The sequence below is a fragment of the Diadema antillarum genome, unplaced genomic scaffold (assembly GCF_040938485.1).
Source record: "Diadema antillarum isolate AM-2024a unplaced genomic scaffold, OU_Dant_1.0 seq00000266_RagTag, whole genome shotgun sequence".
NCBI classification, from domain to species: Eukaryota; Metazoa; Echinodermata; class Echinoidea; order Diadematoida; family Diadematidae; genus Diadema; species Diadema antillarum.
Genome location: NW_027271303.1, coordinates 278,887 through 381,423, shown reverse-complemented (window position 1 = coordinate 381,423; position 102,537 = coordinate 278,887). Strand labels below are relative to the sequence as shown.

Sequence of the window (102,537 nt, the reverse complement as noted above, 5' to 3'; positions counted from 1 at the left end):
GTTAAAAGTTAGTCTGAAAAGAAAAGAGTATGATTTTCCAAGCCTGCCAGCAACAATTTGATCAAAATCAGATTAAAGTTAGGGAAATTACGACATTGTGAAATATCGCTAATCTTTGCCCAACAGGGGGGTGTTTCATCAATTTAGTCAGTGCTGACAAGTTGTCAGTCTCTGACAATTTCAGCAAAATCCTTGGTTTTGATTGGCTGAGATGCTCTGGTCACTGACTGTTACCATGGTGATTGTCAGAGACTGACAACTTGTGAGCACTGACAACTTTCATGAAACGGTACCCTGGTCTCAAACAGTTGATATGAAAATGCAAGTGAGTGAGCTGATAATGACATCACCTTTGCTCTTTCTGTTCTGACTTTCTTTTAACTGATCCAGAATTGCCCTTTTAGGAGCCTGGATTTGAAGAAGTATGTACAGAGGGTTTGAAAAAAAGAGCCTTACTTTGAACTTTACTCAGCTTTCATGATTGTGCCATTGGTGTATGGACTCTTAAATTGTAATTACTGTCAGTTATCTATTAATCTTGATTACATTACTGTCAATGGTTTAATCTTTATAACATTACAAAGCTCTCGCAGATTGGCGGTGATGTCGTCCAAAAATAAAATGGGAAAAAAAATGAGTATTTGATATCAGTGGGCCTTAAAAATTTTTGTAGTGGTCAAAGTGGGTTCAAGTAGAAAAAGTTTGAGAACCATGGGCCTAGCGCATCATTTTAATAGTAGAAAACCATAAAAAGGCTTATGATATGAAACACAACACGGGAGTACGTATGTATTTACCTTGTCGATATCAAGCTTGGTATAGAAACAAAATGATATAATTCTTTTTCAATCAGTGATTAGAGATATTTCAATATTTACGCCGTCAATGGCCTAATCTCATTTTTTATGACGGTCAGTGGTCTAAGGTTTCTACCCACATAGTGGTATGTTAGTAGTGACTGGTCCTTAAAGAAGTTGGCCATGTTATACCTTCGTGTATAGGTATGTCGTAGCAGGAATGCAAGTAGTACCTAGTCTGTTGGAACTTAATATCAGGTATTTCATGATTCACATAACATGATATGTTGAAAGTGCCTGATTGAGTACGAGCATGATTTTTTTTTTCTACTCCCATGTGAGGTACATGAACAGTGATGTACAGAGAAATTTCTTACCCACTTTGAGGTAGCCTAGCACATCATGTTATTAGAAAATGAGAGGAAGACCTTATCATATGAAGCACAACATAGCTCAGTATTTACCGTGTAGATATCAAGTTTGGTATAGAAACAAAATGTTGTAATTCTTGTTTAATCAATGATTCGACATATTCTAATATTTACGCTGTGCAATCATACTGTCTGTGATCTCATGAAAATAACGTGTTTGAACCATTATCTGATCTGTTTGTCAGTAAATGAGGTATTTGCCAGTACCATAGTGTAGATATTCAGTGCAACGCAATGCATACGTACATTTGCTCATGTCCTTGAAAGGTCGCACATGGTGCCTCAGTTTGTGCGGGTGTGACTGCATTCAGAAATATTGTAATATTATGCACTCTTGGCAAGCCCCCTGAAAGCTAACTAGCCTACTCCTTTTCCAACTCAGAATTAAAATTTGATATTGCTTTGACTGTTTTGTGAAGCAGCAGGTCTTTAAGATTAAGGAAATTGGAAGAAATCATGTTATCTTATCTAGCAACCAGTAAGTTTTTGTAAAGTCATATGACAAAGAAAAAGAAGGAAATATATGTCCAAAAATGTCACTGAAGCATTACGGTACAAAAAAGAAATGATGTTGTACATGCAATGACAAAAACTTTGTTAAGTTTGTGTTTGATTGTTTGATTTACATATTACGCTCTTTCTCCAATCATGTTAAGTAAAGATTATGACTGTAGGTTTGCGTCGTTGGATGAGTTACATGTAGATAATCACATGTACATTTGTGAATGCAAACAGGCTTTTGACATGCTGCAGATTTTGTTGTTGTTGTTGTTGAAAGAGAATTATCATGATTAGATGTGAACTGATAGTGATGTTGAGACACTGTTGTCATGGTAACTGCTTCCGGGCAGATGATGCATCACTTAACCTAGCCAAGGCTGCTGGGGGGGGGGGGGGGGGGGGGGGGGGGCTTGGATGTTCTCTGTTCCCTGTTGCTGTTAATAAGTGCAAAATAAACATTCTGGCAAATGTGTAGATGTAAATGTATAGAGTATATGTCAAATGTTCTTTGCATATGGGGTAGTGTAGCATATTCAGTTTGTGATTTGTAGATAGACAGGAGCAGGTCGACAGGAGCAGGGTGATTTAAAAAAAAAATAATAATTTCTACAGTTATTACTATTATTTTTGTGTATTGCATGTGAATATTGCCTGAAGGAACATAAGTATGGGAAAAAGATATAGTAGGGGGAAGAAAAAGTTATTACAAACCTTTTTTTTGGGGGGGGGGTGTTTTTTTATTTTGTTTTTTGCAAACCAGTTTTGTAAATGGACAGTTGCTCCCTAAGAAAGGTGCAAATGATATCAGAAATCCAAAACAGAGAAAGGGACATTGAATAAGTGAATTATGAGATGATGCTTGTGGGATGCTGCAATTCAATTCAATTGAAATTCAAAATACTTTGGTACATGTTTGTATTTACCAAAGAGGGGGGGGGGGGGGGGAAAGAAATGGAGTTCTGTATTCTAATCTCATTTAGATGTGCATGAAACCAAGCCATTGTAGTCTTTGTATGAAATGCACGCTAAGTTATCCATATAGAGAGTGTTGTGGTGTCCTTGGATGTCTTGCTCACTGTTCCAGAGTCATTGGTTTTGTTGATCTGTTTCTTTCTCACACACACACACACACTGTATAGATAATGTTCGCTTTTTACACTCACAAATTTTGACTAAAGTGCGATGAACTTCACCGATGACCCCATCAGCCTTGTCTGGTGGGGGGTGAGGTCGTCAGTCATGCTCATTGCATTCCATTGTGACAGGAAAAGTTCTCAAAAATTTATCATACAGGAATACAAGATCACCACACTGGTCTTACATGTACATGCTTTTAATAGCAGGTACAGTTGTACATTTTATGTGCTATTTTATTTTATTGGAGTATGTACTAGTCATATTTTGTATGTTTCTGAGTCAAACCACATTTTATGTGTACAGACATCTACCAAATGACTTCCAGTGTTGTTACCCAGTTTATACTGAATGCCTGAGTTCAGAACAAGAAGGACTTAGCTTTCATGTACTCTATATTGGATGATTTTGCACTTGCTGCCAAGTCTGATGAAAGAAGGTGTGTAGCAGGATTGTGCGTGATATGAACACCCTGAAATTCAGGGAAGGAAAGTGGCGAACAAAGTTCTATTGGATTGGCTTTTTTGTGGTGATGTGTTAACATGTTTAACATTCCTATGTTGCGAAGTGCTGAATTCTGTCTACTGTTTCTAAGTCTGCAGTGATCCCTGTGACCTGCTACTACCCAGTAATTGCGCCAAGTGCTGCAGTGTGTTTTTATTTTGTAAAGTCATTCCAGGCGTCAAATCTAATCCATGTGACATCTCAATTCAAGACGTCCCTGTCAAAAGCGTATCAGTCATTTCTCTCACTGATAAGATCGATATAGGGCAGTGTGCATCCAGAAGACCTAAGTTATTGCAGTGATGTTCAGAAACGTATTGTGTCAAATCTGTCAAACAGCTGCCCTTGTCTACGGTGACCACTTTAACGAATATTTCAAGAGGACACTGCAAACTCTCAAAGTTCTGGATGCAACTGATTGACAAATTGCCCTTCTTTGACACAAATAAGCACCGTTTTTTTCAGTGTTTTAGGAATAGCCATGCAAATTCTAATGTTTAACTCGATGCAGCAAAACATCAATTTGAATAAAGTTCTGGATGACGGTCAAAGCTCTTGTGCACAAAGTTCTGGAGGATAAAACAACCTAGCGCCTGCTATTACTTGCATTACAAAGAATCTTTAATGCAGAACAATGCAGTACTGTAAAACCGGAAACACATTCGCCCCATGAACTTTAATTTGCGAATTGAAGCCAACGTCCTTTCGTGCAGCATAAAAGTTTTACAAATTGTCACTGGCATTCAGTACATTGTGTAGACAAAACCTTTCACTGCGTCTTACTTTCACGAATCAGGGCTCCTCGCGAAATTCGTGAAAGTTTCATGCACACGAACATTTTTGGTTTTATAGTACCGTACATCTTTCCTATATAATGTCTGTTGAAGCCTACTCTTATTAACCTTTCTCTTTCTTTTTTTGTCAAACTAACAAAAGATATCTGAAATACTTTTAGTTTGTTCATACATTGTAGTGATTGCCATTTATGTCAGTGCTGAACTATGTATTTACCAGATGTGTTCAGTTTAATACTATAATTATATTTCCAATTGCTGTCTACAGTGATGCAAATGACACGACTGATTTCTGTAATATGTGAAATGCACTGAAGCAGATAAAACTTTGATTCGCCTTGTTCATAATAAATGATCATGAAAATTGATACATAATTGGAGTATTGGAGTGAATTTTGCAAATGATGTAAATGTTATTTTTGTAATGGGTATGTGAATACTGCAAGATATGTGATTTATTAAAATCTAATTATATCATGATTGATTGGCTGTGAGTATTTCTTTGTATGCATGCACTCATTGGCCCCGTATTCACAAAGGTGGTTGAATTTTTAATAAAAAATGGTTTATACAAATTTCTTCTGCATAAATCCATGTGGCAGATTGCAAACACCAGCAGACATCCCTAAATAACTGTAACAATGATATCGTCGCTGAGGTGACAAGACCTTGTATCTCAAATTTTGGTGAAAATGACTTTTTTGGATTAATGGTCAGAAAATCAGTTAAGTGATGTTCTGTCTAAATCCTAGCTGTCTTACCCCCAAAGTGAAGCCACCACAGCATGTCAAAGGAAAGGCTATCCCTTTTGATACAGTGCTTTGACTGCCATGTTTTGTTTTGTCTTGTTTTTTTTTTTTTGGTTTTTTTTGTTGATCTCCTGAACATTTGACATTTTGTAGATATGAGGTCTTGTCGCCCCAGCAACAATATGCATATGTGGAAGGCGTGCCTATTTCACACTTTTAATCCATGGACTAAATTTAAACCATGGTTTTGATTTAAACCACCTTTGTGAATATGGGTCATTATGTCTTGACCATCACAAGTAGGCATCTGAATCGTCAATAACTATAGTATTTTTTTTTAATTTCTTCACTGGCCTCTAGTGATTGGCTAATAATTTACAGTTTGGATCACAGTGAGTTGGAAAAGTTTTGTGTTTGTGTGTGCATTGGTATCATAGTGACAAGCTAATACCGTAAAAGTGGATATTTTCGTGATGTGAACATTTTTTCGCTTTTCGCACAACACGAAACAAGCATGAAAATAAAGCATGCATTTTTTTTTTGCTAGTTATATGTAATATAATTTGTAAATCTTTGATCTAAAGGTAGGCATATTGTAGGAATATAACTGCTATAATGTATTTTTAATTCTCTTCACATTCAGTAGTCCTGCAGCGTGAGTGAACTTGCTGTTGTAGTGCAAACCAGTTACATCTAACTGTAGAATGTGCTGCCAAAGCCATTTGCAGTCATGGCAGTGGTAAGCTGAGTGAAGTGCTTGCTCAGCTGCCTTGACTGCATGCGAAATTAAAACTCAAAATTCATCTTACCTGGAGCATGAAAATTTGTGTTTTCACAGTATTTGAGTAACTCTAATGTAAACATACCCACAAAAAGGAGAGGGAAACGAAAGATGAGACTTGTTCCAACAAATAAAAGAAAATACTGTGTTCCCTTTTTTTTTTCTCACTCATTGCTTCTATTCTGGTTCTTAGCATGGCATGTACATTGTTTGTGTCAACACACACACTCACATAATACATTAAACACACACACAAACACAAACACTGTAAAAGTGGAAATTTACGCAGTGTGGAAATTTTTGGGCGTTTCACGCGACCAGAAACTGCCATGAAAGGAAAAGCACACAAATATTTTTGCTCGTCATATGTAATATACAAATGATGCACAGGATAGAGTGCGTTAGTGGAGGCGTATAGCGCACTCGAGGGTACATGTATTTACAATTGTGAAACATGCACGAGGCCAAGCCGCGTGCATGTTGCACTACATTGTAAATACCCGAGAGTGAGCTGCATCTCCACTAACGCCACGAAATAATCCTGTGCATCATTTGTTTTATAAAATGGGTCGAAAATTCGAAAAATAACAGCATTTTTCAGCGTTTTTCACGTACCTTTGTGGGTCAAGACGTCTGAAGATGTCCGTCCCAACATTTACGCACGTCGCACTCGGAAATCCCGCACATACAGTATAAGTATGATGGGGGGTTGGGTTTCCGGACACTTAAGTTCCCGCATGAAAACTTACTTATTTTACATAGAATATGCACCCTTTACCTTAAAGACTTGATATAGACTCCTCATATAGGCCTACTAGACAACATACTCTGAAAACGGCGTGAGAATTAACCTGCTAAATCGTTGGATTTGCCCTTCGAAGTGACTCCATGTACGCGTCCGGTCCCACAACGCTTGGTCTACTGTACTGTACAAAGTGTACGTATAAGAGTATACGTACGCCACACATGTTATGCACAAGGGAAGAAAGACCGGCCGGCCGGCAGCCCGAACTAGAAGTTGTTTACATACAGGATTGACAGCGCGTATTGTATGCATGCAATTCAAAGGAGCCGCCGCGCGCACAGACGATCGGCAATAGGATTTAACATGCAGTGCGATGGGACTAGAATAACCAAAGCACACGTGACTCATTTCAGTGCTTCCTATTGGCTACATTCTTGAACCCATTTAATAACATTATTTAATGTTTTGATTATGCAGAAGTAAAACACATAAAATTCATCTCACCCAGCACAGCATGAAAAATTGCGCAAAAGTTTCCACTTTTACAGTATAGCATGGTTATAAGGGGATGGTATAGTTTTGGTTGATATTCAGTGCCTGGTTTCCAACTTTTTTTGTGAGAAATTGAGAAATCTCTTATAGAATTTGAAAGAGCATACAATTCTAAGAGGAATGCAAAGTTTATATGATGAAAATTGGTTTTACTGGCCGAGATATCCAAAAACAGAGGTCCTAATAACAGGTGGGACCCACCTTTTATTAGAACCACTTTGTTTTAGTTTTTTTTAAAATATCTTAGCCATTTCAAATGCGATTTTCATCAAATAAACTTTGACCTCTTCTTAGAATTGTATGCTTTTTAATATTCTAATAGTGGTTTCTAATCATCTTGCAAAAAGGTATAATCTGAATCCCCATCTCAACCAAAACTATAATACAATCCCTTTAAAGGTGCCAATGAGAAAAATAATATACAGCAATGAGGCAATAGAGGGGGCTCTTCTCTCTAATCTCAGTGAAAGATTACCATTCACATTTATTCCTGTTCTGAAGCTACAAACATATGTCTGTATTGACGGTTCACACTCTGTGTAGTTGTGTATGTTTTGTTATCCATAAGCACATACATAGAAACATATCATAGAAAATATCTCAAATACATAGTTACCTACATTATTCACACAATCATAAAAACTATATTATATGCAACAGGTTGATATAAAACCGCTTACTATATACAATGTACACATTTAAAGACACTATACACACAAAATATGCATATCAAGAATTACACCAATTTCAGTTGTCCAACAACAGATTCTACCTTTTTTTTATCTCTCTCAATTTGGCTTGTTTGTTGAAAAAAAAAAGGCATCAACATTTCTATGTGTATATTACAGACCACACTGCCTTAACATGCATAGTAAACGTTACCCGCATGATTCAAACTAGTGTAAGAGAATGTTGTGCTATTGTAACTTTCCTTTGTATTACTATAGTTCATCAGGGGTCCGTTTCATGAAAGTCTTGTGAGAGACCTTTTGCTCCTAAGACACACTTATGAGAGACTAAATAAAATGGATTTCACTTCTCTACATACAAATGTAGCTACATGTACATACTGGCGACTTTGGCCATTCTGAGATTTATGTGAAGACTTCTATGTGATGACTTCATGAAACGGACCCCTGCTTCTTTGTCACACATACCACTTTAACAATACCCATAAAATTTGAGTGTAGTTTACAAAAGTGGGCCCTCTATGTTCGGGTATAGAAATGCCACTGAGAACCCACACTGCCATTCCACAAACAGAGGTAAATTACTAGGTATATGAATCTAAAACTGGATTAGATTTGGGAGATAAATAAAGAAGAAATAGAGAAGAAATAACTGTGGTCCCATATGAGTACAGAGCAGAAGGTCAATGTACAACTGTACTATTATAGAGCTATTAGCTTCAAATTTTTTTTGCAGCGACTGAGGTAAGGTGAAAACGGATCAATAACTTTCGCTCATCACCTATGACGGGGCCCAAAAAGTGTATGCATTCGGGCATACATCGGCAGCATCCAGTAACTTGTAGTTCCAGAAGGCCTATCATAAGAAAATTCTCTGGACATGGGGGCACCGAACTGCTACAACTAATAAGACGATGATCGCTATGTTTTACGTGAGGGGCCCCGACTGGTATTGGCTCCCATTTTTAATAGGATTACCTACTTCCTTCTGCCTCTAATATCACTACCCCATCACCATCACGATGCATCTATTTCCCAGTTGTCATTCTCATCATTACCTTTGACTGATACAAACATTTGTATGTGTGTGGCGGGTGGGTGCACACGCATGTGTACTGCACCATTGAGAAAAACAAACCTAATGTTGTGCAGCGTGAATATCTTAGTCATGTAAATACCCACGAGGTCCGACATACTTAAACACTTTTGAACTGATCAGCACACAATTTGAGCATATGCAGATTGTCAAACTGTTTTGTCTTTCCATCTATTACACAACTGCTCAAGTAAGGTAAATCTGACAAATCTAAAACTGTTATTCTAACACAGCTCCTCTGGCTACCTTACAAAATAGCTGCTTCCAACAACCTACAATGTATGATATAAGCTCACAACTTGGATGAATTATTGCTGCTAGCAAACCTGGCAACCCTGAACTCTAACAAATAGGAACAAAGTGGAAACAAAATTTGCATGGAAGTACAAATTTTCATTAAATATCCGAAACTGCACTTTTCACAGGTGCCGACAGAAATTTGAACACAACATTGAACGAAACTTCTTCTCTGGAAAAAGAAAAGAAGAAAATTGTATCAAATCAGAAAAGTTCTGCAGGTATTAAGGGCTAGGAGTTTTGAACAGCTGTACGAGTCAATTCATACATAGAACACAACCAATTCAAATGAAATTGCATTGGTGTTGCATCAGCAATGAATAAATATCTATTCAGAATGTAGCTTGAAAATGCAGTGTGCACTCGTCAAATGAGTAGACACTTTTTGGTCTTTTGCGTAAAAAAGCACATGTCGATATGAATGTTGATGGAACATGTATCAAGGTGTCTTCTACAAGGACACTTAAAAGTTCAATAACAGCGATTAAATCATCATCCTCATTTGATTTCCACTGAAGCAGATCCATTTTGTTTTGTTTGTCTTTACCTCCAAGAGGGAATGGATGACCCAGGTATTACCCTTCAATCCCATTTTCTATCACCGTCCTGAGGGCCGTAATATTTTTTGTGAACTTACACTCGTACTTTAGTCCTCATCTGATTTCTCTTGTCAAGCTACAGCACTTATAGGGTTTGTCACCATACAATGTCACAACTGACTGACAAACTGCCCTTCATCGATGTACATGAATAATGTCATGTAATGATACCCAAAGATATTACTACCGCCTTCCATTCCACTATGATGACCCAATACGTCACTTCACCAGTCAATAACCTCTACCCATACTCTCCACCTTCAGTGAGTCACTATGTGACATTGTAAGGCTTTAATAGCTCCCATACAGACAGATTGATAGCAAAAGGAGTTAATTACGATCAAGCACGGCGCCCTATGCCAAATAGCCCTGTCAAAATTCACACTGATAATCACCCATGAAGATGGATGCTGACAATGTGTCTGCACATCATCCTGACAAATAGTGTCTGGAAATGAAAGGACTAGATTTGGAGTCGATAGCAATTGTAGCCCAACTTTGATGAGGAAATTACTGAATGATACAGTTCAGAGCCTCTTTCAAGGCCTGTGGAATGATGAGCATATCAAACTCTTAAATCTGACACTTATTTCATGATTTGTTCCTCATCATTAAAAAACAAAAACCCACACAATTTCCAATTTTGTTAATTGCTGAAAATATATAAGAGCACAAAAAGAGAAAACAAAGAGAAAACATGAAAGAAATGGTAAATTTTCTGCCAAGTGTTGGGCTTGACACAAAGGTTACATTTCAAATTAACAAGAGGTATTATTAACAGAGTGTGACCTGCATAAAGACACACTAAAGGAAACACAAACTGCATATCATACTTGTGTGGTGCGGAAGGGTGTGCCCTTTAAACTTCCACAAAACTCTGTGGCACAGTGTTAACCTAATCCTCCACCAGATTCTACAATGCCCATAGACTTTGCATAGAAACAATGAGGTGCTGAGTAGCAATGGGGTTAAGAAAAAAATAAAACGTAACAGGGAACAGTCTAAAAAGAGGTAGATTGTGAGGGGGTCCAGTGATGAAGCTGATACATGACCAGCGTGGAATGTTACACTCTGGAAGATTGTACAACAGTAATTACAAAGAAAGTCTACACAAATTATTGTATTATACATGCCAAACATTTCCAACTTGTCAAAAACATGTAGCACAGACACATAAGTTCATATTCATGAAGGAGGTTTAAACCAGTGCATGGTTTACGCAATTTCTTCTGCGTAAATGTGCGTGACAGATTGCATTAATATGCTAACGGACAACCAACGGAAAACATTTGAATACAAGGGTCAAAATCTTAAACCTGATACAAGCTCTTACGGGCAACCAATGAAGGCTGAATTTTGTATCCGTTGGAGTCCTTTCAGCTGAGAGTCTGGAACTCCAATGAACAAACCATTATCATTATCCAAATGACTAAAAATAAATGCATGCACCGGTTTTTCTGTAGTTTAGTTTTAACAGCGTGCAAATATTTCATGGGAGCAATTGTCGCAGGAGCAAATGTCATGGAACCCTTTTCACACGATGAGTTCCACTTCAACCAAGTTATGTCACTTTGTCAATGTGCTACAAGCTCTCAGACTGGTAATTACCTGTCCGAGCGAAGTCTTGACAGATCTTTGCACTTTAAAGTGCCCCTCAAGAGGACGTAAAAAATGCGCCCGGGCACTGATTGTGAAAGGACCATTAACCACTCTGATTTGCCCAAGAGGCCTCACTGTCAACATTCATTACACATACCAGAGAAGTGTCTCTTCACATAAAATTGTGAGATGTTATATTTTCCTTCAATGCACAGAAACACCATATCACACATGTCCAGTAATGTACATACATACAGCATTGACGGTGGAGTGCATTTAACAGCACACATAAGATCATTATAGTCTTTGTGCAAGGCACCTTCTTATTTTCTTCCCCTACTATACTAATGATTGGTAACCATTGTTATATGTGGTACACAAGGAAAGGAATAGAAAATACCAAATATCAAAAACATCCCAAAGTACTACACTGGAAGATGATACGTGTGCAGAGGTAACTTTATGTCTCATATGTGTTTCTCTAGATCAGTGGTTTTACCATCAAGGTAACATCTACTACATCAAGGCAATATCTACTCATTGGCATGCTTCCTGTGTCCATGAACACATCATTATTGACCCTTTGGCTAGTGATGGGATCAAAGGTCAAGATCAAAGGCTAACAGAGGTCAAGTCTTCTCCGAATCACAGAAAAACACTACATGTAAAAGTGTCTACAGTAACACTGACCCGCCAGCGAAAGGATAGTCGTATAATGACAAAATGACAAAAATACTTCTTCCTTACATAGCAAATCTCCACCAAGAAGTGATCATACTGTACTTCTTTTCATTTCATAGTTTACCTGGTCTTGGGAATGAACTCTGTGCTTACATTGACTTCATACCACACTGGCCAGTCTACTTCTATATGACGCAAATATACTAAATCAATCTACATACGTACTCTCGTGTCCAGATTTCTACTGAGTGCCCACTTATACCTCTGGGTAGACATGAAAACTGTGAATTTAAAGCAAATACTGATGCAAGTGAGAAATCAGGACATGAACCCCAGGCCTTCTCACTGAAAGCACACTACGCAACCTCTAGACCCCCATGCCTCCAGTGGAGTACAGGCCCATTAAATGGGGCAAAACGGTGCAAAGAGACGCTTTCACCAGTCTCACTGGCTTGTCATTATACTGGGGGAAGAAACATACACAAATGTCAATCCTTGTATAAAAGATTGCAAAAGGTGCTAGAAAATGTACAGATCCGAATGTAGACATTTTCCACTGAAATTTACAGAAACCTTTACGCAGTTGTCGAGATCCTCAGCTTATAGATCCTGCAATGCTGTCATTTGATAACAAGCTATGCTGTAAAAGTCAGTGCTTCTGTTACCATGGTTTCGTGTGAGAATTACAGATAGTTGATCCATTTATATATAGGTGTTGGTGTCAACATTTTGCATACCTCACTTCTGCACACAAATATCGCAGAAGGGTTAAATGAAAGTACATTATGGGCACCTCTGGCCAGGCAGTGAATTTCTGCACAGTCTGCCATATCTATATTTTCACCTCGAAAAAGAACACAATAAAAATATTACTATCTACTTAATATATATTTTTAAAAAAGGATGAACACACAGTCAGACATCTCTGCTTTGGCTTCATTTGTTCATGTGATGCAGCTTGCTTATCACAGTTTGCTTTGAGTTGCACTATATTTGTTATATCAATATAATCTGATGGTCCTCTTTTTAAGGTTCACAATTTACGCTGCCATGCTGTGGGCAAAATATATATGCACTACAATGAACTGGTTATGTGACTTTTCCCTTTTGGTCATTATATGCAAGGTAGGTATTTTGGTGGATTTTAAACTCGACACATGCATGTATAGCACACTGGGAGGGCAAAAGCTTAATGTATTATCCCTTCAACTCAGTTTTACACTGGTTGCCTCTATCTTTTAGTGACAAATATACCACTAGCACTGTTGTTTTGCTTGTACAGCATACAGAAACAACACAAATTATAATCACTGTTATGAAGAGAACTGCAGCAGATATGGGCTAGGATTTCTTTATCTCTCCCCCCCCCAAAAAAAAAAAAAAAAAAAAAAAAAACTAGATATATCGCTACAGCTACTGATATGCCTCCGCCATAATGCATGGTTCTCCTATTAGGTCTATAGTACAATGTCTTGACAATGTGTGATGACAGTTTCACACAATTGGCAAAATATTAAAATGACAGGTTTGACACAAATGTGCTGAATGTTCACTTTCCTAGAACTAGGTTCAATTGGATGAATGATTAAAATGTCAGAGTGCAGGTATTTGGGGAACTGATGATTTTTACTTGACTTTTGACCCTTTTATAAGTTTATGCATTGAGTAATTTTCAAGGTATTGAGAAAAAGTATAATTTCAGTATCAAATGGGAAAATAGCATTATCTAAACCTGGCCTTTGACCTTTGACCTCACAGTTCCAAAGAGAATCACTGTTAGGCTGAACATGCATAAATATGTAAGTTTCATGATGATACCTTGAGTTACTTTCGAGATATGGAGGAAAAAGTGCAATTTAGCACTTTCACTTGACCTTTTACCTTTTGACCTTTGACCTTTTGGCAAGAAACTTCCTCAAAAATATATATGGGGTAATACATGCCATACATCAAGTTTTAAGAAAAAACCTTCCAGCATATTGCATTTTCAGGAAAGTAGTGACATTTTGAGGAGTTGACCTTGACCTTTGACCCCATGACCTTTGACCCATGACCCCCAACTTCCCTAGATAATCACTGCCCATCGGTACAAGCATATATACTATAAAGTTCCATGAAGATACCTTGAACCATTTGCGAGATATGGAGAAAAACATGAAATTTCAATTTTTTTTCACAAAATAACCTGCGACCTTTGACCTTTGACCCTGTGACCCTAAAATCCACACAAAGTATTATCCCCCAAGGATATACCCTCATACCAAGTTTGATATAAAACCACCACACGGTTCTTAAGATATCGACAAAAACAAAACGGGACGGACGGACGTACAGACGGACGTACAGACGGACGTACGGACGTACGGACGTACGGACGTACGGACGTACGGACGTACGTACGGACGGACGGACGGACGGACGGACGACCCGAAAACATAATGCCTCCGGCCACTTCGTTGCGGAGGCATAAAAAAAAATCCTCCCAGTAAGTCAGTATTGTGAATGATTCACATCAGCACTGCTTATCATACAGGCAGGTACACAGACTAGATACTTTGCAGTACCTGGCTTGTTCAGCTGCACCCAGGGCCAGTCTGGCTACTTATAGGTGACATTCTATTCACTTGGTGAGTGATGCATGCACATCTATCATTCAACAGATATTTTGTCTGGGTTAGTCTTTGTTCAAGGATGTGTGTTACAATACTTTTAAAATGCTTTGCGATCACATGGAGGTCTGGTGTGTTAAGACTAGCCAGTATTCTGTCTTGCAGCTTACAGCATTGCTGCCTATAAGCTTTAAAAATATCCAACGAATTGTAGCCAGTCTGTTTCTATGAGACTTGTCTGAGTGACATTTACACATAATGCTGACAACAGCACTGAACATGATTTCCAGTCATCACTTCATTCATTCCTTCATATGCTATATTCTTCTCAGTAAAAACATTTACTCTACCAGCCTCCTTGAATGTTCAAGGGGTTACCTGAGCTACTGCCTGCACAAGATATCCTCCACAATCTATCCGTATCATGACTGACAAAAATTTCAACAATTTGGCGCTAGCTCATACTTTGACCATCCAAAACTAGTATCCTCTTGGCGGTCTTCATCCACAAAACAAAATGTCATCCTGAATATATCACCTCTGTGCCATACTAGAGAAGCTCTGAGGCAGATGCTACCTCTCGACATCAGACATTCACACCTTGTGGCTAGCTGTCTATCTACTACATCTCACACAGACCCCAGTCAGTCATCTTTCTTCTCGAGGCTTCTCCTCATCAAGAAAAAAAAAAGAATTCAGCTTGATCGTGGCTCAGCGTCTGCCACACCCACCGCCGGTCTTCCTCTCAGCGCTGGACATCGGATCTTGGATCGCCGGCGTTGCTGCTGGCGGCCATCTTGCCCTTCATGACGGAGGCTAGTTTGGGGTCCCGCGGGAGGGAGCGGGTCCTGGTGAGGCTCTTTGGCTTGAGGGTGATGGGCATGGAGCTGTGCTGGACGGGCGCCGCCTTCTTCGCACTGCCGCTCCGCAGTTTGCGCATGCCCACGGTCAGGTCAGTGACCGTCGCGTCGTCCGCCGCGGAGCCCACTGGCGACTTCTGCTTCTGCAGGGCGTGGGCAGGCGGAGTGCTAGAGCTGCGACGGATGCCGGGCACCGTCTTTTTCGTCAGCGAGCTGCGCCGCCTGGCCAGTGGCATGGAGTTCGTCTTTGCATAATCTGAGGTGAGGTCTGGCGAGCTGGAATACTTGTTGTCCGATTCCTTCGCCGACTTCCGTGCGGCTGACCGCCGCTTTGCCGCCCTCTTCTGGGCGGGGCTGAGTATAACGTTGGGTCCGTTCTTGATGACCAGTCCGCTGGTCATTGGGGCAGAGTTGCTCTTCACTTTGCTATCCTTGCGGCCAAGATTGCGGTTGATGTTGTTATTGTTCGAGTTGGCATCCAGCGCATTTTGCGATACACCGTTGGGACTTGAATTGTTCTCGCTTGCTACCGAGCTGCTGTCCCTTGGATGACTGTCCCCCGCATTCTCGCTCCTACTCTCCGTGCTCCCCGATTCACTCTCTTGATCACCTTTCTCTGTGACCTGCACCGCGTCCTTGTCCACGTCATTGGGCAGCTCGCTTCTATGCCTGTGGGGATTCAAGAAGACGACCAGGACCGTGATATTGTCGTTCGAGCGGCTGTCTTTCGCCATGGAGACGAGCTTTGTGGCCACTCCGGAGAGGTCGCTGCCAGACTTGATGTAGTCCATGATGGTGCTGCAGGCGTCCTCCGGCGTCACGACATCCCAGAGGCCATCACAGGCGAGGATGATGCATTCCTCGGTGCCGTCAAGAGGTAGAATGGCAGTGTCTGCATCGCTGGAAACGTACGGCTTGTAGTCCGGATCACCTGTGGATATACAATAAATTGAGAGAAATAAATGAAAATTCATGGCATTTTCACATCATTGATGGCTGCTATTAAAATAGATTCCCTCATTAACCCACATTCAGATGTGACTTGTGATGAATAACAGTAACCCACGAATGTCCTGACATGTGGGAAAGCGTGTTCTACATTAAACTCTGGCTACTAACATTGTACTAGTTTGTACAGTTTTGAGATTACACACATAATTTACAGCACTTAAAAAAAAAAAAACAGTTTGGAGATGACAAGAGATTATGTCCTAAATTGATTGTTTAACCCTATTCTAACTGGGGGGGGGGGGGGGGGGGTCAAATTGACCCCCCCTCGACATTTCACACCACGATTCCGCAACGCGCAAAGATTTTGCCGCGTCGTTTCATGACTTTTTTCATTGAAGTCTCCCGCATATTTTGAGACCAAATTCGCGACGTCCGGGTACACCGTTCTGAAGTTACGCAATGTTTTGCGTATGCATGTCAACCCGAAAACAGCTCAAATTCATGATTTCGTGTGCAAATCCAATGCAAATTGTGTTTTTTTGTTTAATTCATATAAATTAGATTATTTCAACTTTTGAACATTAACATTAATCAATTCTAATGTAGATAAGCTTGAAATAGTGCCTGCAACAAATTTTGGCCAAAAAACAATAGAAAACAAAAGGTCGAAAAAACAATAAAATACATAAGAAATTAACAAAACAATAAAAAACAAAAGAAACTGATTTTGATTGCGCTATTTTTTTACAAGAAAATTGTTTGATGTGTCTTGAGGAACTCTGACACAAAAATTTAGCAATCCTTCATTCTTTATGAATATGAATATGATTTCATGCGTAAATTTGCATAATTAATTTATTAAAAAATATGAAATCAACATTTTTCTACTGTATGACCACGTAATCTTGTAGTTGACATCCGGCTCTATGTTCAGGCAAAATTTTGCAGCGATCGCACGATCAGCGGCTGAGATCTGAAGGGAGGGTCAAATTGACCCCCCCTCAGTAAAAACTTGGTCTCAAATAGCCCAGTTAGAATAGGGTTAAACTGATATAATTTCTTCCAGCTGTCACTTGAGAAAAGAATGATTAAACATCCACAATGTTAAATCAATGCAAGAAAAAGTTTTTGAAATACAAAGTATGTGTATTTACTGTTTTTTACTGGTGAAATGTTGGAACATACAATTTCAGACACATGAATAATTTCCACAAAATATGTCTAATTCTATTGTGAATTATTGATGGTTCACATAGAACATTTTCTTGAAGACTATTGGTGGAAGAGCAAAAATAATCCTTTAAGAGTTTATGAAGACAAAATAAACTATACACTTCTTCCTACAATGTAGCTTCATAATTTGTCTTTATACACTGTAGTCAGCAAAAACAAAAACAAAACAAAACAAAAACTGTGAAGAAAATATTGATTATCAAAATTTTGAATCTTGTAATTCTAATGGTTTACAGACAATTCACATCTGACTCGTCAACAACTTGAATGATTTGCACAGCACCTCAAGAGACAAGAATATAATTATGTAGTTTGACATAAAGACTGTATGCGATAAGCTCTTGCTTTGTATGTCTGTAAATCTACTTGTCTATTTCTCTTTGGTTATGTGACTGTATCAATAAGGATGAATATTAGCATAATGAAAGAAACTACCGACAAAATTCAATGAAATATGATCTAGCAACAGTTCTGCACTTGAAACAGAGAAACATTGATTAGAGGAGCATATAACAATGCATCACCCAAGCATTTCACATGACCGTGATTTACAAGCAGTTTTTGACAGCATGCCCCCGCCTCCTGCAGTGAAACGGTGTGAAAGATCAATGTCCGTTACCAGGAAAGCTATCTCATGTATCAGCTGTGCTCCCCTCTCATTAGGCCGAGCAAAGGTCAGTCTTCAAGGACGCTGGCCCTTGAACGGCCACGGCGGTCCAGCCAAGGGGCGCTGCACGACTTTGATGCACTGCCAAGTGAATGATAAACTGAACTCTCTCTCTCTCAAAGCCTGGCACTGCTGCAGCGAGGAGTGCGAAGGTTGGGATAACCATGGCAAAGACAAAAGAGTACCAGAGTGTGATGTCATCGCCATTCATCGCCATGGTAACTGGTTCTAAACAACCTCACCTGGCCCGAGCACTTATGCACGCACCTGGTTCCAACCAAGCTGTAACAAAAGACCTGGGCATCATTACTTTGGTACCCTAGACAACCTGACACAACTTCTTGCTACAAACGTACTTAAGGTGTAGTCCAGAAAGCGTGATGCACAGGTACTTGTCCATTCAGCGTGTTTGACAATTTTTGAGACAGAAAAATCTGCTCTTGCAAAGCCCTAACATTAACCAAAAATTCCCTACATTGATCGGAAGAGTGTGACCCAGTGGATTAGAGTTTAGGACCATACTAGTCTGCCTATAATGGTCTTGTAATTCAGCTCCATTCCACATCTGAATAGGCAGGCTTGAAAGGGGGGGGGGGGGGAGGGTAGTAGCGTAGCTGCAATGCCACATTGCATGTAGCTTGGTTCCCAGGGCCAGTATGGGAGAGTAAATGCAATCACACAGAATTCTATGTTTAGACATGACAATGAATATCAGGATCTCTTTTATTGATTATTGATTATTCATTTATTCATCTCTCCTTCTTTTTTCTTTTTTTTCTTTTTTTTTTTTTGGGGGGGGGGGGGGTGGGGTTTAAACTGAAAATAAAACAATAAGAATTGCAATGCCATACTCACTACCAGGAGTTGTGATGCATTCACAGAAAATTCTTGTCTACTCATGATAATGAATGTCTGGATCTGTTCAAGCAACATTCTCATGGTTATTGCAAAATCACAATAACTACTAGAACATTAAAAAAAAAATGAAAAAAAATCTTCACCGCCATGTATGAGACAGAGGCCACACTATGTACAATGAACAATTTACAACACTGTGCTGTACAAGTTAGCAGATACTGTCTTGTGCACTATTCCAAACAGTAATACTTTTCTTTACTTCTACGGCATTCGCACACTTGATAGCAAAGTGCGCAATGGCACTTTTGTTTTTCAGGGAAAGTCATGTGATATGGCAATCGACCAATTGAGTAACAAGAATCTTTTAAGGTGCTGTATGTTGGTACATGTATCTAACCACTGATCTCTATGGGAAGTATCTGGATATCTCATTGGCCAATCCCTCTGAAGCCACCGTGCCGCCATCTTGTTACACACATCACCGCCATCTTGTCACACACATCACCCATACATTTGTGTATGGAGCTCATCGACATCACATGATCTTGGTGACAGTCTCTGCTGGAAAATGCCTGCAAGTCCCTAAAATTGTGTGCTGGTAACATGACAGCGTGGCGGCTTCGCTTGTATGTACAGCATGAACGAACAAATGAGATATCCTGATAAGTCCCACTGAGATCTGTGCATTCGACTGACGGCCTTTAGTCCCAGAGACTCCAACTCTCCCGTTTTCGACGGGAGATCTCCCGCCGAAAGTCCATTTTTGCAAAATCTCCCGTTCTCCCGCTTGAAATTTGATTTCTCCCGCCCTGGCTCTGTGTATCCCGGTGGAAAGAATTTCTTACTTATTGCTATTGTATGCGGAAAAAATAGGCCTTAGATAGCACCAGAGAACATCTAAAACCCTAGGAACTTCGCGCTTCGCACACATTAACTTGGAGTCTCCCGGTTACTAGGAATTTCGGACGGGAGAATCTCCAGATCAGAAGGTGCTTGGGGTTGGAGTCTCTGTAGTCCTACCTATTGATCTTGAGACAGCCAAGCTGCCGTTGACACGCCATGCTCCGAACCACACCACGCAGCCTCCTAGCTCTTCTATCCTCTTTTTTTCATCCTGGGAACAAAGTAAGTGAGAGAGAAAAAAAAATGAGGTCGAATGTGCACACATACTGATAGGAAACATCATGCGGCACACAGAGTTAAATATAGTATTTAAAGGGAATGTACAGTACTGGTTGAGGTGGGGATTCATGTTTTGAACATTCCTAAGTGAAATAATGAAAAGCCTCTTATGAAATATGAAAGAGCATGTCATTTTAAGAAGGATTCAACGTTTATTTGATGAAAATTGGTTTTCAAATGGCTGAGATATCCAAAAAAGTGCTAATAATAAAAGGCGACATGCCACAACTTTAATATTAGGGTCTCTTCGTTTCACCTTGTTTTTGGATATCTCAGCCATTTCAAAACCGATTTTCTTTGAATAAACTTTTGATACCCCTTAGAACTGCATGCTCTTTGACATCTCATAGAGAGGTTTCTGAATATCTCGCAAAACATTAAAAGCTAAATCCTCACCTCGACTAGAACTGTACTCACCCTTTAAGCACCTACACAGTCCACTCTTGATTCATCATTGAATTTGTGCATTCAATCTGCATGACCCATTTCACAACAAGATCAACTTATCTCTAAATTGGAAATAAATCCACAAATGAGCCAGTAACAAAAATATTTTTAAACTTTACAATTGCCATTGTAATTAAAGGACAAGTTCACCTTCATAAACATAAAGATTGAGAGAATGCAACAATAATAGTAGAACACATCAGTGAAAGTTTGAGGAAAATTGGACAATCGATGCAAAAGTTATGAATTTTTAAAATTTTTGTGTTGGAACCGCTGGATGAGGAGACTACTACAGCTTGTGAGTCATATGCGTACAACAGTATAAAGAAAATGTAAAAGAAAATTCAACATATTTTCACTTTTTTCGCATAATAAAAGAGCACTTGACTTGCCTCTTTCTAAAGGCAGGGGGAATAATATTACCCATAACATTTGTCGGTAACGAGTCAGAGGAATGTGTACTTTTTTCAAAAGATGGAATTTTGTGAAATTCTCTTTATATTTTCCTTATATTGTTGTACGCATGTGACATCTAAGTTATTTATACACTGCAGTAGTCTTTTTTATCCAGCGGTTACTGCACAAAAACTTCAAAAATTCATAACTTTTGAACGGATTGTCTGATTTTCCTCAAACTTTCACTGATGTGTTCTACTAATATTGCTACATTCTCTCAATCCTTATGTTTATGAAGGTGAACTTGTCCTTTAAACTCATAATGACATCTATTGTAATGATTGCCCACGAAAGAGATTATGAATGTCACAGTTATGAAAACTTAATGAGGCTCTTGATGAAAGTGGAAATTGGCCCATTAAATATTCAATCACCTAAAGTATATTGCTAATAGGAAAACAGCTCATAGAGTTGTAAACAAACAAGGCAAAAGGAACAAATCCAACAAGAATAACCATCTCTTTCCACATGAGATACGTCATACAATTATAGCACATCAGTGAGGGTATTAGTTAGAATTACCCACACAAGGTAGCTTTGGAACAGTCTAACGTAGCAGATACGTTCCAACAAACAGAGTAGGTCATACAAGAAAAGAAGAGGAAAGATTTCCACATGCTACTTGGGCACACACCTCTCTGTCGGGTTTGTGAGGGTCCATGATGATGACCGCCTTCCCATCTCGCATCAGCACGGCCTGGGAGTCCCCCAGCCAAGCCAGGTGGACAGTGTCTGGTTCTACTACCACGGCCACACCCGTGGTTCCGCTCCGCAGCCCCTGCAACATTGGCGAGAAGCACCAAAAAATGCATGAGAGTGATGGTTATGCTCATGGTGAGATGCTATTAAGATGACTAAGCTTTAGACAGGTGAGCCAGAGTGACCAGGGAGAAATGGCAATAGAGTGTTGGATGAGAAGATACAATGGGAACCATGGTGATGGGCCACACCCGTGCCTGGAAGCGAGATTCATTTTGGCAGTGAGGTGATGACAAAGATGATGAGCCCACTTTCGGAAGCACAGTATTAAAAGCGATAAATGAAATCTCAACCTTTGCCGCCTATGAGTTCAGGTAAAGGCATCATATCAGAACTGTCAATAATTGCATCATAGGTGCTCTAGCTCTGCTGTTGTTGCTGAGAATAGACCATCAATGCAACTGACACATTAGAGTTTATCTTGAGGTTCTTTTCATGGGAAATATATCCCGAGCAAGATCTGCTCTAGATATACATCTAACAGAGTCAATGGCTTTAATTCATATAGAATCAGAGAAATTCTGAATAAAAAATAAGCACTCTTTGAAATATATCCATCACCTGATCAAAAGAAATTTTTAATGACTCATGTGACTCTGTATGATATGATATGATGACATTGAATGAGCAACACCTTCTGTATCATTAGCCTAATTTTACATTTTATATTGCTGATCTTCAGCCTTTTTTATGTCAGCTTATACTTAGGGCAAGTTTCCAATTGGGTTTATTTGTTTTTTGTGAAGCTGAGTTGATGCCAAGGCATTTTTATCTATAGTTGAGTTTTCTGTCGAAAAATTTCTGTATTTAAAGACCATATAATGTGAGGAGACAAGGTTGGCAAGATAGAATTGATTTTCTTCAGCTGCCTACCGGGGTACATTTGAAAACTATGACTGGCGCTATTCTGCTAGAATAGAATAATTACCAATCAGCACATACATGCATCAAAACGTAAGGGTACCATTCAACTCTAGTAGAGATTCTTTGGCTTTGTGTGCACTTACAATGTGCATAGAGATCAGAGATACAGCTATAACTTGTATGGGGGACGCAATATGTTAAGGAGATTCTCGAATATAAAGAGTCCGGTCAGCCTTCCTACAGCATGGTATCCAAGCTACCGTGTCTTTAATGTTATATTAATGATTACAGATTTGAAGATATGAAGCACTAAATAGACATCAAATTTGAAAATATGGACGAGAACAAGTATGACAAAGCTGTATTTGTAGAAATAAGAGAGGGAAAATTACTGTATTCTTGGAAAGATGTGCGAGAATTTTCTTTGTCGCAAGCTATGCTCTGTTTGTGTCTTTAGAAATGAGTGATAAAATACATCTTTAAGACACGAGAGAAAGAAGGAGAATGTGTCCTTGGAAATGAGTGAGAGAAAATGTCTCTTCAGAAACAAGTGATACATTTGTACAAAGTAATATGTCCAAATCATGGAAAGACAATTAACCCTTCCTACGCCAAGGACTATAGATCGATAGATAGATAGAGGTTTTCTGTGCAATCGGCATTCAAATGGTTAATTCAACTTAAACAAACAGGCTCTTTACTTCTCTGCTGGCTTTCTGGATAAAGGCCTCGTCGGTCTCATTGAAGGCTTTCTTCAAGGCGTTGGTGGGGCTCTCCGTGAAGTCTGGTTGGAAAATGGTGTGCAAGTGAAGATGTGCTGCCGCGTAGTACGACGCATCCACGCCACCATGGCCATCGTAGACTGCGTAGAAGGCACGTGGCTTGCCGTCAGGATTCTGATACGACAAAGCAGGCCAGACGAAACAAGTTATCGAAAGAAATTCATTCCAACACAAGGTCTGTTCTATTTCTCTTACTTGTACACTGTCAACAAATAATTGATATAAGATTTTCAGTGTCTTATAATTATGACTGAACATCTGCGTATAAGTGCTTGAGACTGAGACACAAATCTCTCTTCTACTGCTCCTACACAAGCTCATCATGGAAGTACATCACTTTTCAACGTGGGAAATGGTCACCATTTCTAGATACTTGAGGCATACAGTACAATTTTTCAGAGTGGGATGAAATATTAGGTACATGTAGCATTGGGTACCAGTGAAAGATGTACACTAATTGTTTTGCTAAATATTTGCACACTTGTACTTCAGCACAGTCTTCTTTTGACATTGATTTGTGTGGTAGATGGAGAAAATGATGAGGGCATTACACACTGATATAGTGTTGACGAATGACAAAGGGTGGTATCATCAGGCACACATACCTCCCAGCCAATTTTCTCAAATCTGTGTTAAATCTAAGGCCAGCATTCTTACTGCTGTTATTGTTGTTGTTGTTGTTTGTTTGCTTGTTAGTTTGATAGATTCTTGGAAATGATGCATCATCAGAAATTATCAGAAATCTTACACTCCGGAGAATCTGATAATACAGTATCAAAATCAGAAAATCAATGCCCTGTTTCTTTTAATACTAAGGAATTAGGTGTTCATGGCAGCTGCTCATGGGTTACACATTCCATGGGGTCATACAGATTGGCTATTTCACTCCCCTGCAAACACAGGCAGCATTGCGTGTATATATTTGGCATGTGATGTGTGGCTTGTCTTGATCAAACCACAGGAAGAAATTAATCATCCAACTCTGAGACCTGGCTTGCTTCACTCCAGTTCATCGACCCATCACTCGCATGCTGGAAATATTACAAGGGGGAGGGGACTTGAATGATTTCCGGAGGCAGGGGGCCCTGGTACTGTCAGAAGTGCCATCAGATTCAAGTAACAAATCCCTTTCACTATGCGGTTTCAGTCTCTGACCTTGTACATGTATGAAGATAAACCACATTTTCTAGGTAGTCAGTGATAGGCGTGTTTGTGTTTGTGTTTGTTGTATAGTACCGTTCTGTTACAAGGAATACGGCTATAATAAACAAAATTTGATACTGAAAGAAAACTGCCGGTACCCGAGGACTTCATCATAACAGAAGTTACATGTAAAATATGCATCACTGTTGCTAATGCATGCACAGCAAAATGATTGTTTCCCCCCCCCCCCCCCCACACATTTGGAATAATACTATCAATTGTGATACTTACCAGAAAGAAATATTAATACCCAAAGCAACAATCAAGGCAACAATAAGCTGGAAGTATACAAGTGAAAAGCGTGCACACCTTTCTCACTTGGCAATAGCAAAGATTTGTTCATAAATGGATGGGGAGGGGGGTGGCATCCAGAGCTCAAGTGTTGATCAATCAATACCAAAGTATTAAATGCAATGACTTTAAAATGGGTTCAAGAATGTAGTGCAACATACACTCGGGCATGTTTCACAATTGTAAATACCCTCGAGTGCACTATACGCCTCCACTAACGCACTCTATCCTGTGCATCATTTGTATATTAAAGAGAGGAAAAGTCTGTCACATACATTTTGTAACATTTTGATAAACATTTCCGGGGAGCAGGGTATGGGGCATCCTTCATTCTGCATGCATGACAAAATGTTTCCTCTCCCTAACAACATTAATCTGGTGGGCGGGGCTGTTTGACAGACGACATGTGAGGATTTTCTTTTCTTTTTCCCTGTGCAGTCACCTTCAATCTCGACTTGAACATGGAGGTGACGTCTTGCAGGACGACGTGCTTGTCTTCCATCTTCCGCCGCGTATTCCTGATGGCCTGTAGCGAGATCTGGTGAATCCCCGGGCTGGTCTCCACGGGCGGCATGCTCGCGTTCCACTCCTCGCATATCCTGTGCACCGTGCTGAAGACGAACCGGGCGAACCCGTTGGCCTCTACCACTGTGAGCCGGTGTGGGGTGGAGGGGGTGGAAGGGGGTGGGAGGGGGAGGAGAGGAGACAATCAGATGGAGAGTGAGGACATGAGAGGAATAATACCAAATTCATATCCCGTTTATATGTACATGTAAACGCCATATCCCATTCGTTCTGTATTTGAAAGTTAGTTTCATATGTGGAATAAAATTATGATTAATGACAAGAAAATCTCCCATTATTCATGTTTTTCTTTTATCACTATAAACCCAATTATCATCAATTTACAGTTGAGCATATATACCAGTAATTGATAAATATGAAAGACTTTTCTTAATCTTGCACCTATGTGAAAACTTTTTGTACCAAGTGCTCCAATAAGATATTTGTTGTCAATCCTGTAAAACCCTGACTTGCAAATATCTTGCATCACTTGATAACCTCTCTCACTTCTGCACAAATCAATTGAAAGTGCTTTTTCATTTAAAAAAATTTCCCAGCACACTCTATACACACAATTGCAGTCCACATTCGCTTCTGAACTGCTCTCACCTCTTATCTACTGTAATGTACAAAATGTACCTTTACTCGTCTAGTGTGATGAATTGTGACAACCTGGCTTCCTTGCAATATATCAAGACCACGCCGGATCAGCTGGCAGAAGTTCAAGTCATCAGATGTCTGATGTGATTTTCTCAATGACTTTCTCAGTGCCATCGGTATGTAGTAATCACCAATGTACAAATTCAATCAAGGCTCAGCTTCTTAAAGGTACATGTAAATCCGTGTATGGTACCATTCCTGTTTGTTTTGATTTATTTTTCCCCTTCCAAGTCTTCTGTATTTTAACTGAAGATGAGGCATGCTACCACAGTATAAAATCTTTGTTTTGTAGTATTTTTTCTTGAACACAATACGCGTTATTCTTATTTACCTTGCACTAAAGATGCAGTACATGGTGTACAATTGTGTTTACAAGCATTTACAATGTGATCAAAGTATGATTGCTGTGAAAAAAATGTCAAAATCAATCTTTCAAGCACTGTGTGTGTGAATTTATAAGCACGCAATTGAAGATAATTTCAAATAGAGTAGCTACAAGTACAACATTTTGTCCCTGATAAGACCTAATTCAGCTTAGGCACACACACACACACAAAATGTTTCAAAAGGAATTCTACATTTGTTTTTAGACAGACATACAAAGAAACTACAAAATCTTGTAAGTTATCCTGCTTTTCAATTCTTGTTTTTACCCTGGACATAACCTGGGTCTCCAAGTATATGACTTTTCCACAAATTTTAACATGTTCTACAATCTATAATCAGCAATGTTCAGGTGATGACAGTCCATTGTTTAAATGTTTACTATACAGTCAGAGTTGTTGCCCAGGTAAAATGATGGCAATAGTGACACAACACTGGGTGAAAGACAATAAGGCATGTTGTATTCATATGACTCATCAAGAACACTACACTACATGTACAAAGTATGCTTAGCCTCAGTCAAAGGCTCTCTAAGCTGCAGAAATTTTCAAGAGAAGCGAGAAGAAAGTTGTCACACATGGATGGAGTCAAGCCACAAGCGAGAGGCTAGCCGGAGTGATACGGCCTTCTGAGACCTCTCTGAATTTTGAACTTACTGTATGCGCTGTTAATTTCATGTACAGATATTTTCGTGAATGAGGGTAGGGGCAGTGTCAAATCAAATGCACATGTAGTTTGCATAAAATGACAGGTCTTGTGGTTATCATATTTAACCACATTCAATTCATGATCATGGAGCAACACCTCAATACAACCACATAATCTTCATGCAATTATACCGCATAGAATTCATGGCATCTGGAAAATACACACTCGTGTATTTCCGGAATTTATAATGAAATGCAGAAAACACTTTCAGTATTTAAACCAACGGCAGAAAATACAAATCCTGGAGTGTGCAGAAGTTTCATCGAATGATATAGGCCTATTGAGTGCCTCTAGCAATCAAACTTTTGCAGTTTTATATATTCTATCTGCAGCTCTTTGTGAAAGATTGTGAAAGACATGTACATGTACCTTGGAAAAAAATTACCGGTAAAACATTGAATGAGAAAACAAACAGTATCTTTTGTGACTATTTTCCTTCCACTTCGCAATACAAATTGTACAGTGAGAATGGACTCCTCAAGAGAGAAATTATGTATGTCGAAAGAACACACTAACACAATGGTAACAGACTTGTGAAATTGTGAGCAATTATGAATAATGGGATATGGGGGAAGAAATAGCCAGCGAGAGCTGGCATGTGATTGGTGCAGAGTTGAACTGTTGTGCAAAAACTTATCTCTTACAAGGTCAAAATACCAAGGGGAAAAACAAAACACAACCCTGACAACGTGTGCACTCATGAAACTCACAATAGGCAGGCTGAGAATAATTGCTTGTAAATATTTCATGGCCAACCCTCAAACAAAACCAAAACCAAAACCAAAACAGAACCTTGCTCTCGTCAAAATCAGGCACGATGCCTAATGTGCAATCTGACTGCACAGGATCATAATTACAGGCTGGTGCTTTTCTCTTTCTGCTTTGGTGCGACAGCACAGGTGGTTGCCATAGCAACAAAACACACACAAAACTTGAATAAACCTGAGAACAATTAGCAACCAGGGTCTGAATTATTACTGCTCCGTCAACAAGTCCACATTTATCTAATTACACAGTTACCCACAGTGTGCCACTTCCGTTTGAACTGCCTTGACTGGGAATGTGAGTCGAAAACAGATCACGTTTGGACCTTATTTTCCTCCAATTTGTAATTGCTATATTTTCATTCTCTCTAATTTAGTCCATCTTTGTCATGGATTTGTGCAAGTGCTTCTATCAAGTAAACAATGCCTGCTGAGATAATCAACTTTCTGAGCCCATTTTGCAATCAGGATTACTGCAATGTATAGTACACATTATTAGGGAGATTATTCAATGACCACTGCTTTATACCACCCATTCCCTTTAAAAAACGAATGCACTTTCACAAAATTATTTAGCAGTCAATTACATTGCAGCTTCAGTTCAAGCGTGGAACCGCAGAATCACGTATGGAGCAGCTAATTAATGCATTCATCATCATTTAGGTGCAATTCTACTGAATGTGAAATACGCTCCTGGAGATTGAACATACATACACAGTACATGCGCACCGTAATGCATTGCATACCCACTCAGGTGGCAATCACATTTAGGTCTTTGAAAATGCAAAACACAAACATACATTTGTACCTGGGCAAATCTAATGATCTACACAGGGAATCTTCTTGTACGTTTCCATGTGAACGGCACAATCTTCTTGGCACTGTAGTCACGTCTCACATAATATTTTGCATTTTCAGTATTGCTCGGAATGAAACTTACATTTTCCTTCCTCGTCTCTCTCATCCTCGTAGCTGGAGATGTCTGATGCAAGGACAGCTTCCACCGTTGCCTTGGCGATGGCGGCAGCATAAAGTGGAGGACAGTGGCTGTACATAAACAGAGCAAAAACATTACAGGCTTTAATAGATACCACAGCAACCTGGAAATGGTAATAATTTTTTTATATTTATCCAACACTGTCCTTGGTCTTTTTCTTCTCTGCTTTCATTTCATCACCAAATTGGATTGGACGATATTTATATAAAATGTGTAAATGCATTTACCAATCATGTATGTAATTATCTCAGTCTCCACTACCCCCATAACAACACACACAAACACATGCACACTTACACACTAACACAAACAAACATTCAAACAAACAAATATCATTACAAAATAAAAAAGAAGCTAAAATATTTTCATGTCAAACAAATGTGATTGACCAGGAGCTGTAAAGGAAAAGTTAGTATGTTTGGTGCTGAAATAAAGGTACTCTGTATCATGACCTGTATCATCACAATTCTTTGAGGAAACCAGACAATGAAATTATTAAACAGCCTTTTAAAGGCTGATTGGTGAGATAAGAATTGCAACGATGCAATTAAATTCAATCACACTCAGGCATCTGAGGATACGTCTCTCCTGTTTCATGGCTACCATCCACATCTTGTTTGCCATAATATATAGCATTTGTCGGTTTTTCTTTCGAGCACTACTGTATACGCTATAATTTTCGCGTACATAAATTTTCGCGAATTGCCGCTGTCACACATTTTCGCGAGTGGTTAAATTCGCGATTGGGGGACCAGAGAAAATATGAAGTGGCAAAGAAAGTGTGAATTTTCAACTTACTAGCAAATAAGAATGGTACTAGTTATACACTGCATGAAAAAAAACTTACCAAACTCTGCGAACTAGTAAGTTAGAATTCAACATTTTTGAAGTGGTTAAGTCCATCGCGCTAGATTTCTGACGAGTGGTCCCCTTGCAATAATGGATTGGCTCTCTACAGTATTCGTAAGTAGACGTGGACGTGCGTAAACAAGCTTAGCCAGTATGGTCTGTTCGGTAAGCCGTGACATGGTATACTAGTACTGAAATGTTCGTATCATCAGGGCAAGGGATTCATTTTGGAAGGTAATATTTTCGCGTGTTGTTAATTTCGCGAATAGCTCCCGACTCGCGAAATTCGTGAAAATAAAACCCACGCGAAATATATAGCGTATACAGTATTTATAGATTTCATTCCATGCTTCTTCAGGGTGCTGCATATTAACCATCCTGGACACTTCACAAGACAGTAAAAGGGCACATTTCAGAGAAACAAATTGGCTGCTGTTTCAACGAGACAATCTTGAGCTGCCATTCAAAGCTGCATTTGATGACTATCACAACCTCGGGTATCCTCATACCCTGTGCTACATGGCGTGTGTATCACCCCTAAATGTAATATAACACTAAATGTAATATCGACCCTAAATGTAATAACAACCCTAAATGTAATACATTTTAACGCTCAATGTCATAATCAAGTCAACCCTAAATGTAATAACAACCCTAAATGTAATATATGTCAACCCTAAATATAATATCGACCCTAAATGTAATACTTTTTAACCCTAGATGTAATATCGACCCTAAATGTAATACATCTTAATGCTAAATGTAATATCGACCCTAAATGTAATACATCTTAACGCTAAATGTAATATCGACCCTAAATGTAATACATCTTAACGCTAAATGTAATAACAACCCTAAAAGTAATACATCTCAACGCTAAATGTAATATCGACCCTATTCAAATGTAATACATCTTAACACTAAATGAAATAACAACCCTAAATGTAATACATTTTAACGCTAAATGTAATAACAATCCTACATGTAATTCATGTCAACCCTATCAAATGTAATACATTTTAACGCTTAATGTAATTACGACCATGTATTTAATACACCTCATTAAAGGGAGTGTAACCAATGCAAAATATCGGGTAAAAGGGGAAGGAAAAAAAAGCCGTTGGCTCCAATTTTTCACTTTCATCCCAAGAATGTTTTGTTTGTTTGTTTGTTTGTTTTTTGTGTTTTTTTCCCCTGTGAATTAGCATCAGTCAAGTTTGAGCTCATTCTAATATACATACGCATTGTATAACATCCCGACTGAGTAGTACACTACAACTACAGTACAAATGTATGTATGTAATATAAAAAGGGAGATTTTGTTCATTTCTCTTTACCATCACACTATGTCATGCATCAAGCTTCCTGGCATCATCCCATAATACTTCCTACCCTACTAAAAAAAAATAATAACAAGAATAATTCTTTTCACGATACTGACTCAACAATACAATATATCACACTATGGCCTGAAATCAATCTTTAACTACCTGTATAGTATGACATGAGCTGCCATAATACCTAACAAAGAGCTCTTTTGGTTTTGTTTGGCTTGGTCTAGTTTCTATCTTTTCTATCTGTAGTTGTCTTGCTTGTTGTCTGTGGTAACAATAAGGGTCCCTAGGATGATTTTGCGCTCAGGCCAACCTTTAACGCCGTAATATCTGGCAAGGTACCTCCCTCATTTCATACTACTAGGTCATCACTGGTAGTGACAGACACAACAAACACACAAACCCCCTGTCTACATAGTCCCCATTCTCAGCCTCAAATCATCGTACTAGATGGTGTACTTTGGTGACATAAATGTCTGTCATATGTGCATCACACCTCTCTTAAAGTGCAGGGTAATGAAAACTTGGCATACAGATGCTGGGTAAAACCCATCCCGTGAAGAAAACAGAAGTTTGTGAAAATGTGCTACATGAAATTGAATGCCTAGAGATATAAAAACCTCTATCGCAACTTTCCAGGCATCTGCTTTCCTACCTATTAGAAGCATGCAACCCCCTTGTTATATTTTATCTCCTCTTTTAAAGGGATGGTACAGTATTGGTAGAGATGAGAATTGGGCCATTAACTTTTTGCGAGATACCATGAAAACACTTATGATATAGTACAGAGCATACCATTTTAATAAGAGGAATTCAAAGTTTATTTGATGAAAATGGGGTTTGGAATGACTGAAACATCCAAAAACAAAGTAAAACAAAGCGATCGTAATAAAGTGTGGGTCCCACACTTTATTAGAATCACTGGTTTTTTTTTTGATATCTCAGCCATTTCAAAACCAATTTACATCAAATAAACATTGAATTCCTCATAGAATTACATGCTCTTTCATACTTCATAAGAGGTTTCTCATTATCTCACCTGAAAATGTTAGAAACTTGAAATTAGGTCTCAAGCAAAACTATACGATCCCTTTAAACCAGGAGCAGTTAATTTTTTACTTGCACCAATCACTCTTTACTGTACATACATTGTACAGTTGTACTTCATCATCTATTGTCAGCTGTAATGACCACACATCCGACCAAATCCCAGCATAGCATGCAGAGTGAGCTGCAACAGGGATTAATTCTTCACGGTTCAAGTACATGTACTCTAGAAGCTTAATGCACTCTTACTAGTCATTTTCCATTTTTACTCCCACAGAATTCACACGTCTATATCTCATTTTCTGTTTCCTAGCATACATAAGACACTTTCAAACTCCTATCATTCACCCTTTGGTCTGACGGTAAAATTATGGAGCACAACATGTATTACAGTGAGTAGATCTTCTAGGCTTATGTGGTATGACTTCATCCCACCCACACATTACAACCGTCTACTCAATTAGCTTACCTGTACCACAAGACTCGAGACACTTCCCTGAAGTGGCAGATGCTACCTACATGACAGATTTTAGAACTGAGTAATCGGCTTGTGTGATTAATTATTGCATTGACGGTTTAAAGGGAGGTACTCTCTAAAGTAAGTGCTCTCACTTTTTCTTTGTAAGAGTATTCTAATATCAGGTTATCAAAGTTTACTGTAGAATATTTTTTGGGGAAATATAGACACAAACTTGACCATGGTTCAGCAGTAGACACTGAAAATATTTTTGTGAGTACAGTATACACCATATATATTTGGCAAGGTTTTCATTTTCGCAAATTTTGTGAGTTCGGTGACATTCGCGAATTTAATAATGCTAAAAAATATTAAGTCTGACCTGGATATGAATGCGACTTGTATGCAATATAATTCTCCATTCACAAATGTGCTCCCATGATGGTGAATTTAACCCCTCGCAAAATTGTCAAGAAGTCCCGATTCGCGAAAAACTTAGACTCGCTAAATAAATGGCAGTATACAGTTACTCCTTGCAGTGCATGAAATGTAATATCCCTTGCAGAGCTGTATACAAAAAAAAAGTTGCCCTGCAAATAAAAGACCCTTGATGCAATTATGTGTTTACACTGTACAAGTATGGTACAAGCATGCTCGTGTGAGAGTAGTGGGAAGGGGGTGTATCTTAAAGCTATCCCACTGACGAGCAACTGACTCTAGCCTAATGCCGCCAGCCTAATGCCGTCACGGTCGGCTGCTTCTTGCACTGGTTCTATTGATCCATCGCCTGTAATGAATCCCTGGTAAAAGTGCTCCTTATGTTTACCCCCCTTGTTGAGATAATCTTCCAGGGTAGACGTTTGCACACATGTACATGTACACTATAACATATCTTGCGATCACCGTGCCCTTAGCAAGGCAGCTTTGATCTTCTTTGTATGGCACGGTTGTGATGTAATACGGGCTTTCACTCTCTTGTTGAAGGAATGGCTTCGTGACTATTTTTGGTTGCCCCTCTGCATTTTTTTTCTTCCCCACCAGAAGTGGTGACAAATTCCTCTCCCAGGTAAAGTAACTGCAGCAGACTAGACCATGGGCTTTCAAAACTAACTTACCCCAGGTGGGGGCACTCTAGGATTTTAGAGGGTATGTCATTGCCACAAGTTGTACCCATACTCTTTACATGTATAAAGCCGTGGTTCTATTAAAGTGAGTTAAACTGTACAAAGCATTCTACCATGACGTTGCAGAACCAATGTGCCATATCTTCTATTAAATCACAGTTAGGATATGATATATTACAGCTGCTGCTGCCAATTTGCAACTTACATGGACTTCGAGTGACTGTGAAGCATTAAAGTCACTTGCTTTAGGGTTCAACAAAGACAAACATTAACGCCACAAGATATAATGTTATGATGCCCTGACAGTCACATTTAACATCTTCTTGTAAACTCAGCAGGTGCAATATCTACAAATGTACTTCATGTCAACTGGATATATTCCCTGGTAAACATACATGTATGACCCCTTTTTAAAAGATGCATTACAACAAAAAATAACACACTATAACCCTATCTTCCTTTCTGTATGAAAAAAAAAAGAAAGTGGTAAAAGGTTCATGTAAATATACTGTATATGTTTCATAGATAACATGATTCAAAATTCCTATTTTGACCTCGTTATCGGTAATGGCACAGTGATGCATGCTCACACTCGACTGCATACTGTTAGGGACAATTCAGATCTAGAATTCAATGAATCCAGAAGCACACACAAAAAAAATCCATTGACGAGTAGCACCACATGTCATGAGCTTTAACAAGAGGGCTTTGGCATACTGCATTAAGCACAGCTATGCAATGCTCTGGTGACTGCATTGTATGATGTATTTAATGGGTTCGCAGCCAATTAGTCAGTGACTACAATGTAGATGAACATGATGGGTCTTTTGTTATGAAATGTTCTACGATGGGCAGAATATTCTTGTACATTCTCTTGTTTAAAAAAACCAAATCAAAACAAAACAAAACAAAACAAAAAACATCAGCAAGCAAAAAAAAAATAATAATCCCAAACATATAAAAGGCAGGATACATTATCACACCAAATGATAGGAAGATGACAAGCCTATTACATTGCTGGAATAGTGGCTACCACAGAAATGAAAAGTTGTCCCCCATACAGGTGTACCTGAGAGTGTTCTACAGTACCTCAGAAATGCTATTTCAGGGGCGTTAGTGGTCCCTTCCTTTAGCCTGGAGAGGTATAAATAACCTTCCCCCAAAATAGCATTTCAAACTCTCTGGACGGAACATACTACAGATGTGTATATTCCCTCCCCTGCCAGTAAACGTCTTTATAAAGTGTACTACTGCAGCGTGAAAGTTTGCCATCGCAATCTGGAAGGTGTAAATTGCTATGACCAAAAAAAAAAAAAAAATGTGTGTCAAAGTTAATTTGGGGAAGACTTCTTCTCCAAGTTGTGATTTCATGAAAATGTTCCTACTATCTCCTTTCCACCCTCTTTTTTTTTTTTTTTTTGGATTGTCTTATTTCTACCTTTATTTAATAACTTGAAAAGCAATTGCTATCATAGTATACAAATGTATGCATGCACTGCGGTTGTTGTTGTTACTCTTGAATTTAGATTAAATTGTTCGACGTTTTATCATAGGAATAGAAGAAAGTGCATTTGACTGTGTTTCCCTCTTGAAAACCTGTCATGATGCAGTACCAGCATCAGCGCTGATTTACATACAGATATTCAGGCAGGTAGGTAGATGCATCACACATACACATTGTACACACACACACACACACACACACACACACACACATTGAGTTTATTGTATATGACCAGTTATGCCCTATATACATTGTATACATGACAATGAAACACCAGCCATTGGTATTTAGCACTGACCTTTCATTCACTGCAGCTATGGACTGCAGCTCAAGCATTAATCAAAATGACATTGAACTTTATAGATCGGTCTACCCACTGCAGTAATATGCATACACACAAAGTATGCAAATATGCTCTGTGTGTGGTATTTGTTTCATTGTGTATGTAAAGTGTAGACTTGTATACACAGAAATGTGTATCACGTATTGCTGCACTACTGTACCAGTATGTGTGTACATCTATGTGTTTCTCAGCAGTGTCTGTCTGTGCAGAGCTGGCTCTACCTGCACATCACACACAGACCTCCCTGGGCAATATTTCCATTTGTTTACCATGGTTACTAGGGATATGTTTACCGGTCTCCTTGGCAACCAACTGTAAATGAGGAAGGCGGTGCAGCCTGTATGGTATTGACAAAAGGCTTTAGGGGGCTGGCCTGTCCTAGTATCCTAGTGACTTCGTTTTTCTTCTCCCCAGGGTAAACGGGGAAGTGTTTGTAATGCATCCTGGCCACCGACCATGAGAGGTCCCATCTGATGAATTATGAGATCAATTTACAATTTACGGGGTTATGGCCTGTTTATTTGTCCATAATCGTCACAAGGATAGGGATGCTGCCCTCAGTCAGACATGGAAATTAATTTAAAATTAATTTTAATCACATGTACGGTGTATGATGTCATCCATGCTTATAACAGGTTCTTCGTGGTAAAATTATTGGTAACATCATTTAAAACGCCATCTAATGTCTGGGCCAGTACTGCATGTGTAGATTTGGTAAAGCCCAGCTGTGGGTGCTCTGAGAAACTCAGCCCCAAATTTTGCTACTAGAGGTTGATCATGTAAACTCTTGTGTTTTCAAAACTGCATGTATATAGATAAAACTATTCAAACATGAATACTGTACATAACTTTACTTACTGTGCATTAAAGGGATTGTATAGTTTTGATTAAGACCTACGTTATTGTAGCTTAAGGTTTCTATACATTTTGTATTGAGATGAGAAACCTCTTTATGAAATGTGAAAGAGCACGCAATTCAAGGAGGAATTCAACATTTATTCTATGAAAATTGGTTTTCAAATGACTGAGATATCCCAAACAGAGCAATCCCAATAAAAGGTGGGACTCACCTTTTATAATGTACAATCGCTTTTTTTTTATTTGTTTTTCGATGCCTCAGCCATTCCAAAACCGATTTTCATTAAATAAACTTTAAATTCCTCTTAGAACAGTATATTTTGTACCATTTCACAAGTAGTTTCTTGGTACTCACAAAAAGTTAAAAACCCAATCCTCATCTCCACCAATACTATACCATCCCTTTAATATGTGCTGAAGCTGCCAGAATGGGCATTGATATTAGATCTTAGTGTAAGAATGTAGAGTGGGTTTTCATTGCATTATTGATATTTTTTTTAAAGAATTTGTGACGTTTCTATGTCAATATACATACTGTAAAACTGGCATAGTATTCTTCTTGCCCTGGTAAACCTTTGCTCCCTCAAGTAAAAGAGGCTTGCCCTACCTAGCAACAACTAATGAATGCAAAGTGAATTCCTACTTAAGAATCTTAACTGTACAAAGCAGGTGAATAAAATGGTCCATTGGTAAACCACGTAATTTGCTGAATTTCTAGTAAGCATGGAAATTTGTAATGACATTCACTTCATGAAATCTGAACAAATACAGTAGCTACAGAAGTAGGAAGTTCTCACCAACAATTTTGCACATACAGTCTGTAATTTGTATGATCTACAAATTGCATTAAAAAATTGTGTATTACAGGCTACACAACATTTCATTTGATTTCCTACTCAACTCCTTTTACTGGTCCCTTTCTTCCTTCACCCTTTAATTCACACCACACACACAAGTCAATACAGTGTACGTACATACTACAAAATTGTATACACATACATGTACACACACACAAATACAACAAAGGTCACTGGCCCCAAGTTCATTCTCTCATCCCCCAAGAAGCGTATCAGAATACAATCTGTTCATCCAATCAGCATTTAATACAGGGTCCAAGCTGGTGAGGTCAAATTAACCTGAATTCCCTTCCGTTTCAACAAATAAATTATGTGTCCACGCTAAAATTTGGCTCAGTCTCAATAAAGGATAATTCTTCACGAATGAAACACAGCTTTCTAGTGCATATATTGACAGTACTTAGTTTTAAAGAATGATGGTATAATTCATGACCAGACTTTTGTCAGAGCACACCATAAAGTGAAAAACATTGTTAAATTCAAAATGTAAACTTCAGGTGATATCAATGTACTTTCCAAAAATGCATGATTTTATTTCTTGGGGTCCTTTTTATACACAGTCCCTTTCAGTATGGACAGTTACTGATATCAATCAAAAACTAAATGAAATAATGCGTATTGAAGAAAAACACATTCGCTTGCAAAGTTCTACAAACACTTGTAACACTGAGCCTGGCGTATACTGAAAACACTTGGAAGAGAAGTATATAATTAGAGTACTAGGTGTAGGACCTACTTTAATACAGGTGTATGACCTGAAAAAGGAGCATTATAAAATCTATAGCTAAACATTATGTCTTTGTAAAACCTTAGGAAAATAGCACACACACACACAAAACACACAAAAAAGATATTGTAACATTTCACTGTTGCAGGTTTACATGATACTAGTGAACCGATGGCATGCACACAAGGTGAGTAGATAATAGCTGTATTAATAATGGAATATATCGCATTAGTTGTATCATGCATAAGAAAAATCAACTAATGTCACACTTCTCATTCATGCAATATGTTTACATAAAGTGTATGTTCATATTGGAAATGTGACCACTTGAGAAACTGGCTCGCATTCTTAGTGATGATAATTATTATTTACCATTTTCGGTTTTATGGCTTTGCTTGTATACACAGCACTTTCATGTCTAGCTGGGACCAGGGACTGGATGGCATTCACTGGTATTTGGCCTTTTCTTTTGTCTCCACAATACGGGCAGGATTATGCAAGAGCTCTAGGCAGGTTAGCATACAGTAGGACAAAGGATCAGACAAGAGTGAGTATTCAGAAAAAAGGGTGAACCCCAATCTTGTTCAGCAGATTTGAATCTGGGATATAGTGTACCAGGGGAAGACACGCTACAATATGCTACTAGTACTCTGGTACAGCCATGTCTGGTAAAGTTTATCAAGGTGGGGTATGGTTTGGAAACCACTATATACAGTGTAGTAAAAGTCTGGGAGCTTTCTGTTCTGTTGTGAACTGAGTCTGATATGACGTGGATGAAGGCCTGCATGACAAAACATGGGAAATCATAAAAATGTAATTTGAAGAATTTTCCTCATTTTCCACCTGAGACAGAATCTGGAGAAGAAAGGACATGTCAGATTCTAGTAAAAAGTCCTGACCACAAACAAGGCCATTAAAGGGCTGTATCATGCATGGTTTACTTTGACATAAAGCCACAGGGCCCTTTGTCAGACATGCAGGCTGCTACCACAAGCAAAGGGTATAAAGACCTGGTGTATCCTTCCTTCAGATCAATACATGCAGTCGAAGGATAATCCTTTCTTTGAATGCCAGCCCTGCAGTCTACGCAAAACGTGTTGTGCATAAAGAGGGTATATCCGCTTCGCCATTGACAACCTGGAGACAAGGTGTTGAAGTCAAGGTGTCAATGTGGAAATGGTTTAGGGGTGCTCTTATGCAGCAGAGCAGACTGGGGTACACCTCCAATGTAATAATTATCTCTCAAAACACTGGGAAAGGGGGGCACAGATCCTGGTTTAAAAATGACGTATTGAGGAGATACCCTCATGACGTCAAAGACAAATGTATCACGCTTGTGTGGTTTACAAAACAAATGAGTGGGTGGCATCATTTATAGTGACAGAGCATTACCCACCTCTGAATACTACTCTCTGTAGTACATGTACTTGTACCTACACTGTACAATGTACATGTCAATATTGGCTGCCTGTTACCTAATATTTGTTCCAATGTTAATTCATTTTCTGTATATTGGTATACTATGCCATTGGTGGTGAACATCTCCCATACTGCTTCACAAAATACAACAACAACCAAGCAAAAAAAAAAAATACTAACTCTACTTGAGGTATATCCTGGTCAAGTTACAAACATGACAGACATCATTCAGGTATATTCTTGCCACCTGGTGCAGCTTCAATTTCATATAGGGGTCGCACTGTCTCAGGACATGTTGCATTTGTACACATTGGTTGTACACTTTTTATACTTACAGCAGTATAGGCCTAGTAGGCCTACATGTATGGTTGAATGACACAAAATGGTGCGTTTTAGTGTGTGCATCGCGTACTGGCGTGTGCACTATTGCAAGGATGATGTCCATCCAGTGTCTGTCAGCATTTTCTATGAATTACTGTCCATGAGCGCTCCAATGGTACAAAGTAACATGTAAATAAACATTTACTTTCTTTCTACATGAAGAATGTGATGATACATGTACAATGTTTGTACATAACACCTGTACTGTATACAGTGTACACTGTACATGTAAGTGAGTGATTTCTCTTGAAGATTATAAACAGAAAAAAATGTCTACAGTATAAAGCATCTTATGCATTTCTTCCATTTGATAATCTTGAAAAAAAGTGACACATCCATCTTGAACAAAGAAGACAAGGAATGTGAATAACAATAGGGGCCCACAGTACATGGTTATGGTTATGAACATTTGTAACTATACAATGTAGAAGGCTATGCACTAACAATGCAAATATTGTATCCACACTAACCTTCATTTCCCTGTCAATGAAATTAAAAACTAGGTTGAGTCCTTGACATGCCATTTAGACAGAAAGAAAAAAATCAAAATTTCCTACCATAATTCTTTTAAAAACCAAAACATTCCTGACTACAGCCTACTGCACACAACAAATATTGCGGTGGGATGAGTTACTAACTATTTTGCCAAACATACAAGCTGTACAGGGTACTGTACTAAACTGTAGAGAGTGTAGGGGAAAAACCAGGATAGGATGGCTCTGTGCAATAACAGAGGCAAAGCTGGTGATGGATCACTGACCAACCACTAATGTTTTGTGTCTGTTACCATGGCAACAAGCAGGTTGTCAAAGCAAGGATACTTGTTGTTGGGCCATGTTGCATCAATTGTAACTACAGCATTTCAGCATCGCGTGCAAGAGATCACTTGCAAAACATCCATTCATATAAGAGAAAAAAAAATAACACCCAGCAACCATGATGATATTGTTTTGCATCAAGGTACCCCATCTCTGTAGTTTCTAATGTGCTTTTGTCAACTTCTAGTGAAATGTCACTGACATGTCTTTAGAAGTACCAGGTAATTCTGAAGGAGGAAACACTTGAGTATCATTAGGTCGCATTTCATGTTATACACGAGATACATGATGTACATATTGTACATGACCAAACAGATCATATAGGGAGAATGCATGATTTGAAACAATGCCAAAGTGTGATGCATGTCCTGGTAGTTTTGAAAAACAATGAATTATAGATCCTTCGAATACAAGTCCATGCTGTTGCAACAATGTTTAATAGCTTTTATCATGTTGAGGGAAAAAAACTCTCTTTCTCTATCTCTCTCTCTCTCTGTAGAGGATGCACCAAAGGTGCTCCTTGAGAACTTCTCTATTGAGTCACACTGAGAGCAATTTAAATAGAAAGAAACACTGAAACTGACTGGGATCGAAAGTTTAAATCAGACCATTTTGACTACAGTGTGAAGTCAACTTGAATGCCTCCACATTCTCATGCAATCACAGCATTATCATTAAATTGTAGAATACGCACTGTTCTTCCTGCCATACAATCTTCATTGGATTACCGTATACGCTGTTATTTTCACATACAGATATTTTCGTGAGATGTTGTTTTCGCAAACTGACTCAGACGCGAACATAAATGCGCTATTACCCTAGCACATGGAGACATTTTTGCGTGTTGTTAAATTTGTGATCCAACTGAGATTCGCGAAATTCGCGAAAAATTAAACCCTCGCGAAAATAACAGCCTACAGTATATTCCTATCCAAGCCATAGTACAGTTATAACTGTAGCTATGACCTTGATGGACTTTACTCAATATGCATCATGTCTATACTCCAGAATTTCTGTATTAATCACGCGTTACAAGATTTGCATTTGGGACATACTGACAGAAAGACATAATGGACTAACAAATCAACAACAACAACAACAACAACACAGATACATCAACAACAATAACTTACAATCCCTGACACACAACTTGTGTACTGTACATGTGCTCAAGGCAGATTGACTTACGTACTGTATGTAATATCGGTATGCAAACACATGTTTTCACAATGACTTTTTAAACCCGAAAATGTGAGGGGGGAAGAATCATGCCAACAGACAATATGCAGTGTTCTCATAACAGCATAATTCCTACAATTTTGTAACATGAAAAGTCCTGGTCAAATTTGACTTCAACCTAATCACCTGAATTTTATAATGAAATATCTCTAACCATTTACAAACCCTTTTTTCATTTAGTTCATCATTTATTTACAATCTATAGTAGCCACAGTGAATGCAGGAACATACAAACTACATTATGGGTCAAGGTCATTCAAATACTTAAGGGCTTTTTACACTTGCAAATTTTTGCTTAGTCCCGTACCAACGGTGAGGCTAAGGGGGGGCCTTAGCCCCACCGTTGGTACGGGACTTTCCTTAGCCCACTTTCTGTTTACACTTGTTTTTGCCAAAGTGGGCTAGCCCCACCGATAGTCCGGTACTATCTGGCCCTGCAAAATAGCAGGGTTAGCACCGCAATTGCGGTGCCAAGCAAGCGAGTGTAAACAGAACGAAAAAATAATCCGGGGCTAAGCGACGGAGACGAAGTCCGACCCCCACTGACCAATCAGAAACGAGGCAATCAAGTGCTGCCGGTGCGTGCGTGTACGTGTATAGTGCACAGCGTAATCATGAATATTCATGTGGTTTGGAAAGTACCGGACTAAGAAATACGAGTGTAAAAAGGTCAATTTTCTCCTTAGCCCCGGACAAGAGCTTAGTACGGGACTAATTGGCGAGTGTAAAAAGCTGAAAAATTGGTACGGGACTAACGATAGTCCTGGGTCAGAGAAAGTACAGGGTTAAGAAACACAAGTGTAAAAAGGGCTATACTGTACCGGTATGACCTGCCAACCATACAAAAAAAGGGGGGTTCTACTTGATTCTGCACAATTGAAATGAAGACAAATTGTAGCACTACACATATGTAGGCCTACATTGTACACTGACTCTACAGAATCCCTTAACAACCATGACAGTCTGTGCAAACATTCGGACTACAGATATGGCAGAGGGTTGTAATGACTCAAGTTCTGAGCCCCAAAGATTAACGGTCTGAATGCACTCGGTTTTCAGGAACACTTTGTAGTTCATTTGTGAGTCATGCATTACTCAATACTATGATTTCTTGTCTCTGTGTGTGTTCTGGAGTCGGGACCCAGCTGCACTGCAAAGATGTGGATAGAGCTGCATATTGGTGAATTTAAAGGCACAATCCTTCTTTTGCAAGCTTTATGAACCCTTCACAAAATTACCTAAAGTACACTAGTACAGCAGTAATACAGCTCTGTCTATTGTTCACAGAATTTTGTGATGCAATCATCTAAGGATTTCATAAAGTAAAACCTGATATTCCTCTAATAAAATTGCACCCATGGTACAAAATATAGCTTCCAACTGCCTCTAAGCATGTATTTGTATCACAGTAACATCTTTTACTGACAAGAATGCCACTGATGATACAATGTATTACAATTGTATGTGTACATGACATATTACATCATGATAGGGAAAGGGAATTGCAATCCATGCATTTACTATAATACGCAGGGGTGCACTGTGTACACTGTGCAAAGTCTTTCATTTCTGGTGATGTTTATTGCATCTTCTTATTGTATACTTTACATCTACGATGTAAATTGTGAAAGTGTTCTACAAATGAACAATTTGGTGAATACTCTTGGATAATGATTTGAAAGATTTAAATGAATGTGGCTACGCACTCTGGTGTATACAAAATTTGTAGGCACAATGTACTTTGCATCATTCCAAGCCCTGATTACTTTTGTTTGTAAACAGTCTCCATCACATTGTACACATGAGGGCTTTTACATTGTACCTTTAACCCATTGAGGATGGTTTGATTTTGCTACAAATACGCATTTCCAATAGACACCTGCCCGAGTATACTCGGGACTCGTCCTCAACGGGTTAAGTCACACTCTAATACCGGGCTTGCTCTGCTGCTTACGCTCAAATCACTTCTAGCTTTAATGTTAGGCCCTTAGCTCCTGGTGAGTCATCTAGATTTGGCATGCAGCTTGTTCCTATAAAACTACTGCATCACTACACCTACTGAAAATGTACATCAATTATCAGAACTATAGAGAGTACTAGTAGTAGATGGCCAGTGCCAATATGAAGAAAACTGTCAGAAAACAAGGTAAATTAACATATTTTCTTTTGGTTACTTATAAATGAATAGACCACTTGAAAAAAAAAAATAAAGGAAAATAAAACCTAACATTGTAATGCATGTGGATTGAGTAAATGTAGCAATAGAAGAAGACATCAAGTTTGAGATATGTTGGACAACCTGTCCAAAAGCAATGAATTTTAAAGTTTTGGTGCTGCCATCACTGGATAAGAAGACTACAGTACAACAGTTTGTGATGTCACTGCAAAACAATGATTCATACATACACTGTACTTGTGGTACAGAAAATATTAACGAGAATTCAACATATTTTCATCTTTCTAGCATAATGAAAGAGCACTTGACTTACCTCTTTTCTAAAGCAATGAAGGATAATATTACCCTTAACATGGTTGTCAGTAACAAGTTTAGGGACTGCATACAATGTGGTGTATAGTACTGTAATTTTCAGAAGAATAACATTTGGCAGAATTTTCCATATCTTCACTGTCAATGTGTTCCACTGACTATGAATATCATATTCCTGTATTCACTCAATCAATGTGTATATTTGAGTTTCATTCCCCTTTAAAACACAAAAAGAAATAAGAACATTATGGAATTACCATTATAGTTTCACATGTTATTTTCACCAAACAGATCTATGTATGTTGAGATATGCAAAACATTAATCCACAATTATGATAACCCAACTAATCAAACAAACAAAAAAACGACGAAAGGTGATGATGTCATAGTCTCGCGTCTCCCACTGACCTGTACACACAAATCTTCCCTAGAGATTACTTCTTTTCATATCAAATGAAAAAGATTTTAATGAATGTGTCACATGATTGTTTAGTTGTAATAATGTAACAACTTGGAGACTTCGCCTTCGAAGGAAGAGTGGCTTGAAAGTTGCAACCTACAGTATGCATTCAGTGTATTAACCAAAAATATAACTGATATCTGGTGTGCGAATCGAGAGGGAAATTTGTGAATCTAATGACATCATACAATTTGTATGATACATATTGTACACATTGTTTACAGTACGGTAGTTTGCACATTTGGATGATTCAAAAGTACTCAACAACACTGTTTTGGAAAAAAAATTTATACAAAACATGCTTTTCAATCTGAATTGACACTCTTGGCATAACAATATGTACACTGTATTCCATTATAACTGTGGGTAGGGCCGACTAGATCAAATATTTATTTGAAAACAATAAAATGACCACCACAATATTTGTAACAACTACAAGTGTTCGTTTTTGTGTGTTTTCGCATTTGTTTTTCAGATTTGTAGAAAACACAAGTGTACACTTGAGAGTAAAAAAAACCAACAACAACCAAGATTTGAAAACAATAAAATGACCACCACAATATTTGTAACAACTACAAGTGTTCGTTTTTGTGTGTTTTCACATTTGTTTTTCAGATTTGTAGAAAACACAAGTGTACACTTGAGAGTAAAAAAACCAACAACAACAACCAAGACTTCTAGTTCAAGTAGGACCAATATTCTCAACTGCATGCACAGAATAATTAGACAACTCTGACGTTACTGTAAAAAGACACAGCGGCACTACCTCGTCTATGGAACACACAAGTCACAATTTCCGCATCACACTGTTTATTCATTATAATATTACCACTGTAACCAGGCAGCATTGATTACAGGGCCAATAAAGCCCTCTATCCCGTGCTTCTCAACCTTATTTTGCCTGAGGCCCTATTTATTTAGAGCTGTAGAATGGTATTGGTAGATTGGCATATTGGTAGGGCCCTATCTAAACTGGATTTCTGCTAATTATAAAAAATTAGACGATTTCCAATCCCCTACCTATCCTAAATCCAAATATTTCCCAGTGACCCAGGCGAAAAAAAAAAGACAACAACAACAAATACTACACTTCCTCCTTACTATGGACGCAAGAGCCGAATGTCCAACTGAGTATTGTGAAATTTTCTTAAACTTACTTCAATCCAAAGAGATATTCCATGGTCCATTCTATGCACTCGCCTTCGATCTCATCCGGCGTAAGCCGATAGGTTACGAGCCGGAAAGGCAGCGGGTCGTCTGCAGTGATCGGCCCTTTGTGTTTGGCTGTGAATTCTTCAAGAAACAGCTTGAACTTTATCAGTTCGTCTGAAGTCCGCTCCATATTTGTCTGTTTTCTCAGTCGCTGTAGGATGACAGTGATGGCTTCTGCAAGCACGATGGTTCGGCAAACGAAGCTGACTGCTTTTGCTTACCCTCAGAGTGTCTTTCTGTGCTGGATGGTCATGTTCTCGACAATTTTTTGTGTACTTCAGTAGTCTGTAGCAACAATTTTATGTTGCGGATAGCTGTACAAGTGTACGTACCCCACAGTACACACAACTCGACTCATGAACTGTACTGTCTGTGCATGTGCACGTATTCTCGTGTCGAAGCTACATGTCTAGTCTAGCTGCACAAAATCCCCGTTGATATGTCGCACGCACGCTCGCTGTTCTCGCTGCGCCGCTGGTGGTGGTGACTGCGGACCATCGTGAAGCGCGCCGTCTAGAGCCTCCAGCAGGAGAGCTTCGTGGTGAACGCCGGATCGTGAACTCTGCGCAGGAGTACTAGTACTTTGGGGGGGGGGGGGGGGGGGGAGGGGGGAGCAAACATATCATTTTGCCCGGTAAAAAAATCCAGATGTGGAAAATTTCCTTGCTTTTTTGGTAGAAAAATGTCAAAATATTTCACCCAAAGTGTGCACCAGATTGGTGAATTTCAATCCTTAAAATGCAAAATTTCATGCATCCGTGCTGTCCTTTGATTTCCCATAAATTCAGTACACTCTAGATCGACGAAATTCCGAATATTTCAATGGAAGTTATACACCAGCATATTTCATAACAAGTTGCTGCCATAGCAACTCTTGCTGGAATGGCAATTGTCATGGTAATGACATGAATCCAGCTTCCTGATTGGCTGTTGCTACGAGAAGTTGCTCTTCTGGCAAGAGTTGCCATTAGTATGAAACGGGGCTGTCACTTCAATGAAAAAAATTAAAAAGTTCCCTCCCGTGGGAGGGGATATCTCCCTTCAATCAACCATTTCCCCGCTTTCAATTGCAATAATTCCCTTCATAGATTTAGTAAACATTTGGGATTGACAATTTCATCAAATCCATCCAATATTTTGGTGTTTACGGGAAAATGCATAAGCTCGCTAAAATGACAGGGGCGTCGTTCCTGGAGAGCAAGGGGGCATATCTTGCTTTTTTTTTGAAAGAAAACTGTCCAGATATTTCACCCATGGTGTGTGTCAGGGCCGGCGCAGTGTTTTCAAAAGTGTGGGGGCCCACTTCCGGGTTTCATGAGCTAACAAGCAACAAAAAAAAAAAAAAAAAAAAAAAAAAGGTCCTCAGCTCATCTCTCCCCGTCCCCGTCCACTTCCGGGTTTCTTCAGCTAACAAGCAAAAAAAAAAAAAGGTCCACAGCTTATTCTCTCCCCTCCCATTTTAGTGCCACTTACGTGCTTGAAAAAAGTGTGGGAACCCAAAGTGATGACACCTTATGTATTCCTTTGGTGCACAAAAAGTGTGGGGCCCCGAGCCCCCACGGCCCCCACGGCTGCGCCGCCCCTGTGTGTGCAGGACCTGACACCTGATACCAGATCACTGAATTTCAATCCTGAAAGTGCAAAATCTCCCTCGCATGAGAGGGGGAATAATTAGGCCTATTTCATCAGAGTGTGCACCGTCACTTTATTACAAATTCAAATATCATACAGTGCACAGTGTATGCAGTGACGTATATATACACGCTGAGCAAGAGCTGAGATACCGCGATTTAAACATTCACATTTCCGACTGTGAATATTTCTTTTTTTACCTTTTTGATAAGGAAAGAAATTATCATTATCAATATTATCATCATAATCTTCATCGCTGTTGTTAGTTCGTCCGTTCATAAAAAGTAATGATATTGAATATACCTCTGCCACAACTCAAGTAATCAGCAAATAATATTTTGGGTTTATGATGATATTCAATAGGCAGCTATTTACAAAAGTTTAAAGAAGAAATCCATTCCGAACAGTTACGATCAATAATATTTTATAAGAAAGAGGGAAAAAAATCCCCCACAAAACAGAGCAAAAATGATCAAAATTGGATAAGAAATAACGAAGTAATTTAGATGACATTCTGAATTGTCAAACCATTAAAACACTTCTCGACCAGTCGTTACAAACATTCAAATCAGTAAGTTGATGAATGACGTCATGCTGTCACAATTTCTCATGAATTTTGTGTACAGAAATGACAAAGATTTCATATTTCAGCTGTATAAGTACAACTTGGCTTAAAGCACCAAAAATAAAAAAGAACAAAAAATGATTGTTAACTCTGATATATTTTGCTATGGGAATAACCTGCTTTTACCTGTTAGCTATATAAAGATAACAGTTTTTTCTGAATTTCATGTTATGAAATACATGCCATGAGGACATGACATCATCAACTCGCTCATTTGAAAATTCATATAAGGACTTGTCTGGTCAATAAAATTTCACATGTTTTCCGACAAAAATGTGAAATTTCAAGCTATCATATCTCCCTTAATATATTTCTCATTTGTATATCCAATTTTTGTCTCATTTTTTGGAACGTTTTGGAAGGTTCTAGGGAATACTCTCTCTCTCTCTCCCTCTCTCTCTCTCTCTCTTTCTTTTACGGTTTATTTATTTTTGTGTGGATTTCTTCTTTGATAATTAAAGAGGACGAGACATTTATATTATAGAGCTATGTAGGAGAGATAGGGAGGGAATTAATGAGTTTTACAAATATAACATAGACCTCACATGAGTCCGTGCACATTGTGAATTTGTCAAAAGTAACGCTTGTCATGCACACATTCGCATGCAATCAATCCAACATATTTTGTATTGCAATGTTCTTGCTAAAATATTTCAGGCGAACGTTTGTTTAGGTGTGCTATAGGCTGCTGTACATCACTACATGATTAAAATTAATGTTTCTCAAGAAACGATGGAACTTCAGAGATCCATGAGCAGGGGCGTATACCTTTTTAAAGGGGGGGGGGTAAATTTGGGATAAACAGGCCTACAATGGAGGCACCGAGGCGGTTATCCCCCACCCCCCCCCCCCCGAAACAATGAAGACGTCATGGATACGTACTACTGCACGTACCCATATTTTCCCATCTTTATTGTCATCTAAGAGATTTCTGTTTAATTATTGCTCAATTCGGGAAGATATGTGAAAAAGTGCGAGGAAGCGAGCGAAGCGACTCTAAAGCACTAAAGAATTTTCACGTATAAGAATTAACAGCCAAAAAGCGAGATGGACATGTTGTGATCGTAACCCAACTCTCAAACATATTCGTGGATTTATTTACTCCCAACAATGACTTATACTAGAAATAAACGGTTCCATATAGTCACTGGCGTAGCCAGGGGGGGGGGGCGATGGGGCGGTCGCCCCCCCCCCCCCCCTAAGATTTGGACCGGGGATTTGGGAGGCGGAAAAAAAATGCGTGTATACTGTATATGCATGCACATGAAGCGGGTCTCCTTTGCAACCTTTCATCAAATAAGATATTTTTTTTTAAATATTTCACTCAAAGTGTGCACCAGATCGTTGAATTTCAATTCAAAATATGCAAAATCTCTCGTGCTTAGGAGGGGGTATCCCCCTCCCAAACCCTCCCCCTCTGTGCCTCTTTCCCTAGCCAAGTACACTTTTTAGATTTTAAAAAAATTCTGAATAATTCTGAGTGCACAAGACTTATCACTTATATTCCGAAAACTGAAGGTTCCCTCATGTATCTTAAGGGGAATTTCCCCTTTTAATCGACCCTTTCCTCCCTCAGCCCCCCCCCCCCAAAAAAAAAATCAGGTTTTTTTTTTTTTTTGGTGATTTATCAAATGTTGCTTCCATCAAATATGCGTATACAAGATATCTCAATTTCAACCTTAAAAAGATAAAAGCTCCATCGGAAGGGAAGGGTGGAGATAACACTCGCCCACGCCTTCTCCCTGCTCGCCCCCCCCCCCCCCCCCCCGCCATGCAAAGAAGTAGACTGTGGCTATACCCAGATCGCTTTATTTCAATTCTAAAAACGCAAAAGCTCCGCGAGCGGGAAGGGGAATCCCCCTTCCCCTAAGCTCTATACCTCACTAGACTTTATACATACGCACAGATGGTGCACATTCGGAATAAGAGCTAAATTCCGTGATTTTAACACTTCGATGAAAAAGTATTGCACCAAAAATTTGCACCAGATCGCTGAATTTCAGGTCTGAAAACGCAAAATCACCTTCGTGTGGGAGGGGATATGCCCCTATATCTACACCCTCGTGTGCATGCTCTTTCTGTTTGATTGCTGAACAGACAGCGTTCATGATATTCAGTGTAAGAATTAATACAAGAAGACTAGTGTATTTAAATTATACCATTTTATAGGCAAATTGTTCAATAATAATCTACACTAAAATATACTGCTACCTTAAACAAGTGGGACTGTTTCACGTCGATGAAACACGCAAAAACATGCATCAAATTGCACCATTTGCAACATCAAAATGCAAAAAGTTCTCGCCGTGGGAGGGGGGACACCCCCCTCGCTCGCTCCGCTCGCTCGGGTTCAGTCGCGTTCATAATATTCAGTGAAAAGAATTAATACAAGAAGTGTATCTAAATTATACCATTTTATAGGCAAATTGTTCAATAATAATCTACACTAAAATATACTGCTACCTTAAACAAGTGGGAATATTTCACGTCGATAAAACGCGCAAAAAACATGCATCAAATTGCACCATTTGCAACATCAAAATGCAAAAAGTTCTTACCGTGGGAGAGGGGACACCCCCCTCCCACACCCTCCCCTCCCCCCTCGCTCGCTCCGCTCGCTCGGGTTCAGTCGCGTTCATGATATTCAGTGAAGAGAATTAATACAACAAGTGTATCTAAATTATACCATTTTATAGGCAAATTGTTCAATAATAATCTACACTGAAATATACTGCTACCTTAAACAAGTGGGACTGTTTCACGTCGATAAAACGCGCAAAAACATGCATCAAATTGCACCATTTGCAACATCAAAATGCAAAAAGTTCTTACTGTGGGAGGGGGGACAAAAACATGCATCAAATTGCACCATTTGCAACATCAAAATGCAAAAAGTTCTTACCGTGGGAGGGGGGACACCCCCCTCCCACACCCTCCCCTACCCCCTCGCTCGCTCAGTCGCGTTCATGATATTCAGTGAAAAGAATTAATACAAGAAGTGTATCTAAATTATACCCTTTTATAGGCAAATTTTTCAATAATAATCTACATCAAAATAAACTGCTACCATAAACAAGTGGGACTGTTTCACGTCGATAAAACGCGCAAAAACCTGCATCAAAATGCACCATTTACAACATCAAAATGCAAAAAGTTCTTACCGTGGGAGGGGGGACACCCCCCTCCCACACCCTCCCCCCCCCCCCCCTCGCTCGCTCCGCTCGCTCGGGTTCAGTCGCGTTCATGATATTCAGTGAAAAGAATTAATACAAGAAGTGTATCTAAATTATACCCTTTTTGGGCAAATTGTTCAATAATAATCTACATCAAAATAAACTGCTACCATAAACAAGTGGGACTGTTTCACGTCGATAAAACGCGCAAAAACCTGCATCAAATTGCACCATTTACAACATCAAAAAGTTCTTACCGTGGGAGGGGGACACCCCCCTCCCACACCCTCCCCCCCCCCCCCTCGCTCGCTCCGCTCGCTCGGGCTCGGTCGCTTCGCTCCCTCGCAGACTAACCGCCCCCCCTAAGATGAAATCCTGGCTACGCCGGTGGGAGGAGGCAAAAAATGGAGGATACGTGCGAGCATGGACGGTAGGGTCCATGGTGCGAGCGAGCGAAGCGCCAGAGAGGCCGATCACGACAGGGAAGTGTTTGGGGGAGAGATATCCCCTTCCACATTTTAGTTTTTTTTTTTTTTTTTTTAAATAAGCATAGCAATATTAATATGTTTCTATAAGCATGGTTAATACGTGTTATAACAGTTACAACCATACAAGTACATCCGATAACATGTATAACTTTTTATATTGGTATAATGTATAGTTCAAGTGAAATGATAATGAAAGCAGAGATCTTGGGGCGACATGTTTTGTGGTCATCTTTGCTATGGACGAGTCGCTTACCCTAGCGCCTGCCAGTAGATTTACCACGCAGCCCCACAACACACCAAAGATAGCACGCAGCCTAGCTAGCCAGGCAGGGCCAACGTATGGGGGATTGTGTGTTCGCTGTATGTCGTATACATGCACAGCACTACAGACTACAGCGCATGTTGAGAAACGAAGCGGTTTCAGAAGGTGAAACAGCGGCGGAAAGGCTGGTCGGTAAGGACGATGTGTAAGAATTTCTCGAATTTAATGTTTCTCTAAATGTAAGTGAATAGATTGGGGGTAATTTCCCTGCAATTCTGTGATCGTTAGATTACATCTAAACGTTACTAATATAGACTGTAGACAGATCACTGCCCCATGCATGCATGGCCATTGGGCATGGCTGGGCATAGTAAATTAGTATGGATGGTCGATGGTCTACACCGTTAATGAATATTTGTTAGCATGGACAGGACGCAACATTTTACTTCGTCAGTTAGATATCTAATTAATAGTGACTAGTAACTTTAACACTTTAATAACATTGGAGTTTACACATCTTGTAATCATTGCTACGTCTTTCCATACCCACCTTGGGTAACCAAAAAAAAATAAAAATAAGTTGGGTTAGGCATAAATTTACTTGTAACTAGCAGGTGGGAGTTGAGCTAAATGAATCTAAATTTTAAAGAATATCTCTACTAGCTCGCTCTACTAACTGGAAAAAGACAATTTTATCAGTGACACTGAGTGATAGAGAGATCGAGAGGGAGAACATTGAGAAGGAGGGAGAGCAGGAGTGTGCGTGTGTCACTGTGTGTGTCACTGTGTGTGTCACTGTGTGGTATGTGCACTGCATTTCATGATTTTACCTCACATTTTCGCGTGTGTCCATGAGTCAAGACATCGTTTAAGAAGCTGGAGAGCAGTGGAGCATGTTAGAATACCCAAAATATTACCTGTAATTCCTGAAAGAGTCATTTTGACATCAAAACTGAGTGGCCCCTACAGTAGGCCCTAAGCTAAGCCTAAATACCTACCCTGGATCAAGTCGGGGGCTTACGTACGGTAGCTGGTTCAGGGGTCATGCAGTTTTGTCTTTTGATCTAAAAAAAAAGAAAAAATTACTCAATTGTCTAATTGATATTTTAGATTAGAAATCTACCCTCTACCTTCTGAATTTTATTATATTCTCACAATGACATGTTTCAGCTTCTGTACGACTACAAACGATGTCAGTTAATACGATGCAACTTTGGCCATGAATGCTGAAATCAATAGATATCACCAAGTGCACGGTGAGATGACAAATGCCGCATCAAAATTCATGCACTTACCGGTATGTCTATGACAACGGATACATGTGTATGCCTGGCTTACAACCACATTGTGCTGAAATTAGCCAGCAAATGTGATGAATTATCAGGCGATGTTGCCATTTGGTACTGTAAAGTGGATATTTTCGCGTGGGTAATTTTCCGTGCTTGGGTGGGTACAAGGAATCTCGCATGTTTTAAATTCCGCAGAATCAATACATAAATAAGTACAACGACACATGTTTGGCAGCAAAAATACTCACATGCTTTTACGAAAATACTCTTTCCAGAGGTCAGTACTTCACCCGGAAGAAGAATATTCGTGCTAGTTTACAAGGTCTGTATTTCCACTACGTGCTCCTTAACTGTGGGTTGAGTGCAGCAAATTCTCTGCAGTAGATGCCATAAAGTTCTTTTTTTTTTCACATGAAGCAATGGAAATTTATGAAAATTGAGTCAAGCAATCAACAAACTTGCCTCTTTTTTTTTTTTGCCTCTACAGAACAAAGCTATAAAGAGTTACATTTTGTACAAAAAAAAGAAAAGAAATTTATGAAAATTATTCACATTCATGATCCAGTTCGCTCCTTGTAGTCCAGCCAGAAAATGCCATGTGAGTTTTATATTCACTGCTCATATTGGCAAATATTTCTTGTTATCATCTATATAGGACGTTTTAGCGGCGCATTAAAAACGCGTATTGTAGTCCGCTCAATTTTTACCGTTCAATATCAGAGCATATTGAACGAACGCATAGACCAACGTATTAATTCCCCATAGGCTACCGTTGTTACTTGCCGTTCAAGATCACACATATTCAATTCTGTCTCGTTTATTGCGTGAGCGCTTGCTAAATGCGCAAACAAATTGCTACTAGTGCGCGTCATTTTGTTACATTTCACAAGCGCGCAAGCATCTTGCTAGTTGTTTGTTTCATACGCAGTTTTAGGGGCTTCCCCTTTTCAGCGCTGGGATGGGACTGCCGAGTCAACTTCAAAGACGAGTAGAAGCCGGGTAATTTTGTGCAGTTTATGCTTGCTCTACTTGATTGTATAGATGATAATGATTATATTGGATGGCCTTGATTCATGGAATACCAGGGAATATTGCACTCGTTAGGGTCAATATTGCACTCATCTTCGATTTGTGCAATATTGGCCCTAACTCCTGCAATATTCCCTGGTATCCCATTCATAGCCATCCAATATAATTATAGTACAATATTTGCCCCAGTTTGCTTGAAATCTCATCATCTGTTGCTTTGTTTCAGCCGTTTCACTTTAAAGAGAATAGCTTTAATCAGGGTTTCCTTTGTTTTTTGGGTAGGATAACTTCCACAAAGATGTGTGTGTGCGTGTGGGAGTGAAATAGCTGGGTGAGAAACTGAAATTTGCAGTTACATGTGTATTTGCATAAAATACGTAATTATATGACTGAAGTTCAAAATAGTTTGCTCCGATGTGTGGTCTACACATGCTTTGCATGTTATAAATCTGTAAGGCAACCAGAAATTTTCGCATGGGTTACATTGTATTTCATGAATTTTTGCGAAAGGCGAGATTTGCAAAATTAGAATGCACTGTCAAGTTCTTGTCTACATTATATGCATTGAATGCCAGTGGCAATTTGCAAAACTTTCACGCCGTGAAAATTTCTTGCTTGACACTTACAGTACCGTATTCTTCCAGAAAAAACTTTAACAGCCATGTATTTATCTCTGTACAGTGGACTCCCATTATGACAAAGTCCTTGGGACTGGCAATTTTCTTTCGTTATATCGAAATTTTGTTACAACCGAATAAATAAGCAATTAGAATGATTTAGTGAGAAATGTTGCGGCCTGAATTTTATTTCATTATAACCGTGTTTGTATAACGGGAGTGCACTGTACTAGGAAACAGTGTGATCTAAAGTGTGGATTGTGCTTTTCCATGGCCTTGACATCTGCATGACCTGACTCCATTGGGGTAATGGGTTAATGTACTATTGAGGACTCTTCATAACCTTTGACCTTTTCCCACACATGCAACATACAACCTGTTGATTTGCATTTTTCTGTCTTATTTAGAATGAAACCCAAATATTATTGTGGATCGAGGGAATGCGGCAATGTTGGTAGAACACATCAGCAAACTTTGGGGAAAATTGGACAATTACTTGGAAAAATTAAGTCTCATTACCACTATCGCTGTATGAAAGACATCAACATTTGTGACATCACACAACAATAATTTAATTTATGTGGAGAAAATTCAACATATTTTCACTTTCTAGCATAATTAGAGAGCACCTGACTTAATACCTTCATCAGAAAGCAGGAGGAATAATAGTACCGTCAACGTGTGTGAGTAACAGGTCAAGGAACGTGTACTTTTCATTAAAAAAAAAAAATTGTTGAATTCTCCTTAAAAACATCATATCATTGTCCTGCAGTGACGTCTATAACTGTATAGTAGTCTTCTCATCCAGAGACGATGGCACCAAAACTTTTAAACAAACTCACAACTTTTCAAATATCAGATTTTCTTCAAATCTTGCTGATGTACAAGGTGTACATATTCTACTAATATTGCTGCATTCACCCAGTTGACATATTTGGATTTCCTTCCCATTTGAGAGTACGGTACATTGTATGTCATAATGATGTGAAGTTTGTGCACAACCAGCTGCCTTAAATCCCATTGGTACCTTTGGACATGGACAGTGAAGTTAAGGGTTGCCACTACCGTTTGAGGTACTGCAGCGTTGACAAGTGATGTAGGGTGCCCCACCCGTTCCCCCCACGGTAACACAGTCCGCATGCCCTAGGGCCGTGCAACTTGACGATGCAATGAATGTTCACACTCGACTGTACTGTTTTGTCACTAGTTTAGACAGGGTCTTGATGTCTTAGTCAAGTTTGCCAGTGCCTTGTCTTAACTAGGGTAAAGTGCAGTATAGCTGAGTATGCATCACAAACCGACGCTGACTGCGACAGATACACTCGATGGGCTGGACGGAGAGACACCCATAAAGTTAGCAACCACGAGAGAACATCATAGCTAAGGACCCTGCAACGTGTGTGTGTGTGTGTGTGTGTGTGTGTGTGTGTGTGCTGGATCTACTTAAGTGAATAAGGGTTTTATACCTTTGCAACTTCGTTGTGTGATGAAAGACCAAGGTGTTTATCTAGGCATATATGGATTTTTCTCCCCCCCCCCCTTAGACCTCGTAATTACTTTGTAAAGTTATTTTATGAAATGGTGATATGGATCCTAATCAAATGACTTGCTGAGAGCAATCACATGACCAGTCTTTCATTTTGCCTATAAACATGCCCAGCGGGCAAGTTTTTTCTCATGACCAGTGCTTATGACTGGTACTAATAACCACTTTTAGATATCATTTCTCATATGTGCACAAGACTGTGGCTTGCTGTAATTACACTCACTGACATCACAACTGCATGCTTTAGCAGTGCGCACTCCATCAGTTAAAGCGTGCACTTACTGTAAACTGTATGGCAAGTTGTGAGTGAATGACATCATGAATTCACCATTTGCATATTAAAAAGGATGTTCAAGAACTGTTTCATGAAAATTAGTGAAGCTTCATAGTTTTATAACTTCCTTAATTTTCATCCCATTTTGTTAAAATTTTCATCGTTGGTGCTTTGACACTTTTACCCTTTCTTTTCAGACTTACAAAAGTACAATGTACTTTCAACTTGTCGGGAATTCCCCTTTGTTTTATCGCAGAGGCTGTGGTAATAAGCGCATCAGAGAGTTCCACTTTGTAGTAATGTCGTGCATACCATCAAATTAGTTTGACCTCCAAGCTCCTCAAACACTTTTGAGAGAAGGCTTTAAGCTTTGAAACCGATCCAAAATGACCTGGCTCCCTTCCAGAATAAAACTGTAACTTTGATAGTGAAAATGCCCTCTGAGATTGTATAATCTAATCAAAGGTCAGCATAGATACAAGGTGTATTTGCAAATTGTTTTCTCGAGTTAAGTATCCCAAATATCGACAACCACCTCACATTTTCATGAATGAAAGTCAAGCAAATATTTTCAAATTTCAGCTGTTAACATAAAATCCTCAGATCGCTAAATATCAGCAGCATTGCAAATTCTTCAATTGAGATTAAATGGAAAGCAAGCACACACAAAATGATGCACTGTAATGTAAAGTTATCTTTATGGCATCAAATATTTTTGAAAGGAAACTTTTTGTTAAGGATGTCCTCTGCAAAAAGATATAATTGAACAAGCATACAGGTAGACCAACACATGTTCAGTACATGTAGTGAATACACATTAGAACTCAGAAAACAATGGGATGGGAAGAGTGTAGTAGAGAGAGAAAAAAAATGGAGTATAAAAGAGTGGTGTTTCTTGAAAATGAAATTAATGAATTCTTGTGTTGAGTTGTTCTGCTGGTAGAGATCTTGGATGCTTCCTAGTTTATTTCTCTGTAGTGTCAAGATCAGTTCTGGTCCAGTGAGGTCATTGTCTCGCAAAGCATTTCGTCACCTGTCAGACTGCTACTTCGGGAAGTGGAACCATTTCGAATTGTTGAAACATATGTCGAGTTTAATGGAAGCAGGACAAGTCTCATATTTGGGTTTTCCATTAGCACTCCACTTTGTGAGGGTGTTCCTCCTTCAGGTGTACATTGTGCAGGGGAACCTTACAAGAAGGTTGAGGACCTTATAACAATTACCTTGTTATGTCAGGATTCTCACTATATCAGGATACAAAAACGAAGAAATACCCCATGTATAAAGAGCTGGGACCTACAGTTTCACCTCCTATTAGGAGCTTTTCGTTATTGTATATATCTGACTTCTTTCATGATGAGGTATCTGTATATCTGATTTCTAGACAAAAGTACATTCTGTGGTTCTTGCATGCTCCTTCGATATCTGGAAGAGACAGTCTCTAATGCTAGCACAACTTATGTTATTTTGCCTTTTGTGTGAAGCTGCATTCAGGGTTTTGACAGCATTCCAGATCTGTTTGACCTTCGACCTAAGCTGGGTAGGAGGGATACCTTTGACTTTGTGTCTCATTTCCATTCTCCAGCATCTTTGTCAGAGGACTGCCACACTCAAAAAACCTGATAACGGGGTTGATTTATTTTCTCTCTTTGTGCTTTTAAGCTCAGTTGAGAACATTGTCAAAAAGGGTTATCAGTCATTCGCTCAAACGTCATATTGAAGTCTTTGACGTTGGGTGCCAGGCTGACAGGGGAATTGAGACGGTGTGGTGGCATTATCTAGACCGGCAGGTGTTGCCTGTGCTGGTACACTGCAGTTAGATTGTGTGTGTGTGTGTGTGTATGTGTGTGTGTGTGTGTGTAGAGTTGAGAGAAGACGTTATATCCTTTGGGGTAGAGTGGATCACTCAGAAAAGCATCAGCAATAGCAGCCTTCTTCTGGATGATTCAAGACACCACCTGTCAAGAGTCACACGTGCCTCTGTGGCCCAAAACTGATGGATTTTTTGAAGTGTTCTTCTAGCTCCTCTGCACAGTGGTTCGACACAGATGTCTACGGTGTTAATGTCAATGCTCAGGTTTTCACAAATGTGTTTTCACATTTGTGCAGCTAGAAATCAGGTAATTGAAATAATAATTAGAGGTGACCAAAGTTCTGTTTAGAACACACTTTAGAGTGCTGTGTAAATTTTTCAATAGAGAGTGTCTACTTGGCTGGAAATATGTACAAGGGAAAAACATCAATATCCTTTTGTCTTGTTTTTAATTGTTCAATAATTGTGAATGTTTGTTGCCACAGATGTGGAGAGAAGAGGCAGTGATGTTACAATCATTGTATCTTGCAACAAACGGACAGACCAGCAAACAAAACGGCATTGGTGTGTGAGTAGATGATCTCAGTGTCAAAATAACGTGGCCACCTTTAATTCTTGACTCCTTTCAGTGTATCGTGCAGATATTGTTGTCTTCTGTTTTAAATAGTCTGTGTTGTGCGCCGACATCAGAGATTTTGGAAGTATTTGAGCATGCCTTGTTAACATGCAACAAATTCCTTTCTGTGCAGAGTTGAGGAAGTAGAGAGTGTGATTTGTCTGCTATGGATAAACTCGATGGCACGAGTCCCCCACCATCAAAGAGACCCTGTTTCCCAGATGACATCCCACCGAGCAGCATCCCGTTCGACAGCGACATGTGGGACTCGAGCAGCTTCCTCGTGGATGATTATCCGGACATGATGCACTCCATGGAGTCAAGCCTGGGCCAGGCGGGAGCTGACTCCGCTGGCGGTCTGCTTGGCTTCGACTTCAACCTGCATGACGATGCGGCCCACTTGCACGGAATGGAGAGCGGCGGGACGTCGACGTCGTCGTTTCACGACATTGGGAAGATCGGGGACGCGGAGGACCTCTACCTCATGGATGAGGAGGTAGAGGATGAGGGGAGTAGCCATGGCAACGGTGAGGCGGACAATGCATCCAAAGGTGACGATAACTCCCAAAGTGATGGGCGGGTGGAGGACATTACCGATAGACTTGAGGAGCGGGAGGAAGAGATGCGTGGTGAAGGAGGAGGAGGAGGAGGAGGAGGAGAAGATGAAGATGTTGGGGAGGAGACTGAAGATAATTCCATTGCAGAGCAAGAATCAGCAGGAGATGGAGACTGGAATCAAGAATTTAATGAGACTCTCAGCGATGCCGAAGAAGGCAGTAGTGGTGACAATGAGAGAAGAATAGTAGCAGGAGGAGGAGAAGGAGGAGGAGAAGGAGGGATGGGGAATGAGGAGGGTGCTAGGGATGGAGACGGAGATGAAGAAGAGGAAGAGGAGGAGGGGGAGGAGGTGGAGGACTGGGATTCCGACAGCGACGGGGACCTGGATGCCATGCTGGACGAGGCGCTGCCCTCGGAATACAAGCAGGCCAAGGGTGGCGAGGAACAGCAGAAGAAAGGCAACAAGAAGGCAAGAGATGTGTGGCGGAAGGTCGTGACCCAAGGGGGCTCTCTACCAGAGGGACTCATTGGAGTCAAGGAGAAAATGGTACTAAAGAGTAAGTATTCGTAAGGAACATTTCATTCAATACATTGAGTAATCACATCTGTATGCACCCATGCTTTGTGCTATTGTAGTATGCTCTTCTCCTTCGGGCTGCCACAAGTCAATGGAAAAAAATAATGTGTCAGTTACTCAGTTGATGAATAACAAAATGCTTTCAAAGGCAAATTTCAGTTCAATCAAAATGATTATCAACTAAGTATGATAGAACATATGAAATGATATGACACATGGTTTTGTACCATGTATTAACACAAAACAGATGAAAAATGTTTCTGAAATGTTTGTTCGATATGTGAGTGGATGAATGGTGAAGACAAGCAGCGAGCTGCTTGAAGGCAGCATGTATTGTTTCTTTGGATTTCAACGGCCACCACTGACTGTGTTACCCAGAGCATGGCCAGGAGCCCCTGGAGGGTCTACCGGATGGCTGGGTGCGCATCAGCCACCAGTGCGGCATGCCCCTCTACCTCCACCGCCCCACCCGTGTCTGCACCTGGTCCAGGCCGTACCTCCTGGGTTCTGGAAGTGCAAGAGTGAGTGTCACAGGTGTTTCTGATGTAAAGCGATTGATGTAGGATGCAGTGAAACTGAGGACACAAGGCATGTGTCAATTGTTTAGCTAGAATGTGTAACCTCAATACTACTTTGATATATATTGCATACAAATAAATTGTACATTGTACTATGTGAAGTGACACCTGATAGGAGATTGCCCAATAGCAGCAGTCATATTAACGCTTTGTTGAGGAGACATACGAGCAATTGCTGTTCCCAAAGATAAATCTAGGACGCATAATGCAAAATGCAACAGTTGATTGCCAACCGAAATACAGACAAAACTTTATGGATAACACTTGCAAGGGCTAATGAAACGGGATAGGAACCTTGTATAATCTTTAATGGACCTTGGGCATGGTATGCAGAACTTCTCAGAGATTTGCCAAGTCGGTGATTAAAACTTGACTGTTACGAGCTATGGCATGTAAAAGAGGACTGCTTAACTAAAATTCCTTCAGAATATACTCCTGGTATACATGAGTAAAATCTATTGGGATTTTTTTAATAGCCTGATTGTGAGTACAAATTTTTATATATATCTTGTATTAAACTTTTGATATTGTAGAGACACCATGTCCCAGTGGCCGCCATACCTTGCCTGCACTATAGCCGAGCCCTGGAGAAGGACAAGGTGCAAGCGCAGAGCAACAGTAACCAGAAAACAGATAAACTAAATAGCAAGGATGCCAAAGAGGCAGTGGAAGGTACACTGTATGTCCTAAAGTCACAATCTCAGAGCTAAAAAAAAATATATATATATATATATTTTTGTGTTTCTTACTTCAGTTGAATTAGATTCACTTATATATCTTGTCTATGATGCATGCAGTCAGCTGTTTCTTGTCTTGTACTACCTTCATTCTCTAGCTCTGCCACTCTTGTATCCAAAACTTCTATGTTTCTGCAAGGTATGGCCAGATTAGTCAAGTAATCGAGTATTGGGAAAAAGCCACAAACTTAATTTTCCTCACGTGCCCAATCAGGTAAAGGGTTTATAGACAAAACAAAGCAATGAATTCAAATTAACAAGCAGTTGTGTCCACAAAAGTTAAATGTTTTAGTCATTTGTTTTCATTTAATACCACAGGCACGTTAAATGAGCAAGGGGCATTTTTAGTATGAATTACAGTTAGTCATATGGGCATAAGTGTCTTTCACAGCGTACTTGATCGGCAGTGGTCCATCTCACAGATAGGAAATATAACTTGACAGATAAACCTTCTGTGGTTTGCCTGCGGTGACTCGCAGTTGTTATCAAACTCTATCCATGTTGCATGTTGTGTCATATGACTGAATGAATTAATGAGTAGATGGATGGACGGATGTATAGGTGTTGAATCAATGAATTATTGAATGAGTAAATGAATTAATGAATAAATGAATGGATGAATAAACAAGTGAAGGAAAGAAAGAATGAACGAATAAAAAATGGTGAATGAATGAATTGCTCACGGAGCCAACGAGGGTGTAAAAAAGTACACTTTGTACATAGAAAGTGGGTGCTCACTTCTCATGTATACTATGGTATGTACCATCTCAGTGGAAATGAAAGTTACAGTAGCTATGTACAGTTAAGACACCATTTGAGTTTTAGAAATAACAAGCTAACATACTCTTGTTATTTGTGACATGTCTTAACTTTGGTGTATAAGAATTGTAAGGACATACTTGTCCCATTTAACATTATTTAGTCAGTATTTGCATGTTTGTTTGTTTTTTTTTCTCTCCAGACAATGCTGATCCATCAAGAAAACTTCAGAATGGTGTTGTCGATGGAGAACCAAAGGGTGATGTGACTGAGGTCACAGATCAAGGGCCAAAGGACAAGGGCCAGGGGTCAGAAAACAAAACTCTCCCCCAGAAGAACAGCAAGATTCATATATGTGAAGACGACTCGGTTGGTAAGTTATCTTCTTAGCTTGGGACAGAACATGTCTCTTTGTCCTTTTTCTGTACAGATTTATTCCATGATGGTGCAAAGCATAATAAGGAGGATTTCACCCGTATTCCTACTCTTTGGTGAAATTAATCAATACAATCTTTGAAATGGTTGAAATAAGATAAGATCTTGCCTTATGCCAGCAAAGAATGCATAAATTGCAAGAGACAAAGATGATAGAAATATTTTTGGCAAGGTATGTTAGATTAAGTTTATGGACACCAAACATTCTACTTGTGACTTTGTTGACAACAAGTTAAATCATTTTCTGTAACCTATAATCTGGGGTCAATTTCTTGCGAGCATATACCAAATGCCATTGAAAATACTTGGGCTTGATTGAAGTAGTAAGTTTTTAAGAGTTCTCTTTCTCTTTCTTTAAGAGGTACTCGCATATTACAACCACAGTATTTTGAGTGGGCCCCATCACTTTTATTTTTTCAGAATATATAAGTTTGTGTGTGTGTTTATACATCTTCAATGTCAATTATATCATTGTATGTTCTGTTCGAAAAAATGAAAAATAAGTTTGGATATGAATATGATGTTGGTCTACTCAGATTTTAGGACAATTGTATCAATACAGCAGCGAGTTAGACACAGCAATATAAACAGGCGGCTGTTACTGACTGGCAGACTCACTGAAAAATAAGCATTTACTTTTGATCTGACACTGATATTTCATTTCAATTTCTTCTGAATGATTGCAGATGGGAAGGAGCTCCATGAATATTTAGAAAGACTATTTAGATTTGAGAAGATTGCCATCAAACGATTCAAGTGAGTATGAATCTAAAAGATGCATTTTTTTTTTTTTTTGGTGGTGGTGGTGGTCATTTCCATATACATGTACCACTGCATAATATGTACATATATGATGATGGTATATTATGTTTTAGACTGTTAGTTAATGAAAACATTTTGAATGCTGTTCTTCACCTTAAAGCTCTTGCCTCGGATTTCATGTTCCCTAACCCTTTTTTGGTTTGTTTTACTTGTGCTAATGTCTATCGTACACTGAACATTTTAAAGGACAAGTTCACCTTCATAAACATAAGGATTGAGAGAATGCGACAATATTAGTAGAACACATCAGTGAAAGTTTGAGGAAAATTGGATAATTGATGCAAAAGTTATGAATTTTTAAAATTTTTGTGTTGGAACCGCTGGATGAGGAGACTACTACAGCTTGTGAGTCATATGCGTACAACAGTATAAAGAAAATGTAAAAGAAAATTCAACATATTTTCACTTTTTTCGCATAATAAAAGAGCTCTTGACTTGCCTCTTTCTAAAGGCAGGGGGAATAATATTGCCCATAACATTTGTTGGTAACGAGTCAGGGGAATGTGTACTTTTTTCAAAAGATGGAATTTTGTGAAATTCTCTTTATATTTTCCTTATATTGTTGTACGCAAGTTATTCATACACTGCAGTAGTCTTCTCATCCAGCGGTTGCTGCACAAAAATTTTAAAAATTCATAACTTTTGAACGGATTGTCTGATTTTCCTCAAACTTTCACTGATGTGTTCTACTAATATTGCTACATTCTCTCAATCCTTATGTTTATAAAGGTGAACTTGTCCTTTAATATCTTTACAGATGAAACACAATCTCAGATGCTGAGGTGGAGATGGTGATAATATTGCACAATCAAAACTATTTTATTATTGTCATTAGTATCTTGAGCTTACATCTTATTCTTTTCCAGAACATGGGCTGCCAGAAGAAAGCATACAAGAGCTTTGAAAACAAAGGATAGACCACACTTTGTGAGTGACTTTTTCCTGTGCAAAGTTTAACTGATTCATGCTATATATTCTGGTTCTGTCATAAGCTGTTAATGATTGATAATTGCAGCATATCATGAACCCTCCTTTAGTAGTCATAATGATAATGTGTCTAGTGAAAGGAACATTATAATGACAAAATGATGACCGAACATTGTTGAAACTGGCGATGCCGAAGATCTGAGCAGAACAATGAACATTACCTTGTGTTATCCTTTAAAAAAAAAATACTCCTACAAAGTCTGGTAGATGTGTATGTGGAATTATTTTGATTAGAATTAGTACTATGGATCTATCTTTGACTCCAGTGACATAATTTATAGCTTGTGCTTCCACATTACATTGTAATCATGTTTCCTCTTTTTTTTCCTTTTTTTTTTGGTGGGGGGGGGGGGGGGAGGATACTCTGTGAGTGTTTTACCTCTGTTTTTTCACATTGCATTGTGGTGTGATTACATACCGTTACATGTCTCATTATTTGCAGCCCGGGGGACCGAAGGTGATTCGCTGCCAAATTCCTGGCAACAAAGGCAGGGGTGAGTATGCAATCATCACCATGACAATGTATGTGGTCAAAGGTCAAGGGTCAAAGACCAAAGTCTGATACTTCGTCCTTCCTTCATCAAATATGTAATAAATCGTGGGAAAACTATTTTCTTTATCTCCATACTCAGATGAGATCACTCTCGGTTGTAAATGTATAGGTCAAATGCCAGAGTCTGGCAAAGTCCAAAATGTAGGTAAAGTTTAATTACAACACAAGGCATTAACATCAATACCTCACTGTTAGAGAAGATTGAGTACAGTATTATGAATTTTATTTTAAGAAATAAGAGTAGGTGACACTCTTCAGCTTTTGAAGTTAGGGCAATATCTATTTGTGTGTAGAGAACAGATGTGATTAAGAGGGTTAAATTTCATAATTCAATGTTACTGTTTAGATAAAGGGATATTAGAGGGAAAAAGGCAATTGGATAGTAGATAACTTTTTAAATGAAAACTTGGAGATATCACTTTCTGCCGCTGTGCTTACATTCTCTGCCAGAGTTTGTCATCAATGCCCAGGACAAGACACCAGTGTGCATCCTCCACGAGTATTCCCAGCGTATCATGAGAACACAGCCACACTACATCTTTGGAGAGAGCAGTAAGTTTGATGGTGCAGATCATCACTATCATAATGATAATGCTAAGACGATAATGATTGTGATTACAGAACATTACAAAATAAATCATACCAGTTACACTGTCCCTAGGTAAGAATAACTGTACCAGTAATTGTGGTGATACAAAGTTTGTAATAATGGTTAAGACTTTTATAACTGTGATCATAATCATATTGTCAGGAAGTTTGTGAGGGTTTATTGATGGACATGGTGATGAGGATAATGATGGTGGTGATGGTGATGGTGGTGGTGATGATGATGATAGTGATGATGATAGTGATGATGATAGTGATGATGATAGTGATGATGATAGTGATGATGATAGTGATGATGATAGCAGTGGGGATGATGATGATGGAACTAATGATCCTGCAGATAATGACAGTGATTGCTATTGTCTTGTCAGTATGGTGATGATAGTGATGATATTCATGATGATGAAATATGCATGTATGCTGATGCTTACACAGCAGAATAATTTCATGATCTTGAATCGCTCATATTTCCCTCTTTTTTTTCCTCTAGATAATGCCAACGCCCCATTTGCAGCTGTGGTAGAGATCCAAGGCACAAAATATGGCCGGGGTGAAGCTAGCAGCAAGAGATTAGCCAAAGCTGAAGCAGGTAGTGTTGAAGATTAATTAAGAAATTCAAGTAGATGTATCTACACACACCAAGACCTCAAGGAATGTTTTGCATTCATCAAACTCTATTTAAGACATTCTGAAATGATACACTGACATAGGTTCTAACCTCTTGAATACTCTTTTACAGTATTCAGAGTTTGTTTGTTTGTTTGTTTGTTTGTTTTTTCATGATGGCTTTTCATTTTTGACAACTCTCTCCTTAGGTTGAATTCTTTTAAGGGTGTATAACCTTTAAGTTGAATGCAAACTGCAGTAGACTACTCTTTTCAATGACATGCGATTCCCCAATATAGATATCCGATGCCAAGTTGTACAGAATCAAAATTGGCACTCACAACCACTGCATATACCAAGAAAGCGTTAAAAGTCTCTGGAATGTCAAGTGTTGATTTGAACCGAATTTGTATTATTAGAAATATATGTCCACCTTGTGACTCTCCTTCTTTTCTCTCTCTTTCTGTCTCTCGTGTCCATGATGTCTCCACAGCCAAAGCCACGCTGGACATCCTGGTACCTGAGCTGATAGCCGACAAGAAGCCAAAGGCGGAGACAGATACTGAGGTGAGATCTGGGGCTCATGTCAGGATTCTTTTTCTCCATCCCAGATTGCTTCTTTTTTTTTTTGTCTCACTCTTGGAAACTCTTTGCTGTGATAGTTCACAAAACAGAATCGCTCAATTTGCTCTGTAAAGCTTTCACTCTTTTTCATAATGTACAACTGATTTCGTTATCACATCTTAGCTCAAATGTTACAATTTACTGTAAAAGTGGTTTCTTTCGCGGTGGTTTTATTTTCGCGCTTTGAGGTTGAACCGCAAATTTAACATCACGCGAAAATGTTTTGAACTCGTCGCTTGTTACAACGCTATCATTACCGACCGCAAATTTAAACACACGCGAAAAAGTCGGCACCGATGGAAACCACGAAAGTTTCTGTACGCGAAAGAAACCACGAAAGTTTCTGTACGCGAAAGAAACCACTTTTACAGTATGTGCAACAGCAAAACAAATATCCCACCTAGGACCGTGATGTATGATCTACTGCCGATTAACTTGCAATGACAATAAAATTATGTAATTATAATGGTACTGATATGATGGTATATGTAATCATTCATATCATAGATGTTATCATAAAACATGAGGAGTACTAGTAGTGTTAGTGATTAAAATATGTATTTTACAAGTCACCTTGTTACTTTTGTTTCTGTTGTATATATTTTGTTCCCCCCAGTACTTCGATCACGTTGCCATCGATGACAGTCGCATCTACGACCTGTGTTTGAAGGCGGGTCAGCTGACACCCTGGCAGGTTCTCCAGGAATACAGGCAGAGGTACGATTTGTTCTTTTCTGTCTCGAGTTCTATAAAACAGGTGGTAGCCTTTGTTACAGGATGCGAGGGGATGCTTGACCGAAACAGTTGTATTCGTTGGTGTACTGGAGGTGAAGATGAAAGTTGTTTGTGTTGATGCAAGTGTACTTGCATAATCAATATTCTCATGGACACACAGGGGCACTTCAATGCATTGTGTAGACTTAACACTTTTGTGTGCATTTTACTTTTGCAAATTTTGGCTCCTCACAAAATTTGCGAAAGTTTCATACACGGCAAAATTTCTGGCTTTACAGTATGTAGAGAAGTATTTTCTAGACAGCAAAATAAAGTTAACCCTGGTGTCCCCTTTGCTCTCAAACAGGAGTCATGGCATGGCTGATACGGATATCAACCTCGACATCCAAGTCAAGAACCACCAACGCAGCGAGTACACACTCACCCTAGGACCCCACTGTGTTAAGGTCAGTCCATCTCTTGGGGTAGGGTACTCTGTGTCTGATACACAGATACTGGAGTATGCCTGGTGACATTATAATTGAAAAACATCTGTGAAATATGAAGAGATGAGTTACACTGTTATAGTGTTGTGTAATAGTGGCTTTTGTCTTATAATGTACATGTCGCTGAATTTGTACCATCACCACCACCACCACTATCACCACCCATCCTACCACCGCCATCACCACACCATCTCCGACCACCAGCACCACCGCCCCTCATATCACCACCACCACTACCACTACCACTGCCACTCCTTCTACCACCACTATCACCACCCCTCCTACCACCATCAACCACCACCTCTCCTACCACCACCACCACCCTTCTACCACCGCTGCTACCACCCTCCCACTACCTCCACCTACCTCCACCACCACCCTTCCTACCACTACCACCACCACACTCCTACCACCCTCAACCACCACCCCTCCTACAACCAGCACCACTACCCCTCCTATCACCACCTCCACCAATACCATTACCACTCTTTTGAACCCCACCACCATCACCCCTCCTACCACCGCCACCACCACCCCCTCCTACCACCGCCACCACCGCCGCCACCACCACCGCCATCACCAACACTTTTCCAACCTCTCTTGTTCCATTATGCTCAAGAGTACTGTGGTCGTCTTCAAGGAAGGATTCATGCTAAGTTTGTTGTAGGAATATTATGTTATGATATGAAAAATTACAGAAAAGTATTATGATATAATGTTGATTTATTAATAGATATCATTCATTATAATATGGTGTATATTACTAAAGGACATGCTCCTTAATTGCTCTGATTTTGAGTCCCATTTGCTTTGTTTTTCTTCAGGGAATGTGCAAGAACAAGAATGGTGGCAAGCAACAAGGAGCCCAGAAACTACTCAAGGTGAGGGGACCAGAAACCAAAGCAACTCTGAATTCTTGCCTCTGTTGATGGGACGTATTACATAGAGTATATGAGAGGCTCTCCTTGTTTCATTAAATAAGCCCTGTTACTCAAGAAACACTTGTCTATTGTACTTAAATCGAAATTGAGATGTCAAATTTCAGGGACTGTTAAATACAAGTCGGTTTGAAAAATAATAAAAAAACAACATCATTAGAGTATGCTGGAAATAGCAAAATGATGGAGTACTGTAAAAGTGGTTTCTTTTGCGTACAGATACTTTCGCGGTTTCCATCGGTGCCGACTTTTTCACGTGTGTTTAAATTCGCAGTCGGCAAAATCTGTAAATTCAGTCGGCAAAAGCTGTTTTATTTTGCATGTGAAAACCCAAACTATAATCCAATTATTCTTTTATTTATCAAATGGAAATTAGAATTAAAGACAGGCTTACCTGAACTCCCGTCTCTCGAGTACTTTATAACATTGCGCGGTATCGCTGTGTGTGTGTTGACCATCAATACACTCAGTGCGCGGAATCTTCATGTGTGCATGTGCGCAATAGCGTTGTAACAAACTGCGAGTTCAAAACATTTTCGCATGATGTTAAATTCGCAGTTCAACCTCAAAGCGCGAAAAGCGCGAAAATAAAACCACCACGAAAGAAACCACTTTTACAGTAGTACTAAGTTGTTTGCTACACATACAGAATAAACAGGGCTTTTGCAATTCTGCTTTCTCTTTTTGCAGGTTGAAGACTTGCTCTAGGTTGATTTTGTCCTGTTTTGCAGCATTTGCCATATTTCTCCTTTCTGTAGCCCAAAGTTTGGAATAAAAGAAAACGTTCTTACTCTCATTTTCACTAGAGTTCTTTTATCACAATATCTCCTTCCCTTGTTTATGCCTTCTTACTGCAAAGGAAAGCATTTCATGCAGAATTGAATGCAAACCTTTTGAAAAAAAAAAGAGGTTGATTGCACTTTACAATGTTATACATGTACAAAGAGTCAGCCATCCCGAACAGGTTTTGCCTGCTTGATATCATCCTCTTTGTTTATGTCTCAAAACCAGTGTTGTTTTTCCACTTATAAGACTGTATGTGGGATGCAGGTGGTATGATGCAACTATTGCATACAGTTCATTGCATTACCAAGAATTTGACATCAGACCAGAACGTTTTTTATATGGATGTACAATGGTGTCAGTGATGCTACTGTTGTACACAGAATGTCACTGTTTGCGTCATATATTTTGTGGGGTTGTTCTGAGAAATATTAACTCTGAGCCCGACATAAATGTAACATGCACAATACATTTCTCCATTCATTAGGCCTACTGTACTTCATGACTTTTACCACTTACGAAATTTTCGAGAAGTTCTAATTCATGAAACTGAGACTGGCTGAACATGTGGCATGTACTGTACAGTATAGGATTTACGTCAAATCTGATTGTGCACATTTTGTTCCTATACGTGCTACAGGAGCTCCATCCAGAGCTTAACAGCTGGGGGGCCATCATCAAGATGTACGGCAAAGGATCGACGGAACTGAACAGAGCCAAAAGGGTGAGAGTTTTTCTTCTGCCTTTCTATGCTCCTTGATGGAATGGAAATATTGTGCATTGATTCTGCTTAGGGAAAGATTGCAGTCGGATGAAAGGGGAAGTGTCGTCATAGCAACCGTCTTTTACGGGCATCTTTGAAGTGTTAGGATGGCTGTAGATCCATTTAAGGATAAAGAGATATCATTTTTTTTTTGGGGGGGGGGGGGAGGAGATGGGGAGGGGAAGGAGGGAAGTTGCAGAATTTGTAGGACTGTATTGCCCTGAAGTATTTGATTTGACAAAGTCGAAGGGGAGGGGGGAAACCCAATTATTTATTTGAATATTAAAAGATAATAATAATAAAAAAAACAAGACATGGAATGATGCTAACAAAGGAAAAAACAAACAAAAGATGTTGAAAAACAAAGAAACAAACATAAATATTGCTGTGTCACACAAATCATTATTCTTATACCTTGAGCCAGACCTCAAGGATACACACTTGGAATACGTTTTAAGTGTAACCTGCATGAGGGCTTTCTTCGAGTTATTTGAAACAATATGAGTGACTGTCCAGCTTAAAACGAACAACAACCACAACAAAAAGAAGTTAGGATTCTCTGCGATGGACCACAATGTCTAGGTCAATTGGGTTGACCAACTCATATTTCTAAAATTTGTCTCACGTGAGAGAGTGATCTTTTCTCTTCGTGCTGTCAAAATTTGGCAGCTTCAAAACAAAGCGGAAATCAAGATATATAGCAGTTTTTCTGGACCATTTTTTTTTTCCAATTAAAGGCATAATTTACCATTTGCAGATGAAACAAAAACCCAGCATTAGTGCTTTAAAATAGTTCCAAAATGTGAGCTCGGGATAGAAACAACCACTGTAAAAATTTGAATCCGTATAATCAATGTTGAGCATTGTTAAATAGACAAAATGTGAACAATTGTTCTAATAAAAATGTTGCCAGACTAAAATGTCTACAGTTATGGTTTAATGAGAAAAATACTGATATCTCCTTATATTTTAGGCTTTAGTGCGAAAATTTTATATGGTAGGATGTTTTTGGATACAACAGACCTACACATATGCATCAAATGTGATATCTTGAACATTTTTTAAATCACTGTTCCTACAGGTAAACAGGACCTTTGATACTTTTGCAGAGCACGCCTGAGTGACCCAACTCCTGATCCTGTTTTCTCCCCTTTCTGTGAAATTGCACCTCCAAACTCCTTGATTTCAATCAATTTAAAGCTTAGAGCTTATTCTTTTAAACTTTGCAGGAAAATGGAAATTCATTTTGGCCTACCTTTTGTGGGTTTTGACCTAGGCGGTCACATACATGGTCTCATCTCGATATCAGCCATACCCTTTACTCCCTTTGTCTAATTGTGTCTCTGAATCTCTCTTTCTCGCCGAAAAAACTCAACAGAAAGCGGAGCAGAGCGTGATAGAGCTGCAGGACGGGAAGCGGCACTCGCGGCCGAACCGCAAGATCCTGAACAAGCTGCGGACGGAGATGCTGGCGATGTACGGCGAGGAGGGCTGGCTGCAGGAGGAGTTTGCCCGGCAGAAGGCGGAGCCCGGCAACGCCGAGGAGGCGGAGGCGGAGGACGCTGCGGAGACGGAGCCATCGTAGGACCGCATCCCTTTTTGCCTTCAAGTGGTATCACACAGATAGGGATCGGTGGGTGTGGCCGGTTTGTGCTTTGTGAGGTGGATTAACCTCTGTGCAGTCTCGTCACATGATGGATGTGCCCGATTCCTTCTTCTTCTTCTTTTTCGTGGTCACGACATTGTTTGGGAGTCAGTGTCTTGGCGACGTTGGTGCTGAAGCTTCATCGGAAAGAAACTTGTGTTTCGTCGAGGATGATGCCAAAAAGTTGTGGAAAATTTCACAAAGAAGGAGAATGGCTTTTATTGTAGTGATGACGTTGAGACCTAGGTTGGCTGTTCTGCCAACCAATGGAAATTCATCGTCATTGTGTCAGAGGAGACTAACATTTTGTCCAAATGATGCGTAGCTTCAGAAAAATGTTAGCTATGCTGAATAATGACAAATTGTTATGATACCCGAGGAGAATTAAAGTGTGTGATATCTTCAAGGAGAAAATGAAATGTTTTCTTTTCTTCTAATCTGCTGAATGGTATAATATGGATGATGTTAATAGCGTATTGAGCTGTATATTAAAGATGTGCACTTGCCAGTGACAGTGGGGTACATACAGTAAATACATGCCATGACGTGGAGATTCAGCTAAAGAATGAAAAAAAGAAGAGTGTGCACATAGTTGAGATGACTGCATTAGATGCAGTCTGTAAAGCACTGAGGACAATTTACAATTCCTGTTCTGAATGAGAAAAGTAAAACATACCATCCGTGGTCGCGGGGGTGAAATGTGATAGGGACGTAATTGGCTGCAATGAAAAGGCAGTCCCGTGTTGGAATTGCGGCTCCATACTTTGTTGTACAAATCGTGAACATTCATACATTGTATCTCATCTTACGTGAGCGAATGAGCTGTATGCCACTGGCAAAGTATTCCGCTTCTGCCGTTGTGGGTGTTCGTTTTCTCTTTTTATTCCTCCAAAAGCACTGCCAAAGAAGACATGCAAAAAAGATCTATGAAATTCCCTGTCCACCTTGACTAGTTGGGTCGCATTGATCCAACGTTGGATGTGAGTAGCAAGTGCAGAGGTGAAATTCTGTGTTGTATTCTTGCATTTTGTGTCATGTGAAAATGGCTTCACTTGTAAAATCTTTTGCCACGACATTCAGAAGCGAACAAGGCATTCGGATGTGTCTACAATGTGAGTAGTTGCCAAAATGCACCTTTCATACAAATGCCAGTTTGAAAATAATTTTTGTGTTTCCAATCAACTTATGAATAGAGACGAATGAATGATGTAGGTGTAAAAGAACAAGTATTGCAAAGAATGTAAAGTGCAATGAGTATCAATGTTCCAGTATGTGACGTCAGGTGATGCAGTTTTAATCGTTTCCTCTTCTCAAAGAAATCATGTGATGTGTAAAAGGAAATTCCCACCCAGCTTTTGATAGAGCCTTTTGCAGTGTAGGATAGAGAAGAATATGGGGAATGAAATATTGAAAGTCGAAGGTGTAGTGATAGCAATATTGTTGAATGTTGATATGATTAGTATCACCATAATACCTTCTTTTGTGCCCTTTCCAAGATTCGTAAGCGGTAAAAGGGGAGTGGGTAGGGGGCATCAAGCTTGTAAAAGCTGAAGGTCATCAAACAGCTTTTGTAACGCCGCAAAACAGTCACAAGACTTCGTGTGGTGCTTTGCAGTCTTATTTTCTGCACATTTTTGTTTTCTTTTGACCAGTTGTCGGAACATTCTTTCAGTATTACGGAAATGTACCAAATCCTCTCCAGTTGACATAGCAATACACTGTGTACGTTGTCTTTTCTTTATATGCAATATAGATGTTTTATCGATTTTCGCCCTAAGACTCGAGCGCTACATTTTCTCCCATTTGTGCAGAGCTCCGAAAAAGCATCATTCTCGCCAAATTTCGTAGTCGTAGCTTGCCAAATCACTGACCAAACCTGGTATTATTACATTCAGTGTTATAATGGTATTCATCACAGATTGAAATCAGAATTGACTTTGTGTTACACAATGGTCTCATGTGAATGCCCCAGGTAATCACACAAGAATTTTATATATGCCATCAGCGTAGGCCCGTTCTCATTTTTGAAATCTCTGGACATCAAGAGTGGTAGTGTTTTACGTGAGTCTCGATTCACACTGCAATGGAATATGGCGATGTTATTTCACAAGTGAAGATTTGCTTTACAATGCTTTATGGCATTTCAGAAAAGTCACAAGTTGTCGCCATATGATAATTATGTGAATAACTCTCTTGTCCGCTACACATAAATGAGTGATGTAACAAAGTCTGGCAGGCAAGCTGCTCATTCTGATTGTGGATGAGCGGAATACCAGAGATGCTAAGTGTTACTTTTTTGCAGTATTCTGTACTAATTTTTGCCAGAAATATGGCAGGTTTCATGGAAAATACTGTTTTTCCCCCAAGGTGTAATTACTGCACATGTTTATTGCATGAAAGGTAAAAATACTACTTTTCCATCAAAAATGTGCCTTTCACAGCCCTCAGAATACTGCAATTGTGATGCTGTTTTTGCAAGGTTGGCATCACTAGAGTACTGTGTGGTAGCCATGTGATTACTCGGTATGAAAATTGTAGGTGTTGCTGTGGTTGAGTTCACACTACAAATGGTGACAGCAAACCTAGCACAAAGTTGTAGGGGGGAATATATACTCCAATGCTAGATTTTTCTTCGGACTTTTCTGGGGGCTTTTGGCAAAGCTGCCATGCGACTTTTACTGTAGTGTTGTGATCTTTTTGAACGTCACAATCTCTCACTGTCCGTGTAAATGGACCTCGCCTAATTTGCACATTTGGTTGCAACAAGTATCCCTACATAGGAATCTTTAAAATCCAATCATAACTTCTTATTGATGGGAGGATTTCATAACATTTTCTAATATTTCTTACATTTTGACCTGAACATGTTTTATGAATGTCAAGTTGAGCATGGAGTGGTGTTGTACAATATTTTCTAAAGATCTTAACCCTGTTGTAGTATAAACGCATTTAAACATCATTGCAGGGGTGCACTGCTGATGGGGAAACACTACCCCCCTCCCTCCCCCCTAACACATATGTGGTGCTGTTGTTGACAGCCAAAGGTTGTTTGGAGTAGTACGTAGATAAACCTTCATGTGTCTTGCCATGCAGGATTTTTTTTTTTTCATTGAGTTTGTCACTGTAATTCTTATAATGCCAGTTCATATTTAATTCTCTTTGTTGGGTGAGAATGAGAAGGGCGTTAAGTTGCCACTAAACCCATAGGCCCGAATTCACCAAGGTGGTACAATTGAAACCATGGTTCAAACCATTGACGACGACCGTAGTTTTGTATAGTCCGCCAAGTGTCCCATGGCCTATTTTGTTACGAAATCAATAATTTTGTTGATTTCTTCGACGAAATGTGGATTTCGTAACGAAATAAGCCATGCGACACTTGGTGCCCCGTAAAAAACTATGGTCTTTGTCCATAGTTTAAACCATGGTTTCAATTGTACCACCTTCGTGAATTCGGGCCATAGTGTTCGAGACTACTTAACACCCTTCTCATTCTCAACCGACGTCTTCTTTTTTTTTTTCTTTTCTTTTTTGTGTTCCACTTGGGCGGCAGTATGCAATATTCCCAGTATTGAAATGCATTATAAGTGAATAGATGCACATATGAAGAATATTTTGAATGGAATTTAGTGTGCCATGAAAATTTGTGTGCCTGTCCCACTGAACGAGTGGCTTTGTGTTGAAAGTGTTTAAAGGAAATTTACTCCCCCTGTCACTCATGAATCATTATGCCATGTGCTGAAAGGAAATAGAGTACCAAAAGTGTGATGTCATAGGCATTCATCGCCATGGAGACTGGTTTCTAAACAACTTCACCTGGCCCGATAACATCTGTGAACACTGTTGTTGCTAACCATGCTTGCACCTGGTTCCAACCCAAGCCATCGTGACATCATCACTTTGGCATGTTATTCAGTTCACCATCCAGAGTCCTGTCCACTGAATGTATAGTGAATGGATATGCCAAGTGATCGATCATGCACATAGGTACTGTATCAATGTTACCCTCAAAATTTGTGTCCATTAACTTTGTATGATGTTTCGTCTTTCTCCTACCCGCTTTACTGCCTGATCATTTATATTCATATTGCAGCAAGTACTAGATGCTGAAAGGAATCATTACTCAATTTAATGAATCATTAAGTTTTAAAATATGAAATGCCTGACATGAATTTTATAGGAACATGTATTTGTTCAAGGGCTGAAGATATGCTGGTAGACAGACATGTGCACCATGACATGAATTATTTCTCAGTTTTTATGTGTCTCAATGATCTCTAAACCCCTCCCCCTGTCCTGGATTAAAGTAGTCTCGGTAGTGAAATGCAAAACATGTTTCTGCATAAACTGTTGAATTTTACTCTAAAATGGGGATATATTATGCATGAGAGATGTAAAAGATGACACTCAGTGTTACACTGCTATAACACAATTACAGTTGGGTAATGACAAAACTGTGAAATATTTCCCAGAAAGGTATGCTGGAAGCACTGAAGTCTCGAGAGCTCATCCGATCATGGTTGCTACGTGATGTTTTATGTAAATTTGATTGCATCATTTACAAAACATGTACATCAAGCTGTAGCAGCATCCATCACACAGAGTAAATTGCTTACAACAGCTTGTTAGCTGCATGCGATCCAATACTACAGCTACGATTCGATTATCACATACTATTGTAGTATTACATTCCACCAACCCACTGATGAACGGATAGGGCGTTTTAGGAATAGCAGTCTTGCACTAGTACTACGCTCAAAATTATTTTACACTGTTGGTCTCAAATGTATTTTTGATGAGTATGGCACACATGAGGTTGGGCTTCTACAACCTGTGTGGAGTGTTTTGTTTTTCCGTGAAGAAAAAGGGACTTTGTGGGGAGAAGTTAAGCTTGTGCAATCCCAATACCAGTATCTGATATGCATTCTATCTACTGTATTGATTTTAAAGGACAATTTCGTCCAAATATATGTTTGAATTGAGTGAATGCAGCAATATTGGTAGAACAAACCAGTGAAAGTTTAAGGATGATCAGACAATCCGTTTAAAATTTATGAATTTTTACAAATTTCTGTGCAGCCATCTCTGGATGAGACTACAGATTGTACTAAAGTTGTGATGTCACGTATGTACAACCATATAAAGAAAATATAAAGAAAATTCCACAAAAATTCATCTTTAATGAAGAGTGCACATTCAAGTGTGCACATGTAAGGGTAATATTGTTCCCACTGCTTTCAGAGGAACTATCCGAATGCTGATGAAAAAGCATACAATGTAGCATGATACTGGGGGTACACGTCACGAGTTTGACACCCATTAATGATACAGCCCACGAGTCATACAGCCCATGAGTCATACAGCCCACAAGTTATACAGCCAACGAGCCATATAGCCCATGAGTTCGACACTGAGCAAACAAGGCCCACGAGACCGACACATTAAGCCCCATGCTGTTATGTTGAGCTCAAGGGCTGTTTAAACCTAGTGTCGAACTCATGGGCTTTATTTGCCCAGTGTCTAACTCGTGGACTGTATGGCTCGTGGGCTGTGTGACTCATGGACCATTTTTCAACGTCAAACTCATGGGCTGTATGACTCATGGGTGTCGGTCTCGTGGGATGACCCCGATACTGGTATGTGTCTGGGCACAGGAAGGGTTGAAGAAACATGGGGTTGTGTCTACACTTTTTTCTATCATATGTCACAAACTCTTTGTCTTTTTTATGGCAGCATTCAACAGCTCCCTAGAGATGATTCTTTGTCTTTTATTTGAAGTTAATGTCCTTAGAGTTTGAGAGATTTTGTCCATGTTTAAATTATGCAAAGAATTGTCATTAAAATATGGAGAGTGTAATCACCTCAATGTGCTAATCATTTGCAGATAAAACCGTAGTACAGCACTGATGAAGGAAGTGTATTACAATCAAAATTGTGCTTTAATTTCTGCTTCACAAACTGCGTATGCAATTTATAAATAGATTGTGATATCAGATGTGAGATATACGATGTGTTATGTGATATCCACGTGGAGATAAACATTTGCAGTTTTTTTAGTGGTGTGATAAAAAAATTTATGCAGGCTGAAAAGTTTATGACAATATGACATGCAGAAAAATATGCAAATAATTTCCTGGCGCGCATGTATTACAGCAGAGTTAAAAATAACTATCAAAGGGGGTTGTTCCTGGTCACCTGAGCAACATTAGCAGATGCATTATCTTGTCTGCCCAATTACGACATTTTGAATAAGAGGGTATTCTTGATCAAAGAAATTATCATCAGAGAAATTTGTCCATCAATATCTACAATGTATGTAGGTAATCTATGCACGTGGAAAATCTTGTGTAATGTCCAACTGTACCTATGGTATTTCTGTATGTTTTGTAAAAGTTCATGCTCATTCCATTCTTGTCATGGTATACAAAACAAGAGCAACAACAACATGTGGTAAATTTATATGTTTGTGTGTGTTTTCTTTTCCCATCCAAACTTGTAAGGGTTTTTAGTGACCATAGTGTTGGCACATGTTGACTATAGACCAATTCAGTTTTGGTGCTGTTTTTTATGATAATTTCTAACTGGGGGCTTCAAGTATACCTAACAAAAGATAATGTATGCACAGACATAGCAAGATACGTGGCTCATTGCCTAACCCATTGAAAGTGCTTTTCTTCTTCTTTGGAAGCCCCCAGTTATGGCCGCCATAAGTTACAGTGCTCTGAAGTCGGATTCATCTATATATAGTTACCCAAATGGGCATCGCCTGGTCTGTTCAAGTGTTTCAAAGTTTCAAGAAGTTGCAACTCAGCTCTCTTCATTTTTTTTTAAATCAGAGCCAGCTATTGAAGATTGGTCGTGTCACTCTTTGTTTTGTTTGTTCCTGTGTTTTTAGCTAGCTTTTTCTGTGTATTTGCATGCAAAATTGTAGTATTTTCATCGTCTTGAGGTATTATCATAAATGGTGCTAGATGTGAAACATCTTACAGGCATTCCTGCGTGTGAACGTGAGACTGAAAGTAAGAGACTGTCAAATTAAAAAGTGGGGGGTTCTGAATGCACTGGGTACTTGGTCATTTATTTCATAGCTTTCTCCGAGAGGCGTTCACACCGGAGATAATGATCTTGGAGAAATGTAAAAAAACATTATTAGATGGACTGAATATAGTTTTGTGAATCACCTGGATTTAAATGGAGGATGATGAGCAAAATTTAGCTTTGGTAAAAGAGATGGGATTCAAAGAGAAACTTTGGAAATGTTGAAAGGTACTGTATACGCCATATATTTTGCGAGTCAAATTTTTCATGAATCAGGTCTTCTTGACAATGTTGTTAAATTCATGATTTGGGAGAACAGTAATGAACAGAGAAATGTAAGTGTGCATGTCATATTCTTACCGGCATTAGAGTTGAAACTTTCACGTGTTGATGAGTTGACGAATAGCACCCTACTCGTGAAATTAGCAAAAAATAAAAAATCACACAAAATATGTGTTTCTTTAGCAGATTTTTCAAGAACTTTAAATGGCAGGGGACTGAAGTGGCCCCAAGGTTGATCTGATATGAGGCTTGGGAAACGAGAGAGAAAATGATGACATGAAATAAATCCAGGTCAAGTGGGAATATGTCATAATTTTATGACACCCCTTTTTTTTAAGAAAAAGAAATATGAATAATGAAGGTAAGCATTACTGTTTAACTAGAACTTAAATCATTCTCGACAAGATTCTGATATTTGCTCAAAATTTGTAGAGGAAACGCCAAGTTCTTGTAGCCATTGGGTAGCACTGAAAGAAGCTAGCATATATTCTTTCTTTTTGTTTTGTTTTTGTTTTTTGTCTGGTGCCACTGTTAAGAAGAGATCGAGCATAATCCTACTGTCTTCACATGGAAGTGAATGAGGCTTAATGAAAGTGAGAGGATTGTTCTATTTTCTCTTATTGAATGTCTCTGTAATGCTCCTTTCAAATATGCCAAGGTCACAAGTCACGTGTGCTTCCGTTGGTCAACATCGGCATTCATGATCTACTGATTCACTCATGTGTATTCAAATTTACAAATGCTTCAAGCTTGAACTTACTGTGAAATGCTAGTGTACTGATGTAACTGAATTCTTGTATTTCTTTCCTGGATATTAAACTCGGTAACCAGCAATTCAGTTTGTAGCTGATCCTGTAGATCGCATTTATTGCCTCTGGAATTTAGTTTGCAAGTCCTATTTGTTGGGATGTTAGGCAAGCCTAAATTGGCGGGCCAGATGTCTGGTCACCACGAAGAAGATATTTTTATAAGGAAATTGAGTCGTACACTGATGGTCAGTGGCCCTACAGCTTGTCATTCATTTTGCATGCATTGGCTGGTGAAAGGTCGCATGAACCTCTATAGCAAACCTCCAGTGTATCTAGGCCTACACATTTAGGTCGCCGTGGATAACGTCCTATGCGAAACAGGCATACGCACACACTTCCAGAGTGCATTAATTGGTAGTAAAAGCTCACGAGTGCGATGGTACAAGATTTTGCACGAGGTGAAATATGAGATGCTGTGTTCGCATTAGAGCGTTTCAGCTTTACCTCAAACGAAATACTACATGTAGGTACCAGGTACTCTTCAATACACTTTACCCAGTGGCGGATCCAGAGGGGGGTGCAACCGGCGCACGCTCCCCCCCCCCTTTATTTTTCGTTAAAAACAAAAGAAATAAAAAGAAAAAAATGAAATGAAACCCGGAAGTGGCACCAGAAATATTAGTCATGCCCCCACTTTACAGAATTCCTGGATCCGCTTCTGCTTTACCTCACCTCTCCCTCCCCCCCCCCCTTCCCGTCTCCACTCAAATAAGGAGGAAGAGGAGAAAAACAGAAAGAAGAAGAAAAGAAGCGGCTCCCGACAACCACAAAGTTTGTTCACGACTCACCAAACATAAAACGGACTAGTCTCGTATTCAGAAATGCATTTTACGGAAACAAGTGAAATACAAAGCTCGATACAGTATTAGGTGAGCTGAAAAAATATCCAGAAATTCGAGAGCATTTGTAGATTAGCCCGTTATGGTAGATTTTGCCGTCTTCATGATGTCATGGATACGGAATTGCAATGAATCCTTGTGGTGAGAGCAGAAATAATTGTCCATCATCGCATGAATAGAAGAAGGCGTGCTTCTTAAAAGCAAACAAAGAAACAGGTGCTTATTTGTGACATTTTCACTCACTGTAAATGTGGCGTATTTTAGTGTTTAGTATTGTCTATGACTGTGCACTGATGTCTCAAGTCTAGTTGGCCGATATTCAGTTGCATTTTCGTGTCGTTGGAGGTGTGTGGAAGACTAAAAATGGCTATATTTTTAGCCGATTCATGAACTATTGAGATTCTAGTGCCATGGCACATGTATCGTTTTCTTCTTTTTCTTTCTGCATAAAACGCGTCAGATTATAGAGTTATGCCATGTGAAATAAAATCGCATCGTTTTTAGTGCGATAATGTAAGAAGCATCATCATTGATCATGGAAGCCATTAAAAATGATATTGCAATTCATGGACATGCGATCAATGTACCACTGTGCAGGTGTTGTTTTTTTCGATGGTTGATGTAGTTCTTAGTATTGTAACGTGTGGGTGTGTGTGTGTGTGTGTGTGTGTGAGGCTTTTTTTTTTGTGAAGTGTGATTAAAAAGAAAAAAAATCTCCTGCAGAGTCTGTCTACACATTCAGGATGAAGAACCTGCGCCTGCAGCATACGAAGGAAATAAGCCATTTCCTATGGCCGAGTTTACTGTTCACCTGACATGACGAAAGGCAGTGAAGAGTTTTAGAGAGGCGGAACTTTGGGTGCAGAAATGTGAACAAATAAAAAAAAAAGAAAACCCTCTGGATATGTATTTCGATCAATCCGTGATTAGTAATGTGAAGATCTATTCACGCTTAAGCAGAACTAAATGGAATACTAGAATGCTCTCACAGCACCGGAATAAGATGTCAGAGGGCCTATTAATGAATTTTATCTTCTCGATGATGGATAAGTACTGCATCATTTCTAGGTTGTTTGCAGCAGCTTTATGTACATGGAGATTATTTTTCTTTCTTTCTGTCTGTTTGTCTTTCTTTCTTTCTTTCTCCCCCCCTCCCCCCCCCCCCCTCTCTCTCTCTATCCCTCTCTTCCAAAGATACTGAATCCTTAAGGCATTTCTTCGCAGTGGCAAATGTGAAAGAGAACGTGCAAAATGAGCTTTTTTTTTCGGGCTAATAAAAATTTGAATCCACGAGTCCTCTCTATAGTCAAAATAAAAGATACATGTATATATATATATATATATATATATATATATATATATATATATATATACATGTATTCATATAAAGGTATTGAATGTAATCACACGCGTTTGATAGGTATGTATAAGCACATGTATAGAGATTATTTATTCGCAATGTATTATGAAGGCCTACATGTATTATCAATACACGGTATTCGGTGTGTATCTAAATAATAGGCTCAAAACATATTACCCGTGGAAAATGCAATGTATCCATTAAAGGAAAGCAATATGTAGCAAAAGTTCAGATCAATAGCTACACCTCTGAAACAGTCATTTCCGTCGACTGTGATTTTACGTTTGTTCAGATCCGCAGAAAAATAGTTACAAAGCGAACGGGACATTATTACATTTAGTATATACGGGCTACTATGTCGAAATATTGAATCCCGTGAGATTTTCTTGCCAAAATTGATTTTTTTAGCTAACTTGGTCAATTTGGGGGTGCAGAATACAAAAAACTTCGGTTCCATTTTTTTCGACCACGTCTTCAGCCGCCATTTTGAATTTCAAAATGGCCACCACAGCAAACTGTATTTTGACCCAGTTCTCATAATGTGAGCATCATAGAAGGTTCAAATTTGATGCAAAAAGCATGTTTATGATGTCAGACATTCTCATACCCCATTTCCTGATATTGTAGATTGTTTTAATACAAATTGAGAGCTGCCATCTTGATATTCAAAATGGCCGCCATAGCTTAATGTATTTTCACCTGTATCTCAGGCTGTAATTAAGCATTATGGAAAGTATAAATTTGGGGCAAAAAGCATGCTTATGATATCAGACATGCTAATATATACATCTTTGTTTTAAATGATGGATCATTTTGGTTTGGCGGCCATCTTGAAATTCAAAATGGCCACCATAACAATATAATTGGGCCTATATCTCATATCGTATGCAGTGTGTGAGGTTCTAACTTGGGGCAAAGAGCATGCGTATGCTGTCAGACTTTCTGAAACATCTTTTTTCTGAAATGATGGTCCATTTTGATATTATAGGTGGCCATCTTGAAATTCAAAATGGCCACCATACCAGAATGTATATTTTGACCCATATTTCAAGTTGTAAACAATACAGAAAGTTCACATTTCGGGCATAAACTGGGCTCATGGTGTTGAACATTCAGATGCACTTTGATCTCCTCCCTAAGATTGCAGATCATTTTTGAGGCTGTCATTTTATCATTCAAAATGGCTGCTTTTCAGCTAATATCTGTGGTTACAAGCAACTTTCAGGTATATAAATGTTTATGGTGGTGTACATTGTACATTCTTTTACAAACACAGACACATACACATAATTGTATACATTCTGTAATAATGGATTATTCGCATTGGCTGCCACTCTTGAAATTCAAGATGGATTTCGACCCATATTTGTGCTGTAGAATCTTTACCCTGCAAACTTGAGCATGCTGGAGAACTCTCATGAAGGACCTATATGTAAGTCAATTACTTCAATAAACATGATAAATAGTGTTATTATTGCACAGGCGGGACTGCTTCCTGTAGGTACACTGCTAAGTTGAAATGCAAAATGGCTGCCATGGGTAACATTTCCCTAAGAGCATTGCATTTGGGTAAAACTTAATTGTGAATGGGAAATCATGTGATTCTGGTGTCAAAGCAAATGACTTTCAAAAGTGCCTCATTAACTGTGTCTGAGTGAACTAAAATGCCCCCAGTAGTTTAGACGACTTGGTTGTAGAGTTTGAATAAAACAATATTAGCCGTGTACTAGAAAATTTATCGGAAATTTACTTAGTTAATTCTTCTAGGCTCATTCCCTGCATGTGTTTTTAAAGTCACAGCACTTGTATAGGGCTGTACACACTGGAGAATTGGTTCTAAATTCTTCAGAAACAATGACTTTTGCATTTCTTGCCATATGAACATGATAATGAATTCTGTGGCTACCGTTGGTGTAGGAAGCTCAAAGCATTTAATTGCACAGTTTATGTACATCCGCTGGAAATAACTACAATGTACCATATCCCCCTGTGAGTAGAGGCACAAAATAAGTTGTGAAGGTTTACGAAGTTTGTTCTCTGAATGTGTTGTATCAAGACTCTTCGAGAGCAAAGCGGGAGATTGTCTAGGTTGAAGTCATCCACGCCCAGCTTCTGGAAGGCATGGACTGTGTCATTGCACATTCTGCATGATTCGAGGCTTAGATAATTCTTCATCCATCTGCTCTTTGAGACATCCTCAAATTGTCAACTTCAGCCTGCGCCATAAAAGGCATGACCAAGCAGACCTTTGTTTTTCGCAACAACTTGCAGAACATAATCTCTCAACAATATCGATTGTACTTTATCATCTCTGTTTCCAGTGATGGAGCAGACAACATGCGATGCAGTATCAAAAGTAAAGCAAAGATCCATTAGGAGAATGAAAATGTCAGTGTCTATACGTAATAATCATCCATATCTCTGAAATTCCCTGTTGCTCTCGAAGTAGCATCCAATACATGCATTGGAATGAGGATATCTGCTTCCTGGTTGTGACGGGTGACAGCTCCCATGGCATCTTTGATGAACCCTTTGTTTCGTTTTTCCCCGTTCTGTGTCAGATGGAATTGACTCATTAGTATTTCAACTTTCAGGCTGATTATTTGGCTCAGTTTTGTGGGTTTCCAAGGCAGTGGGTATGAAACATGAACCTGTTTGAGAGAATGAGGAGAAGGCCATAAAAATGTGAGATGAAGAGTGATTGTGGAATTACTTAGAACAATAGAACTTATAACTTCCTATCATTGTATCGTCCAGTAACGACTGGATAATGACAGGTCTGTCAGACTGTTGTACCGGCAGAAGTGTTATAAGAAGGTAGTAGTCCTCTTAAGCTTAATGACTTTTGATCCAATCTTACACGGTGTATTTCAATTGCAAGAGCTGAATGTCTGGCCTTTCTCATATCATCATAGACAGATTTTTTTTATTAATATATATTCTCAAATTCTTTCAGAAACAAATCTTAGTCTAGAACATGAAAACTTCCCTTTTCATCTCTTTCTAGAATATCCTCCTTGAATGTGTCCGATACCTGATTGCCAAACACCACATTCACCAGTTTGCAGTGACAATTTTTGAGATTACCCTCGTGTGATGGTGTTCTAAATTGTTGAGGAATTCTGATGCATCCAAAGTGCCACAGAACTGAGCTATTATTGTTCCTTAGTAGTTTTAGAATCATTGGCGGTACAGCAGTAAGCATCTTGGAAGTCTCGATAATTGAGGATGACCCACACAAGGGCAATCAGAAGAAAACTTACTCATTGGCATTCCTTATTCATTCTGTGTTATTCCAGAAATACATCTTAACGAAGTTCCACAACAGCAAATAATGTTTTGCCTGAGAGGCAAAATCACATGTACGCGAACCACATACCCGCTTGGCTATTATAAAGATGTGGGATGTAACGCTTACACGCTTGCCCACACTTATGGGAAGTGGTATGGGACCCCTCCCCCCCCCCCCCCCCGCAGTTTTTGCCCCTCGGGATGGCTTGATGACGTCATTGGAACCTCGTCCTTACAGTCTGAATTTATGGCGGCCATTTTGAATTAAGAGATGGCTGTTCTGCATGACATGAAAATGAATTCAGTCTAACTAGGACAATTTTGGCAAATTCATCTAAGGCGCTTACCATAGTATTATATGTTTTTCTATGGCCACCATCTTGAATTTCAAGATGGTGGCCTATCTAAAGGTCCACAATAGGAAACAGCTGTACTGGAACGTTGAAAACCACAAGCATGTGCATTACTGAAAATTTGATGCTCCTATAATAATTGCAACATGAGATATGGGTAAAAACGCTTTGAAGGCCATTTTGAATTTCAAGATGGCAGCCTATAAATTGTATCAGAACAATCCACAATGTCAGAAAATGATATATCAGAGTGTCTGACATCACAACCATGCATTCTGCACCAAATTTGAAGCTTCTACCATGCTCACTGAATGAGATATGGTTCAAAATACTGTTTGCTATGACGGCCATTTTGAAATTCAAGATGGCAGCCTATACAAATTGTATCAAAACAATCCACACTATCAGAAAAAGATAAACCAGAATGTCTCACATCACAACCATGCATTTTGCACCAAATTTGAAGCTTCTACAATGCTCACTTAATGAGATATGGATAGAAATACAGTTTGCTATGGCGGCTGAAGACGTGGTCGGAAAAAATGGAACCAAAGTTTTTTGGATTCAGCACCCCAAAATTGACAAGGTTAGCCAAAAAAATCAATTTTGGCACAAAAATCTCACGGGACTACATAGTAGCCTCTACTAATTCCAGTTTTATTGGCAGGTGCATATTTTAATAAACAACAAACAAAGAAACAAAAAACATGGTTCCATCAATCAGCGCTGCTCTGCCTTCAATGAGTTTCTGTAGGGCAAATATGTTTTCTTTTGAAAAGTTGATTTAGTATAATTGAAAACAGAGATTAAGGCATTAGTGACGTAGCCGTGTCCTTCCAACTCTAAGGCCAGGATTCTAAATTTCGTTTACATCCATTGTACATGCAGACGTTTGTGAATAGAAAATGATTTATTATATAGATTTACAGGTGTTACTCGAGTTGCTGTATAGTTTCCATGCGTTTATGTCGTCAATAAGAGACGCCATACAGCTTAGGTGATTTCCGTTATGTTCCGATGACATGAGCGGGCATTCTGAATTGATTACAGAATGATACATTGGTTTTTGATCGTTTATATCATTTGTAAGGCATGTCACAACTGGGATTGCACTGTTGGCAATCAGTTGTCTTGCCTGCAATGTAACAAAATGAACTGCGGATGAATACAAAATTTCCTATAGATCCATAGTGCAGTGACCCTAGAATTGCGAATAATCCATAAAAGGATGAAATAAAAACCCACATATATGTTTCGTTTGTAAGTGCTTTTTTGTGACCTATGAGCAATAAAAATAGCAAAGCAGCATATCCGTTCTTCAAAATAACTCTGTGCGAACACATCAACCTACATTTTCTTTTTTAAATGTTTGCTTATTTCACGTGAGTATATGGATGTGTTGTTGTTGTTGATGCTGCTGCTGCTGCTGTTGATTTCTCCGAAAGATTGCCTATATCCCAGTCAAACAATAAAGCAATTAATCCTCATAAGATTATGATATCAGAAGAGGTCACGTTGTCTTGGAATTGTAGCGATAACTGAGTGACGTCAATTTCACTGGACCTATTTTGATTTCATTATACGAATGGAATTTACAAAGTCTGAACTCTGTACAGTGTATTTCTTCCGAATAAAAGTATGATTGTTAGTATATCTATAATAACTGTAAAACTGGCGTCCTTAGTTGATATCCTGAGCAAATTATATCGAACTTAATAACCGATCCTGTAAAAAGAACTGCAATGACAGAAAGCAAAAAAAAAAAAAAAAAAAAAAAAAAGAGCCATCCTAAAACAGACAAACAAACAAGCAAACAAAAAGTATATGTATCCTTTAAAAAATACAGGGAAGAATGTTGATCAATAATATTGTAAATGTGGAAAGGATGATGTGCAATGCCAATGGCTGCAATGCAGGTAGATTTGTATTGAAACAATGAAATATTACCGGCAATATTATACTTGCCAATGTGTACGCTTTAGAATGTCATTTCTGTCTTTATAATTATTGTAGATCATAATGTCGACGAATTCAAGCTGTAATGATCCAGTGTAAAGAAGTCGAGTTAATGAACATCTTCTCTCTAAAATATTAATAGTGTGAAAACGATAATCTTATAGATTTAGTTTAAGATAAATTTTGGCAATGAATATTATTGACGAGTCAACAGAACCCATCCTCTGCCTGAACCTATTAGAAGTAGTTTCCTATACATCAGGGAATTCAGACTTATATCCATCATGATCACAGTTAGTTCCGCTCTGTGGAATCACACGGTATGTCGAGCAGTGCTCCTTCGAATCCCAGGTGTTCAACTTTCAACTTTCAACTTTAGTTTCATTTCCTTTAAATAAACAAGGAAAATTACATATAGTGCATTAACAGAACATATTTGTAATAATTTCAAAAACGTAAATTAACAAAATACATCGAGTGTGATTATGAATAACAACATAATTGCATTTTTTTAAAGGTATATACATATGCATAGTACAAGGATGGAAATGGAAATGGGGGGTCCCACTAAAAAGCCAAGCTTGTACGATATGGGTACCCTCAGAAATACATAAGAGAACGAATAATGACAGCATGAAACTATACAAACAAAAACATGAAACAAAATCAAAGAAACCAATGTCAACTGACATAAAATCAAATGAGGAATGAACGAAAAAAAGGAAGAAGAAGGAGAAAAGGGAGGGGGGGGGGGGGGAGAAAACAAAAATGAAACTACAATACGCGCCATCGTGTTGCTTGAACAGGTTTCGCCATTATACTCCATGCCGCCGGGGTGGTCACCCATCAGGACTGTTTCTGGTCTTGGAGTCTTGCTATATATTGAAATTCTCGGTGGATGGCTCAGCAGCATCTTGTAGGGTGACCATTGAGTGAAGGTCACTCAGAAACAGCGAAGGTTCGAGATCGTCCACGAAAACAAAGAATTGAAAAAATACATACACAAAAGCACAAAACTAGAAGATTCACAAATTAATTGCCCTAATAACCAGGTGTTTTTTTCCTCAACTAGTATCAGCTGTCAATTACATTAATTAGATATTTTCATTTATGCCTCGACTTAAAGGACAAGTTCACCTTCTCAAACATAAGGATTGAGAAAATGCAACAATATTAGTAGAACACATCAGTGAAAGTTTGAGGAAAATTGGACAATCGATGCAAAAGTTATGAATTTTTCAAATTTTTGTGTTGGAACCGCTGGATGAGGAGACTATTACAGCTTTTGAGTCATATGCGTACAACAGTATAAAGAAAATGTAAAAGAAAATTCAACATATTTTCACTTTTTTCGCATAATAAAAGAGCACTTGACTTGCCTCTTTCAAAAGGCAGGGGAAATAATATTACCCATAACATTTGTCGGTAACGAGTCAGGGGAATGTGTACTTTTTTTCAAAAGATGGAATTTTGTGAAATTCTCTTTATATTTTCCTTATATTGTTGTACGCATGTGACATCTAAGTTATTCATACACTGCAGTAGTCTTCTCATCCAGCGGGAACTGCACAAAAACTTCAAAAATTCATAACTTTTGAACGGATTGTCTGATTTTCCTCAAACTTTCAATGATGTGTTCTACTAATATTGCTACATTCTCTCAATCCCTATGTTTATGAAGGTGAACTTGTCCTTTAAAAACAAAGGGTTTTCGGATGATGCCCAAGCAATTACATTTTACGGATAATGTTTGTTCATACACTGACTTTGATACATAATAGTCGAGATATTAGATTTCTGAAGCTACAGCAATCAAACACGGAACAATAAAGATATACATGTAAAAAAAGGATTTTCTCCACTGCTAAGTCATTAAGATCACAGTCTAGTGTATTAAACCGGGAAGGTGACGTAGTAAATGATATTCTTTTCACCCTCGGCACTCAATTACAATGTCTAGGTCCAATTTGACCGTCCCCATCTCGAAAATTAGAACATAAAACACTTTTTCGACCTTGCTATACTCTCTACACGGGGCTGTAAATGCAGTTGCATTTGATAAATGAGAAAGGAGGGGAAATAGTTCGTTGATGGTATAGTGCATTCCGAGGAGTGGCGTGGTAATAATGTATCGAACAGTCAATAGGACGATAAAATTTATTGTACCCAGTGAGTGAGGTAATACTCTTAATACGCTTAAAAGCATCGGATTATGCGGTAGTATAATCATATTTGCCACATATACAATTGCAGTATATTGCTCCCAGTTTCTTTTCCACCTTTGAATGACTGGTAGCATTGCCACCATCAATATTACGTCTAACAACTCAATAAAACCTTAACATATTAAAGGGAAATTGTGGCAAATCCCACTCTAATTGTTTTGCATGAAACAGCTTGATGCTCTGCTGAAAGGATTTGGTATTTGTTCTTTAATTTGATCATATCAGCTCTGTAGACATACTTTAAAAATAGACATGAGCTTGCACTTGATCAAGAAGCTTCTTTTGGAACAAAACACGTATTCTGAAAAAGAGGGTATGTGTGTCACGTGTTCACAGTTGTTCCCCAAAATGCAGCGAAGATTAGGGATAAGCCTATACCAAAGCATTGAAAGCATGCCATGAAAGTGATACTATATCAGATGCTGAAATTCATTTTACAAAATGTAATGTTATCACCTGTAACGTCTCTCTGTGGCATCCTTGAGAAAAAAACAAAAAACAATGCAGATGAGTGAACACAAGGAAGACATGAATTCTTTACTTTTTGTGTCATTTCTTTTTGTTTGTTTTAAACATCAAAAACCAGACTGAATAAAGGCTACAAATATTGTGCAGGTCCATTAATTTGCTAATCAATCAAATTGTCACGGATCTTTCCCAATCAAAAATTGATACATGTTTCCTTTCGACAAAGATACAATTCATTAATTCACGCGAGTGTACGTCATGAAACTAAACTTTAATCTGAAAACAAAAGTTACGACAACCCGTCTTTTATTTATGAAGGGAGAGAACGATCAGAGAATCTGCGCGCATTTGGTGCTGCGCAGTTTTAGGGTTTAATCAACGACTGAGATGACATCCCATTGTCACGTGTTATCCTCTGCACAAAAGTTCCCGAAAATATGTTGCCAACGGAGACTTGGATTTGCATCAGAATAACTGAGCATATAGCGGTTATAAGTCCTGAAATGAGTCTCAGTAGTCATACCGAGTCAGCGGAGTGGGGAATGCTGGCGGTGCATCGATGAAGTCGAGAACGAGGTGGAGGCACATGCACGCTTGGGTTGTTCTTTCAATGTTCCGTTTGTAGCTGAAGATTGTGTCACCATAATCATACGTAACGACAACCGCTATGCCTGTAGAACTTCAGATTCACGTCCTTCTGCTACTTTGCCTGATGAAGTTGACAGGTATTGTAAAGATTTTGTTTTCTTCGATCTTTGCGACTCGATCTTCATGTTTTTCTCATGAAGGAATGTACGTTTTACTAGCCTTAATGTGTTCTGTTTTGAGTGACTCACTCGAGCACCATCTCCCTAAATATCATGCAGCAAATGTTTAGCTTCCTTTTATGTGAACATAACAATAGAATTTGCAAAGAGGAATTTATCAAGATGTCGTGCACAAATAAGTTTGCTTTAATTTGTTTGATTGATTGACCGAGAGCATGGGACTCTCCTTTATTTCTTTCTACCTTTACAGTACAGTTAAAAAAGACGAAATGTAACATAGTTCACAATACAATTCACAAAGGGATGACATAGGTCATCATGCAATAAACTATAGTACCAAGTCAGACTTTTGAAAAAGTCAGACTTAAAAAAAAAAAGAAGAACAAGAACAAGAGGGGAGAAGTGAAGTAAAGTGAAAGAAAAAGGTGTCCCGTAAAAGCCTCGAGGGCTGGCAGTGATGGGATCACCTGACTATAAGGAGTTGGAAAACACGAAAATAACAGAAAATGCAATCGAACTGAATTTATATCCTCTTCATTTGGTATAACTTCCGTGTCAGTAAAGCCAGTTTCAATATGGGAGTCCATATACATTAAGTTTCTTCATCTGTGTTTTTGATGGACATCGTTTTTTCTTCTGAAAAATGCACACCTCTTCAACTTGTCACCTTCGCAAACAGCTAAGTCAAGCGCGCTGAATTATACCAGAAAAAATAAAAGTATGTTGAATTCTCTCCATTCCATTTACGTTACGCTACTGTGGGCCCTTAATGTATATGGACTCCTATATTGAAACTGGCTTTACTGACACGGAAGTTATACCAAATGAAGAGGATATAAATTCAGTTCGATTCAATTCAATTCAAATTAATTCTACTGTGACATCATAAATAGTTGTGTTCTTCTCCAGTGATGACGCCTCACGGATTTGATTAAGACTTTAACAATTCAAACACAATTTAAAGGGATCGTATAGTTTTGGTTGAGACCTAATTTCAGGTTTCTAACATTTTGGTGAGATAATGAGAAACCTCTTATGAAATATGAAAAGGCGTGTAATTCCATGAGGAATTCAACGTTTATTTGATGAAAATTGGTTTTGAAATGGCTGAGATATCCAAGAAAGAGCGATTCTAATAAAGTGTGGGACCCACCGATTACGATCGCTTTGTTTTACTTTGTTTTCGGATGTTTCAGTCATTCCAAACCCGATTCTCATCAAATATACTTTGAATTCCTTTTAAGATGGCATGCCCTGTACTATTTCATAAGTGTTTTCTTGGTATCTCGTAAAAAGTTAAAAGCTCAATTTTCATCTCCACCAATACTGTACTATCCCTTTAAGCGGATCGTCCGAATTTCCTCAAACTTTGCTAATGTTTATATTTTTGCATTGACTGAATCCACGTAGTATAAAATCCCCTCTAAGTCCCCTATCATAGGTGATTGGAAGCAAAGACCATGCATTTGAAATCTAGTCAGGGGTGCTAGTATACATTTACAGAAATCATGGGCTTTAGTTATATAATCTTATGTTAGTTAAGATAAAGGTAGCAGATGATACCACTTTTATTCATCATATATATAAATGACCTGAAAAATAATATTGAATAATGTAATTTGAAGCTATATGCAGATGATGCTGTTCTTTATTTTTCTGATTCATCTGTACACAATATTGAAAATGTTTTGAATAATGATTTACTGCATCTGTCTCACTGGATGAATGCAAATAAACTCAGGGTAAATTGTGATAAAACTGTTTGTATGTTAATAAGAAGCCGATATATGCTGTCTAAAGTAAGTGATTTGAATGCTACTTTATTTAACACTAGGATTCAGCAGGTTAACTATGTTAAATATCTGGGTGTTATTTGTGATGAACAGATAAAATGGGACATTCATATTGACAATATGGTGAAAAAAAAATTGGGAAAATGATAAGCTACTTGGGTAGATTGAGAGGTGTCCTAAATGAATCTATATTAAAGTTAATTTATAATGCTGTTATTTTACCACGTTTTGATTATGGCGATGTTGTTTATGGCTCTGCTTGTAAACTGCATATTGATAGATTACAGAAATTACAAAATAGGGCTGGTCGGTTAATACTCAAGATAAAATGGGAATCTCATGTCTCGAACCTAGAGATTCACAATGCTATGAAATGGGACACTTTAGTAGAAAGAAGAAATAAACACCTGATGATATGTTTGTTTAGAACACTCCATGGTATGACCCCAGAATATCTGTCTGAATCTTTTGGCTATCTCTCTCAAACTTATTCCATGCGTTTCGGAAACAAACTTAGTTTACCCAAAACCTATACTGAATTTCTCAAAAGATCATTTACATATCGAGCGGCATTTATGTATAATAACCTACCACCGGCTGCTCGATCAGCCTTAAATCTAAATGTCTTTTTTTTTTAAAGGATATATACAAATTCATGAATCCCAGTTGCAATGTATTGTTTGCTGTGACCTTGGACCTAGTAGGTCCATACTGTGACGGGAGAGCCGGGTTTATTTGTTCTGTTCTGTTATATTGTAATGTTGGATTATGTAATGTCATGTATGTTGTAACCTCAAGCCCTGTATTTTTTTCTCTATATCTTTCCAATTTTATCTCTATGTATCATTCTGCCTCTTTGCATATTGTAAAGCCGTGTTTATTTATTATGTAACTGGACCCCATGGAAGACCAGTGGTGCCATGGCGGCACCGCTGAATATGGGCTTTCCAGCCGTTTTAAACTGTATATTTTTTTTTTGTATATGTTTTTAACGGAAATACATACCTACCTACCTTTCTTTGACACGGCTGAAATGCTTCCTTACTTTTTCTCGAATGATGAACCATGTGGAAATAAATTTCCTTATAATTTTGAATTGCATTATACATATTTATAACTTTAGGTGAAAGAATAAAAGATGAAATCGATGAACCAGAACATCAAGCAGCATATACTGTAGTTTGTTTTCATACAGAGTAACCGTCGTAATGACGTTACAGTCTTTTGTTCGACATTGGTTAGCAACCGTTGTGTTCATATCACATTCAGGCAACGTGAGGTTGTTAAAAACCAGTTTGCCTGGCAGTGAATATGACTATTCCGTCTGACGTCACACCTTGGTACTCTATTAGCTTAGGCTCACGAGAGGGGTTAGTTCTACACAAATAATTCATAGTTGATGTGTATGCCATGATATTATTGTTCCTGTGGCTGGAATGAAACTTGTAGCGAGTGGCACACTGATTGAGGTACTTCAGAACAGGGTTACGGCTTCATTCAGATAATCACTTGAATAGACGATCACCCCATAGGACACTCTTTTCAGTCGCGAGCGGACTTTGTGTTTAAAGGAAAATTCCAGGCGATTTTCATGTTTTCACATCATACAGTACGTGAATCGATAGTGTCAGGTATAGATTTGTGGAATTATTGTAAAAACGAATACTTTGAAGAAAAAAAAACCAGAAAGCAAATTACACCGAACAAGTATGATGATAATTATGATTGACATAGGAGGCTCACATTATACATGTATTCCAGTATTGCAGAAATGTAATTCCATTACCATACCAAGAAAACCATCCCTCTCCCATCCCCCTCTTTCTTTCTCTTTCTCTACTGCCCATCCTCCTTTCGCCATCTCTCCCCTCTCTTGCTTTCTCTTCACCTCTTTCTCTGTCTCTCCCTTGGTGTCTCCCATTACGTTTAGCTCTTGCATAATTATGTAAAGTCTTAATATCATCTGAGAGACATGCGGATTCATCTTGGCCTGCGTGATAATAATGTTGGTCGAATGACGGTCGAAAACAATAAGTCATGGCCTGATACTTAGTGATGGGTGCCTGGAATAATGATCTTGTTGTTGCTGTTGTTGTTGTTGTTTATGATCTAGACAAAAAAACCTAACCTTATAAATCGATTAAGACAAAGGTTGTCGATATGCTAAACAATATAGATAGGGTGAACCGATTCTGTCTATTAGCCATCAGAATCATTCAGAATTAACAAAAAATTACTCTTTTTGGCGTTAACCATTGCAGGTGGTGCGTGTCCCGATGGATGGGAAAGCATAGGCACGGGATGCTACAAGTATGATGGTTCCAGCTCTTACGTGGATTATGACACAGCCGTGACAGCCTGTAGTGCCATAGGGGGTTACCCGTTTGTGTACAACAACGACGAGGAGATATCAGCCGTACTATGGTCAGATCGCATTAGAGCCGGTAAGCAGCCATGGGAATTCATCTGGATTGGCTGTACAGACAGAGAGGTGGAAGGAACCTTCAAGTGTCAGGATGGATCGCAATTTCAAGGAGCTGACGGTAAGAAATGGAAAGCATGTCTGTAGGATTTGGGTAGACCGTAATTCATTGTATAAGCATGGAACGTTTTCATATATTTCAAAAATAGCCTTTTAAGTTTCATTTTAGTGTGAATTTATCCACAAACCGGTTCAACAGTAATTGCAAGAACAGTTAAGCACGGAAGTATGGAAGATTTAATTTTGAAACCTGTATTGCTTATGACCTGTGTCAGTATATCTGCGAGATTATATCAAGCAAGGTAAATTGATGTTTAAGTTAACATTTGCGGGTTTCATGAATATAGGTTTTCCCATTCATTTTCAAACTTTTTTCATTCAATTTCACAAATTTTTACTTCAATTTCGTCGCAGGATGTCGGGAATAGGCCAATCTTACTTTCAAATTCGTCTTTCGTCGTTCATTTTCAAATAAAGTTCATTCAGTTTAGTCATTTGGCATACATTTTTGTCATTTACAGTTCAAATTCGTCAGTCTCACTCGCAGCACTTAAAACAGCAGGATCGATTTCGTCTTTTGTCAATCATTTTCGTTAAATTTTCATTCATATATTCGTCTCATATCTCTATCCCGTGTGATTTTCAAGTCATTCGTGTATTTTTTTTTCTGTAACCGTTCACATTTTATATTCAGGAGTTAACATACATACAAGTGCCCCCCCCCTACACACACACACACACATAAAAAGACCACAGATGCAGACACACACACAAGCAATCCGAGTACACACTGATACAAACAGATCCCACTGTCTCGCAAACGAAAACACTGACAAACGATTTCTAGGCAAACATGATTTAAAGACAAAATTTAAGTGTAGAATTGTTGCCTGTTTAATGTCAAAGAATGGATAACATAATTACGTTTTTCTGCTTTCCAGGGTACAAAATTTAAAGTCTGCTTCTTGCATTATGATGCGAAAACCTGAACATTCCGACTTAAAATTCAAAATGTGACACTGACATACTGTCCTGGGATATGACTTTCGACTGTCATTCATCCTTCGATCAATTTTGGTTGGCAGTCATGTTTTTCGTGTGTATTGTTTAAGAAAATGGTTAGGGAATAATGTGTAACGATATGATTTACCAGAGAAAGTAAAAATATGTCGGCTTAAAGTTGGTTCACCGTCAAAATATCTGACTAATTTGAATGAAAAATTCATGAAATTGTGTGAACAAAGACGAATTTGATCTTCACATTCTGCGATCCGTCAGCGGGAGGGACGAATTTGCATGACATTCGACGATTCTGAATGCTATGTCTTCGAAAATGTTTGACGAAAACCGAATTACAATGACAATTGACGAAATTGGAAGTTAGGATTTGCGTTCCACGTGCTTCTCGGGACGAAAATGAATAATAAATCTTTGAAATTGAATGACAAAAGTGCGAAAATGGATGGGAAAACCTATAATATAACCATAAACTGAGTGAATTTATGTGTAATCTTATGGGAAAGGTACAATATGATCGATGTGAGTGTAATTGGTTCAATCATTCAAATTCTTTTATCATTTGGTTACATATCTATCTAGGATGAGATTTAAGGGGTTTTCATTGTTGACAAATCAATGTTCATACATTATTTAGCGTCGACTCGTTTTCACGATGGGGGGGGGGGGGTAAATCTTGGATTGGAAGATCTGTGCGAGGGAGCGGGGAGAATTTGCAGTTTTGGCGGACTATCTGGCAATTTTTATCAGATATGTCAGAAAAGTGTAGTAAGTCTTTCTTCAATGAAAGGAGACCAAGAGGGGGAACGATATGGGAGGAGGCATCCCCCTCCCAAACGAGGGAACTTGTACTTCTTCGTGGATGCAATTCAACGATCTGGTGCACCTGGAATATGTGATGCGTAGCCATAATCAATGTATTTATAGGGAAGGCTATTATAGCGTGGGGTGTGGAGGGGGCGTCCCCAGCCCCTAACGAGGGAGCTTTTGAACTGAAAATACCTCGCATTCACATCTCTGATGGAATATTTTGTTACATTGTCAATTGAAAGAAGTGTTCCCTAAATCAATGGATCTCCGAATTAAAGAGGATATCCCCTCCCACATGAGAAAACTTTTGAATTTGTTGGAAGTGACGGATCTGGTGCGCACTTTTCAATGAAATATTCGGATATTTGTCAATTACCAAAGTTTAAAGGACAAGTTCACCTTATACACGAAGATTGAAAAAATGCAGTAATGTCAGTAAACACATCAGTGAAAATCTGAGGAAAAATCGGACGATCTGTTCATAAGCTATGATTGTTAAAGTTTCGGTGCCGCCATCGCTGGATAAGAAGACTACAGCTTGTGATGTTACATGTTTAAAGAAAATATAGAGAAAATTCAACATAGTTTCACTTTTCTCACGTATATAATATTTAAGACTTCGCCTTTTAAGAAGCGGAGAAAATAATATTACCTTTAACATACGTCCATACTCAGAAGAATTCGAGAGAATGTGTACTAAAAAAAAAGATGGAATTCTTTGTAAATTTTCCTTATCGTTCTCCGCATGTGACAGCACATGCGGAGAACGATCTGCAGTAGTCTTCTGATCCAGCCGTGACTGTACAGAAACTTTGGAAAATTTATAACTTTTGAACAGATTGTCCGATTTTCCTCAAACTTTCACCAATGCGTTCTACTGATATTGCTGCATTCACTCAATCCACATATAGATGAAGGTAAACTTGTCCTTAATAAGTGTATGGAAGGGGCATAACGGGGAAGGTGTACGTGGAAGCTGGTTAAATCCCCTCCCATGCCAAGGACATTTCGCATTTTTAGACTTGAAATTCCATGATCTGATGCACACTACGCGTAAAATATTTGGACAGTTTTCAGTCAAAAAAAAAAAAAAAAAAAGGCAAGAAAATTTTCCTCATCTCAGAAATTTTATTTTGGGGCAATGTCATAAAATTTTTCTCCTTGCCCTCCAGGATCGACGCTCCTGCATATAACGAGAGATTTTTAGCGCTTTTAAAGTTGAAGAAAAAAATCTCTAAACGCATTTTTTAATAGACTTTGGGAATTGTCAATCTTCGAAGTGTATCAATTCAAAGCTTTAAATGGAAGGTAGTTACCAAGCAAGAAAAGGGTAGACTAAAAGTAGATATCCCTTCCAACATTAGGGAAAATTTGCATTTTTAGAAAAGAAGTGACAGAGCTGTTGCACTCTTTTGATGATAATGATAATGCTAATAAATATTTCTAATGCGCACTTTCTTACAATTTGTCACTCAGGGAGCTACAATGATACATGATTACTCAACAACATTAGATTAAAACATGATTGAAAAATAGGTAAGTTGAATAAATTAAGAAAAATTAGCAGAACCTCACATAGGCTACAAATGTAAATTAGGATATCCCGTACTCCTTGTAAACAGGTGGTACTTAAGACTTGACTGAAAAGACTTGAGATTATGTATGTTCCTACCCAATGTTTTTCATAAAGTGTACTTACTACCAGGCGGCCTGTTCCACATGGTTGGTGCTACAAAATAGGTATATAAACACGCCGTCCATAATGGGAGGTTTGGCTTCGGGGGGGGGGGGGGGCAAACACGGCGAGCTGATGACGATGATCGTGATGGATAGTTGTTCTGCCTCATCACAATTAAAGAAAGTCTCTGATCTGGACCAATGTCATTCGTCTTGACACAGGGCGCCAGTGGAGTTCCTTTAAAAAAAGGGCGTGCTATGATCATGATACACTGTAATTATATTCCTACACCTTTGAGGACTCGTGCAGCGTTATTCAGTATACTCTGACGTCGTGCGATCGAAGACTGTGGTAGATGAAATATTTGGACAGTTTTTTAATAAAGAAAAGGAGAAAATTTTCCTCATCTCGGTAATTGCTGGGGGGGGGGGGAGCGCCCACTCAATATTTTCATAGTCCCCCCCCCCCCCCCCATCGAATCGACGCCCCTGCTGCATTCTGTACTACAAAAACAGGCGCAGTGTATTTCCCACCATAATGGCTCATTGATTTTTGACAACACTGAATATCATTATACTTATAGATGGAGGCAGAAACACATACTCAGTATAGATGATTATACACAAGAGAGGGGCAAAGTCTTCATCAAAACAGTGTTCCATTGATGACTGAGAAACTGGTGAACCGGAAGAAGACTTTCGGGCTCAGTTTAGGGATTCTAAATAGACAGTATCTCTTGCACTAATAATTAGGCCAAATCCAGACAAGACGTGTTAGATTAGGTTTACCACACAAGGGAACATTCTCATGCCCCCCCCCCCCATAACACCCCCCTCCCCCCCACACACACACACACATAATACGAAACCATATAACAGGTAAACACATGAAAGAGTGATATGTAGTAAACACACGATAGCGTTAGTAAGACAAAAAAATGGTGGGTGCGTGTGTGTGTTTGTGTATGTTTGTGTGTGTGTTTGTGTTTGTGTGTTTGTGTGTGTGTGTGTGTGTGTGTGTGTGTGTGTGTATTCTCTGGCCGTATCCGGGCAATTACCCCAAGAGGGCAATTGCCTCCCGGCTAATTACTGGTAAGTGTTAAAGTTAGAGTAAAGTTACAGGATAGGGTTAGGGTTAGGAGTTTGGGTTAGGGTTAGGATTAGTTTCAGGATTAGGATTAGGATTAGGGCCAGGAAAGGGTCCGGGGTAATTGCCCAGGGGGTAGTTTATTGAGTCGAAGTTCTTCTCAAAATTTGAGGAGGAACCTTTTCATTTTTTGATAAGAGTGCCTGCTCAGAATTAGTAGAAACTTGTCAACTTAAGTACTTCTATTCAAAATTAGGCTGGCAACTTCTCAAATGTGAAGAAATTGCCTTGTTAAATGGAATAAGACACACAGACAGAAAAGCATGCACACATTCCAACACACACACACGCACACACACATATTTAAGAACACAATATCACAATGTGGTCTTTTGAAATTTTTTCGATCGAGTTACACGTATGTAATGATACTTGCGTGGTTTTTCATGTGTGTATGGCTATACCCCAACTCATATTCAGCATGTCCTATTGCAAATATGTCACATTGTGTTGTAAAGATTGCTTTAAATGGGATGAAATATATCTATCTATGCAATGAAATAATTGCTGACATCTTTGTCTATTGCAAATCTAACTGTCCCTATACAATATGTTGAAGTAACAAAATGTTGAACATTCCCCACAGTAATATGCCATTCCACATCTTCCATTATTTTTTCTTATCTTCTTCATTCCCCAAAGCCAAATTCTCTGTATGAAAACGCTTTTTCTTCAGTCCAAAAAGATATGAATTTGATAAGCAGAGTTCACTGGATATTATTTACTTTATACACACTCAGCACGGGCAATTTCATCAAATTGATGGTGATAAAGTGGTTAAACACGGCTAGTGAAGCAACATGGGAAATGTTATGTACTATGGTATGGTATGGAATGGTATGGAATGGTTTATTGATCAAACTTCGCAGCCGAACGGCTGAATTGTGTCTGATTTACATCGATAAAAATACAGTGAGACAAAATAACTTACATACTGTTTGTATACAAAACACGAACAAAATACAACCATTACGACAACAACAAAACAAATCATCGGTACATCAGTAGTGGAAATACATTCAGTATATAAATTACATGTATATTGAAACAAAAACAGAGTTGAGTGAAAAAAGAACCCAAACAAACTTGTTTTACATATACAGGTGTATATGTATCTTATATCCTCCATTAGTGACGTATATCACAACCCTTTAGCTAATAAAAAGGGTATTGACCGATTCGGGTTCGTTGAGGGCAGCAGACATTTTACGGCACAGGGCGCAGCCATAGTGGGTGTATCAGCCGACCCCCCCCCCCCCCCCCCCTGCTCTCCCCCACCCCGGGGCAACATGTTTATCACGCACTTGTGACAAAGGTTCGCGCACTAGCAAGCATTCGCGCACTCAGTACGAGACGCCCATTG

General features: G+C 38.9%; 2 protein-coding genes across 2 annotated transcripts; one reads left to right on the top strand and one right to left on the bottom strand.

Moving 5' to 3' along the window:
- Positions 1-14,568: 14,568 nt before the first annotated feature.
- Positions 14,569-46,666, bottom strand: LOC139729829 (protein phosphatase 1F-like). Its single transcript, XM_071640755.1, has 7 exons — positions 46,251-46,666; positions 29,132-29,238; positions 25,554-25,759; positions 23,537-23,731; positions 21,847-21,990; positions 20,148-20,241; positions 14,569-16,349 (listed from the first exon to the last, which is right to left on the bottom strand). The coding sequence occupies exons 1-7, from the start codon at positions 46,433-46,435 to the stop codon at positions 15,304-15,306; spliced, it is 1,977 nt and encodes a 658-aa protein (XP_071496856.1). The 5' UTR covers positions 46,436-46,666; the 3' UTR covers positions 14,569-15,303.
- Positions 46,667-52,606: 5,940 nt separating this feature from the next.
- LOC139729859 (microprocessor complex subunit DGCR8-like) lies at positions 52,607-72,800 on the top strand. Its single transcript, XM_071640782.1, has 16 exons — positions 52,607-52,677; positions 59,803-60,784; positions 61,183-61,325; positions 61,916-62,061; positions 63,076-63,251; positions 64,000-64,069; positions 65,002-65,062; positions 65,565-65,616; positions 66,126-66,227; positions 66,772-66,870; positions 67,381-67,454; positions 68,128-68,228; positions 68,593-68,692; positions 69,556-69,612; positions 71,093-71,176; positions 72,594-72,800. The coding sequence occupies exons 2-16, from the start codon at positions 59,836-59,838 to the stop codon at positions 72,798-72,800; spliced, it is 2,421 nt and encodes an 806-aa protein (XP_071496883.1). The 5' UTR covers positions 52,607-52,677; positions 59,803-59,835.
- Positions 72,801-102,537: the final 29,737 nt, after the last annotated feature.

Coding starts and splice junctions, on each gene's coding strand:
- LOC139729829 (XM_071640755.1), bottom strand. CDS start 46,435: ATGGAGCGGACTTCAGACGAACTGATAAAGTTCAAGCTGTTTCTTGAA. Junction 25,760..29,131: donor GAGAGACGAGGAAGGAAAAT/GTAAGTTTCATT, acceptor ACCGGCTCACAG/TGGTAGAGGCCAACGGGTTC. Junction 20,242..21,846: donor CTCACAAACCCGACAGAGAG/GTGTGTGCCCAA, acceptor CTTTGTTCCCAG/GATGAAAAAAAGAGGATAGA.
- LOC139729859 (XM_071640782.1), top strand. CDS start 59,836: ATGGATAAACTCGATGGCACGAGTCCCCCACCATCAAAGAGACCCTGT. Junction 68,229..68,592: donor CTCCAGGAATACAGGCAGAG/GTACGATTTGTT, acceptor GCTCTCAAACAG/GAGTCATGGCATGGCTGATA. Junction 68,693..69,555: donor TAGGACCCCACTGTGTTAAG/GTCAGTCCATCT, acceptor GTTTTTCTTCAG/GGAATGTGCAAGAACAAGAA.